The sequence below is a fragment of the Scleropages formosus genome, chromosome 1 (assembly GCF_900964775.1).
Source record: "Scleropages formosus chromosome 1, fSclFor1.1, whole genome shotgun sequence".
In the NCBI taxonomy this organism is placed as follows: Eukaryota; Metazoa; Chordata; class Actinopteri; order Osteoglossiformes; family Osteoglossidae; genus Scleropages; species Scleropages formosus.
In genome coordinates, this window is record NC_041806.1 from 45,814,567 (window position 1) to 45,958,613 (window position 144,047).

At 44.9% G+C, this 144,047-nt stretch overlaps 3 protein-coding genes across 20 annotated transcripts; 2 read left to right on the forward strand and 1 right to left on the reverse strand.

Annotated features, from left to right (window-relative positions):
• Positions 1-273: 273 nt before the first annotated feature.
• Positions 274-84,414, reverse strand: afdna (afadin, adherens junction formation factor a). 18 transcript variants are annotated; one of them, XM_018742475.2, is made up of 35 exons: positions 84,002-84,414; positions 46,751-46,946; positions 45,218-45,327; positions 43,344-43,507; positions 43,012-43,172; positions 41,855-42,012; positions 40,927-41,038; positions 40,498-40,656; positions 38,578-38,622; positions 37,652-37,746; positions 37,198-37,457; positions 35,683-35,752; positions 35,386-35,477; positions 34,083-34,144; positions 32,485-32,690; positions 30,163-30,183; positions 29,010-29,155; positions 28,495-28,589; positions 27,949-28,214; positions 27,611-27,754; positions 26,697-26,895; positions 26,217-26,320; positions 24,223-24,303; positions 14,898-14,963; positions 14,571-14,644; positions 13,872-13,990; positions 13,309-13,506; positions 13,134-13,225; positions 12,460-12,651; positions 11,094-12,224; positions 8,698-8,730; positions 6,547-6,660; positions 4,441-4,966; positions 1,124-1,208; positions 274-532 (listed from the first exon to the last, which is right to left on the reverse strand). In XM_018742475.2, exons 1-35 carry the CDS (start codon positions 84,101-84,103, stop codon positions 373-375), a joined length of 5,838 nt encoding a protein of 1,945 aa, XP_018597991.2. In that variant the 5' UTR covers positions 84,104-84,414; the 3' UTR covers positions 274-372. The 18 variants fall into 18 exon arrangements, with proteins under 18 accessions (XP_018597991.2, XP_018597990.2, XP_018598000.2 ...); XM_018742474.2 differs by having other exon boundaries at positions 45,218-45,330; XM_018742484.2 differs by having other exon boundaries at positions 4,870-4,966; positions 45,218-45,330; positions 84,002-84,413.
• A 27,614-nt stretch (positions 84,415-112,028) lies between these two features.
• unc93a (unc-93 homolog A) lies at positions 112,029-117,035 on the forward strand. Its single transcript, XM_018742403.2, has 8 exons — positions 112,029-112,124; positions 113,348-113,529; positions 113,916-114,145; positions 114,391-114,513; positions 114,740-114,951; positions 115,043-115,178; positions 115,369-115,500; positions 116,636-117,035. Exons 1-8 carry the CDS (start codon positions 112,029-112,031, stop codon positions 116,944-116,946), a joined length of 1,422 nt encoding a protein of 473 aa, XP_018597919.2. The 3' UTR covers positions 116,947-117,035.
• Positions 117,036-137,452: 20,417 nt separating this feature from the next.
• On the forward strand, positions 137,453-138,583 carry LOC108928514 (12-(S)-hydroxy-5,8,10,14-eicosatetraenoic acid receptor-like). The gene has a single exon (XM_018742453.2). The coding sequence runs from the start codon at positions 137,642-137,644 to the stop codon at positions 138,581-138,583; it is 942 nt and encodes a 313-aa protein (XP_018597969.2). The 5' UTR covers positions 137,453-137,641.
• Positions 138,584-144,047: the final 5,464 nt, after the last annotated feature.

Here is a 144,047-nt window from a genome sequence, read left to right on the forward strand (position 1 = left end):
TAAATGGACATTACTGTAAGCTATTTAAAAAAAAAAAAAAAAAAAAAAAAAAAAAAAAAAAAAAAAAAAAAAAAATCTACTATAACCCAAGAACAAACAAAAATAAATCCCCCTTCATCTGATTTCAAATTTGTCATATAATTAAAACATTTGTACAGTGCTTTATTATAATATATCTTTGATAGCTCAGAGGGAAAGTAGGGAACAGCATCTTTCCTATTGCAATGATACATCTAAATCAAATGTAATGGTCCAGTTATTCATAAAAGAAAAGAAAAACAAAAAAGTGGAAACCAGACAAGCTCCCCCCTCCCCTCGAGGCTCTATCAAGGTGACCGCCTCCCAGATTGGATGGTCAAGACCCCCAGGTCCCTACTGTTTGGTGTTGAGTTCGTTTTCTAGTTCCATAAGCTTCCGTGAGGCCTTCACCTTGTTGGAGACCTCCTTCCCCTGGGAGAAGAGCCGCTGGCGCTCCTTGAAGGTCAGGTTCTCTGGAGCTCCTCCGCTCCCGGAGATCTCCTGCTCCTGTCCCCTGGAGGAAGACGAGCACAGGTGTGAAAACATGTCCGCAAGGCGCGTTACGTCTGCTTCCTGGGACCAATGAAGTACTCCTGAATGGTGCAGGGCTTCTGCTGCTTCACATATGACCCTAAGTTACTGAATGTGAGCAAGCGAAGAACTGGCAAAGACCACTATTCAAAATCTTTGCAGCAAGCCTTTACATTAAAGGAATCAAAAGTTATCCTACCAGTTCCTTCATAGCTGTTCTTACCATGTAGCCACAGGAAGGAGACCTGAGCTACAGGTTCTAAGGCTTTGAAAGACCTTGTTACAGAAACCAAGGGAGCTGGTAGCATAGTGGTTAGGCCTGTTGCCTTTGGACCCAAAGGTTGCAGGTTCAATTCCCATCTTCAGCTGTAGTACCCTTGAGCAAGGTACACACCCTAAATTACTCCAGCTGTATAAATGGGTAAATAACTGAAAGTAGCTTAACATTGTAACTTGTCTTGGAGAAAAGCTTGAGATAAATTAGTAAATGTACTTGGGCTATGGGGTCCCTGAAGACAGGGAAACATACTAGAATGAAACGAGCAGGTGGCTCCTCTCTGGGCCTTACACTCACCCTTTCGTCCATTTCTCTCGCGGGTCCTTGTAAACTTCATTCGATCCTACAACCCCTGCTGCGTTTCCAGTGTACGAATTAAATCCTGTTTTCACATCAGAAAAAGTGTGATGCAAAATGAGTGGGCAGAATCAACCAGTTACGAAGTTTAGCAGCAAAACAAAACATTGAAAGCACCAAATCTATGACTGGCTGTAAGCTGCTGGGTGCCTGGGACTTCACATTATTCTTCACGCAAAGACTTTAGATGATAATTCTAATGTGTTCTTATTTCCCCACATCACAGTATGAGGGGGAGACCGAGGACACCCGACAACTTCAGAGCCAGTCAGACATCCCAATGGCGTCATTCACAGACTAAGGTCAAGCTGGAAAACTAGATCAGCCCACTGGATTAGCGGCAGCCATTCCAAGGCAAGTCTGAAGCAAGTGAAACGAGTCGGTGGGGTCAAAGGTGGAGGTCAGCGGGTGGAGGTCAGCCCACCGAGGAATGATTATAATCGCAACTGCCCCACTGCTGCAAATGCTTCCCTGCTGTTGTTCCTCGGAGGTCTCAAGGATTAAATGCAAAGTGTGGTCTGACCAGTGTGACCCCCACCTCCAAGCCACAGGAAGAGAGTTACTCTAAGGGCCACACACCCCTGTCTGTCACTGCCGACAGACCTTAATGCAAAACTAGGCCACTTTCAAGACAACTTGAAAGCAGGATCAGATTTCACCATAGTAACCACCCTTCCCAGTTTAATTGGGATGGATCTGATGCAAAAACACAATGACATGTGTGACCTGAGAGGGGAGAGGAAGGAAAGAAGGGAAGGAGGGAAAAAAAACAAACACCTCCACTGCCTCTGGTCAAGGGAGTATTTACAAAGCAAATCTGGTTGATTCAAAAATATGATCCAATAGAAGCTTGACTGACGGTTCCATTACAGTTCCTCTCAGTGAAAGTAGAGTTGTACTCCAAGTTCCAAAATAAGTTCTGGAAACTTTGAGAAACAACCATGAAACACATTCATGGGTGCAAATGTCCCCCATTTTCAAACTGGCTAAGCAAATTACGGCTGACCCATTTACGTTGTTCGGGTTTTCACCTTGACCACAGTGCTAGGAGGGACACACCACCAGGCACACAGGTGCAGCGCGGTCACCTGAACCACACTGCAGGAGCCTGTGGGACCAGATGGATAGCACAGCACAGCACACAAACACAAACAAACACACCTGTGCGCGTAGACACACGCGCACACACGCACCTACAGACTTGCATATGGACACACTTATGAGCACAGTTAACAGCTAAATCCACAGAGAACATGGAGCCACGGGACCCTCACCCACAATGCCTTCCACTGCTTACATCATGCCCAGCATGGTTAACAGTGACAAACAAGTTTTCTGTTCTGAAATTCTGGTCTCTTCCTCATTATTTCCCCAGTGGGAGGTTACCAAAATAGGCAGCGTTAACGTCTGAAACCGACTAAGCTGTAAACTGCAGACGGTTTTCCCACAGCAAGCCTGGCCTCTCGCAGGACGGGCGCAGCGGCTATGCTCGGTCTCAACGTGGACACGTTGGCTGCAGCACGGAAGGCACCGTGGGCACAGAACTCACATGGAGGCTCCGCCTTCCACTGTGGACAAACAGGTGTGAACAAATTTGTCTGAAAGGAGGAGAGATAGGCAAAGCAGAGGCAGGAAATAGCAATGGATATCAGGCCGATCAAGGGCAGCTCTTTCGCTGGAAAGAGCGCAAGGAGCGATGCGGGAGGGGAGGGGTTGTTGGGGAGGAGGGGGCAGTGATTGCGCAGTTTTGGTTGGTGCGGGAGATCAAGGTTAGCAATCCGTCCCTCAGTTGGGTTCGAAGAATGGAACACAGACCACAAGCAGCCCAAATCAGGAGTACGTCACTCGTGACAAGGGAACAAATCACGTGTTTGGTGTTGATGTCACATGCAGGTCACACACACACAGGGCATCGCATATCCGAGCCTGCTGGACTGTGCCGCATTACGGACATTCTTGTCCACGGCTGTTTAAAGTCTTTCTAACGAGATAAGAGGGAAGAAAAAGCTACTTAACACCTCAGATAAAACATGAAAAACTACCTTTTTTGCACAATGTTAACTGCTGCTTTTCCTCAAAAATATTGCTGACAAATTTCAAAATTTACCTTAACGAGGTTATGAATTAATATAAAGTTACTCTTAGTTATAACTACACTAACCCATTTTTGTTTGGAAATGTGCTCCAAAAAAATGAAACACTAAAAACCCAAATTCTATAACAAGACTTGAAATAATAAATTATACTGCAGTTTCCCCTCAAGTGTTGAAGTGCTTAGAACTTCCAGATGAACAAAAAACGTCTCCCAGTAAAGAACTGCTGTTAATGTTCAGGAAGCCGCATATCTGAATTACTTCATGAACAGCAGGTGGCACAGTGGTTAGAAACAGTGCCTTGGACTCCAAGGAACCAGGTTCAAATCCTACTCACACTGTAGGAACCATAAGAAAGAAACGTACCCTCAACTGATAAACACCCTGCGTTTTGACAGGGTAAATCATTTTGTGTACTTCATTAAACAATAAAATACTGTGTCAGCTAGACAAATGAGTCTAAAAAGCATGTAGCAAGTAGTTCTCAACATCAGCACCCTGTCAGTGGTGGCACGATAATGGACAGCTGACCTTTAAACAGCCATGGACAAAAGCAATGCCCCAATCGACAAATCTGTTTCCCTTTGTCGAGTGACATCTGTTACTCGGGACCCCACAAAAAATAAAGAGCGACAGGAAGCCAAGTGCGTCTTTGTCCCCCGGAGCAGACACGGCCACCTGGCTGCTGATGTGAATGCCGTCCCCAAAGCAAAACCAGACAGACACGGACGAGCGTCAACACCAACAGTACTCTGGATTGGATCGATTGGGAGCGCACAACGAATCACGGGCTCTCGATTGCTTTTACGCGGGAAGGATGATCGGTGGAAGAGGAGCTGGTGGGGACAGAGGAGATTTGTGGACAGAGAACAAATATAATAGAATTAATGGGGGGGAGCGGTACCTGAATGCTAGTGAATCAAACTGTTCTTTTAAAGGACAACACAAAGAAATCAAACTGCTGAGAAATGGGTGATGCTGATTGGCTATTGCTACACAACTAGATTTGGATAGAGGGAGGAAAGGAAAGGAGGGCTCGAAGGAGAAAGCCTCTCCACACAAAACGTAAAACCAAGACAAAAAAAAAAACCCCACAGAAACATTACAAATGAGAGGGCGGAGGGGAGCGGGCGGAGGGTCTCCCTCTCTCCTGAGCGTCTCTACCTTTGGAGGCGCCTGACGGGACGATGCTGGGTTTGGCGGGAGGGGGAGGGGGTGGCCCTGCCTTGGACACAGTACTGTTGGCATTGGCAGCAGGCGGCTGGAATGAGCTGGACAGAAAGATCCCATCGGAGAGTGGGCGGGGCTTGCGCAAGGGTGGCGGCTGAGGCTGCGGCTTGTGCGCGGGGGGGAGGTCGCCATAGGACTTCCGGGTGGCGGAGAGCTTAACCTGACCTGCTACACTTGCGTCTTCCTCCTCCTCATCATCATCATTGTACGAGACAAACTTGGCAGTGTACAGGGTGTCGGGGGAGACGACCTGGGTTTTGAGGTACGAGGCGTTTCTCTGAGGCGGGGGCGGAGGAGCGTTAGTGGAGGGGTTTGCGGGAGGAGGGGGCTGGTAGTCCCGTGGGAGGGGAGGTCTGTACAGACCAGGCTCGTCCGGCGTCAGCAGCTTGCGCTCGGCCTCCTCGTGCTGCCGGCGCCGCTCTGCCTCCAGGCGTGTGTAGTACTCCTCCTCCTGTCTCCTCTGGGGGGAGGGGTTGGGGGAAGGAAGGGCAAGTGAGGGGGAGGGAAGGGGGAATGGGAAGAGCCAGTTAGTGTGGCCTACACTAACCTGTGTCACACGCGTGGGAGGCGGAATGACACTCTGCGTGCCGCTAAGGCGTTCGGAGGCAGGTCCCTGTATCATCTGTGCGAGTCAAGGACCACACCTTCACGTCCACTGCTCTCCCACTGAATTCTATCTCCGTTTCACTCTAATTCTAGAGAAACCACTAGAGAAGCGTGGGCGGATGCTGAGGGAGGCCTCAATCTGGGCTGCAGAGACGAGAGCGTTCACAGAACGCCACTTCACTCGCTACAGTTCAGTGATGCGGTAGCGCTGGAGCCTCCAGTCATGGCTTTCGTTCACATCTCGTGGTTTTGCTGTGGAAGAACGGCGGCCAGCAAGAGGCTAAATCCCCGCTCTGTTCTCTGTACATGAATCCCCTCCTTGGTTAGTGTGTGGTGTGCGCCACTGATGGATATAATGGGGGCACAAAATGGTCAGCAGTACTCTGGTATGAACCCCACAAGCCACAGTGAGGGTGGAGAGTTCCCAAAAGCGCTCCAAAGCAATGCTGCATGGAATGACAATGATTTCCCCATCAATGGGGGGGGATTTTTCTATAAAAACCTTGTACAACAAGAAGTCACTCCCATGCTTTCAGGGAACAGGGCACAAAGGAAGGGGAGGGGCTGTAGTGAGGACATGCAATCCGAGGTCATACAGGGCTCTGAATTACCAGTGGTCTGAGGGCGACATTCGGGAAAACGAGGCTGGAACATTCTAGACTTCTCCGCCATCGCAAATAAAACACACTGCTTTCAGACCACTGTTAATTCGAGAAATGTTTCACAAACCGTGATCTAAGGACATGTAAACAATTCATGACACTGGCAGGAGGAGCAAAACCCCTCACTACCCTACGGGTGGCGTGGTTCACATTCACAGGACAGTGGGCGACTCTACCAGTGACCACTTGATTCAGACTACAGCTTGGCTCACACAGGATTCTTTCACTTCGGAAGGAACACATTTGTTAAAACTTTAATTTACTAAGGCTTGTCACCATCGTGTGTATGTCAAGGACTCGTCACAAGGGACCACTTACTGCTGCAGGAGTTTCCAGGCAAACAGAACTGGGTAGGAACCTTAAAAAAGCTCATAAAGTTAATAGATACATGAAACCACTAGATGATGCAGACCCTTCCTGGACACAGGGCTAACAGCCACCCCCACCCCAACTACTACATTTGAGAGGAGCACATCAGGCCTGCTCAGACATTTGTATTTTTAGTCAATATGGGTGCTATATATAAATTTCAGCCAAAAATATCACACTCATTTTTAATTCTCTTAAGTGGAACACGACTATCACCGTCTGCCTGTAATAATGCAATTTACTATAATTTATTTTCAACTTAAATGCTGTATGTACACTGATAAAGCCCAGACTTTCAGGGCGTCAGCGGCACCCTCATTAAACAGTGTTCGAGTCGAGGGAGCTGACATCACTACAGAAACGGCAGCTCCCAGCAGTCCGCTGTGACGACGAGTCAACCTACCTTCTCCTCTGCCTCCCTCCAGCGCCGCTCCTCTTCCTGCTTGGCCCGATCCTCGGCCTCCCGCTTGCGGATCTCCTCCAGCTGCTGCTTCCTCCGGCGCTCCTCATCCTGCAGCTGCACATGGGCCGCACACACAAACGAGCACTTTAACCACGGTGACTTTTCCGGGACGCTTTTCCCAGCTCCTTCCTACTATCCTCAAGGCGTTGCTGAGCGTGCTCTGAAATGGACTTTTCTGCTACAAACTATCAACTCATACAAGTTTAATCACGTCATTCGTGTTTGATTAATCACTTTCATTTCAACATTTTAAATGGGAAGCTAGCTGCCCATTACTGTAGTGTGACAGCACCCTGGCAGGGACAACTGGATTACTGGGCTCTCTTCACATGCCTCATCTTTTTTCTCCTAATACAAGTAGAAAAGATGAGCCTTGCAATTATTGTTTCAGTGCGACACAGATGGCTGGTTCACCAGGGGTAAAGTCAGCATATTAGTACAAGTACTGCAGTAGCAGGTAAGCGGCTGCTGTACAAATATAATATATACACTAGCTCAGTGCAGAAACACCATGTTGTCTCAGCAGCTATTTATAACTCACTTTTTGTTCGTAACTCACTTTACCAAAGTATCTTTATTTCTAAGTCTCAATCAATAAAAGGTTAAATAAATGTGTCCCAGTTTATTCAAAATCTTGATTCTAAGAAAACCTTGGATGGAGCTATAACTATGTAAACAATAGAATTTTTGAATTTAGTTTTGAGCTTCATTAAAATTAATTATAATTCGTGAAAATAAAGCCAGTCTCTGCAAACTCCTGTTCAATACTCCTTGTTGACCGATTATCCCGTAAGAACATGCAAAATATTCTTCATGCCAATTTCTTCTTCCATCATAGTGACAGTTGTATTTGTACTACTACTGAAAGAAATTTTAGGAAACAGAAAAGCAAATGATTTGTCATTTAACAACAAAATTATCTTCAAATTCGTAACTTTGACCATACGTTAGAGAAGGAGTAAGGCGTACACAAATAAAACAATGCGATACAAGGTCAGTTTGTCTCTCGCCATCTTGTGTCCAAGGAACATGTACAGGCTAACCTGAAGCTTTTGGGCGCACTTTGTCTACAGAACCTGTGGGAGGAAGGCAGTGTGCACTGCGGTTAAGCACAGAATGATGGCTGGACATGCAGATGAACGCACACATGCAATAACCACGACGACCATGATGAGCAACAACTAACGTGGCTGAGCGGAGCAGGAGCGGCCAAGGCTCTTGGCGGAACATCACCAATACACTGCTGAGTCTGGACAAAGGAGTGAAGCATTATCACATGCTGAGCCCCGAGTAAGATGAAGTACTTTGGAAGAAATTTCACAGACACAGAAACTTATTTGCAATATTATAAGTTATGCCAAACAACAGCACTTCTCACTATCCCTTAATAAATATATTAGAATTTTTATCAGCCCACAGCAGTGAACAGGGGTGTCTTTGGTTGTCCTTGTAAAAACAAAATTTAAATGAAGAGGTCCAGAAGAGACTGGTTTGAGATCCATTTGAACAAAAATCCTTAACACTCGGTTTAAGAAATACCCAATCACTGACTTAAAACAAAGCCGTTGGCTGATGGCAAGACTTCAGAAGCGTACTGGAGAAGGGTGACGATGTGGACCGAGCAGCCCCACACACACACACACACACACACACACACACACACAAAATCATTAAAGCAGACACTACAACACCACGATGAGTCCCAGCCACATGCAGATGTTGGCTCTGGCTTTGTGGGGAGGATTTCCTTGTCAGGCACAGGCGGCCCTGCCCACACCTGGACTGCTGCGTGGAACGACTTTTCTTTGTTTAGACTCCTACGGCCCCTTTTGGTGCACTTTAGTCATCTGCAGCTCTGCACTGTTTCAACGCAGCAGTCTGCTGGTGTAGAAGGACAAATGTATCTGAAAATGAACCCCATGTGATGGTTGCATTCACCCCTAAGCGAGAGTCACCCATTCACCCATCCTCTAAACCCAAGACAAGACAGCTCCCCTCATGCCCAGTGAGAGGGGAGAATGAGTGACAGGAAACACAGGGTGGTGGCTTTCAGTGGACTGGGGAGTAAAGAGGAAAGCTTGAAGAACGTACCAAGTCTAGAACAGAGATTGCAGGGACAGCGTTCTGCAGTAGGGAAGAGAGAAATAAATAGGAAAAAAAAAAAACAGGACAAAAAGAAAGTAACAAAAAAGGAGGGAGGGAGAAGAAGATAAAAGTGAAAATGCTTCCTGGACTGGACACAGCAATGTTGTGCCAGGAACATTCCTCACCAGTGTGAGACTGATTATCGCCAGAAGCTCACTTCCCCTCAGCAAACACTTGCATGGAATCGAAGAAACGCATGAGGTTCCAGGAGGAATCTTTCCAAACCTCCTGCTGCAGCAGAGACAATATTTTCCCTTTAAACAACCAAGGGGCCTTGACCTTCCCTGAAATTCATCTCCCCTTCAAAGCTTCAAAAGAATCGTTGCTATAAAGGCCTGTGGTTGGAGGACGGGGAAAATAGAGGTGACTGTAAAAGGATACTATAGATCTGAATCAAATGGCTCACCTTGAACAAGCTAAATGGGAAGTTACATTTTAGGACAACCATCATTTGAAGGAAAAGGCCATTTTTGTATGACCATCAGCACCTTGCTTCATGTCTGTATCCTGCAGCATGCTCTGCACATTAGCAGAACATCTTGATTGGATCAAAAGGAGCCATGTGAGTCAGGACCAAGGAGGGAAGCTGGAGAACCCTTCCTCAAGATCACCCCCTGTGGAGGACTATCTCAAGTGTAAGCTGGGTCTACGTGCCCTCCAGTCCTGAGGCCTATTTCACTATCCGGTTACTTTCCCCCTCCTTTTTATGCCAGTTTTGTAAACGACAGTGCTTCACCATGCAAAAGTCACCCATCGAAATTGGGCCACTGGAGCCATGCACTATGGGACATGCAGCTTATTCACATGTTTCCTGCTGAGTCAACACTTCTGGGAGATACTGCTTGGGTGCAGAGTCCATGCATGCAGCCCATGACCTGAGAGCACCTAGGGCTAGGTCAATGTCAGACAGGGAGAGCTAGGAGGACATGATCTTTTCAGGAGGCCCTCCCCAAAATGCTGGCGACCCCACTGTAATCACTGCGCGATGCAATGGTTGCACTTACACAGAGGCAGAAAGAACCCATGCACTGACAGAAAGCATTTCATGAAGAATGTTGATGACCATCACAGCACATTTTGGTGTGCAAACAATTGCTGGAGCTCACACACAACATTGCTGCCATGTCTCTTGACTATGCTGGTTACAGCCTGGTTGTGCGGATTAACACAAGGCCAGGAGACTTTCCACCCACAGTTGGTTACATTGCCTGTGACACCTGGGAATGAATGTACTGCATCCAGTTTATTTCCAGGTATTATATTCTTCAACACATATGGCTTCATATGCCATAGATTTCGTTTCCTATGAAACTTTTTACAATAATGTATATCCCAAATTAACTGCACTTAAATATTAAGACTATTAACATTTTGTTCAGTACATTAGCTTTGACCTGATATACAGAAGATGCTGGCCTTGTGTCTTTGGACATTTTAGATCACCATATTCAGCACTCCACCATAAGTAAAGCAATCGAGAAACAAGAAATCATTTCTATGTATAGTTTAAACACACTGCACACACAATGCATTTATCCTTAAATAAGCTGTCATGACCCTGCAGCAACAGAAAGACATGCACTTGGTCCAGCTGGATGACGTTTGATGTATGGTTTTGCTCTCTATGGGACAATGGGAAATTGAGTCTCTATTACAACTCCCACATAAGCTACTGGCTGGAAAAAACAGGGTTGCTGGTTTGAATTCCAGCAGACATCAAAGCAGATCCCCACAGAGCAATGGCTGACCAATACAATCAGAGATCAGTCGAAAAGAAAATTATACCCCCCCCCCAATGGACTGAATCTAATTCTTATGGTGAACATGATCAAAAACAAACCGCACGGCACCGAGTGTCAAATTAGGGATCTGATTACAGAGTAATGACAGATTAGGTCGTCATCACACAAGCCAATGAGAGCTCGCGTGCAGCATAGGGAACGGCCCAGATCCAACCACACCAGTGCTGTTTCTCTGAAACATAAAAATCCCAGTGGAAGAGGTGAATGTGTTTTCTACGTTTATGTGAATATTCCAGCTAGCTTAACTGCAAACGTAATACCATTATGTTTCCAGTTGATCCTGGACTCTTCCAACAGAGCATATCAGGTGGCTATTAGCAGCTTTTTTAGCATGGTAAAGCAATAGGTAAGCCTGTTGTAAACACACACACAGCTAAGCATTGACCTAAATGGGACTTGTCTGATGGCTATTTCTGATACAGCACTGTCCACTGTGTACGTATCTAACAGGCTCCAATAAACCTTTTTCATTGCTGTTCCTACTGCATTCCCCATCTCATCCTCTTTAGTTCATATTGCCCTACCCAAAAGGCAGCTCACCCTCGCTCTCTTCTCGGCCTCCAGGCGCTGCATGATCAACACGGTATCGACATCCTCGTCATCCTCTTCCTCCTCATCCTCCTCACTCTGCTTGGACTCCTGCAGCCTCTTCTGGAACTGCCACTCCAGCATGAGCTTGCGCAGCCTGTCGTTCTCTTCCGCAGTGCGCTCTGGCTTAGCCTGAAGTTCCTGGATCTCTTTGTCCAGGAGGTCCACGATGTGCATCTGCTGCTGTTTCTCCAGTTTTTCTCGGGCATCCCGCTTCCAGGGGTCTGGCGAGAGGCTGTCGCCAGAGGAGAGTTCCTCCTTGCTGATGGTGATGTACTGCAGGTCTCGTCGCTCAATTGTCCGGGGCTGCTGCTGGGGAAGAAGCTCTCGGATCACAGTCTCCTGTGGGGGAGGCAGTGCTCGGGGCAGGCTGGCCAGCTTCTCCGGCCGGGTGGGCTGCTGTGGCTGCTGGGGAGGAAGGTATGGCTGGGATATCTGCATGGGTACAGGGACCTGCGGAGGGGGCATCTGCTGGTGCTGGGGGGGTGGGGGCAAAGGGCCGTGCTGGTTGTTGTGCAGGACGGGTCCTGTGTTGCGGATCACGTCCAGCTTCCTCTCTTGCTCTCGTCTCTTCCTTTCACGCTCCTCTTCTAGCCGTGCTTTCTCCTTCTCGTACCAGCGCTGCTGGTCCTCACGCTTCTTGCGGTCGGCTGCAGCAGCTGCTGCAGCCTGTTGCTGGCTTGTGACAGGTGGGGGAGGCAGAGGCAGGTCTGGTTGGGAGTCAAATTCAGCTGAGTAGTGGACTGGGGGAGGAGGAGGAGGGGGTGGGAGGTCTGTACGAGTGGGGTGAGAGACTGCCACAGGACCCGAGTGAGGCACCAATGGGGTTTTCCAACGGCCTGGGCCACTTTTGTGGTTGACCTGACTCTTAGAAGCAGAAGAGGAAGAGAAGTTGAGGTGCTCCTGGCTGGAGGTGCTAGACTCAACAGAAGATGACACCTGATGGTTCCAATGCTCCCCACTGCCTCTTTGGTACTCTGCCTCACGTGGCTGCTGCATGTGTGCCAAATCCTTTGGATGCAACCTTTCTGGGGGATAACTCCCACGCTCCTCACAAAGCTCCTCCTGAGAACGTGTTGTGCGCTGCAAGGAGACAATATCACAACACTGAGCTAGAAAGACACCAAATGAGCAATAAAGCATAGCTGTTACAACCAATAAAACTCAATCCAACTCCCAAAACTCTCACCCTCCAAGCCCTAAAGGTTCAAAATGCTGTGCATATGCCTTCCACCTGCAAGGTTAAAACTCACAGGTATACTGGACAGCAATATATGTGCAGAATGCCATCAATGAAGACCAAGTCTACATTCTCTACCTGCAGGGCCATATTGTTGGAGTGGTGTTCATCCATGTGGTCTGGGGGTCTGTCCTCTGAACTCTGCCATGGCTGCCCTGGAACAGGTCCAACTCTGTCCTGAGATTTGGAGGCTGGGAATGTGAAGTATTCTCTGGGGTAGGTCTGTGTGGGGATGGGGTACGCTTCTGGACGGGGAGGGGACGGTTCCTCCTACAGCAGGCAGGGGTGAACACACTATAAATCCTAGACATAATTATCAGCTGAAGTAGCACCATAATCAGGGCAATTACTCATTCGTGCTGCTGCAGTTTTTTTTTTTTTTTTTTTTTAAACCAGTCTCATTACCGCTTGTGGGCTGGAAATTACTTCTACATAGAAGAAACAGTGTTTGTTGACACAATAACCATGTGGGTATTGGGACAAGACTTAACTGGTTCCACCAGGCATGGTGGTAAGACCTTTGATTAGGATTAATTACACTATGAGAATGAGTAAAAGGTGAGCAATTTGACTGCAAGAGACAATGCAACAATGGCTATAAACCCTTGCCTATATTACTATCTTGCTAGTATATCTGTTTTAGGAAACTGAAGTTTACAATTACATGTACTAATGTGAATTTTCACAGAACTCTTCTAGATCTTCCTGAACAACTCATGATAAAATTCAGTGAGGTGCTGATGTCAACTCACATCTGCACAGAGGTTGCCTGTGGAAACTGAGGTGATCTTGGTCCCTGGTCCTCCTGGATAGACAGGCTTTCCTCCAGGGCTCTGTGCCTGATCTGTGGAGAAGAGTAGAGCAAGAGTATAGGTCTAGTGCTCACAGCAATCCAATTCCCAAGATCAAAATCAAAAAGGTACTGACTGGCTACATTGGGACTGGAACGGTGGTCCATGCGGTTCTTTAGCAGCCTCTCCTCCCCAGTCATCTTCTTTGTCTCAGGGTATGAGTCCCACGCCCCCTGGGGGCTCTCAGGTGAGCCATTCTGCACAGAATTGTTGTAGAGCTCGAAGCCCTCACTCTTCGGCCTGGTTTTGCCCTTGTCACGCCCACGGTCTGATGCTGAGAGGTACGGTGGGTAAGATCAGGGTATTTACACTGAAACTTGCACATATTAGCCAGACGTTTTATTTCCAAAACATTCTCGATGTTAACATTATTTCACCTCTATTTCCCCTAAAACTAGCAAACTATTATACACAAGACACAGATGATAAATGTAAGAGTGATCAGGAGAAGGAAAAGTTGTTAGAAGCCATGGATTGACTCAGGCATACACCAATCACCACTGAATGCTCTGCAGACTACAGCTGAGGAAACCCCTTGAGCATCTCCGAAATCTCTTTAGTGTTCCTTTTGAACATTAACAAAAATACAGGTGTAAAAATCCCAAACGATATTAGAATTCCTCGGTACTCAGTTCTTACCTCGTTGCATCATGGGGGATGGCTGGTTCAGTAACGTAGCAAGGCCGTGGTAGATAGCCCCTTGTTTAGCCACTTCCAGCGTGACGACGGAACCAGTTCGAGTCATCAGCTCTGCGGCCCTTGAAGACAATGCATGTAGACTGGTGAATATATCACAGGTTCTTCATATTTTAACACTCAAAAGTTTAATATGATGCATTCCACAAACAGCATTTTCAACTAATTAAAGAAAGCCGTAAAAAAAGTTTTAGGTGATCCCGCACTTTTTTTTTTATGTATTACGACACACAACAAAATAATGGATTATTTATGGAAAAAAATAGCGGTAACTTTCTGAAAAAACTAGGACCAGTACTTTTTATATATCTGTAAATAAAACTGAGCAGTTTAATTAACCATATTTTCTCCATTATGAATTTGGACCAGTAAACACACTCCATTACATTTTTTACTGATGGAACAATAAAAGATAATTCTCTGAAATTTTGGCCCAAGATTTCAACTACCTATTAAAGACTAACCTAAAAAGATTTAAATGAGCAATTAAACAATGAATCTGAATTATGAGAAATTTATGGTTAACACACTGATTTTCAGTTTAAAATTATTTCCTCCGTCTAGCACAGCAGGAATTTGTCATTTTCTTTTCGGTTTAACGATGTGACACAGAGCAGCTCGAGGATTGCTGAGGAACTGTACCTTTCTTGCGAGAGCCCCACTAGGCTACGGCCGTCCACACTAAGCAGCTGGTCTCCTGCCGCCAGCCGGCCATCCTGGGCACAGCAGAGCAGAACAGAGGGACACATCTCATCAGCATCTGCTAAACATCAACCAGCCTTCTCCAACAAACACATTGTGTCGATACACGGCTGTGTGAAATTACCACTTGTATCTGGCGTCGCACAATGAAAACACTTTTAATAAGATGTTAGTGCACTCGCCAATATTTTTCTTCTCCATTTTCCCCACAAGTGGCTTATCCTGATCTGTAATTATGTTCGAAGAGGAAAACAAAGCACGTCTCACCATGTCCGCTGCTCCTCCTTTGACGACAGACTTGATGTAAATCCCAAGTTTATCCTGTCCAGCACCCTGGGAGAGAATGGGGTGGAGGACAGTTAAACAATTCTGAAAGACCCAACAACATGACGAAGGCAGTTTATTTTTAACTTTGTGCTGGAGAAACTGCTGGTTTCTGAAAACAGACGCGTGGACAACACAAACGCCTGCAAACACACGAAATTGGGGTCTTGGCAGGTCAGCTCTGCACACAGCTTGACTGATGAAGTGTTGCTGAGGACAAAGGACCCCAGACTTCTTGAGAACTGCTAAATGATCAAGCCAAATGAAAGGATATCAGGTCAGAGGACAGTCTGATGTTCTTTCTTGATAAATGTTTGACAAAAATTCACATGAATAAATGATAATGAATAAGTAAGTTCTGATGGTGAATGGTTGGCTGTACTTTTGTCACCACTGCCTCCAGTCACAGAAGTTTCCATGCTGCAAGTACACAAAACCCCGAGAACAATGCCAGTTGTAACATTTGTGAAAGATCCTATTCAAAAGCACTGCTGGCCTGTCCTTTGGCTGAATGAAACCAAAGCAAAGGTGTTCATACAGAGGTTCACACTGGCCCATCTCTACATCGTACCAAAGCCGTTTCTCCAAACAGCTCAAACAGCGTCTGTAACATTCATAATTACAGGAGTTTAATTTCACCCCCCCAGAACTAATAAAAATATATGGCAAAATATTAAAACAAAGAGTTTGAAACTAAATTTGAGTGCCTAGCATCTAAACTCTATTTTTTCCCCCCTCTAAAAACTAATAATTTCCTTGACTAAACTTTAACAAAAAATAAAAACACAGGCTGAACCTTGAAAACACTTGGCAAAATGGCCTTCAATTGTTTTCATTTGGATGGGATTTTTTAACATAGTTAATATTTAACAGCAGCACTGAAGGCTGATGCTACTGTCACTCCTCTGGTATGCTGCATATGAATATCAAACTGATGCAAATACTAGGGTGGGTGAGAAATGAATATGGTGCATAAACCTACAAGTGTGTGGGGTGGGAGAAAAGCTTCTTTACAGCTCAAAAACTTCTGGACAGGGAGGGGAAGTGACTCCATCACAGCAATAATGTAATGGGGTAGCAGGAGAAGGCCCCATGAGACAGTGCACCAGGTCTGCGGTACGGAGCGCTTTGTCATCCGTCACATTTGAGGATGTACAGGCTCCCAAGCAAGCAGTGCGAACCTTGATAACGTTTTTAAATGCATATAAATAACCTCTGATTACAAACTGTTCTCAACTGTACCACATATGAAGGAAAACACTGAGGCAGCCAAACCTCTTCTGTGATAGAAAGCAGTTGAACCCAGTGAAAATCTGCAAAAGGATGGTGTACTGGTTGGCCTGGGGGGGGGCCAAACAAAAAAAAAAAAAAAAAAAAAAAATAGCAGATCTCATGTGATCTTACCAACCGGTGCTTGACTGTTGAAGTAAATAATGTTTGTGATGAAAGCAGAAGACATGTAAAGGGTTACTGAGAGCCCCAACAAGTTTATATGAGAGCTGCAGCTTGTTTAGACAACAGCCAGCTGTCCTATGCACTGTTTAGCTCTCATTGCTGTCTGCTTCATGGATTGCACGTCTCACTAAGAAAGCTGATACAAAATGCTTTAACCGAGGCTCAAACTCTACACAGAAGATCAGGTTTTAGATTCAACTGGGGGGGGGGGGGGGAATGGGAAGGATGTGTTTTGTGTTCTTTCAGGGCCTGAAAGCATCAGCTGGATGTCACTGCAAGGTACAGTCTGACCGCATCGATATCTGTCCGTACCATGGTAGGAAAGTAGTACAGAGGGAGGCTCGGCATGTAACAGAATCAGCCTGAGAAAGAGAGGCCTCTCATCTCTGGGGTTGGGGGCACATACCACAAAGCACTCATCACCCCCCCCTACAGGCACCTTGACCTGCCTGGCCAAACAGACCGTCCTTTCATACAGCTCCGACTGATCTCCAACCATCAGTGTCGCAGTACTGTCCTCTGAAACTAAGAACACGTATGTTGCCAGGAACTCCAATACACCAAAATAAGGTAGACCAGGCTCAAACAAATAAATTCCAGTCTTTTACCTAAAACATTTTCCAGACTTAAAAAAAAACTGTACTTCATTAAGCAAGCCAGTTGTGGGTAAACATCTGAGGAGGAATGCAACATGTGAACCTGATCACCTGTCGACACACACTGCTATTGACCACAGCCCGGTGTGAACCCACTTGTCACTCGCTGGCAGACAATGTGGAAGGACAGAAAATCGACAGCAGATGGCTGCTTTTGTGATGCCCCATCAGAAACATTACCCTTGCAATGTCGAGGACCTTTTTCAGTCTCTGCTTGTTAATATTATATAGGGGTAAATGAACTATTGAATGTACACTATACAAAGAAGATTTCAAATGCAGAATTACTTGAGAATCGTTTACAAATCAACTACCCGTTGCCATTTATGACAAGCAAGCACAAAATATGCTAAGTGTAGTAGCCAATTCCACCAAGCAATAACCATCTTAACTACGATTTTAGAACTGCCCCACAATAGCCTCAACCGTTTCGGAGCCGACCAACAAAGCAGCAAAGGAGCAGCTGTGCTGCAGAAACTAAGTGGCAAACAATGAGTACAAGAACAGAAAATGAACCAGCTGGATGTCAAGGAAAAGGATGGGAAACGACATACCACGTTCTGCTCCGCTTGTATCACCTTTGAGCGCAGAACCCTGGACAGAACAGCCTTTTCTAGAGCACAGAACCAGGTGCACGTCTAATGTAACTGGAGCCTAATGTATGCAGGTGCCAACCCTTGGGGGCAGTGGGGCGGTGGTGTGGCACTGGGTGGGGTCAGAGCAGCTGGTGAGCCAGCCACGAGAAAACTCTTCTCCAGTTACACGGCAGGAGAGTAAGCACACCTTTGTGAAGGTTTGTTGGAGGGTGTTGCCAGCCAGATCGGTACATCTACTGAGGGTTTTCAAAGAGCAGATCAGAGCCCCAGGTGGTGAAAACAAACACAGAGCTGCTCAAAAGAAGCTCAATGATTTACAGTTGTGGCAATGAGCATCAAGGCAGAGCTAAAACAGTGACTGGTATGTTTAAACCAATCAGCCCTACCCTCGTGAGAGGCTCTGAAATCTAAAATCCAACAGGTTGTAAAAGTTATGAGCTGCAGACATCATAGATAAAAGGCTTAGGGGCTTTTTTTTTTTTTTTTTTTAAAAAAAAAAAAAATCTGATTATTTTTTATAAAGACACCAGTCCATTTCAAGAACAATACTATCCATTACTGCCAAACAATGTTTTCTACATCCAGCCGGCCAAGGAGAAGCACAGCACAGTGTACTGTACTATCATCACCTTCTCTGCTAGCCTTCACCACATACAGTACCGGTCATAAGTGAGTACACACTGATAACATGGTCAACAATCGTTTCAGACAAAATGGAGAACAGAGAAAGCAAAAACCCCTTAAGTGTCCTACATCTCTGGGAACTGCTGCAAAAGAGCTGGGAAGACATCCATTTCCACTGGTGGCATTCAAGACCTAGTTCTTCTAAGCAGTTACACATGGAACATCACAGTGCACATACTAACAACCTCAAGATGGAGAAGAAAATCTATCATATATCTTTTATGATAGCATCAAGTCAATATTTCATCCATCCATCAATTATAAGTTACTACTTATCCAATGTAGGGTCTGGTGGTCTGGAGCCTATCCCAGAAACTGAGGGTGTGAAGCAGGGTATACGCTGGGTGGAATGCAAGCCCCTTACAGGCCAATCACTCACACACTCATTCGCTGACAGACACAAGAGTCAACTTTCAACATCCTACAGTTTACTTTGTCTTTCTCTGAAGGTCATGATAGAAATTCCATATATTCCAGGTTCTTTGTACAGTTTTCTCATAGTCAAAGTTTTCAAGTCTGTCCAACATATTTTAGTAGCTTTTTTAAAATTCATGTTCAATTCCAGCTGGCAGGGACATTGTAGAGGCACAAACCCATAGCTGATTTTGAGCGCAACAACTGGCTGTGTGAGGCTCTGTGCTTCTGACACAACTTCAAACAAACCTCATCACACAGGCCATAATTAAGGCAGGAAGGAGCGGCCGCAGCAGTCCTGGAGCTCAGCGCCCTCGTCTAGCTCATCTCCTCGTACCAGATAGCAGATGTCCTCACAAAGAGAAAAATATGAACAGCACATTTATTTGTAGGCCTTCTTAATTAGCAGAAATTGAAGTGTTAAATAGAGAAGCTGCACGTCAGTCACAAGAAGGATGGCAGTAGCTGGGGGGGCCTGGTGTGAAAACTAACGTGAGAGTGGCACATTTCACACCCAAGATTATAGCCAGACGGTGTGGGTGGAGGAAATGGGGAGGGGAGGCATAAGAGCAATTACAGACCTGTCAACCTTTCCCATAATACATTGACGTGGGGGGTCCACTGCTGATGATGGAGGACAAGGGTGACTTTTGAACGGCACCTCGTGCTCATCTTGAAGCTGACCTCCGCAGAGTGAGACCGAGGTGCCATATTTGGAAGTCACGGCAACAGCAAGACAGAACACATCAATGAGACCAAGGGCGCCAGGCAACTCAGATTTCTTTTTACCATGGCATTGAATGTGAATATCCTACTGTACAGATGAATTGATAAGACAACTCACTTTAGATAAATGTCTGCTTTAAAACCTTTAAAGAATATATTAATTATAAATTATGCAGCTACTTCTGTGATATAAATGTTTGTTACTATTTTGTGAATAGAAATTGTAGATTTGGAAAAACCTTTATACAGCTACTTGTGTGATGTACATTGGTTCATATGGTGGAATGTAAAACTGCTTCAGAATCTTGTGTATGAACCAAATCACTCCTTCTGTTGATGGAATGAACTCTATTTTTCTCTGAGATATACACTGCATCGGAGAAAAGCATCTGCTAAATGAATAAATGTCAATTTGCCCATACACACCTGCAAGCATAAAGGAGAGAAAGTGCAAGGTATGACTGAAAGAACGAATCCCTCAGCTAATATACAATGAAATAACAGACAGTAATAAGCAGGCTGTAGAGTGCAGTGTTTTCCTGCAAGCAACAAATACTTCTACAGTCCATAAGATTAGCGCTTTACCACTATGGCACTTTGTTTCACTACAATTGTCCCACTGAAATTTACCTGACCACAATAATGACACGCTGTATTCTTTGGACCTGTCAAGCAAGCAGATGTTCTCCAGGGAAGCTCAACGAACTCGCTCAGGGAAGAGCGGCACCAGTGGCGCTGTATCAGGGACTCGCTCTCCCAGCCTCTGGACGCCAACAAACACAGAGGCCGCCCCACCCTGACGTTTCCTGTCCGCGGAAGAGCTCTGTAACCGAGCTCGGCAAACACAGGAAAGCCGCAGAGAAACGCACAGGACCCCCTGAGTGAGCGCGTGAGTGTTTCCTCTGGGTTCCACAGTCTGCTTCGTGCCTGGTTCAGTAAACACACAAAGTTGTGTGTCCGCGGTTTCCACTGAAATAGGCACTCAGGATTTTACGGAGTTCTGGGAGATTTACCACTGCAGAGAAACAATAAATGCAGCTACTTTTATTTTTCATCTACAGGCAGAGCAGGAGGACACTTAACCACATCTGTGGCCATTTATGAAAAAATATCCCATCCATTCTGCAATTTCCCAACATCATATAAGTTCACAAGAAGTTCACAAGTTTTAACTAATTTCAAAAGTCCATCTGCAAAAAGTTTAACACAGTATTAGCACATGGCGCACATTATGTGGGTGGAACAACAACAAAAAAAAACACTTAAAATCTCAAAGAGAAAGTGTCTGAAAGTGCAGCAGAGGGTCTAACACACATGCAACATGCTGTGGCACCCACACCACAACCACTATACCCTGCCTGCTTGAACCCAAGAAACTTTCACATGATGGCATGTAATAGAGTGCTTCTCTTTGCTTTGCATTCAACAATGAGGGTGTAATGAATGGAGCGATGCTGGCCTGCATGTGCACTTTGCTCTCTGCAAGGATTTACCTGAACCTTCAATGAACTCTGAAACGTAGCCACTATTTCTTTTTGATTAGATACAATCATTTTGAGAAATAAGAACTGCACTATTTTATTAGGGCATGAGGCATCCAGCCAGATTTACTGACATACTGGTTTTGCTGCGGTGGAATGGAGGTCACAGCACATCAAGAGCAAAGTTCCAGCAATGAGCACTGCTCATGCTCCAGTAAAATAAGCAACACAGTAAACAATGAAGGCTTAAAATTACCTACTCTCAAAATGAGCAATGATATGAGAAACGTAATAACAGTTATAACAGCCTTAGTTACGGATGTAAGATTAGCTGTTCAACAGTAGTACCACAAAACCTGTGACTACAATGAAAACATCTACCAGGAAATTATCAAAAATAATCAAAACAATATACAGGTCAGCTGTATTGGGTCACACCTTACTTGATCTCCTTTCTTGTTCATGAGAGCTTTGCAGTTTCAGCCAATGAGAGGTGACAGTCCAAACGACATAGTGAATGAACCTGGCCCCCGCATCACTGCTGTCCTGCTAGGACAGAAGGAGCCTTCCAGGTGGAGGGCAACAGTGAGGCTTTCAGGAAGTGCCAAGTGTGTATAATTAAAGCACATCCTTCCACTGTTACTGCAGTCCTGAATGTGTGCTGGGCCACTTGAGCAGGGAGATGGGACTTGTGGGGCGTTGCCATGTCTTAAATGCACAGGTTGACAGACAAGTTGATGCTGAAGGTTCTAGTGAGGCCAGGCAACAGTTAACCAAACAAGAAGCTTCTAGAGGCCTAAATGACATTCCACAGGATAATGCAAGGATCCTTTTTCCAGCGTCTACAGAATGACCAAGGGAAATGCCTGACAATAACGCACCCGCCACCCCCCCCATACACCAGCTCTCGTGTGCAAGACAGACGGGGGCCAGGATTTCCCCCACTCTTCCGTGCGGGATTCCAAAGCATCCCTGTGGAAAAGCTGAGGGCAACATCTGGAGCTTGGAAAAGGAGGAGGGTCCCTGTTTTCGGGTCTGAAGGAACTGCCTCGGCACCTGGACCCGTCCTGTGCCACAGAGCTGGGCCAGGCACCACATTTCACTAATCATGGTGCTTATGTAGGAAACTGCTGCAGCCCACAGCTGCCAGTCTTCCCACAAAGCCCTGCCTCCTCACTCCCGCAATGTGCATGAATGGAACAGCTACAGACACACCACCCACTCTGTCCCACATTTCCATACACCTTGATGTCATAATGCAGTGATCAAACGGGACACACAGAACTCCTATTATTCTCCAACTCCTGCATACGTGTCCTTGTACGAAGCAGTTTCCTTATGCTTTGCATGCAACACAGACCCCAGTACACAGGCGCAAAGGGTTTCACACACAACAAACTGCAGACACGGAGAAAAAGTACAGAAACAAACCAAAGTCAAACACTATGGGTGATAAGAGTAAAATGAATTCAAAGAAAGGAAACAAAGTCGTCAAGTGTCTTCTTTCAGACAGAATATGGTCGGCAGAACTGCAATTGTGCTCCTCCTCACGTCACCCAAAGTAAACCAGCCAAGGTGCCTTACCGACTGGTCCTTCCTACCGATGACTGAGAACCACATGGTGCTGACAGTCTTCGGAGCCGTGGGACAGAGGTGTGGACGGCGTAGGGCTGTGTGAGAGGGCGGTGGCCCGACTGAGCCCCCCTCAGGATCACAGAGGGTGGAGACACGCTGGCTGACAGAAACACGCTAGGCCTCCATATGGCCTCCAAGAGTGGATAGCAGAGGAAATACCATATCCAGACTGTTACATAACGCTCCCATCCATACGGGACACCCACTACTCCACAGCAGTTTGGACAAACTTTGCGAGCTTGCCACAGCCGTGTGCTCCGTGCTGTGCAGACCTATCATTACCTCGCTCTCTCGCTCACTAGCTCTTCCTCCTCTGCCTGCTGCTGTCTCCTCCTCCCACACCTCCTCCCTGCCTTCCTCAGCCACTATGAAAATAGGAGTTGTAAAACACAGGGAGGGGTCAGCCCTCACTGCTACAAGTCTGAAATTTTTTACTTTGAAAATAAATATTTCATGCCGTACTCCACCGCCTCCTTTCTAGCAGACAGACACACTCCCTGCCTGGCCCTCAGAAACCCTTCTCTTTCCCCCTGCTTCCTGACAAGAGTGAAAAGCTTACTGCTTCTGGACCCTCAGACAGTTTTGCGTTTCACCTTAAAGCACAACTCTGACTAAGAGTCCAAAGGGGGAACACCACCTGTAGTCCACATCAGGTTCTTTACCTCACCAGTTACTGTATCATCCACACACTGTGGAGAAGGTGCCAGGACACACCACACACCTCTGGGAAGTATCCTATTCAAAAATGGACAAAAAGAATTTCACTCCCTGTGCAAAGCTCTGCACCTGGATCCATAAATCCACAGTTGCAGTCAAAGCTAAAATAGAAAAATCTAATCCAAACTTAAACATAAATATGAACCCAATGATGTTTACCAATGAAAAATCTCTGTGTACAAAAGTGTACAGTAAATAGTCTTCAACAAGGGCAAGATCACACCAGCAAAACAAGGATCCATGAGGGGCAAACCTATGTTTATGGCACAGTTTTTCCTTCCAGTTTCACTGTTCCCAACTCAGCATTAAACTGTTTTGACTTAGTTAAAGGAGCACCCAGTTCTCAATGAGTCACTTTCTAAACCAACAGGAATGGCAGCTAATATGAATCTATCCCTGCGGATGGTGCTGATGGCATAGCACTCATTTTCCCACAACCTGGGGCCACAGGCACTTCCAGAAAAAAAACCAAGCACAACCCAACTTAAGACTGAAAGTAACAAACGAAATCCCACTGACACCTTTCAGCTGCCCAGATACACGAGAGATTAAAATCTCTGTCCTCAGGTTCGACCCACCAGACTAAGCTTGACTTTTTTGAGCTTCAGACACCACAGGAGAAGTAGACATTCACCGTGTATACTGAATGCAATGATCTGTACTTGTTTTCATACACACGCCCAATTGAAAGGTGAACTACAAAGTACAATGAAACCACAGTACCAGTGATCCCTAGTTGAGCACATGGCAGGCTCTACAGAGCAGAAACCTATAGTTACCAATTCAGCAGAGAGAACCTTGTTACAGAACAATCATGGACACATTGTCTCGTTTCTTTCCTAACCCTAGCAGCTTCACAAAAGATCTCAGTGTTACAAGACCTCAATGGACTCATGAGGCTTACCTTGGCGGCCACAATGCTGAGCCCCATGCCATTGTGCTTCTTCAACGTGACAGTCACGACCTCTGGTTCTTTCCGCATTGGCTGAGGAGGGAAAGAAATATTGGTGTTAGGAGGGTCTCAGGCTGAAGCAATGTGAGCTGGAGCTCAGCTGGGCTCTAACTTCTCAAGGCAGGAGGGAGGGCAGGAGGGCGGGAGACGAAGGAGCGAGCCCATCCCTCGCCCACCCTGGAGCGGCGTCAGGAATGAAAACCACAAGCCACTGGCTCCCAGGATGGGGTTGCTTCACAGGCTCCTTTGCAAGGGGCCGCCGGAGGGCCGAGTGCGTGCGGGGTGGGAGCCACAGGGCCCCTGTATGGCATGCTCTGAGAGACTGCTCCCCACAACACTCGGGGCGTTCCAGTCAATGAGAAGGAGCAGAGTGGGATTGGGCTGGCGCCGCTGCTTATGGGAAGAATAGAAAACAAGCCTTTCTGAATACTAGCTGGATGACTCTACTGAGTACAAGAGGAGCAGCCAGGGTGCACTCGAAGCTCACCACGATCTCATGTTGTAAGACACCCGTCATTTTTGGAGGTTTAAGTATGACCCAGAAACCCTAATAGTGTAATGAGGGGGGAGGGGATCCACTGCACTGTTCATAACCCCAGAGTTTTGGCTGGACAATTTGGGTAGATCATCGTAAACGGCTATGTAAAAGCACAGTCAATTGAAGACATCTGATGTAAAGTCTGACATGACACTGAATAAAATATCATTACCAAATTCAAGTAAAATGATGTAGACAGAATTGTAAATTTTGAAGTTGTGAAAATAGGCTGAAATTAAAAGGCTTAAATAAAACTGTGTAAAAAAGAAAATCTACAGTAATTTAAATAAATGTAGTTAAAAACCCCCACCTGTTTGTTAGTAAGAGTCTGGCTCACTGTAGATGCTTTCTTCTTTTTTTAATCTTTTGCTTTTTTTGGATAAGGGGCAGTTAGGGTTGATTCCAGGTGGCGAAGCATCCATGTGGTTGCTTTTGCAGTTGCGCCTTGAAGCAATGGAGGAATGTTGGCTCGAGGCTGGCCGCCTAGAGACTAAAGCCTATTATGCTGAATTCTGTGGTTCTTCGAACCTGGTTCCCTAGCAGAGTAATTTCACGTTCCACTCCAGTGTTTGTGGTAAAGTAAGCCTTGCCTAGGTTCCACTCAGGTTAATAAAAAACAGAAAGCCAATAAAATCATGAGTGGTGCCTTCTGAGGGCATTATATGAGAAACCTAAAAGCTGTAATTAACTAGCACCTTTTATGAGGTGTAATTGCTCTCTGAAAATAAGCAGAAGTCCACAAAAAAATGGATATATACATACAGGATGTTGCTACAGGAATTTTAGAAACAGAGAGAAACTGAAAATAAATTTAAAAGCAAAATACACTCATCCCTCATATAGTAGGCTCCTGCGCAATTTAAATAAGCTATAATGGTCTATGTCAATACATAATGGGCCTATAAATATATACAACAGCATTTTTGCCTATTATACAGTCAGTCTACTTCCATATATGTGCTCTGAATGATCCTGATAAAGACTTAACAGAGCATGCAACCCCACATGTAAGCAGTGAACCCCGTGCAGGTCATTCCTGGGAGTGCAACTCCAATCCCTGGTGGTCAGTTACATGCAGATTCATTATCATTATTTAAAACAAAAATTATTTAGCTAATGCTTTTCTCTACTGAAACTTATAGTGTTACAGCAAACATTTGTGAGCAAGCATACTATGTTGGCTTAACTAATTTTGGGTGACTTTTTGCCTAGGAAAAAAGTCCCCCCACACAATTAAGTCAAGTCAACAACCTCAAAGGGAATTCTCCAAATGAAATGATTTCATGGAATGAATTAATCCTGTTAAGTGAGGGATAACTGTATCCGAGTATACCAGTTATACGGTTTTTTTTTTTCCCCTCCCCTTTAACAAGTGCTGCTGAAGCATACAGCAGGAACAGAAACGCACCAGGTCTGTGCCACTTGTGGAGAAGTGGTTGTCGCAGGCAGCTCCCTCGAAGTAAACCGTCCAGGTGCCAGGGGAGCGGGAGTGGGGGGTCAGCCTGCAGAAGGCTGAGGGGGGGGGAAGATGACATGCAAATGAAGCTCACTTTCAACTTTCTCCTAACAATAGAGATCAATCCACTACTGTACTTCTGCACTTGTTTGTACAGAAAGGATTATGGGAATAGACAGCCCTATAGGATTTTAAACAATCCCCATGGCAGCAGAACAGTAAAGGAGTTACTCTTAAACCTTTGAGCAAAGCACTTCACTTACACTGCTGCAGTAAGACTACAGAGTTGAATAAATAGGGAAATTATTACAAGTAGACTAAGAAAACATGAGCAGATTAGTGTTCATTAGTCATTCACAGCACATAAGCTTGTGTTCTGAAGATAGAAATATGCAGTTAGAGCAGCTCCATCAGGCTCGGTGCTTTCCTCACCTCGCTGGCAAAGCGGATCCAGAAATTCCTGCAAACCATTGGGAATGTTGCGGACCACATCACATGAGTAGCCATCCTCAGGCAGCAGGAAAGGCAGCTGCAGGTCAGGGTCCTCCTCAAGCTGGACCTCACGCCCATCGCTACGGGCTAGCTCATCTGCTGTATTCTCCGCCACTGCCACCACATGATCAATCAGCTCCTGGGGGAAGAGGAGAGATGAAGGTCAACACCAGAGACTGACCAAATCCAACGTCAAGCAGCAAAGAGCTAAAGAGGTTACAGCACAAGAAGACAGCCAAAGAAGAAAACAAAGAGGAGAGGTGAGAGCTAAAGCTTTCATAGCAATGTGCTAATGAACAAAGGCCATAAGAAGAACAAGTGACTTAAGCATGCAGAGCCAGGGTGCAGTCCTGCATTTCACAAATCACTGGGACAACTATGGGATGAGGAGCACAGACTGAAAAAATACTGATGTTACACTTGATGTTTTTGGGGTGAGCAAGTACATCGTGTAATTTTCTAAAAATGTGTTTTTTACTTAAGAAATTGAGGCCAAGAGCCTCAAAAAGGGTACAACATCTAAGACATTCCTTGGGTTTGCCTGTGATCGTGTGGTGTCATCAAGTTCTGAGCCACTATTCTACTGCTGGCTTGTAGCTTCTTATTCATTCATTCATTCTATAAACAACCTTAGATCGACAGGAGAGGTCAGGTAGTTTGCTGAAGAGCTGATTTGGCTAGGATGGCTCCTCTCCAAAGCAACACACTCCCACAGATAGACTACTGTTTAAAGGAAAGACTGCCACATCACACAGCAGTGTACGATGGGGGGGAAGACATCCATAAGTGAACCACTCTTTGATACCTGGCATACCCACTCATTACATAAACCAAGTAAAATCACACACACTCACAGGAGGAATGTAGGGCTCATCTGGGGCACAGTGGTAGTTGGAGAGCAGTGCATTCAGCTGTAGGGAGTTGAGCTTAAAGCATGTATTGTGGATGTTCTGAACATCTTGCATTGAGTACTTGTCCATAGTCAGCAGAGTAGTTGCCTGGGGGGGGAGAAAAAAAAAAAAAAAACCAGAACATGACCAACTCTTGGGGTTACAGGACATTCACATGGTGTGACAATGAGTATAAAAATTCTACAGAGAAAACACAAAGAAGCAGTATCTTGACATGTAGGGAGTGAGAACGGGGGTGAGCTAGCTGGGAGAGAGGTTCTGGCAAGACAACTGGGTCGCACCTGGACAATTCGGCTCAGGTGGCAGTCAGCGGCGAGTTCTAGGCCCTGCTTCTCAGCCCAGGCTTCAATATGGCTGAGCTGCTGACGCAGGATGGCACCCCAGTAGTGTGAGCACAAGCCCGAGTCAGCCTCCGTCACCAGTTTATTGAATAGCCACATGTTGATGAAGTGGAAGAGCTGGGAGAACAGCTGGATGGTGAGGGCGGCGTTGACACGGCAACGACGTAGCAGAGACATGGCGCCCGTCAGGGTGTGTAGGACATCCTCTGTATTGGTGCAAGGGGGAGAATTTACTTTAAACTTAGCATTTGTTAAGATATTTTTTTACCCTGACAACAGCATCTCCAAGCTAGTGAAGTACTGGCGATCAATTATTGACCAAAATACTATTCACAAGGACTTTATTTAAATGAAGGTCAAATATAGTAGCGGATGGGAGAAACATCAAAATCTGCCTTGCAGAGGGAAAGTTTTCAAAATTCTAATTTTCAAAATTGTATGTCATAAAAACGCAAATATGGCACTCAAAGTCAGCAAGAGTTTCACCAATTTTGGGCCGCTGAGGGTTCTGCTCTTCGGGGTCTTCCAGGAAAGCAGGCATGTAGTTGTTGAGGTCAGACTGTAGACAGTGCACCAGGTACCTGGGGAAACGGCAGCCTGTTCACATTCCAAATACGCAGACAAACGCATCTACACATTCTGATAAACGCATACACACACAGCCCAGTGGGCCTACACTTACAAATATCCTTGGGTCCAACATGACCATATTGTGACACTAAAGGTAAATTATGTTTTATACATGGTACACTGATGTTTTAACTTGTCAACTTGTTAATTTGTTTCATTCGGAAAAGGATCTGTAATTTGTCTTAGTACGCGTAAGAAGCATTATGGAAAATTAATGAAATTATGCTTTTGATATAAAGGATCAGATTCTTTTGACATCTCAGACAAAATAAGAAGAATATTAAAATTCTTGACATGCTCCACACATAAGCTGACATTGCAGAGAGCCCAAAAAAAAACAACATTATTGCGCCAATGGGGAGGAAACCCACTTGAAGGCCATCTGCACAAGGTGGGCCAGCACATCCTGGGCATCCAGCGTGATGCGGCTCAAGTCCTTGTCCTGCTTGATGAAGTTGAGCAGCTCCGAGGCGTTGGCCATCCAGAAAGCCAGGGCCCCCGCAATGTTCTTTTGCTTCTGCAAGGGATCGGCAGGACGGGGAGGGGGCCTGTTGTCAGTGAGGGTGGGGCTTGGATGGGGGGGGAGATGAACCTAGACCATCTCACAGCCAGCAGCAGCAGCAGAAGTAGCAGCAAAACTCCAAGGGATAGACTCGTGCCGGCCCCGCCCCATCCTCCCACCCCCCTCAGTCCCTCCCAGACCAGACACTGCACAGCCATGCACCATGCCCCCACCCTCCTCCAGTGTCATCCTAGCACTCGGCAAGAGGGCAGACACAAGGGACTCTCACCAGAAGGCCTTTGCAATTCAGCCCCACGTTTGCTTTTCACTGCCTGTTTTCAGAACTCATCCTAAAACTATTAGCTGGGAATATTCCATACAAGTTCAGCTTTGTCATTAACAGAATGACAGTCAAACAATCACATAGTTTAAAGGCAAAGAAAAACTGCCAAACAATTTGCCAGAGAGAGATCCCTCATTCTAGGTGAGGGGGAGCAGAGCGGCCCTGGAGCGCAGTGTCTGACCCCAACGTGTTAATGCCCCAGTGCAACAACATGGAGTAACAGGCAGACAGGCAGGCTGCGGCACGTTCGCCAGGCCAGACCCTGCGTGGCCTGCACTCGCCTATCCCTGACAACACCACCCCCCGACCACAAAACGCATCCAAAAGAACAACGTTAACCACAGACAACAACAAAAAAGTCAACAAAAGTAGGAAGCAAAAGAACTCGGGCTGTTTCTCATCCACATTGAAGTGCAGTAAGCAGAGGTAACATGGAATGCCATAATTAGATGTAGCAACAATCAAGAGTATTTTTTTTTGCTTTGGTTTTTTAGTACGGCATGTTCCAAGTTGCTGAATGAGGGTTATGTTCTGCTTTAGGACCAGCTGTTTGAGGAGGGATTATTATGTTCAGTTCGGTTCAGTTTGGGGTTCTGTTATGGAAAAGAAGCATGGAAAAAAAACGGAGCAAAGCGGACCGAGCCGGGAGTGAAGGCTCTCCGGCAACACGTTGTCCTACCTGGTCACCTTCCGCAATCTCCTGCAGAGATAGGGCAGGGAAACAACATTCGACAGGACAGAGAGAGAGACTGTCAACGGCCATGGCAAGGACAGAGAATCACAGGCATGTAAACACAAACACAACGCAACACCTCCCAATGGACACACAGGGCTCAGGGCTGCTTTGTAGGCTTCCCAAGAAACACCTGAACAGGTGCAACTTGTGGTTAGCATTACAAAGGTGTTAGCATGCTGCTTCTAGCTCCACTTTTCCCACAGGGTCATTAGACAAATTAGAGTGTGGTAGTGTGTATGGGTGTGTCTGTGTCCCTGTTTGTTGGGGGGGGGGGTTGGGCATTCTCTTTGTATGAGTTGTTCATGGTGCACCCTTGCACATTCTCCAGGTGGGCTGGTACCGTAACACCCATGAGCTGGAGCCCATGAAGAACACTCAGATCACCTGTTTGTTATGAAACACCTGTAACACACCTATGTGGCATGTGTGGAATCAAATGCTAGTCCAGATCTGCAAGCACAACCTGTTTTACAGTCGGGACTTATGAGGGGGATTTGCAGATCTTTAGCTCAAATCCACTTTCAAGTGGATTCCGTGACATTTAATCCAGATTTGGGAAAGGCATGCTGCCTGGGCTACACAGAAGCTTGGCCTGTTGGTGTTGTTCCGCTCCAAAAATACATGTGGAATTCTGGGTGTCACATGCAGGGCTGGTAGAGACTGCTGATGATCAAAAAAAAATCTGGGGGATCAGTCCAAATGGGATTAAAATACCTTGTTGACCGACAATGTGAACCCTCTGCACACACAACGAGGGGGGAAAAAAATATAAACGTAGCAGGCATAGAAAGGTAAAGCTTTATTTTTTTTAAAATCATGCTCTTCTCTATTCTTCATCCAAGTCTTTGTACTGGTACTGACAAAGCCATGTATTATTGAGCTTTAGATAAATCAGTACCAAATGGTCTAATAAAACCAGTAGTGTATGACCTCAGAAGATTACAGTGGATAGTCTGGACTGCTGGAAGAATCATCGGTACACCCCTCCCCACTCTCCAAGAACTGTAATCATTCAGAGTGAGCGAAAGGGCTGGCAAAATCATTCTAGACCCCTCACATCCAGGCCACTTCCTCTTTGAACTTTTGCCGTCTGGCTGGCGCTACAGAGTACTGAACACCAGAACAGCTAGGCACAAGAAAAGTTTCTTTCCTCAGGCCATCTACCTCATGAACAGTTAAATGCCCCCACTGGGCAATAAACATGTGCAATACACACTATTTATACTTATATTGATTTAACACACCATACCTCTTATTTACATTTGTATATAACATACCTGTACATACATATAGTATAGTGTCTATTTTGCATATTTTGTATTTTTATGTATTTTTATTTTTTTATTCACTTATTCTATTTTTTATTATCTGTGTCTTGTCACTGTCATTCTGTCTGTGCTGTGGAAGTTTTTGTCACCAAGGCACATTCCTTGTATGTGTAAACATACTTGGCAATAAAGCTCATTCTGATTCTGGGTTCAGGTCAACATGAACACCATTAAGGCATTTTGGAATGTCTTCAGTACACGTCAGGGTGAGCTTCCATTCTGTGGTGTGTACAAGAGTGAACGGGAGTGACTGGGTCAATGATGGGGGTGAGAATGGGGGCACAGAGACACAGGACAAACAGAACCAGAACACAGAACATGGTGGGTGGCCAGTGACCAGGTGCTTCGCTGTTCAGAGAGTGTTGCTGTTCAGACAAAACAACTCAGTACAGCGACTGCATGAGCACAGAATGGAGGAACAGCTCCTCCATACAGATCTCCTCAAAGAGGGGGCTGGTGTGGGGTGAGACAAGGATGACTCAGGGGGAGTATTTCAGAATCCACTCAGTGCCATCCTCTACCCCATGCAGAGTGTAATACTATAGATCGCCAGACAGTGGAGGCGTCAGGAGGGCATGATAGAAGTCACTTCACAAACATGACTAAAACCAAATAAACCTTCCAGAAAGAACTTGGAATAACAATAAGATTCCTAAGCTGTAACAAAAGCACGTTAATAGCAGAACTACAATCAGTTTGTTTTAATTGTGCCTAGTATTTGTGATGTGGGTAGCAAATTTGGAAACAAAAGCAAGAGCCAAGGTCATACAGAAGGTCTTCCCTTCCTCCCAGCAAAAAGACTGATACTTTTTATTTACAAATTTGCCTTCTCTCTAACAAATCGAGCTAGAGCCACAAAGGCTGTGGGGCTCTACGTTGACAAGAAAGCGGAGAGATAGCTATCTGAGGTGGTGAGAGGTGGTCTCGGAGCACTCACCTGAATGACGCCTTCTGTCATGCTCACCATCTTGTTGACGACAGCGATGACCTTGTGCGTGCGCTCTGCTGGGCTCATGTCTGGCCGATACTGGCTGGACATGACGTAGCGGCAGGTCATGTACAGCACATATGTGGGGGACAACTTGAAATGCACCGTGGAGCTGTTTGTGTAGTTGATAATGGCGGACAGGAAGGCATCTTCAGCTGTGGGGCAGGAGTCATGAAGGGGCAAAAATAAAGGGTGAGATGTGCCTGCTGTTGGTGCACAAAGTGAGTTCTCAAACAACACCCCAACGGTTCACACAGCAGTCAGATTGCCCTGGTGATAACATTGTCCCTGTTGGCCTTCCTGGCCCAAGCTGGGTTTGTGTGAAGTGCATTGTGGGAAAGATCGCTCTATTGGAAATCAAAGGCCTCTCATTGCTGGCCAAACACATGATCTCACTACTCTAAATATACAAAGACACAGGCAAATTCTAGAAGCCACAAACAAATCTGTCAGAATAAAGCAGGTCTATAAAAGGTGCGCACTGTTAAAAAGCAAAAAGGGGGGGAGAGGGGGCAGGAGGGAGGCACCACAGTGTGTCAGACAGGAAAATTACAGCTGCATTCTAGGGCCTTCAAGCGAGACAGCCACTGGACCGCTACCAGAGCAGCCCCAAAGAAATGTGCGGGATCAACACCCAGAAGAGACTTTAAAAAAAGATTCAAAAACTACATTTTACAACCTTTTAATCAAGCCTAATCAATCTGTATGAATAGTCAAAAACTAAATACATGTCATAATATGCCAGAATACAGACCTAAAACTGCTGTAGATATAAAAATATGTCGATGTGGATTAAAACCCAGGAACTCCTGCTGTACATCACTTTAAATTTCTGGCAAATTAAGGAAAAAGACATGCAGTAATATATATATTATATAAAAAATATACACACACACACACACACACACACACACACACGGTAATATATACTGGTTTGCTTGTTTTGTTGGAGAAGGTAGCTTCTTGGTCTCGAGTCATGGAGATATACTGTATGTTGTCTACGCTAGATGTTGTTCTCTGTGGCTTCATGTTGTTGGCTGGACTGGATCTTTGTGTACAGCTGCTGTAATATATGCATCGGGAGTAACATCTTGTCCTGTGTGTCTTGAATGAATATGTGTGTGGTGTGGTGTGTGTGTGTGTGTGTGTGTATATATATATCTTTATTAAGGGAGATAACTCTGCTGCCACCTAGTGTTGTGTCTCCGTAGCAATCTATGTTTATTCCATAAACGAATACAATTAGGATACTTCTGTCAAAGTCCAGAACACCATATGGAATAGTGACTTGTCTACATTGCTGCAGGCCGAAGGGCAAAAGAACTTCATAGTTTCCATGTGAGTACCCATCAATACAGTATGACCCAAGTCACGAACAATAGCAGCTAACATGAAAACGTTAGTACTGATAGCACATCTCGTTGCATACATACTAAAGAAGCTGCACTTTATAATCAGGCAGCTAAGAGAAGAGCAAACAATAGAAATTTACTGAAAGGAACATGAAGAGGCACTGGAGACATGGACCTACAGGTCGAAGTACTCACAGTTCTCCCTGAACTCTATGCTGGCCGGCAGCGTCAGCTCTGGGCTCATGCCTTCCTGGCTCCTGCAAAGGCAGAAGTGACTGTCAATGACTCAGGTCAAACGGGTGCTGCTGGCACTGTTGTCCACAGAAGCTCACCTCTTAAGCGGCTGCAGGCTCGACCTGCAGCGGAGAATCCTGGGAGGCAGCACGTAAGTCCAGTCCCCGAGACACCACATCAGCATAAGTGTGTGCGCGTGAGTGTGTGTGAACAATCATCTCTCTGAACTGCTGGGTTATTGATGAGATGCTGAAGTGCAGGTGTGCTCAGGTTTCTCAGGTGAGCAGACAGCCCAGGTCGGGTGTCACCAAACTCAGAGCGTGTCAATGAGGAAGTTCCTGTCACATGAAGCAGATCCTGGGGTCTACACTGATGCTGGAGAGCATTCCAATGCTTTGTAACCGCCACAGAATTGCAGCCTAGGGATTGTTGGGGCACCGAGCAACGCATTCAGTCGGAACAATATTCATTAACAATATTAATAGCTGGCACTCAGTATCAAAAAAGGATTGAAGTACTGTAAACTGTCACACACTTTGGATCACAGAATTAAACAGACGAACACGCAAGGTACTGTCACACTTTACGCAAAGAGACTGGGAAAGGAATGATGATCCCCATTTACTGCACCAACCTTTTGAAAGTCATTACATTTACATTTATTCATTTAACTGGGGATTTTCTCCAAAACAAATCAAAATATGATACCTACAATTTATAGCTAGGCAAATCTTTTTAATGAAGCAACTTAGGGTAAGGTGGCACAGCGAGTAGCGCTGCCATCTCACAGTGACTGGGTGGTGCAAGAGATCCCCACTCAGTCTGTGTGGAGTTTGCATGCTCTCCCCGTGTCTATGTGGGTTTCCTCCGGGTGCTCTGGTTTCCTCCCACAGTCCAAAGACATGCTGTTCAAGTTCACCATAGTGTGTGAGTAACAGAGAGTGTGTTCCACTGATGTATGGATGAGTGACCCATTGTAAGTAGTGTATTTAGCAGTGTAAGTCACCTTGGAGAATAAGGTGTGTGGGCTGGTAACACTACATAGAGTTCATTGGAAGTCGCTTTGGAGAAAAGCGTCTGCTAAATAAATATAAGTACCTTACTTGAGGGTACTACAGCTGAAGGTGAGATTCGATCCTGTGACCTTTAGGTATAACAGCAGCAGCACAAACCACTATGCTGTCCCCGTCATATGCGGGATGAGGATATGACAGAAGGGGAGGAGGGTGCTAACAAATGTAAGCATGACAAATGGGGTTCTCACCTGCCATCCTGCTGCTCTGCCCGCACCATTGGCTTAACCATGCCTCGCTCACTGGGGTGTCCCACTCGCTCCATCTCCAGCTTTCCTGAGCTCTGTGACAGAGGAGAGAGGGGTGTGGTCTTATATAGGCTGTATACTTTTGAACATCTAAAAATGGAATTTGCACAGTGGTTCACTGCAGAGAAAAAACAGCTGAGAAATTTCATGGTGGAATAAAGTCCACGGAAGCTGAATCTTGAAACAGGTGTCACTGAGGAAAAGTCACAATACAGACAAGGAAAACAAATGACTCATTACCTTGCTTGTGGGAAGGGCTGCTCCAGTATGGATGTCACCACGCAGGTCAAAGGTCGTCTCAGGAATGCTTCTGTTGGAAATGGAGAAAGTGAGCCAATGAGAATCTGACAAAGTGGGATTCCAGCTGCTGTCACATCCAATACCACACACCCGATGGTGCTCTCCACAAAACGTCAGTATAACACCTCAAAATCTTTGCTTTTTACCTCATAACTTCACACAAGGAAGCAGAACTCTCAAACTGAATACACGCCAGACTCACTTTAGCTCAACATAGCAAACAATTAACCACGAAAGGAGATGGAACAGGACCGTCTCTACAGCTTGACACACAACACACTAAATGGCACCACTTATCATCCACATCAGAAGTCCTCACATTAGCTGCTGTGACCCAACAATATCACATCATCACAAATTTGGAGATTCAAAGCACAATCTAATACGATGCATTTGGAAACGATCAGAAACCAATTTATGAAACAAAGTCAGACAACACAGTTTTGGTTCTGTAAAGAGATGATCTAATATGCAGCATCATGAAACAGCCATATTTCCACATACAAACATTTCCCATCATCCTAATACCGCTGTCCCACCATCTGCAGATCTGCATTACTGCAGAGACTGCCGGAAAAGTGCGGAGAGAAACCTTCGAGCTGTTTAAATACACAAACAAACCTGGGTTCCACACAAAATAGTCACTCCACAATGCACAATTTATAATCCCTTCATCTTCAGGAATCTGTTTTGCTCCTGGATTAGAGTGCTGCGGCGTTGACATATTTCAAATCATTTCAAGCAAACCCTCATAAAACAGCAGCCATAAGCCTAACTGTACTGTTAAAATAAATAGCAGAAAATCAATAAGGACAAAACACCTCCCTGCAATCATATTGTATGTGCGAAGCGCGCGCACACACACACACACACACACACACACACACACACCACCAAAACATGCAGTGACCTCCAGCTCCTGTCTTCCCTGACAAGTTCAATCAAGCAAGAGTGCTGGGTGGGAGTGCACCAGCCTGATCTCACCCTCCCAGCAGCTATGATACGCCCACAACAGTCTCCATGACAACCTCAGTGCACCACCCAGCCCAGGGCAACAGCTGCAACATCCACCTCCAACTAGGACAGTGATGTAAAGTGGTTTGATCTGAAGCACCCCGCCCTAAGCCCTGCACCCCACTGTCACCATGCTTGGCGTCACCTAGAACAGCAGGACAGATGTCCGAGGGATAATGGTTTAGTAACCCCTCCAACAAAGGGATTTGACAGCAGCACAGAACAGTCCCTGAACGATGTCTATTAGACACGCAATGACTGCTTTATGACCTTTTAGCCTCATTCTGTTTGTATTCTCTTAGGAAGAGGGCCCTTTCTGCAATTGGAGCAGGAGGCTTGAGTTTAATTGCTTAATTCCAAACACCTAGGTATGTAAACAGACAAGCTGGTACAACAAATTCACAAATAGATAACATAAGCAATGACTTCAGCCCCACCTACCCTGACTTGTGTCTGCTTTTAACCATAGAGGAGGAGTCCATGCTCCGCTTGCTCATGCTGTAGTCGTAGTTGGGGTCCACAAATTTGAAGACATGCGAGGCGCCGAACTGCAGCGTCATGCCGCTGTGCAGCACTGTGGTGTCCGACACTCGTAGGCCATCCACGAAAGTATCAGCATCAGAACTGCACGGCGTTACCATCACCAGCCCATCTGCATGCGTCAGGTCACAGTGGTGGGGCAGGATGCCAGGGCCAAAAAGCTGAGGGAGGTGTGGGAGCAAAGAGGCCATCAATCAGACACTATAGCCATGATAAGCACAGTAAGTGACCAATGACATGTTATGTAACTGCCAGGACCATGTAAGGCACATGTCTTCATGTTGCTTTGCATCTCTCCATGAACTACAGCCCTCTTAGACATGGACCTGTTGGTGCACCATGAGGTATTGCACACCTGGATGGAACCATCGTCCGTCTTGTCTGAGCCCACCTCTGTGATACTCTGTTGGAGTCGATAGAGTTTTGGTTTGTCTCTGGAGTCTGAACCATCTAAGGAATATGAGAACACAAGGTGTAAGTAACCGGTCAAGACAGACCTTCGAGAGGACACTGGTCAACCGTGCAAACCGCATCTTCTTCACAAGAAGCCCTAAATGTTTGCAGGAAATACACATATACATACAATCTCACTGAACTTCCTAAAGGAGATCCCTAGTGTCATGAGAAAATTAAACAGTCCAAACAGATGCTACTGTTTCAATACAATACACACCGTGAATCTTGGCAAGCCAAAATTACAAAACACATTGCGACAGCTACCACAAGAGTGGTAATTTTCTGATTCACGAGTTACACACAATAGCCAGCAACTTCATGACCTACATCCATACTGCAAAAGGTCATGTTGTCACATACAGCAGACAGAGAGATGTGGGTGGTTAGATCTTGATTAGTATGGACTGGTTTAGCAGGAAATGCAAAGCAGGCCTTGGTGAGTCAAAATTAATTAAAAGAGCATCACATTTTCCATCCCTTGTTTTCAAAATGACCCTGCCACACCAGGAAGTCATTTATATTGCAAGAGCACCATAGCATGATCTCAAGAAGAAGAAAAAAAAAAAAAAAAAAAAAAAAAAAAAAAGGTGCATCCTGGGTAGAAATGGGTTCAAGATGTTCATAACTTTGCCACCAATAAATACATAGTTGAAGGTGTGTTAAACCCCCAAATTGTTAGTTTGGAGATTCACCTGGCGGGCTGGCACTGCTTCAGAGATCTGCTTACAACAGCATACCAGGGACGTGTCACTGCTAAACCCTCTAACTGCTACAGTCAATCCAGGTCTGCCTCTTGAGTGGGACGGGGTGGAACGGCGCGGTTACCTTCATGGTGGCGATAGGAGTAGTGGCCATAGTGACTCCCCCGCCCTAGATGAGCGGACATGCAGAGGAGCCAGCGGGACAGACAGATCGGCAGGACGGACGGGACAGGACACGCGCCATGCCAACGCGGGGCAGGAGAGAGAAGACAGCAGAGGGTGAAAATGCAGCAGGAGAAAGCTCTGAGCCATCATATGTGACCACAACCCGCAGACCCACATGCGCCCAAGCAGCAAACCCTACTTCCAGACCACCCCTCGCAATTTTTCTGCTGTTTTACCCTTCAAGCTCCCATCACGTGAACTTCTGCTGAATAGGACTGACAAAAGCAGGGATCATACATCCCCTTGGCTTTATCCATCTTATTACTGTTTTCCAGGAAACATTTCTTCAGTACAGCTATTTATATGTTGACTGACCTTAAAAGCCCCTCTACATGACACAGGGTCTGTATTCTCCAGCTAGTACTGAATCCGTCATGCACGTAGCACCGATTCCTCAGAGTAGCCTTAACTTTAATTTCCCAGTGAGCCTTGGAGACCCACGTCCCAGGATGCAACCTGTCACACCTCTAGAAGAGAACGCTTTCATTACTGGGCATTAATACGCAACAGATTTTACTATGCACAACATTTATCATAATTCCGTATTTAAATTTGGTCACTGAAGAAATTCAGGTTATATAAATTTCTCAAGGGTCCAAAGACAAGACCACTATTTGATCACAATTTCTATCTTTAAAAACCATGCTGAAACGATACAGTGAACGAAGTGAGACGCAATGAAAATGCAGATTAAAGATGATGCAGGGCCAAGGTTAGTGCATGAGGGTTAGAGGACAATCACGCAAGGGGAAGTCAGAGACAAGCAGCTGTTAGGTCTCATGAGGCCTTGGAGTCAGTGCGTGGGTGCCATGCAATAGCAGGGTTGCTTGCCACTCCTTGTTTCCTGTCCAAGGAACCACTGGGAGGGCTCTGTCATTGCACAGTTATGTGTTTACAGCAGCCGTTTCACCACGAGATGACCCTCATTTCCATGGTCACTGACCTTTCAGACACCCCTTAAGAAATGTGAAAATTCAAGGGACCCTTGCTCCCTCCTAAAAGGCTCAACCTCCATTTCACAGAGTTTTTCCAGCAGCGAGAACAACAGACAGGCCTCACAGCCCTGATGAAATACTAAAGCATAGTAAGTGAGGTCTCATTACAGAGAGCTGTCCTGGCTCCCAGCCTCGACATTGCCATCTACCATTACAGGATACCTGATACTCTTGAGTGTTACTGCGCTGAAGTGTGTTTGAGTGTCTGCATGACTGGACGAGCACGACAGCTCCCAGAGTACATGGGTGTAAGGGGCTATAAGGACATACCACTTGACTGAAATGTGGTTTGACTTCACATCAGTTTGGGCTCCTTTGTGCAACAGGCTGTGTGTGTGTGTGTGTGTGTGTGTGTGTGTGTGTGTGTGTGTGTGTGTAAGAGACACGCAGGAAAAACAATACAGAATGCACAATGGCAGATGCCTTGGTCCAAAAATCAGGGAAATCTCAGCCTTCTTGAAATCTTTTCATTTGCTGCAATTCACACTTCCGTTTCACGGAGCCCCCATGACATTGCAGCGATGTACGAATAGGATTCTTCAGCAACATGCAATATGTGCTGCCACCTACTCAGACGAAATCATTATTTTGCAAAAGGCCTTTGGTGCATCTCAGAGCTGTACTCAAGTGACCACCTGGCTCACAGGTGTCCTGCGACGGGCCGGGCTCACCGACGTACCACAGTATACATGTGTAAGTTTATTTCAATGGGTGCGAAGGCCTAACAGGGATGCGTGTGTGCCTATGTCCCTTGTTTGTCGAGTACCCACCGCTCTTTGGTTATGCTTCTGCATGAGCCACTCCCCTACCCCTCAAAGACACACCTGGGCTTAGCTCCACCAGGTAGGGCATTTTCTCCGGGGCAAGGGATGTATGCAGCTGTCCATCAATCAACTTGCCCCGTGGGACTCTGTCATCGGGCTTCCGGCCTTTCCTTGGGACGTAGTCTGGGGGTCGCTTTTTCAGCTGAAACACTAGGGTTCCTGATAGACAAAAATAATGTAAACTGCACCATTGGTTGCTTTTAATTGTCCATCACTTTGGAGGAAAGTAACTGCTAAAAGAAAAAAAAAATGTAAATTAAACACCTCTAAGCCACCAGCAGAAGGCACTGTAAGCAGGGGTTTTGATGTTTCTGCACAGTCTGTGAAAAAGACATACAGCCAAGTCCCCCCTAAGCTACTAGTTCACATACCTGCAATTCTCATCTGAGTCTGAAATGTGCCTTAGACCCACCAAATATCCCAGAATACCTTTGTCACTGGGCCAGTCTCTGAAGATTTGCAAGGGGCATTCTGTATCATCCAAGATGGTCTCCTTGCCTGCTTTGTCATCAGAGTGCTGGGAACCTGGGGGCAGCACCACCTGAAAACAAAGGAAGCCCACCATACGCAAGTATGTGAATCCGAGAAACCTAGATTAGGCCCTTTAATGCAGCTTAAACAAAACATTCTTGCCTTATAATTTAACTCTCGAAACAACTATGGCACAAGTAAAAGTCTGAAATATTGTGGAAGACTCAGGAACCCAGATTTGTAACACATTTAAGTCCCAAATAGATCTGTTGGTTTGTAACCATTAAATTTTCCTTGAAAATATTTAGCTGTATAGATTGTAAACTACTGATCCATTTTAGTAGTGTCCTTTGATAAAACTGACAAGTAATTTTAACAAAAAGTTTATGCAGTCAAGTTAGTCAAGACTCTCATAACTTAGGAGTGAGACTTTATTCTTCAGCCAGCAGGCTTATGACTGGAATACAGTCATGTTGTCAGACAGGAAGTGCATGAAAGTTTCAGAAGCACACCTGGCTAAGCACAGCACTGATGGAATATTACCGACAGCCCAGCACCCAGAAGCAGCTAATGCGTTTCCTGTGTCAGCTTGAGACGTGTTTCATTTGGGTTTTATTAATGACCTAGATACATTATTAAAATGGTGGTGTGAAGATGCTAGTTGTGCTGACGTAAAGGTCTCTGTCAGAAACACCAGAGGATCTCAAGAGGTTGTTAATGTGATAGACTATTACTGAAGCCGTCAAGCAAAAGCAATAAGAGGAGTTAGTCAGCATTTCAGGAAATTAGCAGAGGACTTCAGCAACACTCTGCTATCCTCACATCCATCCCTGAGTAGCAAGCACATCATTCTGTGTGACCGTGGGCCATGCTGTTTTCCCCTCACCTTGGCAATGCAGTAGTCACGGGGGTTCTCCTTCTCCAGTCCATATTTCTCCAAAGCCTCAGCCACTGCAAAGTCAGCCATGTCTGTGGTGGAGAGCAGGATAGTCTTGTAGGGAATGTTTGGCTTCAGGCTATCTGCATAGATCCGCAGTGTCCCCCCTAGGGAGTTAGGGAATAAAACAATGCAAGTCACCCATTTGTATTGAAAACAGGCATACAATTTGTTCAAACATGTATTATCAGCAGCTATTAAGAGTCAAACCAGAAGAGAACACAAACATGCTGATGTACTGCCATTCAAAGAAGTGAAGAGTACAGGATCACAGGCAAGTGTAAATATCCTTAATAAAACAGCCAATGGTGCTTTACATCCAAGTTCGATCATCACAGTGCTTTATATGTCATCATCATGGCTTGGCTTCGCGAACGAAAATTTAGGAAGGGGGCTGCCCACATCTGCTACAAGCTTGCGCTCCTTATATGTATCAGCAAGGTAATAGGAGTTCTCTTTTTTTTTTTTTCTAAACAAACATGTTACACCTGATTTTTGTAATGAAGGAAACACTATTCCGTCAAGAAGCTCAACCACAAATTGAACAGCAGGAATCTGTGGCTTTAAGTGAGCTGAAGGAAAGGGTCTTTCCAGAAAAATATTTTCCAAAATCATTTTAGCAGCATGTTAATCCCCAAGAAAATGGAAAACCAAAATCCACAAAGACCAAAAACATCCATCTTAATATTGCCAGTTTAACGCCCTTCATCTGGGGTTGTCGCTAAGAAGATTAGCGCACTAGGACCTGTGTTTGACCAGTACCTAAGTAGCTCACTCGCCCAGAGGCTGAGGCATAGTCTCTTGACATGTGTATGGCCTGCCAAAAGGCAAAATGCTCATAGATGCAAAAAAAAAAAAAAAAAAAAAAAAAAAAAAACACACAGTCAGCCAGATGTGAGCCTCACAGCTGCCCTGGCAGGAAAACCAAAATTGAGATGTGTTCCATCGTTGGTTCTATAAAATCCGAAATGGACAGATGAAACAATCAACACACACTTCATTACTACAGATGTCCTTGAAATTGTGCACTGAAATTAAGGCAAAACTAGTAAAGGCAGGCTGGAGCTCTTACATCAGCCTGAAATAAAAGGTCAGAAAAAGCCCACCTGAGTCAGGGCGCCCATCACTGCTGCGGAATTCCTGCATCCTCTTTTCCAGTTTCTGCTGTCGTCGCCTCTTCATCACCACCTCAGGATTTGAGATAGTTCGTGTGAAGCTGGTCTCCGGCATGTCCTTGTACACCTCAGCTGCCAGTCTGGAGTTCTCACTAGAGGGTGGGGGAGATGAGAAAGAGAAACACTGATAACCACTACTTGGGATGGCAGGAGGCTGAGAAAGCTCACCTGAAAGGGGAGGGACAGGAGAGGAGAACAGCAATTGGCACAAGGATACAACAAACAAGGATGAGGGAGTCACAGATAGTGGTATGGAGTCTTACCCATCCTCTCTGCTGGGCGCATTCTCATCCCCGTCGGGGATACGAGCAAAGGCCTCTTTCTCCCGCTTCTTCTCTTTCTTCTTTTCCTTCTTGGAGAGTGTCCGTTTGAAGTTCTGGATTACCCCCTCCTTCTCCTGCTTCTCTGGACCGTTAGTCTGTGTCCGCTAAGAGAATCGAGTGAACAAACCAGGTGAAAGTGGGTCAAGCTGGGCCTTATAAGGAGATGTACTTAATTTGTGTACCATGTCAAAAGAACGAAGAACCCCATAGGCAGGGGGGGACTCCATGTGTCCCGGCCTTTTCAATCAGAAAACTGTGAATGTTTAACATTTGGACAATTTGAAATGCGTTCTGCGACAATGAGCACAAAACGCTATGTGGCAAACAGTTGTTAACGGAAAAAATTAAGCTGTGACAACTGTATTCAATGCTCTTCTGTTTCGAAATGTAATTTAGTTTACTGAGCTGTACCTCACTTTGAAGAGAAGCAGATGCCAAATGAACAAATGTAAATGAACAATTTCAAACACCAGGATCCTAAAAATAACTTTTTGCTGATTTTAATGTTATTCTGTGCGTACCCATTTTGAATGTAAACAGGTGGCAAAAGTGGTTAGAGTGATTGCCTTGAGATCCCTGACACTATTGTAGTACCCTTGATTAAGGTACTTAACCCTGAAATGACAAGGTAAAAATGACTTAGCTGTATAAATAAGTAATTCATTATAGGCATCTTAATTTCCCTATGGGGATTAATAAAAATATTTAATGTAAAAACCTAATATTCTAAGTCCCTCTGGAGAAACTCAGATGAATATACACACACACACACACACACACACACACACAATGCCTGAATACAAATACGTCAAAGCAGCCACAAGCAGTTAATACTCTAATCCACTGAATAGAACACCTAAGGAGTAAGTGCAGCGGTAAACACTTCGAGGGACCTGCATAGCTGCATTTGGTGACAAGACTGGCATGATTGGAATTTGGAGCACCGACACCACAAACACAATCGGTTTCAGGACCTTTCCAAGCGATAGCAAAAGCACTGTCACGCCTCCAGCTGAGACTTAGGGGATCAGGTGACGATAGGAGAGGATATAAAATCCCAGGTCAGAGACCAGAGTCCACAAAAAATGCACTCATCGCTTATTAAAAACATGGAATTAGTGATAATCGGCTTTAACCTTAAAATCTGTTTTATTTGCTGCTCTTTTGTACACGTTTAGCAGGTGCTTGTATTTAAACAACTTGTATGCAAACAACTGATATTAACTGAAGGTACTGTGTTATACAAATTTTTAAAATGTTAAACAGCCACTCCCCATCTGGCATTTGGACAGGAAGCCCATCTAATTACCCACGAGAACTCCTCCCACCTACATCACTTTAACAAAAGGTTGTAAACTCTGACGTTGATGGAGGATCACAGAGCACGATGTATGGGTTTTACCTTCCAGTCACTGGGCGAATCCTGCACGGTGAGTGATTTTAGTGTTCACGAAGAGAGAGCATTAAGTGTTGTGTTCCCTGCCATCTTCAGCAGATCTGACGGGCACCAAGGTCCTGCTGCTCTAACAGCACAAGAGGGACCCCCTTGACAGAGCTCACTGAGCACAGCTCAGATGTAGGAAACACTTTAGGAAGAGGGCAGCTGGGAAAAGCAAGTGTTTGTACACAAAATAAAGATTATTTGGAGGGGCAGCTATGACCCAGAGTTGTGTTCTGCTCTTGCCTCTGGGGAGAGTGCTCAGAGTTAAGAGGTTTGAACAGAAAACCTGCTACTCATCAGGAATCACTCATTTCCTCTATTTTCTTGTTCCAGAAAAAGCAGCAGCTCAGGGCAGATCGAGGAAAGTGCTCACCTTGGGGATGATGTCGTTCTCGTTTTTCAAGACGAAGCGGCCCTCGCGGTCATCTTTGTTCCAGTTGAGCTGTACAACCAACGGCTTTTCATCCAGGTCCAACTTCCTTTCTTCTGCCACAGATGGAGATGAAAAAGGTTCAGCCTCACAGTGGTTACAAAATCAATGCACAGATATCATAGTGGTTAGAACCTTCAGACTCAGAGGTCACAGGCTTGAATCCCAACTCCTGCTGTAGCATGCTTGAACCAATTATATACCCTGAATTGCCCAAGTAAAAATTACCCAGCCGTTTAAATGTGTAAATTATTGTAAACAGTTTAACACGGTAAGGTGCTTTGGAGAAAATCTGCAGCTAATATAAATTAATATTCAGCACACAGACTCAATGCCAAAGAAACACACCAGGTATGCTGATATAGTTAAACTACTAATAATGATTGAGGGGTGTGTTAAAGAACCTGAACCTGCAAACTTAGTTACAAGTTCTTGTCCTTACCATTATCAGTACATAACAAATAGGAATTAAACACTAAATAAGGCTTCATTTGCTCCCTGAGGGAATGCAGAGATAAGGACATTGGAAATGAGACTTGGAGAAGGACTCAGAGCTCAGACAAATGAAGTCTGACAGACATTAGCATTCTTTCGCTTTGCACTGAACCCTTGTCACACCCACGCAAGTCAGCTACATGCCAGCACTGGCTAATAGGGCCGATCAAAGTCCTAACTGTCAGAACTTCACGACCTTCCCAGTCACCACGTGGGCAGGACCAGGCGGGATGGAAGGACCCCTCACCAAAATGTCTTGACCTCCAAAGGCCCCCTGCCATTAGAATTAAAGCAGCTGCTGCCCCCCTACATTTAGCCTAAGAATTCAATTGAATAGAGAGCAGATCCATCAGCCACCTGCTCATAGCTTGATTGGATTTCCTCTCCAAACACCCAAAATCAATGCAGCTTCATTTCATCTAGTTGATTACCAGACACTGTTTGCCAGAGAGACTATATCTTATCATTAACCATTTGTGCAATGCAGGCGCACGGTGGTCCAAAGACTTCATCTCAGAAACATAGATTGTGAGGCAGGCTACACCCTGGATGGGACAACTGTACATCGCAGGACAGTCACACTCATTCACTCAAACATACATCCAGTAAGGGCAATTTAGAGTCAACAGCTCACATAAAACATGTATTTGGACTGTGGGAGAAAACCGAGCATTCCAGGAAACCCACAGGAACAAGGGGAAAACTTGGAAATTCAATACAGACTGAGCCAGATTCACACCCACAGCCCAGGAGCTTTTGGGCACCAGTGCCACCTGCTATATGACCATAACTGGTTAAACTGGGTTACGAACATGTAATAGATTTAACAGAAGCTACCATTACTGAAATTGGACCTCAAACACACTGATGCCCTAAGCAACATGAAGGACAAAACTCAGTGTGTGAACATTCAACTTTCACATTCAAAGACAAGACCAAACACCCAAGACAAATCATACCCATCCAGAGGATGGAACTCACCACCACTGACGTGGACCTCATAGAGGGAGTACTTGGGCGATGACAGCATGCGCATGTCAGGTCGGAACTTCTCAGCCAGCGTCTCTATGACATCTTGAGTGGTGGCCGTGCTGGACACACGGATGCACTTGGTGGCAAAATTTCCTGCCACACGGTCCTGGAAGTAGAAGCGCATAACACCATGGAACTCCAAGTCCTGTGAAAGGAAAGACAAAACATGAGATCAGTCATGAGTGGATTTCCTTCTTGGACACATCATTGCTCCCCAGCTTCGCAGCTCCAAACCTGAGGAACACAAAGTGCATTGGACATGACCATTGTGATAAGATGACAGACCCCTTCAATTTCTCTATCACTTTTCATCTGCAGTCTGGCCCATCTCAAAGTGCCTGGACTGAATGAGGAAGAGGTGAGCATATTTCTTTCGAAGCAAAAACTCAAAGTTGATGGAGAAATTAAGCTTTAAGAGATGGCCTCCAACCTCCAGCACTATCAGGGTCTCCCCAAAGCTGCTATTACCTAACAGTATAATGAAGCCACCACCTTCTGATCAATTAAATTCGCTGCACAGTTCTATAACTTCACTGCATGGGCCAGGGCAGTACTAATCAGCACTACCCGTGACCTGACATTTTCACTCAGCTCTCTTGGCTAATGAATACAGAGTGGCCAGCAAGCAAGGAAATCATGGGCAGATCCCCTCACAAAGCATCTCGTAGCATTTCTTCCTTGAGTCTCACTGAACTGCTGCTTGCCCACCCCAACGGTCAGTGACAACAATGGGTGTGTGCATCTGGGGCAGAGCCAGGCAGAACAATAGGTGTCAGTAGAGTCACCGTGTGTTTCCTCAGAACATGGCAAGCTGCTTCCTGCAATCACAGCAATCAGTGTTTTTCAGAGCGATTCTGTCTACTCACTCACAAAGAAAACTAAAACATCAGACAAAACCAATACGTAAAACAGGCCACGAGTGAAGCGGTGTTAAACGGAAGGTTCTGGACTTCGCTATAAGGCTCCGCAAGGGTTTGCGTTCGTTTCACGTTGACCCACGAGATTGTGTCAGGACCTCCACATATGCACAGGAATGTCTTTGAAGTCCACTCTCAGTGAGGTGCTTGGGGAATCTCTGGACAATGTGGAGAAGAACGCTGGCTGACCTTTGACACTTAACCTTACAAACCCTAAAATATTGTCTATGGCTCCAGTGTCCCTGTTTCAAATTGCATTCGAAAAGGGTTTTCTCTGTTACAGTGGAACTAAAGAGTACATACATGAAACAACAAAATCTAAACTCCCATTATCTCAGACTAATGTATTTTACTCAGCGCCTCCGCCCCAAATCCCATGGACTGCACTCACATCCAAAAAAATTCCTTTTAACTGCCATATTCAGCTTTCTGGAAGAAAAGAAAAGAAAAGAAAAAAAAAAAAACAAGCACTTCCCAGGACTAATTTAGAGGGATTTAAAGTAAGGCTGCAGGGCAACTTCAAACATTAAAAGGTTTTCTTTGCCCCTCAGCAGCAATAAATTTTAGACTTTGGACCGTTAGTCTCACACAGTTTTTAAAACTGCTTGCGGATTTACAGCAGCCATCTAAACAAGCTGAGTTTTTAGAAATAAGTTCAAGAAAGAGCTCGTCAAGCTCCCCATTTGTCACACTGCTGTCAGTCAAAACTACGCTCCTACACACACACACACACACACACACACACACACACACACACACACACACACACCCCCTGCACGCATATTTCCTCAGCTGTCCAGCAGGTGGCAACAGCATTTCACTGGACTTCACTGCACCTGTACTAATGCCTTCATTCTCAGAATGCACCCAAACGCACTTATCAGGACTGTCAGAGCACTGGGTGGCTGCAATAAAGCCTCATTTATAAATTCAAAGCCTCATCCTAAATGTAAACAATCCTGTGTGGAATTAAACATACACTGGCACTGAAAAGGCTGAATAGATGGAACCCGTTTCCTACTGCGACTGATAAGTCGCAGCTCCCCGCAGCAATGCGGATACCAGATACCAAGTAAAAGGTCAACAACTCCTGGGAAAAAGGGGAGGGAAAAGAAAAACCATAAGAAAGTGGAAAGCTCATGGGTTAGCGCCCTCATCTCAGAGCCATTTTTAAAATGCAACACATTTTGAGTCTTAGACTTTATTCTCCAGTGCCCCATTTAGGACATTTCTGGAACACTAATGGAGGGGTGAGGAGGAAAGTGCAACATTTTCAGTAAAAGACCTGATAAAGTGCTACCTCACGACAGACCCACCCTTGAGAAGAAAACCCATGCTGCCATTCTGTTCTTTTCTGAGGCCCAGTTCTCGCATGTTGACGGCAGTCAAGGACCACCGGTACAGATGGCTGATGATCTGAAAAGCTTCCCTGGCTACAAAAAAAAAAAAAAAAAACAAAAAAAAAAAAACAAGAGGTTCTGAGCTTTCCACTCAGAACCTTTCATACATCACGTCACAATAACGTGAATGGCTGTCGGGAGCAGCCAATGCATATTCATGATCTGCTCTGAACATCATTTTCTTGAAAGTGCTAACCCAAAAAGGTTTAAAGAAAAACAAGCATTCTCCTCCACCCACATTCCAGTCAGGGGGCTCCTCTGCATAAGAACGCAGCCCGTGGCAAGCCGATCCGAGCGCGGGTGCACTGCGGATGAAGGTTGCGAGCATCCCAGCATTGCACAGTCATTCAGGGAGGTTTGTGGTAGATCTGCTATTAACAGGAAAGCCACAACAAGCACATTTACACATTAAGCCAAGCTAAACTATTAAGTTAAGCTGAATGAAGGAACTTAATCCTTACTGCAGTGTGGTTACGGCGTGCTGCTGTTTGTGTTCAGAAACAGCACCCTCAGAAACACTTCCCTTCTATTCGGAAGTGGCACATTTATTCTAAGAGCTTTAATAGAACAACAAGAAACAAACTAGTACTGTTCTCCAAACAGAGATGATGGGGTGGTCCAAGATGATGTGTGTATATGCGTGTTCCAACCAGCAGCTGTCTGAGCTTTTCTTTAGATGCTTGTATACAGGTTGCAGAGACCACAGTATATTTACATTCATTTAGCCAACGCTTTTCTTCAAAGCAACTTACACTTAAGCTACCTACTATTTGCAGATTTATACAGTTGGGTAATTCCTCTTTACTGGTGCAATTTAGGGTAAGTGACTTGTTCAAAGGTGGTACAGCAGTAGGTGGGATTTGAACCTGTAACCTTTGGCAGCAGCTGTATCCACTATGGTATCAGATGCTCCCACACTATTTCTCAAACCCAAAAATTTTAACAGTGATTCATGGCGCTTTCGTGACTACTTTCGAGGTATATATGGCTGCATCGAGTGCTACTTGGGGGGCATGCCAGAACGGCGCTGCACCCTACTGAGCTACCCTCTGTTCATGTACACAGCCACTCAGAGCTCCTGTGTCTTCTGACAGAGGGAGGTGCACAAGCAATCTGCTTTGTATGACATGAAAATCACTAGGCCACCCACTCCCTTCAAGTGCAGCAGACATATCCCTCAGACAAAATGAAAGGAAGCCAGGATTTTACTCCCGAGACTGGGTTTGATGCTCTTACAAGCCATTCAAAGGGCCGTAAGTGGGTAATAAGGTTGGGATTGGTCTTCATGGTGACCCACAGGTTAAGCAGAAGCAGAAAGCACATCTGAAAAGAAATTTAACAGAAGTTTAAAGCAGTGTCCAGCGCGACTTGTCTTCGAGGTCATGCGTTGGTATTTCCGATGTATTACTACTAATCAGATGTTTGCGATGGTTTACGTGACAAACTGGCTGTGAAAGATACTGTGTAAACACAGCACTTTAAGCCCATAAACACAAGCCGAGGGAGCTGGCTGAACAAAACAAACAGACGGCTGGTCTGTGACTACCTCCATGACCCAGAGCTCCAACTTCCAGTGTCCCGGGAAGCAGTCTGGAAGAAGGGTCACATTCCTCAACTAGAGTCATGCAGCTGCTCTTTTTAAGTGAAGCAATTGAAATCAAGTGTCCCGCATAAAAGTTCGGGACATAACAGCAGGGCCCGCTCCCAGGTTCCGAACCTTTTCTTCAAGTCATTAACCACCTTGTCACCTGGTGTTCTGCCCCAGGAGAGCTGTTCTATTTAAAGAACTTTCACTACAAGAATTAGATGTTGCCTGACAACACTGAAGTTCATCAAGAGCACTGGGTAGTCAGTGCACCAGGGAAGCCAGGAACCGTAATTCAAAAGATGCCACACAACACATGCCACAGCGAAACAGACAAAGAAAGACCAAAAAAGCCACACAGACCACATTACATCATGCACCAGTCTGGATGAAGCGCAAAAAAAAAAAAAAAAAAAAAACCCCACAGATGACATCACCCCATAGAATCCATGAGGAAAGCTCTCGTATTGCAAACAGGAAGCAGTCTATAGACTGATCTACATTGTGCCAAAAGGGCATGTGATTACTGTGGCTAGGTAACACTTCGCTGACTACATCCCCACTTCCTGCCTGTCTACTTGGAAGAGGGAGGGGATGAGTGCTGGACTGAGCCATCCTGCATCTGCATGAATATGTCAGAAAATACACACCCTTGGGTCAGACAACCGCAAAACGTCTTTAAGACCCTTGGTAACTTTGTAGAAGAGTGACTGCAGCTAATGCGCGTTGAGTCTTTCTACATTTGCCAGAGCTAGTCAGTTTTTTATTATTAATGTAAACTCGCTATGAACCCATTTCTTCCTGACATATTTTTCTTCAGCTGACTGACTAGAAGATTTTCAAGTTATTCAAGTTTCCAGGAAGCTGCTCACTGATGATCAGCTAATACATCATTTACTGCAGTAAGACCTCAAATCTACCTTTCACTAACTGGAACTACTAATGTTGATCTACTGCTTCTCAAGATATATATCAAAAGTCATTAAATTGAAGCACAACTATACTCTTGTGAATTACAAGGATTCACAATTACTGAAAAGTAAATAAAACTTAATTTTACTCTCTTATCCAAAAAAAAAAAAAAACTAGGAAAATGTACACATCACAACTCTGGGCACCTTTTGGGGCAAAAGACATCTAACACTGGGACAGATGGGACTAGTTGTGGAGAGAACTGCACCATGGGGACAGACATTGTGACATGGACACTTTCAAACATTTCCGAACCGCTTGTCCCATACGGGGTCACAGGGAAGCGGAGCCTACCCGGCAACACAGGGCGTAAGGCCGGAGAGGGAGGGGACACACCCAGGACAGGATGCCAGTCTGTCACAAGGCACCCCAAGCAGGACTCGAACCCCAGACCCACTGGAGAGCAGGACCTGGTCCAACCCACTGCGCCACCGCACCCCCCTATTATACTTTCAAACATATCATAGTTAAAAAATAAAGACACCTTGTAGGGATGAATAATAGGTGTGGCTTAAATACCAAAGTCACACATCTTGATGGCTAATGGATTCAAGAGCTAATGGAGACTGCAATCCCTATGAAGTAGGTGTGGAGATGGACTGAGTTCAGCCAAATACTAAAAATAGAGGCAATCTTCTATCTGTAACCATGGCAGCCTGGGAGCTGTCAGACTGACAGTGGTCCTCCACACACACTCTGACACAACCGCCCCTTCCCTAGGGGCATCACATGTGTGTCATATGCTGCTGCCACACCTTCTCCTCAACAGGAAGGAACCCTGGGGGGAGAAGCGGATCCCCATTTGACATATGGGGACTTTGTACACACAGAGACAGAAAAATGCTCAGAGCCTCACCTTCATGGTTTGAACAGAAAATAACCTTGAGCTTGTTTTGACTCAAACTGAAAAAATACCACCTATAAAGCATTGTATTAAAAGAAGCAAAGCACTTTAATAATTTAAAAAAGTATGTATTTATGATGCAAACTTGCACCATCTCTGACCACAAAAACCAGGGTAGTTCAGATGACTCTTCACAGAGAACTATAAATATCAAATCCAGAATATGAAACATACACAAATACACAAGGTTATGTGGAGTAGGGACAAGCCTCTACACCTACTTACCCACCAACCCCCTAGGAAGGCACAGGGGTTATGGGAGTAACAAAAGGCTCCACAACAAGGAAGGTTACAGCACTTCAGAGGTTAATGTGGTGTGTGGCAACAAGAGAGAGGAAGGAACTCAAGAGACAACCCACTTCCCAAGAGGGTTTACCCATCATGCAAACCCCCAGCCCTGATCAAGCACCCCTGACTCCAGCTTGTGGGTTATTTATGGAAGAAGTGGGAGAGGAGTTGATGATTAACATTTCACAGGGGATATGATACCAGGGGGTCATGTACAGTACACTCTATACACCCTACATTGACCAGTCTCCTGTTCTCCCAACCTCTCCCTGCAGAAGAATGTCACCCTGTACTTATTTCAGCTTTACAAACACTGAGATTGAGCAGATTTTTGGGGGGGAGGGGAGAGAAAAAAAAAAGTGTTCTTACACTATACAGACCCAATTCTGGAAAACAGGCTCATTCTTTAAAAAAGTAAGTAAATAACCAGTAGTTTACAACAGGGACTTGCTAACCAGAAGAAAAACAATCCCCTAACCCATGAAACAGCTCCTACTCAATCACTGCCCTCCCTCTTTTACTCCTCCCCTCCCAGAGGGCACCTGCACATACCAATGGCACCACCATTGTGGGATCTTACTGTCAATGCCATCGGACCATCTACCCTGTGTGAATCTACACTTCAACTATGTCACGTCGCAAGGCCTTACTTTGGGAAACTGATTTGGAGTGTGGTAACAGACACTTCTGGTGTCCTAGTAGTCCATTCTGATCTGTTAGAGGGAGGGCACAAAAAAAAAAAAATAAATTCAGAGAACAGAGCAAACATCATGAGGTTTAATGGGTGGGAGTCTGCATATTACCCATGATCATATAAAGACAGCCATGTGGCATTGTCAGATTGAGAACTGCATGACAGAAAATCAGATCTCTGCATCCAGATGAAGCCATACGTCACCACTTGGCCCTGTAACAAACGGGAGCACTGACCAGACCATACAACAGCACACTGTAGTAATACTGGCCTGCGTGCATGCGTGCGTACTGCTAGAGTAAATCAGCAAATCTGATTATAAGGTTGTTTGTGTGCACTGAAGGATTAGCGTTCCTCGAGTCTGGGCCCCTGTCTAAGGAGGCAGCCAATCGTTAAGGGGTGGGGGGCTGTGCAGCTTCATTAAAAACACAGATGAAACCAAACAGGTTGAACAAATTAATGATGCTCTTAGGGTGACAACCATTTCTGACTTCTCCAATGAGCCCTGTAAGCTGCAGCAGAACACAAATAGTGCAAGTGTCATGTCAGGAAATTGCCTTAGAAAGTGGTTTACAGTATACCTCACTGAAGTCTTCAAGAGCCATTTCAGAGATACTTCTGCATCACTCTGTATGTATGTATGTATGTATGTATGTATGTATGTATGTATGTATGTATGTATGTGTATAATATATATGAGCATGTTTCAGTAAACCATGCCTACGGTTGAAAAATCCAGCACCTTCTTTCACTTATCTAAACTCAAATATCCCCAGTGTGAGATGAGGGACTCTCACTTAAGACTGCAGGCAATGTCTGATCAGGAGGAACAGGAGAGATAAGGCCACGCCCCCCTCAGATAGTAGAGACAGCACACTCCACTGCTTCCAACCCGCCAGCCTGAACGAGCTGTCAACACCCAGCAATTAGGACCTGCAGTTGAGGAGCTAATGGCTGGTGTGGCCTACCGGTGGAGACGATTAGCACTGCCTGAAATAAACCAAGGCAGCCCACGCTGCCATCAAGACAGTGACAAAGCAGCAGGACCCAGGAGAGGAAGGGGGAGGAAATCATTAAAACGCAACAGCAGGGAGAGGAGGCAGACATTGAGATGGATTATTTTCTGTGCCTTCTCCATAGAGCCACTGTGAGATTGGCTCCAAACACATTGAAAACAAGCCTGCTTTCATCACAGCACCCATAGTGTACAGTTGAGGCTAAGCAAAGCAGAGTCCTTAGATGCAACTCTGATAGGAGGACTATGCTGAAGCCCAAGTGCATGTGCATTTCTTTTCTGCGAATCAAACTTTGAGAAGAAAAAACACCACAGCTGTCACAAAGAAAACATGCCTGGGGCACATTGGTGTACAGTGTGTCTACACAACCAAGACCTTACATAAAGAATTCTTCTGGCTTTACAAATATAAAAACTTAACGTACAGAGGAATAAAAAATGCAGAGAAATACATTAAAAATGGACTTAATCGAAAAGACATGTAGGGTTAGCTGCCATTTTTAGATCGTGTATCAGCTGTCTATCTGTTCTTGAGCGCATAGTCATGAATGAGGCAACCAACTGTTTTTCTCGCTGTACTGACTGAGTCTGATTTAGGCACACAAACTCTGCTCCATGCTAGGGAGGGGTCATATTGCCCTGGGGGGAGACACTAACCGAACAATGGAGCCTTTCACGTAGAGCACTTGTTGCCCCGATGAGACATATAGCTTCCCAACACAGCGGCTATCAATTCCATCGTCAGGACAACTTCTGCAACCACTGTTTTTGTCATCCCTCAGCTGTGGGGGATTACTAAAAGTGAGCAATAATCAGCAGGTTCCATGGGCCTAGTGGTCACACTTGATAGCATACAGGCTGCACAACAGCCTCTGCCATGTGATTCACAGCAGGAATGTGGGTCACTGTGTACGACTGCAGAAAGGCCAAGTCTGTCTGTACAGCAGCTATTGTTCCCTAGGAGACAGTGGTACAACAAGGTTTGAACAAACCTAGATAATGATTGAAAAGACAGTGACAAAGCTATAAGTGGGGCTGGAACACAACTTGCTATTTCAGCGTGAAAATACTTGAGGTAGCCATGTAAGAAATTCTTCTCAGCACTAAGGAAATGTGTGCTTGTTCCACAAATGTCTGGACAGGAGATGTTAAAACTTTCTAACCAACCATTTTGGGATATTCTGAAATAAACTGGAATGTACTGGTAGTTATATATGCATACCCTGGTTCTTAATAAACAGATCACCCTAAACCTAGTCGATTTACCACACACCATTTGCTCTGCTAAGGAAAACAGGAAGCAAGATCCTTCACATTTTCATGATCATCAAAATAACTGCCTTAATGCACTTTTGCACTGTATGTTTTTCCTCTTGAGGAATCCTAATCCTATAGGAACAGCATGTAGCGTAATGGTTGTAGCCACTACTTCTGGTGTTGGAGGTTGTAGGTTTGAGTCTTACCTCCAGCTGCAATACCCTTGAGCAAGGTACATACCCTAAATTTCTCCACTTAAAATTATCCAGCTACATAAATCACTGTAAATAACTTAACACTTGTTACCTACACTGGAGAAAAGTGCCAGTTAGATGACTAACAAAAATCATGTAGTTGTGTGCACCACGGCATGGCCTCTCAAACCAACAACCCCTTACCAAACACCACACCTGTGCTTCCAAAAGAATTTATTTTCACTTATGATTTATAAATATCTCTTCTTGGCATGCAGACATCAGTTACAAACCTCTGAAGTATTCATCAGGAGAGAACAATTAAGTACAAAATGAGAAGGAACTGAGATAACCACTTCTTTTTACCACTCAGCACAACATAAAGAGAACAACACAGTGTAAGGTGGGCTTGTTGTAGGTGGGGGCACCACCAACCAGTATCACTATCATTTACATTTATTCATTTAGCAGATGCTTTTCTCCAAAGTGACGTACATCTCAGAGACATGCAATCTGTGCATTACAGTTGGAGAAAGAGAGACAGAGCTGCAAACATTCATTATTATATTGACAAAAACACTGCTCAGGTGTCTGAAACACAGGAATCCTTAAGGAACCATGAGGATGTCCACCATCCCTTCAGGGGTTTTACCTAGCAACAATTGCTGTTGGAGGGATTTGAGGATCTGCCTAATGACTTCACATCCCAATCCATCAAAGCAGGTGAGGGTTACAGAACCCTTTCCCACCATGCTGTTATCAGCAATATTTTATCACTACACAAACCCCCAACCACTTGACTGTTTCTAAGCCCTTAAAATCAAAAGCCCTGTGAAAAAGAAATCAATTGTTGAATGCCAACAGATCCTTATACCTCCCATGCCCTTCCACATTACATGTTATTGTAGAGCATTAAAATAGACTAAGGTTTTTGGTTTGCTGGTCTTCACTATCATACTCCAATATCCAAAAACCATTCCCCATCACCACCAAATCCACACCATGAACTGACAAAAGCTCTCTTCTCTTCCAGGCTTTTCAAATTTTCAACCACTGGTTCCAAGGCTGCAGAAGCAAACAAAGGTTGAAAAAAGCAGGAGGAGGAAACTGACCTTCTGGTTACCTCCAGGAGGCAACATCTCAGTACTAGTGCAATTTGGATAAAAGGGGTATGGGCAGTAGGAAAGCCTGCGCGTTCAACCCCATGCAAGACTGCTTACCTGAAAGTCCTAAAAAGAGAGTCTTCACAACCATGGCATTCACAAACACCAGGAAACAGCATTTAAACACAAACATCTGATTTACAAGGCAAAAACATATCAAGCTGTAGATCTGTTCAGCCTCGATACACCAACCCCCTGCTCCTTCAGTCAAATAAAAACACCTCCCATTTCCACTGCTAAATGACATTACCAGTTACCAATGGTGAGTTTATTTTTTTTTTAGCCATTCAAAATTCCAAACAACAGACATTTTCAATGACCTGAACAATAACACTCCATTCACATAATATAATGAGGAACCTACATGCCACCCAGAGAACCTGACTTGCAATGTCAGTCCATCTCTGCTAAATCCCCAACAAGGCCTCCTGTACCATATGGAACAAGCCAACTATTCACATACATTATGTGCCACAAAATCACAGTGCTCTACTGTGTCTCCTGAAGGCTAAGGAAGGGGAGCAAAGCCAGCCACCATGAGACAAGGAACCAAAAACAAAAAACACCTGAGCTATGATGGGAGAATTTCTGATGGTGAATCACTGGTAATTGGTAATCACTGGAAACATTTTCACAACAGAGTTTAGGCAGCCATCTCTGATGAGCTGGAGGCACTACTGAGGGCAAGGCTGGGAAATAGCTGTACCATGGAGATGTGCCATGTGACAAGGGCCTATCAGCATCCTGGGCTCACAGCAACAGACATTAACCTTAAACCTCTGTTGTGGGTTTGAACAGAACACCTTCCATATGACCAGTGAACTACTTTTGGCTAAGAATCACCAAACACAGGTCTTTCCTTCATAGCAGCAGCTTGTAGACCTTCACCCAGAATAGACTAACCACTTCATCGGTCCCAAGGAGACGCATTACACAAATAATCCAAGTGCAACCCACGAAACTACACTGTGAGAATCTGTACTCATTGTGAAACTGTCTACTGGCATCATGCATTTGGATCCAAAGATCCCAGGTGTATTCCCACTTCCAGCTGTAGTACCCTTGGGCAAGGTACTTACCCTACGTTGTTCCACTAGAAAGTTGCCCAGCTGTATAAATGGGTAAATAACTGTAGGTAGCACAACATTGTATTGCGCTTTGGAGAAAAGCATCAGCTAAATGAATAAATGTAAATGTAATGTATGTAATGACTTCCAAAGAAACAACACAACAGATCACATGTGGCTAGGAACAACCAAGCACTGGATTGGATCAAGAACCAAATACCGATACCAGAGCAGCATTGGATCGTGTCTCAGGCAAAACACTAGTGCACTGAAGCCAGAAGAAGCACTTAAAGGCATTCGTTAGAATGGTAAATACAACACATCAAGACAGCATAGAGCACAGTGAATGTAAGCAGTAATGCAATGAATGCACTGACTTTGTGGCCCTGGTGCTGAATTTTGGGCTGAAACTGTAACCAGGGTCAAAGGGATTTCAAGAAAATGAGCACAAAACTTTGCTATCTGCTGAGCTGTTTGCCTGTCACACTGAAAAGGCATGACAGAATATTGAGCAATGCAGAGAATAAATGGGACAATGATTCCCAGGCTGTAAGCTGTAGAATCACAGACGGGAAGAAAAATCCAAAAACAGCCGGCAGAGATGCTGACAGCCAGAAGCAGATTTTGACAGAGCCGAAGAAACCTAAAGGGTCAAAGCTCAGAATGCAGCCTAGCCCTGACAAAAGTCCAAAGCAATAGGAAAGCTGCTTTTCCTTTACCTGTGCAATCAGTCCACACCATCAAAGTCTTCCATCCATTCACTAAATCATATGAACCATGGTGCCAAAGGAAGTTTTTATTTCCCCACATTTAAGACATTGTATCTCAGACTGTTTGGGCTTGCGCAGCACACTCATCTAACATTCCTGAACCGAGAGTCAGGCTGGCAACTGAATAATGCATATGCACCTCAGCCAATAAACACTGAAAACTGCAAAAAACAAACCACTTGGATTACATTTTTACAATTCAGAGCTTCATTCAATGCTTTGAGAGTTAAAGCTTCGATATTTCAGCCGCAAATTGGCCAGTTTGACTCTTGCTTCTCTCTGTGGGAGAAGTACGGTTCAGAATGGTCCAGTGTATGCAAAGTGCTTGTTCACAGATTTTTGAAGTCATCACTCACAAAAACAAAATAGCCTTTAATGGACCGATAACCCACAGAAACTGCCATTACAACAGCAGTCTCTTTCGACCCACAGATCTGTACCTCCACTGCGCTGCAAACGAGCAACTGAGAGCAAAATCCCAAACTAATAACATTGTCAGTTGTTGCCAGTGAAACTTCACAGCAGGGGCTCTCCTATATTAGAAATGGCAGAGGCTGCTGAAATGTCTGCTTCTCATATTTAAACCATGACTCTGTAAAAGAAAGAAAGTTCTCAGCCCCAGGCACTTGTCGCTTGCGCTGCAAAATCATGACCAGCATCTTAAATGTTGTTCATGGAAGCCATGTCCTCACCTTTAATGTAAAGGTCACATTGCTAAAAATGGTAGTGTACACAGAGCTCAGTTTGGTTTCTAAAACACCTATCAGATGGTCAAAAAAAGTCAGCAGTCACTGTTCACAGTAATTATATAATCCTAAAAAGACAATTTCAATTAGAGAGTTCATGTCAAAAGCAATCCCAGACTATGACATCATACATAAGTACAAAGGACTGAAACACACACCCAAAAAAGAATGTGCTGCTTTGCTAAATAAAGTATAAGAAGAAGGGGGGGGACACACCTTTGCCCAAGATCTCTCCAGCTCACGTATAGTGCAAATGTTCATGCGCCGTAACGTTATGATCATCCCCAGATAAGCCTTTACACTCCTGTATTGCATGTAAATGTTTGTGTACTTTTTTTAAATTTAGGAAGGTTATCAGGATTCATCTATCCTGCGTTTTATGCACTTACTCGAGCAATGAACATCGGTGCATCAAGTGGAAAGTAACAAACCAGGCTTACTTAAGAATCACGTCTGCAACTATGCCTTTCTCCTAGGGTAATGCACAAATTGTATTTTCACTGAAATGTATGTCGCTTTGGAGAAAAGCATTTGCTAAATGAATACATATAAATGTAAAAGCATGCCAATCTCACTCGGAACATCATTACTACCACAGTGTGACTGACTCCTACAGCGAAAAGTAGGTACTCTTAGCTCACCGAGGACAATTAATACTGTTTTGTCCAACTAACCTTAGTTACCTCCAAGCAGGAGGAGGTGCCAAATCTATGGGGCAGCTGGTAATGTAATGGTTAGAGCTACTGCCTTCAGACCCAAAGGTTGTAGCTTAAAATCCCACCTCCAGCTGTAGTACCATTGAGCAAGATACTTGCCGTAAATTGCCCCAGTAAAATAACACAGCTGTAGGAATGTGTAAATATTCCTCTTAAAGATTGGTAGCAGAATTTCTGGGGAAACTAACCTCTGCGGGAAGCTCTTTGTCAGCCCCTGACAGGAGAGAACACTCATCAAAAAGCTCATGAGTTGGTAAAACATGGACCTTTTATTGCATGCAAAATGAGACATTTGGTTTCCTTAGCTTTAAACAATATATGGTATGAACCTTTTGGCTAGGTCCTTTTTAAACAGTAATATTCAGTCTTTGCATTCACTGATACACATTTTTAACCTCAGCAATCCATACTTACTATTAGTCTGCTAACCTTAACATCCAATAGTACTGTGTGAAACAATGTTCTGTAAAAGCTTATTCCAACATAATCTTTTTACACTAAGGAAGGCCCAACATAAACACCAGCACCTCTTGAGCAAACAGACCAAATTAAAATATAAGCCATAGAAGTGAGACTGAACAAAAACTTATCAAAAGCAAATGGAGAAAATGTGGTCAGAAAGGGAAAAATCATTTTACCATTTAATTGGTGGAAAAAATAAACTCTCTGTTTAGAGACAGAATTTAGAAAAACACTTGGTATCAACTCGGACCTGTATAACAGGTTTTGTCATTCAGGAAATGCACAAAAGGAAAGTGATCTAAAACAACCTGCTGACATATTTGGGCAAAGAGAACTAGGTACAGGTTGCATCTTCGAGAAGAGACTGCTCTTTCCTTTAATGATTAAACTGAACCTAACACAACCTAACCAGGACATACCACAACACATGCGTCCTGTATTCATGCCAAACACCACTAGAAGCCATTTTGGGGGAGAACATCAGTGATTGTCACCTCCTTCCTGCTGATTTACTCAGAATACCGTCTGCCACACTATTTACTCATGCGTGTAAAACTCTGATGTTCGCCATAAGTACCTTCTCAGTTCTATTTTAGTCACTCAGCAATTTCTCTTCTACATTTATGTATTTCATCTGACACTTAAAATTTAAATATTTTGCATATGCATTAAGCCAATACCCACTTTTTGAGAGCAGGCAAGTCTAAATGTTAAGAAGCATGTAACAGTACCCTGTGTTTGTTTTCCTGCTGAGATAAGCATCAAAGCAATGAGAACATGGTCTCCTAAACAGCCAATTAATCTCTCCATTTGAAGAGAAAACTCATCTGCATTATGTGGTGATAAAGATCAAGATGATTGTGTAAACTTTTTTCAGCTGGTAGGAATCAGGATATGACAAGATGGGGTTGCAGAACCTTCCACGGTGGATAAAATGACACGTTTACATTTCTTCCCTAGATGCTTTTCTCCAAAGCAAATGTACAACTAAGAAAACAAAAGTGCATTTCATCAAGTTACAGAGACACATAATACAAGCAAGCAATGTGGAGGTTGGTTTGCAGTTGTGCTACGCATCTAGTTGACACATGTTATCACAAAGAGATTCCTGGTACATGCCTGACTTTGAAAATTAATGGTCTGCATGAGTTGTGGTGTGGATTCAATGTCATGTGGTCATCCCTGAAAGCTAGGTAAATCAGGGGATATAGGGTGGTGACAAATGAAACCAGAGGATTTCATACCAGAGGAGCTAGTGAAACCCAACCCATTAATTACTATACCAGACAGAAGGCATTGCTCCCCCAAGCAGTAACCAAACCACAAACAGTTAATGGGGGGGGCAGGACAAGAAATAGACATGTTCATTTGACAAATAGGTCATTGCTTTCAGGATAAGCCTTGTTGAGCAAATGTCGAAGTAGCTGCACACAAGATTCTGAAAGCCTGGAGTGGGGGGCTTCACAGAATCTCAGGTTCAAGGGAGGTAGGGGGTTCAGAAGTTGACAATGAGAAAGCTCTAGTTTCACTGATCTATGATGAAGTGCTTTAGGAGACAGAACACTCATCTACCACTCATTTAGTCTGTGAAAGGCCTTATTCCTTGGAGGAACTCCCCCTGACTGCTCTGAAGTTCCCACAGAACATTCATTGGAGCTTGATGTTCTCGGAGGACAGCAGTCACCCATTATGGACATGGACAGGTGTAAAAGAGATGGTGCTATGACAATTGTGCTGGTGAAAGTGACATTTAGGACAAGTGAAATGCACACCTGTTGCTTAGCTTTGTTGACACACAGAGCAGCCTTTTGGATGTAATCACTGACTCCAGCAAAAAGTGGCAAAGTATCAGACAAAACAATTTGACTCAGATCTAACTATGGAAAAGGCTCTTTGCGCAATGTAGTTTTCCCTCCAACGATTAAACTTAAAGAAACAGGGAAAAGCTTGCTTACTCACCATCACAGGAAAAATTCTCAAAAAATTAGGGTGGGGCATGGCCAGGGGAACTCTAAATCTACTCTCCAAATTGGAGATGAAAGAATATAGTTTTACTAGTGCTGATGTCTGATTTGTACTGCAAAACACAAATCAACCCCCCCTCCCCACTATAACCTGATAAATGCCAATAATTTCGATCCACTTAATTTCAGAACCACCTACTTGTCTTCTGTCACCCAGTGTTATGCACTCCACTACGAGAAGCATTTTATCAGTATTACAAACTATTTTAGTTTATGATCTTCACAGTGGTATGCAACCTGCAGAGCCTCAGCAATGTAAGTGAATCATCAGCAGGAATAAATCTAATTAAAGTCTTTGGGATACATAAATTATAAATAATTGGCCCTATCCCCCACCCCAAAAGCCAGTAGTATTCCCCAGCTGACCCTAAAGCCTTCAGCAGCTGACGGTGATGTTAATTTTCCTTGGCAGTGCTAACATCTCCTCAGCTCTAATGTGTTTAATTAGAGGCACTACAATGACCATCCACAACAAACCCACCCCAAGATCGACAGGTGCACCCCTCTGATACCAGCTACAGCTCCTGCAGGCTGGCACTCAACCTCCAGGCCTCCAGGCTTCTGTTGTGTTGGCACCGTTTCAAGATTCCCAATGACACTGCAGTTTATAGCTTTCATTAGAGTTCCACACTGGGCCGGTTTAGAGAGCCAGGTACCAAATCTATATGTTCTGACCAAATCAGCTTACATATTTTATCAAGAGTACAACAAAAGGACCCCTTGTGAGACTTTTCAGTCCAACGTTTACTTCCTTCGGCTTGCATCCGAGGCTGCGGCCTTGAACTCATCAAATGCCACTGATGGACCCAGTTTGCTTCAGCAAATTCACATTTTAGTTAGGCTACAAACATGATGGACCAGAAGAAGGAAAAAAAGAAAAAACTGTTGATGAAGAGAGCATAAATAGAACCAAATGAAAGGGAACTTACTCCCACTTCCCGAGGATAAACCACTGTTCTCACTGTACAAGAGAAGCACTTCTTGCAAGCACACTGTAGCCTGCTTCTCACCACTCACAGATCTATATGGTTTGTTTTGTAACTTTCACTGAGACCAACATTAGTAATAAAATTAGTACCTGGTTCTGTAGTTTTACACTTGGTGATGTAATACATCTATAGAGCTGCAGTACACAGCAGTGTTTGGCTAATACCGCTCACTACAGGTTGGATTGGCTCATCCAGTTGGCCAAAGATCAGACCCAGCCTCTCCACTTATGCTGGTCATATATCTCACTTATCATTACACTTTGCCTAGGGTGCGAAACAAGCACAATGAGGCACCTTTGAACAGACCTGGAACAGGATGGGGAAAGAAAGAAACAAGGAAACACACACTGCTATTCAGAACTGCTGGTGCAGGCTGGACAACAACCTTATCTGTTCAAAAGAGCAGTCTTGCCTACCAGTTAAGAGTATTAGCCCGAAAATCTGTGTGCGTGCAATTGTGGGAAAGGTAAATGTGTCAACCCGAGTTTTCCCGCCATCCCCCCCTCGAGCCAAAATATAAGCTGTTACATAGCTAGCAAGAATATAATCATGATATAGCTACAGCACATATCAAGACATCATCTTGACGTTTTTGTGGTATGCAAGTTTCATGTGATAAAGAAGAAACCTGTCAAAGTTCTGACACTGTTTCCTGTTATCGGAACTTCATTAGCTTCATTAGCTGCATTGCAACCAATCTAGCTGCCCTGTCAATCATACACATACCCCTTCCTGCCTTCCCACTCCTGACAATCCTGTGAAATCCAAATGCTGGGAGAAGCACATGTGCTGTCAGACATTAGTGAACCTGGGAGCATATGCAGGGCCATGAGGGTGGGAGAAGGTGTCGACATTCACCGAGCAGATAAATTCAGCAGAGCGGATGCGATAAGTGCTGGCAGCCCAAGGTCAGCACAACGGCATGGGTCAAACCCTTCGCTCCTGGAAGTCCCCACAGACCACAAATAATACCATAAAAGGTGAGGTCAGTGCAGAGAGTACTGAGACCACAATGAGACTGCATGGAGCCAACCTGACCCACTTTTAAGCTTAACAAGACAGGTGACTTTATTTAAAAAAAAAAAAAAAAAAAAAAAGGCTCCCAATAGCCCATTACTTGTCTTGCCATATAAACAAAAGCCAAACACCGTAGATGAATGAAACGCAAAAAAAATACACACACACACACACACACACACACACACACACACACACGGTCCCCGATTTACAATGGGGTTACATTCCCTAAAACCCATCATAAGTCCAAAATATAAGTTGAAAATGCATTTAATACACACCTCTGAGTGACAGAATTGGAGATGTGGCTCATTTGCCCGGGGGAGGGGGGGAGAATCGAAATTCAGAGTACGGATTCTCCTGAATGTCTATTGCTAGCTCATCATCGTAAAGTCGAAAAATTCCTAAGTCAAACCATCGTTATCGGGGACCACCTGTGTGTGTGTGTGTATACATATACACACACACACACTGTATATACCAGTGCCTATGCAGACACTGACATTTTTCCTTTAACATATTTTGATCTAATTTGTGGAAGAATTTCAAGAAAAGTAGAATGGATCCCTTTTTTATTTCAAGAAATGAAAAAATATCTTTTCATTACCATTATCCCCTTGGGCTTGAGAATCACATGTGAGGGATTGATTGCCAATCTACCATGAGCCTTTGGCCAATGTGCCAGGGGCTGTTAGAGCTCTAAGATAGACAGACATACTAGAACCTAGTGATCAGACACAGGTGAATAAAAACAGTCATGAGGGGGAAAAAAAAAAAAAATTGAACTGTCTGGTCCAGAGGACAGTCAAAAAAACATGAAGGTAGATAGTCTGATAGCAGCAGTGAACATATCATTAGTAAAATCCATTTCAAAAGGCTAGCATACCACCTAAAAAAGGAATTTCATTACTGCAAGCATGGCACTATTTTAAAAGCACTTGTCACAGTAGTTTAAAAAAGTAGCATATTGGTTTTAGTGAAAAGCTCGCCACCACGGCCACAAGCTGTAAAGCACGTGCTGGATTACACACATCATTAAAGTGGGAGGTGTCGAAAACAAACAAACCACGTCATGTTGCTCAGAGCTCTGTTCCAATAAAAGCTGACATGAATGGACAGGGAGTAATGGCAGCCAATCCAGACACTGGTCAGAAAATGAGGGCTACACCCCTGGATAGGTCAAGGCTATTTTAAATCCATACAATTAAGGGAATCAGAAAACCACATGCATAAACACAATACATTTAAGAGGACCGGTCACCTTCAGGACCCCGTTCATCTTCCTGTCATCGCTGACACCATACTGACTATAGGGGAACCCCCCCCGTTTATTACTAAGTAAGCTACCCACTAACAAAGAAACTGCCATTTCCTTCTTTTCCAAGTCTGTTCAAGACCACAAAGGATAGCGATGAGCCTGATGCTGAACGGGCTGGATATGCCAGTAAGCCTTGAATATAACAGGATGACATCAGCTGATCCCACCTGTCTCTCCATCGAATCACCCACCCACTCCGCATTCTATAGGAAGTCAAGATCAGTCATGGCTACCGAAGTGCAACACGGGAGTGTTCACAGAAATAATAAGACTAGAGAGTTTTTTTTCCTTAATAAATCAAATTCTGCTGATCAGCCTTCAATTGGATCAGCTGTTAAGGTCTACAGTGTCTGCTCAAATCTGGACAAAGGACCATCTGAAAGTGTAGTTTCAAAAGTGCACTGTGCAATTTACGCTTAGGGTGCCATTTATTACCAAGCTCTAAAAAAAACACCAAAAAGGAAAGCCTTTTATTTTCTTTAGTGCTGCAGCTAACTAGGTGAATTACTGTCCTATAAAAGAGGGGATTACAAAAAAAAAATAAACAAAATACATGCACTCTGCAATTCTGGTGTTCAGATCAAAACTCATTCCTCATCTCAATTTCATGACCCTGAGTCAGCAATTAGCATTTGAGAGTTGTAATTACACAGCTGCTCAAAGGAAGCCTTCAGCCAAATCTTTTCAGACTTGTCATTTCAGGGTCATTTTAAAACATCACATCCCTGGCCAGCCAAGACAGATGCATGTTAAAGACACATTTCCAACAGAGCTCCCTATGCAGACGTACATGTAATAAAACAAATACTTTGGGCAATCATGTGTGAGGAAGGGCAACCTGAATTGCTTTTTCAAGTTTTTAAAACATTTTAAAGTGCATCTCAGTTTAAGCACATCTCCAACAGCACCGCAGCTTTGATCACAGCAACTAGAACACTAAATTAAAAAAATAAAAAAATAAAAGTATAGTAACTATTCACATTCCTTTTCCAGCTGGGTAGGTCTGACCATTTCAAACAGGATGACTAGGAACCAGTTTTAGTCATTTCCTCATATTGGCTAATATTTTTAATCTTTTATTTTGGATTAGGAATGGAGAACATCTGCACAATACTTTGTAACAACGTAAACCTTCTTGTAAACACTAACTACATTAAATCTGAAAAACTGGTTGAGTCTAGGCTAGGCGAGGCGAGGCGTCACACAGGAACTGATGCAGGTGTTCAGTGACCACAGGGCCCTGCAGCCAGTCATGGGGGTCAGTACCCCAAAGTTCTGCTAATCCAACCTTTCCATTGGCATTGGTTCTCTTGTCGGTCATGTGTGGGTGCTTGCTGCCACCTTGGAATGAGTCATCAGCTAACATTTAATGGTACTAGAGTTTACAAGACCAGGGCTGCTTTCAGGTAATTTTTTTTATTTATCCATTTATACAGCTGGGTGACTTTTATTATATCAATTTAGGATAAGTACCTTGATCAAGGGTACTACAGAAGTAGGTGGAATTTCAACCCGAGTCCTTTCAACTTCAAGGCAATGTCACTAAATGCTACGCTGTACCAAATATGGGGGGGGGGACCATCTGCATTCCGATTTCAAAAAGTAAGAGCCCTACTGTTTAAAAAAAATATAAAAAATATATATATATATATTCATTACCAAGCCAAGCTTAAAAAAAAAAAGACCACTTTAGATGTGTTTCAGTAAATCATTGCAGCTTCAAGGGCAAATAAACAGAAGGTATAGTCAATCCACTTATAACTGTGAATACAGCCAAAGGCTAAGTGTGAATTGCTCCCCCAGCTGTGTGTCACCAAGTCGGTGTCTGAAAGGAGAAACAGGACATCCTAAGAACAATGACTGTGAGGAAACTGGCAAACTGAGCACGGCAAAATTCCGAACTAAGTACCTTTCATTATGCGGAACTAACACAAAGCAGATTGAATTGTTAAGGGTAGTTAAAACCAATTTGGACACCTCAATCTAATAAAGGTCTCCAGTACATTCCAAGTGGTGGTCACCACAGGAATGAAGTGCCATGTGACCCTGGGGTGAGGGAACAGGGCAGAAATAACAGGGTGATACAGCATTCACTGCAACAAGGAACAGAGACTACCAGTGAAACATAAGTCAAGCACAAAAACATGCCAGCAGAAATGTAGATGCCCAGGTATAGGAGTCGAAACAAGACATTCTAAGCTCAAAAGGTGCTTCATTATGGACCTTCTTTCCTGCCAGCACACCAGCCAATGTGGGTATGTACCTCAGTGAGTGTGTGGCAACAGCTCCGCCTGTTCTCTGAATGAAGGTGTATTGCATTGTGTGATCCAACAGCTTGCAGTCACGACCAGTCACACACACACACACACACACACTTTATCTTGCTGCCTACTGAAATGGAACTACAAGTTCAAATAGGCAGAGACCAACTCCAACCTGAATGTCTTGTTCCTAGAACTACAAAGCAAAGCATCACACAACATGAGAGCCTAAGACCTTGTCAAGAAAACACCTTAGCCGATTAAAGTGTAGCAAAATATCTTAGCAATCTGCAGCAGTGCTGGATGAAAAGACTGCTTTATGAAAACAGCAGAAGGATGAGCATGAAGTGAGCGGTAGAACAGATCTGGTGTAGTTCACCCTGGAGCGAAGAAAAACAAGAACGACCACTCCAAAAAAATTCCGGTTCAATAAATACCACACCGCACATTTCAGAAAACACTCAGTGTCAAACACTGAAAACACAAACACTTCTACACTCAGCGTCCCAGCGACAGGAAGGTCATGCTTATATTGCACTGGAGGGGTACACAAGAAACTCTCACCTTAAGAGCCACATTGAACAATACTTCACATCCAGAACAGCACATTCCTAATGTCCACAGTTGTCTTTTGTTTGGGTTTATTTTTAAACTGAAACTGGGTGTCTCAACTTTCTTCTCTTAATAATCATGTGTCATTAATCTGAGGCACATCTATGCCATTCTATTGCTCATCCCATTCTGACGTCAGCCTCTGCCCTTCTATTACATGCTTAAACTACATTATTTACATTTATTCATTTAGCAGGCACTTCTCTACAGAACACTTTAAAATAAATTCTATGTAGAATTTTGCTGACACCTTTTCATCCATCATGACTTAAAATTCTAGCTACACTACCTATAGTCAATGGCTCACCTATACACCAGACTCACTCCCCCCCTCTCTCTCTCACACACACACACACGGCAATTTAAGAGTCATCAATTCACCTGAAACCCCTTCCTTTGGACTATGGGAGCAAAGTGGAGCAGCCAAAAGAAATCCATGTGAATACAGGTGAAACATGCAAACTCCATACATGCCGAGCAGGGATCAAACCCACATCTCCTCACACTGTCCAGGCACTGAGAGACAACAGTGCTACTTGTTACACCACTGTGTTGCCCATTTTGCCAGACATTAATTTGTTTATGGTCTCTATTCTACACATTTGTCTTGATAACAGGTTCCATTTTACCCCTGGGGATTAATAAAGGAACTCATCACATTACCATGTCAAAACATCTATAACCTTTCCAGTTGTTTGCAAGAAGACAATCAGTGCCATACCACTGATGTCAATCACTGAATTGTGCACAGACAAAATGAATTACATGTTATATTTGTCTAACAGAACTAAGCAATAGATGGTTCAAAAAGGGACATCAAAGCAAAATTCTAAGGAAACCCACCTGGAGGTGGAGATCACATTGCAGACCTGTTCCTTCTCACAAATGGAGAGGGGAATTTGGTATCTTTCCAGAGGAATGCACTGCTATATAGAGGGGCCCCCACTAGTCACTTCACTGCCCCAAAAAACCGAACCTGCAGAAATCCCAGTCGACATACATCATGTTCTGTTCCACACAGACAAAGGGGCCACTTCATCAAGAGAACATTTCAAAGGGACTTAGAGTTTGAATAGTGGCTTTATGATAAGGAATAACAATTTGATTTAATGGTCAAAGTAAAGTTCAAAACGATTTCTCAGGCACTCATATGATTTATTTCACCTTGCTGAAGGCCTTTTCAGGGCGTGACGGTCTTGAAGTATAATCAGCTAGAGGCAGGAGAATTGTTTCAAAGTAAATATTTTCAAAGTGAAATAATGGTGACTTCAGAGGAAAAATATGCTAAACTGTCAAACATTTTCAGCCAAGCCTGTGAATCTCTGATCACCTCTGTACTCAGTAGAAACACACCCAGATAGTATTAATAAACAATGAGCCTATCATTACTGCTGCAATGTCTTCAGGCATTCAAGTCTTCCTGGTTTTCTCCCACTCAAAGCTCTAAGTGAAACTAAACTTTTCTATTAATGGCTTGTCATCAAACCTGACACCCCTTTCTCAGTTGCTGTGGCCATGACCATCACAACCAGCCAGCCTGTATGGCACAGAGTTGTTTTCTCCAATCCCAATGAGCAGCAGCTCTGCAATTCAGAGTCACAAGCACCTGTGGGCTTTGACAAATTATATGAAAAAGGTCACAGGGTAGCCTTAAATCGGTGACACTTATGGTTCCTGCTTGGCAGCAGCACATTATTTATCGTGCCTTGGGGAGCAGTCATTTGTACTGGTCCCAAGCATTTCACACAAGTCCACTGGATCTGATGAAAAGGGTTCTATCCATGAATCAGTTGTAAATTCTCACAAAAACATAGTGTCATCACAGGCTGAACAGGGATCTGACCATGCAGCTCTGCCCACAAGCATTTAAAGCACATGACCCCCAGCATTAAAAAACTGCTTCCTAATATGCATCTGGGGATGGGTGGAGTCTTATTCAAAGATGTTTCATCCAGTATAATAAACCTCTTGACTAGACAATGTAGTTTTGGTAAGGTTACTGTGAAAAACAAAGAACAGACTGGTAGTGCTTCACCACAGCAGGATGCACTGAGTGCATGTTGTCATTGTAGGCCCCTACACTGAAGTGAAAGTGATACCCAGAGGTAACGCTGAAACTTTTGTTCACAAAACCTGAATGAACAGAACAGCTAGTGTGCATTATAAATTCATTCCTCATGAAGGGGGTCCTCTTCAATTTCTCTTTTACACACTTTTACCAGCAAACAATTATAATGGCTAACATAACCTCATTAAATAGTTTCTCTGAATATGGAAAACATGATCGCTTATCACAGCTCATAAGTAAGGTGTGAATAAAGAGATCCTTTTTTTTCCCCCAAATAATTAAAGCATTAAGGGGAGAAAAATCAGTCCAGTGCCCTGAAGCAGGAGTTCACCATCCATCCACTGCTTCCTGGGGTTCCTTAGTGTAGACTACGGCAATAGATCCAAAGCGAGCAAAAGAAATTTGATTATGTGATCAAAGCATGAAGGACCATCTGTTGCAAGCCATCAGCTACATGTCATGCCACATTAATCAAAATAATTTGAAACCAAGGTTTCAACAGCAAACTCTGAGCTGCAAGCTCACAGAAATTAACTATGTCAACATTCCCAGCCTTGACTAAATAAAGAGAAAAGGACATCAGACTAACAGCAGCATTTGCCAACCCACAGCCTGCCAAACTGGTCGATTCTTTCTGCATTCAGGCCAGTATTATTTGTCTGAACTCGTGCAACATTTCACAACATCCAAGCAGACGGGTTTTCCAGCTGTAAAACTAAATTTAAAAAAAAAAAAAAAAAAAATAAAAAAATCCTATTCATCCGGCTGGCAAATTAAAAGGTGAGAGCCGCCTAAGGTGAGAGATGCAGAGACAGACTTTAGAAGTCACATGACCACTCTGGATGAATAGGCAAGCAGGTAATGAGTACAGATCATTTCCCACACAAGCTCTGTAACAACTACTGAAGCATTCGGGCTGGTTTAACACTCCCTTCCCAGGAAAATTTTGTGCATAAAACATTCAAGTAAGTAAATGGATGGATGGATGGATCCATCTCAACAAATGGAGAAGAGCTAGAATGCCAGAAACAGCACAAGCCTTTGATTGTTCTTCACAGGACATCACTGAGACTTCCCTAATTACCGGAACAGGAACAGCAAGCTTACACAAACACTCCCTACACCAAACTGTACAGGACTCAGAAGCCAGAGCACACAAAAGTTGTTTTCTAAACAAGCAAATTTCTGTGGGAAATGTTCAATTCTAAAACCTTGAATAAACTGAGGTAGCAACGAGTTTATTTTGTTGTGGTAGACGAAGTATAGATCAGACCAGCAAAAAATAAAAAATTTAAAAATCAAAATGACTGCCGAGGAAGTTTCTTTAAACTGCACTACAATTTACCCAGCCAAAAACCCCCAGAGATTTAAAGAATCAAATCTGGTTCAAATATTTGATGTATTTACATAATCAGTTAATTTCAAGGTGGGTTCAGCAGAATAGCTAGGGGGGAAACATTTCTAAGAACACATGCACAAAAGAAAAGGTGTCTTCAGGTGACCTAGGTGATCGCATCACATGCCACAACGGCTCCGGAGACAGATGAATTATGCAACAGCAGAGTCCACTTAAATCAACCTTGGAATGACTTTGGTGGATGACAAAAAGTGCTGAGTCTGCATATCCAATTATCGGCAGCAACAGAAAAATTAAAACCCTACTTTGACAGGAATGCACCACAGGAACTTAAATGAACCCATTTTTAGGTTTCACTGTAGATGAGCTGGTAATTATCAACAGTGTGCGAAAGCAAGGTGGAAGTGACGTATCACATGTAAGAGAATAGTACCTATGGCTGCACCTACTGGCTCATGATATAGTTAAACCATTTCAAATGTTTCATGAAAAAAATGTTTCAACAACAATAATCCTACAAAAGAAATATTTCCACCTAAAAGGGCTCGAGTTTCCTCTGCAAAACAGTAGTTCACAATAAGTTACGCAAGTTATTCACTCCAAACAGTATCAAGACCGTCACACCCAGCTTCTGCATGACATGTGCCATATGGAACTAATTTCTGTTGAGCGAGCAAGCCAGCTGAGGATCTGGCAGGCCAACACCTAGCCTCCAACAATGCACCAGAACCAGACAGCTCAGGTCCTGTTCAGGCCCAGTGAACTCTGGGGAGATGTCCCGAGGCCCTGACCACATCGCTACAGCAATGTGGCACGCCCAAAGCCATTCAACCGACACAGCTGTTCCTGCTTCATGATGCTTTAAGACCACCAAGCCCATTGCTCCAGGTTCGATCCCAACACTGCAGACTACCATTAGGGGCATTCTGTAGGTTTGAAAACAAAACAAAGACATCTGTGTCAAGAGAGGTCTTGCTTTTCTGCCAAAGGCATTTTTGGGCTGGGTGCAAGCTTTGGACCAAGAAACTGGGTTCTGCTTGGAAACCAGTGATAATTTCAGAGATGTGCATTGTCTGCCCTGCTTCAATATTATTGCAATGCACTCCTCTGCGCTTAGTCAAATTTTCAATGGGAACAGAACTGGCTGCCATCTCAGGCTCCATCTCATGATTTATCAGATGAGTCCAGGGTGGGAAATGAAAAGTATACATAAATACACACATAAGAAGGCAGCAGACAGGGAGAAGCAACAGATGTACAGAGTTATTCAGGGCTAAACTGCTGTCTAGCAGAGTATTCAACACAAATCCTTTCTCAAACATTCTAAACCTGCATTTCATAGCACACAAGGTTCATAAAGCATAAAGCAGTGAAGAATTCTCAAGTCAGCTATACCCCTACACCACTTTTATACACTGAGATTTCAAGAACAGTGCACAGGGCAGACAGGCCAACATGGAAGCCCTGCTTTGATTTATGAGCTGTTTGGAAATCTCGGAAGGGACGACTAAGCCGTCTCTGTAAATGGGAGGGTAGGTCCCAATGGAGGATCGAGTCCACTGAAGCCCATATCATTCCAGAATTATCAGTACCAAACCAGCAACAACCTCCTCTCTCCTAACCCTCCCTTCTCTCCCCCACAGGATGCCCCTGGTTATCTTCCACATCAGAGACACTGGGCCAGTCACCTCCCTCCTCACTTTCCTGCAAAAAGAGAGCTTTTCCTGTCAGGAGAGCCCACAGCAACTGGACTGATGCTTCAGCGCTTCCTCTGCCAGGCTTCTATAACAAACATGAGCCCAGCTAACGCTGCACTTGTAAATATAAGGCAGTGACATCTTGTGCGTCATTGCTGCCAAAAGGGGCTTCCTGGCTTGTTAATCTTTGGAGCTTGAAAGAACACACAAAAGTGCAAAGTTTCTTTCACTTATATTGCTTGCTTTTTGTCAATGAGGTTAACAAGTTGGTCAGTTCTGTCTATTATTGTCCTATTTAACTTAAGTTGAATCTTAATAGGTCTGAATGTGTCAGGTGAACGATTACAAAAGTAGAATAGATTAACATTTGTTCATTTGACATACATTTCACTCCAAAGTGGCATACAATTCATCACATAAAAACCTATAACACAACACACATAAGGCTAAGGACTGCTTAATGCTTCAAGCTAGGCCTGCTTTATACAAACAGAAGTGGAGTTTCTGCACCACAGACAAAACCCTCCACAAGAAACAAGACAATTTCCATAGCAAATCAGTGATAACTCCTGGAGCAAAGCTCCATGCAAGAGGACTGTACGGCCATGAACTACTGAGAAGGTCAGTTAACCAATGCATGATCTGCCATGCTTAAACTGAAGCACCATCAACCTTGGGTTGCAAACTCAAAAGCATAAAATTAAGAGACAGTAGGAAAATCAGCATTATCATCATCTAGTGTTACATGAAGTAAGGCTATGTGCAATCTGAAGTCTTGAATTAGGGGTGGAAATCCACATGAACAAAGAGAAAACATGCAAACACTACATGGACACATGGAGCCAGGTTTCAGCTATGAAACCAGATCCAAAACCACAGCATAAGTGCTATGATGCACCAGTACAGCCTACTGCACCACTGGGCTTCTCCAGCACTGCAATTATGCCATCACTGATGATACATACAATGACCAGACCACATATACACATCACAGCATCAAAAGGTTAGCCAGGCTATGCCAGAAATCCATACCAAGGTGACCACTGAAACTCTGCTTTGCAGCTTTCAGCCTTATACTGAAAAATATAAAACTTGCAGATATGCATTGTGACACATGGAGAGGACCAAACCCAAGGTTAATAAATAAATTTATTACTGGATGCGGTGATAACCATACTCAATACTATACCACAGGAATAGTGAACAGAAAAAAAAACAAACAAGTGTTTTTATTTTTATATATATATATATATGAGACAATCATATGTAGGATAGTAGATGTATCAGAAACCTTACAGAACTTGAAGGCCAAAGTTGACATTGTTTGACAAGTCAATGAGAAGGTTTACCTTCTAACTCAAATTTTATGGTAAGGATGGCAACATCTGCAGTTATAAATACACTGGCAGTAGAAGGTCCCTGTTTAAAAAGCTGTACAGAGAAACAGACATCATGGTGGGAGTACTAAAAGTGGAAGTGCTCAGAAAGGCTACTGTACCACTAACATCTACAGACTGAACAAGTTGTCCAATCAGTGTCACTGAAGAAGAGTAAAAAAAAAAAGTGTTACATTCCACCACGCAACAGACACCACAAAATATCTGGCCAAGGTGTATGCATGAAGAAATCAAGCACATTGGAACAACTGTCCCCCCAAATCAGGAAAACAGTCAGGAAGAGTGAGAGCTGAATTTCCCCTTGGTGAGCAAACTAGTCGCCATACAGTGCAAGTTTTCCACATGCAAAAAATTTGATGACAATACATCTGTTACAAGACAAGAGTAAGCAAACTTCAAATCACTGAAAGAATGGCAATGGGAAAATTCAGAAGCTGTTAACAGAACCAATCATGCAAATCTCTCCTGATAACACTGGTGATTCCCAGAGTCAGGGCGAAGAGTGAATGAACACATATGCTGAGGGACAGATGCAGTGACCAATGAAAATGTGTTGGGCACTAGGGGCCTAGGCATGCTCTGTGTGACAATCCTTGTGACCAGTAACCACGCGTCGCACAGATGTCACCTAAAGTGACCACTTGCGTGTTCCTCACGGGAAATTAAAGGGGGCCTATTAGTACATCCATCTTCTCATAGTTTTTTTTTTTTTTTTTTTTTTTAAACTGCTCTGTACAACAAAGTAAGATTTGGGCTTGATGAGAACATAAGTTTTATTCTGCAAAAAGGTCTCATACAAAGCCCCAGGAAACCCTTAAGTAGTAGACATCTCACAGAAGAAACTGTGCAACATTTTATAGAACAGGACATTGTACCATTACAACTACATAAATTGATGTATGCATTTTAGTAATTCACAAACACCAGGAAATTCTTTACAGACCATCACCAGATCCAGTATAATACATTTAGCATATATGGCTCATGCTCCCAAGATATCTAAACAGATCATTTAAAAGGGAGTCCATGTCATAAAAGCTAAGCTGTCTTTAGCTCATCAATTTAGGTCTTCAAATGTGAGCTAGGAAGTAGGAAGTCAAGGACGGTAGAGACACCAATAGACAGAAGTGTCATCCAAGCAGAAGATATGCACTGAAACTCATTCACAATGATGTCAAGTTTTCCACCATAATTTAAGTCTCTACTTCCACAGAATCCAAGTACAGCAAATGACAACAGAATGAAGAATCTACTAGGGGAGAAGAACAAGCAGAAGGGGCACAAAAGCACCCAACCTAGGCAGCATAACCATTTGGCTTGGGGTCTCAGCACATGACACACCAGTAGGAATTATGAGAAATATGCTGGAAAGGATAACACAACTGCAAGGCTGGTGTATTTCATTTATAAATGGCCACCTTATCTGAGGGGAATCCAGTGGCCTATGATGACAATGGGCTGAGGCAGGTCTAGTTCTCAGCAGAGCAATTAATAGGTACATGTATAAAGAAGTCAATGAGGAAAACAAAGTACAAAGCAACAAGCCATTCTAACAGGAGCTTGCATTGAGATTGCAGAAGCCGAGTGCTTCGTTATGCTCCGATACCAACACTGTACATGTCAAGAAGGCAGATGAGAAGAACAGGTGTGCATTTAGGTGAATGAATGTGTGCCAAAAGAATGATGGTCCACAACAGACCCCATAAAATCCAAATGCAAATATTTAATCCAAACAACCTAGCCAATGGTACTTAAAAATCATCAGCTAAGATAAAACCCCCTTTGAACACCACCAGTCATCCAAATTCCAAGCAAAAAGGCCCCCAAACACCACTACTTCCCATTGAAGTTAACACTTACCAACATTCTTTGAGCTTCCTTCGAATGAAGACCTGGACTTCGCAAACATGAACCTTCTCTAAATGGGAGCCGTCAAAGACAGATCTAGTTGAGTGGCATTACAATTATTTACCATTGGCATGGAAGGAAACAATGCTTTTAGTTTAGCTTTAACTTGAGCTCAGTGTCAACATTCTCTCTTTGAACCCTGGGAAACACAGATCTGACATCAATCGCACATCCATTGCTGTGGCTACCATTTTTAAAGACAGACTTTGAGGGGCACTGAAGTCCTTTGCAGCTTTGCTACATTCACACCTAAAAGCCTGACTCCAAGTGATCTATAATGCAGCAAAACATGTCATTCAACACTCATGTTTACAGCAAGCAAACACTAAGCTGTAGCCAGCTCTCAAGTCACTGCTGGATTTGAGTTGTACACTGCAAGGCCATTACAGTCTTTGCCTGGCTTACAAAGATAATTTGCTCATGAAAAAATGCCTTGTAAGGTATAGAGTGTGTGTAATAATTTGTGTGAAAGCTGCTCTGCTGTATAAATGGGTAACTGATAATAGGGAGTTCAGTGTAGCATATCTAGCATTGTGTGTCACCTTGGATAAAAAGGCTAAACACTAGTTAATCACCGAGTTGCTCTGGAGTAGAGTTTGCTCAATGAACACATAAATGGTTCACACTGCTCAGCTGTCAAGAGGCAAAAAGTTTCCAACTGTAGTCCTCATATGTGTGAAGAAATGTGTGATAAGCCAAAGTAGGGGAATTAAACTCCTCAAAGTCAAATTATAATAATTTGAAAGTATGTGTCTTGGACTATAACTGCACAAACAAAGGTTAACAAAATGTAAATTTGGCAGCATTAAAGCATTATCTTCCCAATAGTTTGTAAGCTGACACTGGAGAGCAAATCGGGGGGGAACCGCACTGTATTAAAATTTGTGTTAACTAGAAAGGATGTAGCAGGTGCCCTATCACTTTTGGTTTATCAGGAAAAAATTAGTCAAAGCTCTCTACTCGATACAAAGGCACTTCTGCTAAGCATGCAGACACTATACCGTTACAGGTAGTATTTCCAACAAAGGTGTGTTCCTGGCTCCTGCTGTAGTACTTTTGAGCAATGCACTTACCTTGAATTTCTCCAGTAAAAATTAACCTGCGTATAAACTGGTAAATAACTGAAAGTAGCTTAATGCTCAGTTGCTTCTGAGAAAAGTGCCAGCTAAATTAATTAATATTAGTAATGGATCTGTTATTTCAGTTTTGATGAATTTACCTTAATGGAGGGCTGTGATTGTTGATGTGACAGGAAACAGTAGCTGGTTTTATTACGAAAGAATGCGTTTGAAGAACAAAGTTCAAAACAACCAGTGAATCAAATACCTGTATTTGGAGTAAAATGACTGACCAGGCAAAAATTCAGCTATATTGAATTGAAGTGAAGTCCAGTGCATGAAAAAGGGTATATTTTTCAAAAGCCATTGTAGCAGTTTTCCTTTGTACATGACCCTCATAGTGCATATGATGGCTGAGAATAGTAGCAAAACTCAAAATACTGTCCCACAGAAACAGCATGCGGAAAAACTGACCTGTGCAGACAGACAGAACACAGACAATCACGTGTGTCCCCAAGACCTAAACCAAGGACAGAAAGGCCTGACAGGAACATCCTGATGCTTATAAACTGCCTTTCTTTCCAGACTACAGTATCAAGAGAAAGGTATCCTGAATACTCCCAAGAAGCTTTAAAGGAATATAAAAGCTATCTGAGATCCACACCTACATGAGAAATGTTACAAATTAATGTACTGCAAAGCGCCTCAAGTTTGAATAAGGTTGGCCTCTTGCCATGGTTTACTTTCCGTTTTCACTTCACAGCATTCAAACAGAACAATCATTTGTCCAGATACAAAGTCTCAGGTCTTCACACTAACACCATTTTAAAACACTGTTCCAACAGGAGATTCTGGGCTCTGACTGTCAGTAACATCCTAATGGCTAACATCCGCTAAAAGATCTCAGACTTAATCATATACATCAGGACAAATAGCCACCAAAAGTGTGGCCCATAAAGGGATGCGAAAGGTTTAAAAAAGAAAAACAGGCTCTGGTGTCCTTCAGCTGTGCAGATCTTTGCAGGACAACTTAATACATAGCTTAGCGTGTCGGTGCAATTTTAATTGGGGAGCAAAACAAAATGTCTGCAATAACACTTTGATGAAAGGTACAATCATGTCCTCAAAGTATGCCATAAATTTTAGTTTTATTTACCTCCTGAATCAAACTGTGCTACAACCCAGTGAAGAAAAAAAATGAAAGGAAACCAGCAATGGCAACACAAAGTCACCTGCAAAGTAACTGTGAGAAAAGAAGCAAAAATAACAATACAATACAAAGGGCAAGTGTGTTAGAGAAGAGAAAGTTTGTCTGACGTGGCAGTTACTGGAATAGTACAATGATTCAACCAATTCTCAGCTGTCACCAGCCTTAGTTAAAAGGGACACTGCATAGTAAACTTAGATAAGTTTCAAAGATGTTAGCCACGACATGCTACTTTTTTTTTTTTTTTAAAACAGATGCAATTCCATAACTGCAGGAAACCAAGGGCAAAAAATAAAGCTCAACTAAAACACCCCATTTCCATTACAGTAAAGACAGCAATGAAAAAACACACTGTTGTTCTTTTCAATTCATGCGTGGATAAGTTATTTTCAGAACAAAATTAGAAAAATTAAAAGTTGCGTGATAAGACCCTACCTTTCCAAGCCCAACAAAATGGCAATAAGCTCCAAAAATGCACTCTACCCTTGCTCATGCAAGGTGGACACAAAATTACAACATGAAATCCTTATCCTCTGAAAAAGAATAAGGCTCCAGATGAGGGCAGTTTGAGAAGGAACAGAGACTGCTGTCCATGAACTTTAATGGCAGGAAAGTAGGACATCTTCACAAAAACAACTGGCCAATCCTTTTTTCAAATGGTAAGACGGAGTTTGCAGTTCAGACCGTCCTTTCAATTTCGTCACAATATTAGTCTGTCAAACATTTCTTCCCCTTTCCTATACTGTCGTCCACTTAATGTGAATCAATACAACACTGGACATAAAAATGCTGCTTGTTTTAGGCTCTTAAATCTCTGCTATTTGGATAAACTCCACTTGAGTCTCATTGTCAGCAGTTACCACTAGATGCTTGTGTTTAAAAGTTACCACAGGCATCCCTAAAAGGACAGGGAAAACTCCCTATCTTCACTCCACCTTCCAAAACAAAAGCCAGTCCATACCACTCTGACAGTTAGATGCTGATTCACACCCTAATCTGGATGCTTTAGATGATCTGAAAATGCAACCTATATTCCAAATTCCTCATAGAGTGCTGGAAACCACAAGCAGCTGAACGTAACATGCTATGGGCCTCTGGGTGAAGATAATGTAGTTTGTAAACAACAACACTGCAAGTCCTTAAGCAGGAAGTCTTCCAAAAATGTGGCTTGCCGCTTCTAATAAATAATGACCAATCAAACATCTGTTATCTTTCTAGACAAGATCACAGGTTTGTATAACTCGAGGAATTTTTACTGCAATTTCACCTCTTCACAGTATCAAGTGTTAATGGCCCAAAACAGGCTGTTAATTATGGCATCTATCCCCGGGTGTGATAAAAATCTGGAGCAATTCAAAGTTGCCTGAATCATTTTCACATTGCTGTTGAAAAATTTCCTCCTGCATATATAAAATTGGTTAAGCAAACTCAACATTTGGCCAGATTATAACAAAACGTGGGTTAAGCTCAAGCAAGCAGGCAAGCAAATAAAATATGCTGCAATAATGTTGTTTTGCTCTCTGCCTCCACTATTAAAAAAAAAAAAAAAAAAAAACAGCTCTGCCTGTAGCACTTAATCAGATTTGAATGGCTTGTCCAAAGAACCCCTTTCATTAGATATGGCAGTAATGCAGTATTATTCTTCAATAGTTTAATCAAAATAATGACTACCTGTATCTTTTAGCCAACAAAAGTGCTGAAGACAAAGTTATCTACTTAAAAATGGCGCACTCTTGTAGGGAAAACACTGAACAAATCTGAGCAACTTCACTGAGCAAGATAATCCCTAATGAGTAATTGCTTTTAATCAATTTGCTTGTTTCCTTGTTGGCAAAGCACTTAGTTTGGATTGGAGATGACAGAGACCCCCCAAAGATATGAGCTACTTTAAGACTCCCCCACCGAGGCCAGTGTCAGCTGACCTTAACGCCATCCCACAATTCCAGACCACTGACCACAAATGGCTGAACTATAACTAACCAGGCAGTGCTCAATATCACCCGAACCAAATGCCATTTGTGTGCTCTCCTTGCCTCAAAAGGACCATTATTTACACACAAAACTGACACCAGAATAAAACTAAAGAATCCGACCAAGTAAGGTACAGCGTACCCAAGTGTTTTGCTTAAGCTTTAATGCAAAAAATTACCAAATAAAACCAACACTCTTATGAAGCATGCCAATTTTGGGTTTCTGAAAACAGCTGTTCAAGTTACAAAGTACTGTACATGTTTACAATAAACTCTTGATACAACTGGGACTCATTTACACCAAGTGTAAGAGACTTAAAGAGCAAATTTATGACAACTCTGACCAGCTGAGGAAAAACCAGTCGTCCCTCAAGGAATTTAACGCAACCATCACCGAGTCCTTCAGTTACACAGAAAGGCGACAATATTAACATCCACTTCACTGCTCGTTCATTCAGCATACTGCTCTGTTTGTTCAGAAGCGTTTGCTGAGCACAGAAATATGACAAACCGAGCAAAATGACATGTGTGCCTGTGGTAGGTATTTTACATGTTCAGACACTGAAATATACATTTTTTCAGGTATATTAAGGAGTCACTATCTAGCTGTGCAGTTCAAAAATGTACTGCAATAGGTCAATAGGTCAAAACAGGACTTCTAATATAAACAGGATTTAATTCAATCTCAAGGGCAGTGCAAAAAAAATGTTAAGTGTCAGAACAGAGCTCTAAATGTGTAGTAAATGACATGGAAAAATGAGAAAAGGAACCCATCTTTGGTCTGTAGTCAACTGTCACTCAAAGTCACATTCATGAACATGACAGCAGTTCAATTATAACTGAGGTCAAGCCATTATTTATAGAGAACACACTCTTTTTTGCATCCCCCTATATTAAAAGGTTTTTTTTTTTTTTTTTCTTTTTTTAAAAAAAGGGACCACAAACCAAAAAAAACTCATCTGACACAGTAGGTTGATGCATTGTGGTTAGAGCTGTTCTGTGTCACCAAAGGACGTGGGTTTGAATCCCAGTCTTGCTGTAGTGCTGTTAGAAAAGGTACTCGCCCTAAATAAATACAGCAGGAATGCACAAACGTATAATGGCTAAATCATTTTAAGAAGCTTACTTTACAAGCCTAACATTGTTAATTGATTCGAAACAAAGGATCAGTTAAATTAATGCTGGGAAGGTGACTGGAGGGACTCATCTTCACAACAACAGGTCCAAGCACAGCAACCCAGTAGAGATCAAAACAAAATCTGCTGCTTTTTGTGATTTTATTGCATTTCAAACCAGCACTGGGACATCTGCTCCAATGGAAATTCTCTCATTTTAAAGCAGTTCTGATCTTGACATTGAGTCAATGACTTTCGAAAGGTTATCTTCAAAACCCTATCCATCACATTCCAGGTGGCTAATGCTAGCGAGATGTTTTCAAAAACGCTCTCTTTCCGTGGAAGAACAAGCATGACAAACCTCCATCACACTACTGTATTGAACCCAGCGATGCATAAGTATAAAAAAGAAATGAGATCAGATTATATATATATATATAATGTGTGGGCCCGCCTCGCTCTGCAACAGCTCCACAGTGACCGACCACACACTGGTCAGCAAACTGACCACCCGGGCTACTAACTAACTAACTTAGTTACCACTAACCTAGTCAAGCTAACCAGGAGCTGCCTCTCAACTGCACACAAACCCACATTTTACAAGCCAAGGGCTCTTCATCTTGCCAATCCAGGGTGTACACTGCAACTCAGGTGTACCAGGGGATAAAATGTGCAGTTAATGATCCGCTCCGTGCACTTGTTCGCTTAGCTCCCGGTTAGCTAGAAAGCTAATAGTCAACAGTCGCTTGTCGCGTCGCGCCTAAGCGGTCAACGAACCCTCTGCTGACCGCCAGGCTAACGGCTAACTAGCCGGAGAGCGAGGCGCGCTGACTGAGGACGGCCGGCGCTCCGCGGTGCAGCCAGCTGCACGCAGAACCGGTTGGAGAACCGCGGTTAGCGCTCACTGCTGGGAATTCGCTGAGGAGAATCGGCCTTGGTTTTTCCCGGGCAGACCGTCACCGGCACTATCATGATGATGGGGCTTGAACCGTCACCGGCCGGGGCTGCTGGCCCGGCGGGGCCTGCGACGCCCCGGCGGACCGCGGGCTCACCTCGGTGGGCTGGCTGATCTCGAACAGGTCGAGCCGGTTGGCGTTCCAGTGGTTTATGATGTCGGCCAGTTTGCGCCGCTCCTCCTCCCTGCTCCCCGACATGCTCGATCTCCAGCGGCGCCTGTTTCTGCCGCGGCAGGAAAAAAAAAAATGTTTAAATCCCTTTGTCCACAACAAAGAAAGAGGTCGCGTCTAAACCCAGGCAAGATTCTTTATTTTCTTCTTCCCCCACAAAAAGGGGAGTCGTGCTTTCGAGGTGTCTCTCGCTGTGATCCCCGTCGGCGCTTGCGGTAACCAGGCGCGTTCACCGCTCGCGCTCCTGCCGTTTCCGCGTTCCCTCTGCTCCGCTCGCACTCGCTCCCTCGTTCTCACTCCCCTGGTTCCCTTATCGCTTTACGCGATCCTCGCGCGCGCGCTCTCTCTCTCTCTCTCTCGCTCGCTCGCGCCGTCCCCAGCCTAGCAGAGCGACGCTCAGCCCATGCGCGTTTACGCCCAGTCTTTACAATACGCCGCGCACCCGCACGTCGATTCGCCGCGTTTAGCACGTGAATAGCAGCCAGTTCTGTAAAATACGTTTATGTTTCCTAGTCTTTTTACTGGACCTTTCTTATTCCTTGTGTGATACAGTCGAACATTTCTGCTTAATAAATGTACATATATTTTAACCGTATGACCTGCCTTTACACTGCTAAAATTAATTAGTGTATTTTACATTTTTGTTAACTTCTAGTTGTAGAACCTCCACCACATGATGGTGAAGCACCCTGCCACCCCCCCCCCCCCGACCACCATAGCCTTCTCCTCTCCAGTGCGTGACGACTGCACTGAACAGGCCTGTGTTGTATGTCACACTCCTTTGTCACCGCAGAACAGGCCTCACACGGCCACTCCCTCTGGAGCTGACAAATGTTATTATAGAGGAAAGATAACATTTACAGGGCCACGCTGTCAGATTTTAGCACCCAAACAGATAAATCTCTGCACCTCACTGGATCAGGGTTTATCCTTAGCGGGAGCACAGCAAAGACCCTCTCTGGGCCGGGTTTGGGTGGCCAAACCACAAGACAAACAGCAGGAGAGAAGCTGTACCAGGTTGGGTGTGTGAACGCCCGTGATGGCAACACACCAGGGCCGAGCTGGTCCGGGAGGGCCTCGGACCCGTCACGCTGCAGATGTTTCCTGTTGGGTGTGGGAGACGCTGTGTTCGGACGCTCCTGCAATGGGGATATCAGTGATATGAGGGGAAAAAAAACTGAGAAAGATACAGAGCAATGTACAAAATCATGTGTAAGCATTTATTTTTAGAGATACATCCTGTCTCAAATCAAATTCAAAACACAACAGAAATCGTACTTTTAAAAGCACGCCTATATCACTTAGAATTCATACTTTTATACATGGTTGGATATCAAATATACCAACAAAATAAAAATTGGAACACATACAGGCTGAAACCACTTGTCCCGAGCTGGGTCGCGGCGAGCCGAAGCCTAACCCGGTAACACAGGGCGCAAGTCTGGAGGGGGAGGAGACACACCCAGGACGGAACGCCAGTCCATTGCAAGGCACCCGAAGCAGGATTCGAACCCCAGACCCGCCAGAGAGCAGGACCCAGCCAAGCCTGCTGCACAACCACACCTCTAGAATACACAGCATGAATTATGATAAAATGATGATATAAAATCAAAACTATAATAGAAAAACAGAAAGCAAGTAATTTAACAGGCTGCAAATTATTTACATTCTGCATCCTGTAACATCGACTGTTTTTATTGTTGTGTTCTGGACAGATGTAGACTATTCCCTGTGTCCAACAGACCCGATTTAGTACGTCACTTCATTAAATGAAGATCTCAAAACAGTTTTGTTAACCTGCAATTCTTGATAAATTTGAGTTTCTTCCGCAAATCATGTCAGCTCGCCGCAGAATGGTCAATATGTCCAAACTCATAAATATTGTGTATGTGGTTTGGAAATGTGACCCACCAGAGGAATTGCTCATCTCAGTTTGTCATGACTGAAAGAATGATCCTCTAGTTTAAGTGGTCCCAAATCACTCATGACTAAGGACTAAGTGTTTCAATGGCGAGTCTTACTATTTGGTATGGAGACACCATGTCAGAAGAATAATATCTCTGGATGGTATGTTTCACACAGTTGTGCTGAATTTCACATTTTGAGACTCACCTCCTGAATCACTTCTCTGGCTGCTGAAGATCAGAATGATGCCCTTCGCCATCCTGAGGACACTGGCTATGCAGCAGGCAGCTTCATGGATTTGAAATACAACAAATGTTCACCTGCAAATGGACCACTGAACAAAAGACGCTGCACTTGGGGCAGCCTGTATGGTCTCACGCCATGGACCGCTATACAGCATCAGTATTCAGAGATATCGGGCTCAGCAAAAAGGACGTCCTTGCACAGAGGAACAGATTCATCAGCAGTGTGAAATAACGATGTGTGCACTGTCAGTGTGTCTTGAGTCCCAAAAAATGCTCTGTGCCATCCATTCTGCTTTGTGTCATATCAGAGGCAAAGGTTTGGAATTGTCCCAGTAATGAGTGTGTAACGATCCATAAATATTCACCCTAGCAGAGTAGGAATTTGATCATGACATTTACCTGGTGCTTCTCTCCAAAGTATCTTACAACTATTAATTCATTTATACAGCTGGGTCATTTTAAGTATTTTGTCCAAGGGTACTACAGTAGTAGGGGACATTTGAACCAGCAAACCTTGGATCCCAAGGCAGTGTGGTGTGAAAAATTGTTAATATTTTCAAGTGATTAATATGTTCTAGTGTGATGTAGAAGGTAAGATGTCCAGAAAGTGTATGCTGTCTGTTTAACGCAATGAAAAATGTTGATAGGGAAACTAAACGCAAAAGAAAGTTTGTTGTTGACTGTTGATGTCCCGACGCACTTTAGTCAAGAGGAGATCGCTTTTGCGTCGGATGCAAGGGAAGTTTCAAAAGTGTCGCTACACATTATGATGACCTATGTATGAGCTTGCAAATAAAAGGAGGCAACGCAAACCCATCGGGGAGACATCCAGCTGTACAGAGCTCTCCCATCATCCGATGTTGTCCTGAAAAGTATCTATGTGTCTGAGTGAAGAAAGGAAATTTCTTTCTCAGCAGCAGCTTTAACTCCTACACTATCAGCTGCCTTGTTTGAATGACTGTGATGTATTTGATACAATAGGGAGGCTGCAATGAGTCTGTGTTTTAGCTGCTCTTGACTTTGTACTGTCTGACTCTTGACCACCAGAACATAACAAAGGAACATACAGAAACCATTTAGAATCGCATTCAACAATAAATGAAAACCATATTGTTATTTTCTTTGTGAATCTGCAGACCGTAACTTTACTTTCACTGCTACTTGTTCCGCGTTGCACATGATGGGTCTCTTGTAGGGGCGGCTGCCTTTGGTTCCGAAGGTTGCCGGATTGATACCTGTGGTGCCCTCTAGCAAAGTGCTTTCCCTGCAATTGCTATAGTACCTTTGCTTGGGTACCTAGTGTGGCCCTCCAATGGACTGGTGTCCTATCCAGGGTGTGTCCCACCTCTTCAGCCTTGCACCCAATGTCTCTGGAATAGGCTCCAACTCACTGTGACCCTGCTTGGGACAAGTGGTTGTTGACATTGGTTGGGTCTCTGATAAAAAGTTCCAGATATTGCTTCTACTGTTCTTATTTTTCTGTGTTCCAGACTGCTTATTGTATTAGATAATCAACTTTACAAAGATTTATACAGCAGGGTATTATTATTACTGTATCAGCTCAGGCTAAGCACCTTGATCAAGGGTTCTTTAGCAGCGCAGGGATTCAAACCTGGAATCTTCTGATTGCATGTTCTATCTATTTTAAAATGGGCACTGACTGAATAGCTTTTTCACACATTTCAAGGGCAGAGTGTATTCTGAGAAATAAGGATGTTCTGCAGTGGCGTAGATACAATAATAGGCTGACACGGCAGGGTATTTAAGGCTCTAAAGCTAATTATTATTATGACACAGTGTTCAGTTCACCAGCAGTACTGTCACGTCAAGGAAGCTGAAGCAAAATGTCAATATGAAACCAATAGTTTAATTATCTCAAGTGAACAGATGAAACCGTTCTTTATTAATCCAATAACAAAAAATTAGCAAGCGCTGGGATCTGCTCTTTGAAGTCCAAGCGAAGGCATCCGCTCCGCGCTAAGACGGCTACTCGAGTTTGAATGGCAGGCTTGAGACCCTTGAAGGAAATGGCAGATTGTGTGTGTTGACATCCAGGTAGGAGAAAGCATTTTCCTGCACATCAGCATACACTGATGCACCGTTCCCACCTTAAACTGAGCCTGAGGGCTCCGTTTACCTGTTTTGGAGGGTAAGGGAAATAGGGGATAATAGCCACTGCATGGCAAGGAAAAGTGTGTTTCATAGACAGTGCACTAATTTGTATTTACTGACGCAATTCAGGTTAAGCACCTTTCCCTATGGAACATTACATTTTCTAAACTATGCCACCAGTGCTGTTGTTTATGTAGTTTGTATATAAACAGTACAGTGTATTTTATATTATCCACTATTTATATGACTCTGTCACAAGGATCCGTTGATTTACACTCCTTCAGCTCAATCTACCCGAGCTCATTTATATTGTTCAAATTCTCTACAATTTATATGAAAGGACCACAAACCAGTGGTTTCCAGGGAGAAGGAGCCTCAATCCCATTTCATTTGGGAACGCATCAGACTTGCTCATTTAAACTTGTAGACCAACTAGGAAGTAGCAGAATACCCTACATATGATATGAAGGTTTCCAGGACTGGTCATGTCCTGAATCGGTGCATTTGCATTTATTTGTTTAGCAGACACTTTTCTCCAAAGCGACTTCCAATGAACTCTATGTAGTGTTATGAGCCCACACACCTTATTCACCAAGGTGACTTACACTGCTAGATACACTACTTACAATGGGTCACTCATCCATACATCAGTGGAACACACTCTCTGTCACTCACACATTATGGGTGAACTTGAACAGCATGTCTTTGGAGTGTGGGAGGAAACCAGAGCACCCAGAAGAAACCCACACAGACGCAAGGAGAACATGTAAACTCCACACAGACTGAGCAGGGATCGAACCCACATCCTCTCGCACCACCCAGCTGCTGTGAGACAGCAACGCTACTCACTGTGCCACCGTACCACATTTCCATTAGGTTTGTCAATGTCCGCCCATGATTTTGTCACACCATTTGTTTTCTTGTTGTCACAGGTCCAAATAACATTCAATATATGTGTAACTTGTTGTCTTGGTCCTTAATTCAGTTCCACCAGTTACAGAGCTCCTGCTCATTTAAGTTATCGGGAATAGGTCACAAAGTTTCAAGTCTCAAGGAGACTTCCATGAGCGTCTTCAACAAGGCCTTTACATGTCCCCCGGACTCAGCGATAGACAGCAGCAGCTGGACAGCATCATGCAGTCTGCCCCATTGCGTTGATTCTACAAAAGCCGAAGCTACCACTTCAGCACCGAGGTCTTTCCTCGGTCACATCGTGCTGCCATCCCACACGAGCATCAGCAATGTGGAGAGATTCCAAAACACTGCTCCCTCTCAGAGCTGTCCTCTTATGAACTACATTTCAATCCAGAAAATGCTATCTAAAGCAACAAATGCAATTTCTGTCATATACGACACTGTCATTGTCTTTTTTTATTTCATTATCTGCGCGTCCTTTCGTCTGAAGTGACTTTTCCCCGAACGTGCTGTTGGGTATTTTATCCAAGCAATTCCCATAAAGAACTGTCTTCAAAGATAAATGAGGGAGGCAGAAAAAAATCAGCAGAACAAAATATATTTAAAGGTGCATTAAACATAGCTTTTTAATTTCTTTTTTTGTTGAGAGACCAAATATAACTGTTACATTAGAGTATATTTTTAGGAAAGAAAATTAAAGTAACAATCACCTGCTCGACAGATGGCGCGTAGGGAGACCTGTTTAGCGCTGCTTGGTCAGTTTCCAAGGCAACGGCAGATGGGGAGTGCAGGACGAGTGTGTCTGGGGTTTGATAAGAATTTAAATGTTAATCACAATTCTGAAGGGAGTTGGCTGACGGGTTTTGCATGTGCTGTGCTTATTTCTGGAACACAAAAATATAGAAAAGGCCTGCTGCTAGCTAGCGTAGCAACTGTGGTGTGAATGCCGTGGGTCTAGACGAGATTTCGGAGGCTGGCTGATCCAAATTTTTACACTTTCAGGGACAGCTGTGGACAAAGAGGTCAAAAACGCTGGATCTTTCCGTATCAAGCACGTGTGTTAAAATAAAAAATCATTTACCTTTTCAGTTACAAGCTACACCCAGGTGAAGCACTGCTGTGATACAGTTTGAAAAATAAAAGGCTGCCATGGAGAGAAATCGTGGCAAATAGTGCATTTAGTGTTTTTATTATAAAAGATTTGCATTGATTTCACTGCTCTGACATCTATATTGTGCCGTGAATAGGTTTTATTCCTTTGAACATTTATTGTGAAGGCTAGCTAGCTAGGGAGTAGTATTGTACAGCCCGTTGATCTGGGATCTGCTGGGGTCCATGCCCAGGTTGCCCCTTTTGCGCTGACGTTTTAGATTGTGCGTTTATGAGGTGGGTAATGTGAGGTCAGTAGTCACCACAAGCTGTTCACAGATAACATCATGTGAAACAGGAAGAGGCAGAGCAGTCTGGTAGTATGGTTTCCTTTTGCGGTTTCCGCTTGGGCTCTTTGGCGCAGAGACCGACAAAATGTGGATTACGCGTTCTTCCCAAAATTTGTAAATTCACAAGCGTTTCTCACCCGTACTCTTTTTCTGCCATTTTCATCTTTATAGCTCCACAAATGAATAAATGAATTTGGAAAAAGAAAGAAAAAAATTTGCTAGCTGCTAACAGAGAAATTAATATCGAGAAACTTGTCATTCTGCTAATTGGGAACATCAGTTTGTAAGACTTTACAGACTTTATATTTCTTATTGGAAATGTAACAATTTGTTGTTTGTTTATGACGAGACACTTAAAACTGAGCCAAAATTTGATGAACCCAGGTGTGTGCCAGCAGGTGGCATAGTGGTTAGAACTGCTGCCTTGTGTTCAATGGACCTGTGCTCCAAAACTGCCTCTAGCTGTAATACCCTTGATCAAGGTACTTACCCTAAACTGAAACAGTAAAATTAGCTAGCTGTGCAAATGGGTAAATAATTAGAACAAGCTTGACAACCAAAACTAACATTGTAATTTCCTTTGGAAAAGGGCATCAGCTAAATAATAGACTTTTTTTTCTGTTTCTGCAATAATTTCACAAGGGAATTGGTTGAAGACCTGAATTTGCTCGTTTGCATCCCAGAAGAGATGTTGCTGTTGCGCGGCTGAGATACACGCTTAGAATCAGTTCCTTTGGTATGTCTCGAAGGGGGTAAAAAGTTAAACTCACGGAAAGCAAAGTTAAGACCCACAAATAAGAAGAAGTATATTGATAAGGGCATCATACATGAAGCTCCTGCAATGGAGGTGCTCACCCACCTGTGGTATTTACCCTCTTATACTGAATTCAGGCAACGGCCCTCCCTCCACATGAGACTATTTCTGCTAAAGAAATAAATAAATAGCAATGACACTGCATTCCAGAGGTCAAGCAAGAGGCTTGGCCAAGGAGTGGACCTCAAGCAGAACCTTGGGATGGCCAATCCCACTCTCACAAAGTCAATTGTTGAACAAAGAAACAATGTTGACTGCCTGCCCGGACAATCCAGGGTTTTTAAACATTGAAATCACTTCCATCCATTGGGAGAGGGTGAGTTGTGTCTGCCACAGGGCTGCTGCTGTGATTTATCTGCCATGATGGCTTGACAGGCATCTCAAAACAACACATCCTGCTGTGTAAGGTCACCCTGGCACCATTCTCCTTAGACATCTCATCCAGTAGCGCAGGTTGCCACTGGTGAAGCCCTGGATGCTGCAGTCTAGCTTCCGCACTCCCACTGTACAGCACGTGGAGGTGAGGGGGGGACGCATACCCAGCGTGATCGCTCATCGCAGCAACGTCGTCGCGGTGCAGCAATTGCAGCTCGTCAGCAGATGGGTTTGCTCTCGCAGCAGTAGCCTGTCAGCAAAATGTGCACTAAAGTTGCAACATCCATCAGCAAAATTGTTGTTGGCTTTGATAGGCTGAGAATATCAGACCCTCATTATTTGTGAAGTACCATAATAAACATGAAAAGTGATTGGATATTCATTGCTAGAGAGTCATGTGACAGCGTTAAATTTCAGTGGCTGCACAAACACAAATCGCAATGAATCTACACTACAGATTTAATGACAGTATGTAGCTGCTTTGCAGATCCTCCCATCAAACCATCCACACACACTGTCTGAAACCGCTTGTCCCGAGCGGGGTCACAGTGAACCAGAGCCTAACCCGATAACACAGGGGGCAAGGCTGGAGGGGGAGGGGACACACCTAGGATGAGATGCCAGTCCACCGCAAGGCACCCTAAGCAGGACTCGAACCTCCGACCCACCAGAGAGCAGGACCTGGCCAAGCCCGTCGCACTACCACGCCACCCCGTGCCCCGCTGCTCTCCCCTCTACCATCTACACACTGTACACATATTTTTCTACATTTTATTTATTAATGCAGCTGCTTCACTAAAGCAATTAGGGTTAAGATAAAACAGATCAGCCCTTCAAACCTGAAGTCCAGTTTCCTTAGTTACCGCACTACCCGTTGGCCAAAATTAATACATATGACCTTTGACAAAATTACCATGTTTTAAATTTTAAGATCAAAGCATTATCAGTTATAACCATGCAGCAGTTGGTTACCAGGGTTCCTTCCTCAAGGATTGTGCTTTGGAACTTTTTTCCTCTTTAATCTACCATTAAAGGGAAAATTGTATTTGCTCATTAGTTTTATTTCCTGCTATTGGGTCTGATTCACAAGATTTTTCCCCACAGGCTTAAGATGGGTGTTTCGTGTCGTGTTCTAAGTGAATGAAGATGGAGCTCATTCCGTAGGGGCCCAGAATTCCTAACCACGATGGGATAATATTTTTCCATTGTTTATGACTGCCTTCTGTTCCTTAGCAACAAGTGATGGCATGGAAAGTGATGTCATCACTTACCTCCTGCCAGCTGCTAAGATATATATGCATATTTATGCATATTTATTTTCCGCACATAAAGTTTCACCTGAATGATCATTTCTGAAATATGTTTTAATGTGCAATTCACACAAAGCGCAGTGGCTTAAATCACAACCTCATAGCCAAAAGGTTGCTGATTAAAATCCTACTAGAGACCTTGTTTTTGTGCATTTGAATGAAATGGCCACCACATGACGCCGTGGTGGTTATGATAGACCTGCAATACGTTCTCCATGTGCCACACATGAGCCGATGGCTTGCAACCACAGCAGCGTTACACGACGGTCAGACTTACTTACTAACTGTACCACATATCTCTTAAATATGAAGCAGAAATTTAAATTATGAGATTAATTGTTTACCATTATTGTGAATTTTGGTCCCCTTTCTTGAGGCTGGTCAAGGCGGATCACGATTTCTGACATCTGGAGAGGCAGAATCATTTACCCAAAGCATCTAAATCTTTACATGTCTACAGTGACATTGTGTGAATTTTTCTAGGGAACATCCAGGAACCTCTATGACCAGGAAGGTTTCACTTCCTCCAGGGAAACACTGAGCGCAGACATGTCGCACTGCCATGCTGCAGGCCAACGTGCAGAACCTGAACAGCTTTGTTTTTGTCTGCTGGAGCAGGCTTGGCCATCTGCGAGTGGTGGAAGACAAACCCAGGGAGACTAATTAGCAAGAAGGCAATCGCACCCTGGTCGACACCCCCGCAAAGCTCCAGCTGAGTTCTGCCGCGGACTGAGGACTGCGTGTCGGCTCTAGTGAGGGTGGAGAGAAGCACGTCCAGCTGCCTTCAGGGAAGATGGAATGTAGGCGCTGGTTTACTGGAGTTTGAATTCAGGGTCTTGTTCCTTTTTCAGAAACCCCACCCTTACTTGAACTCCTCACTGGGCACACTGGGCCCAATGGTTCTGAGAAAGAACTAATTCCACTCACTTCATTCCAGATGAAATGACTTTAGGTACATCCTGAGGATTTGAAGCACACCATCCAACATGAGATGGATGTTTCTGCCATGCAGCCTTTATGGTTTCATTGTTTCTCCGACACAGGGGGTGCGGTGGCGCAGTGGGTTGGACCGCAGTCCTCCTCTTCGGTGGGTCTGGGGTTCGAGTCCCGCTTGGGGTGCCTTGCGACGGACTGGCGTCCCGTCCTGGGTGTGTCCCCTTCCCTCTCCGGCCTTACGCCCTGTGTTGCCGGGTAGGCTCCGGTTCCCCGTGACCCCGTATGGGACAAGCGGTTCTGAAAATGTGTGTGTGTGTGTGTTTCTCCGACTGGGTGTGGCTGCATAAAAAATGTGTTTTTCTGAGCTGAGGAATAACAGAAGTGCGCTGCTGTGCCCAACACATTTCAATGATTATTTCCATAGAACAGTTATCTTGGGGGGGGCGGTGGGTTCTGCTCTCCGGTGGGTCTGAGGTTCAAGTCCTGCTTGGGGTGCCTCGCGACGGACTGGCGTCCCATCCTGGATGTGTCCCTTCCCCCTACAGCCTTGCACCCTATGTTGCCGGGTCAAGCTCTGGTTCACCGCAGTTTCAGACAATGTGTGTGTGTGTGAGTTTTCTTGGGACACTTCCAGCGTATTATTTCAGGAAATACCATGGTACTGTAGTGTTGTTATTACAGGACAGCATAAACTCCCTTCTCAGACTGTTTGCCCAAATGATTTTTTTGTGGTCTGGCTTGGAAACAAATTAAAACTGTGTGTGCAGACACAGCTGAATCATTAATGTTCGCATATGATTTATTGTCCTCCATAATGTTCCATTTATAATAAACCACCCCAATAGGTGAGACACTTTGGCGTCTATGGGCGTGTTCTCGAGATATTCAAATTTTCAGCTGGAACTTGCAATGAAATGACACAGCAGTGGGATCTAAATGCTTAACCACTTATTGATTACTCTTCTTTATATGCTAGATCTATTGAAAAAGTGAAGGGACAAGGATGTTGATCAAAGATCTGAAAGATGACATATAGCTATAATGATATCAGAACAATGTGCTGCCTCATTTTATGAGATTTGATGTCGAAGAGCCGTCGGGTTGACGCTGACATGCATCACTGTTGAAAACTGAGTTTCATAACACGAAAGCTTTTAATATAATTTCCACCTGCCTGATCTGGTAAATTGTGAAGCTGTAAACTGTATCTATGTTTTGAATGAAAACATTTCCTAAGAACACAAACACAGAGAACCAAGAATGGGAAACAAGAAAAGAGGAGGAGGGAAGTGTTTCCTCTACTATTATGTGGTAATGCTGGTATGCTGAACAATGGAGGTTAAAAGCACAAAGGTACACTGATAGAGTGAAACAAAATGAAAAATCCCACCCCCCCCCCCCACCCGGTGAGCATTTAGCCGAAGACTCAAACCTTGAGACGTATTTTATTTCGGATCTGCTATTAGGGGCGACTCTGATGTGACACTGCAGTTGTGCCACATCTGTTCCAGCAAACACATCCCTCTCGAACCTGATCTCGAAGGTGTTTGCGTGCTGGCTTTGCCCTTTGGTGGTTTGCTTCCGACAAATCTGGGAGAGCAGATGCTATTATTACATAAAAGAGAGCTGCCGAGGTAAATTAATGTATGGTTCAGGTTCAGGTTCGCTTTGCCAGCTACGCAAAAAAGGACGTAGGAAGGGAAAGAGAATAACATTGTGGGATCTTTACCCACAACATCGCTTTGCTGCTGGAATACTTCCAGAAACATCGTAAAACACAGAAGAACAATAACACCACGTGACTCTGCGTGTGTAACACGAAAACGGTTAACTGTAGTTAAGCCTCAGTGAGGTACAGAAGGAAAGCTCCAATATCTCGGGGCGTGCAGTGGCGCAGTGGGTTTGACCGGGTCCTGCTCTCTGGTGGGTCGGGGGTTTGAGTCCCGCTTGGGGTGCCTTGCGATGGACTGGCGTCCTGTCCTGGGGGTGTCCCCTCCCCCTCCAGCCCCACACCCTGTGTTGTCGGGTAAGGCTCCGGCTCCCCGCGACCCTCTATGGGACAAGTGGTTTCAGATGATGTGTGTGCTCCAATATGTACTGAAGTCTGAAAGACACAGTGAGAAATGAGATATTATTTAACTGATTTTCTCCATAGCAACTTACTGTTAGATTTACGACTGAAAAATGAATGAAAAATGTAAAATGTTATACGGTTAGAATTAGTTACACACCATTTTTTACATCTGGATCATTTTTACTGTATCACATCACACACACACACACACACACACACACACACACACACACACACACATCATGTGAACTGCTTGTCCCATACAGGGTTGCGGGGAGCCGGAGCCTAATCCAGCAACACAGAGCGTAAGGCTGGAGAGGGAGGAGACACACCCAGGACGGGACACCAGTCCATCACAAGGCTCCCTAAGCGGGACTCGAACCACAGACCCACCAGAGAGCAGGCACAGGCCAAACCCACTGTAGCACCACGCCCCAGGGATAATTTCCTTAATGTGAATTATTTTTATACAGTTTTGGTCTGTTACTTTTACTCTGGTCTCCAGCTCACCAACCCCTGGGACAGTGAGATAATGTGTGTGTGTGTGTGTGTGTGTGTGTGTGTCCACCTCCCCCAACCCCAAGGGTTAGAGAAGGACCATCACTGTCTCCACAGAGACTGTGGTGTAAAGCTGGGTTTACCACACAAAATAAACACGAGAAGAGTTCCTAGTTTTACATCCCTCTCTATGCAGATGGATTTGTTCCTGTCGCCGCCTCTCTTTGCTACAGGTCAAGGAGCAGCGACAGATTAAGAAGCCTCAGTGACAGTTTGTATCTGATTACGTGCTAAACTGTCAGCATGGAGCTGTGAAACCAAGGGAGGGGGGGCCATGATGAACATGAAAGCTTCTCTCTTCATACATTTTTAAATGTTAATCTCATGTACCATGTGGCAATAGCACTAGATAGCAGAATGGCGCACTGAATGAAAGTGTGTATCGAACAGTGAGGTGATGCCCTGCGGTCGCTGACCCAGCAGGAGGCCCGAGGGGAGCGGCGCTCTGCCTAAAGAGCTCGTTCCCCTCCGCTGGTTCGATGAGGAGCAGGATGACGGGAGGCCAGCCTGCATCCCTCCTCCCTGGAGGACATGCCCCGGCACCGAGCGCGGCCGCTGCGATGATCGCGCGGCCTTCGGGCCACGGGGCTCGAGCTTCGCCTCGACTGACCTGTCCTCCGCGGCCTCACTGGATCAAAGGGCACTTAACCTTTACTGAACGTTGTACTCGGCGCTCAGGCTGGCCTGGTACTGAACGGAACAAAGTAAAATCAGCCCTTCATGTTAGCATATTTTTTATTTGGATTTACTTTTTCGTTGTTTATTCCTGGAAAATACCTAAAAAAAATTCTTTAAAAAATTTGATTGTCTCTATACTTTATACTGTACTATACTATCTATACTGTACTTTTTTGAGTTGCGCACATATCTGGAAAGTTTTTCTGAATCACACCCGCACTTGTAGTAGCAAACTTAGGACTATATGTGAAAACCTTGCTTTCCATGTCATGTTAAAGGCTACATTTGGAAAAAAGAATTAATTTTATTTCATTCAATTTTTTGCATGATTTACTTTTTCTCCTATTCCAAATTATAAATAAATGCCCCAATAAACATTTCTTTTTTTATTATTTCATTGTTGGTTTTTTACATTCTGAAAAGATTTCTTTAATGGTATATGGTTTTTTTTACTGGATCCAAAGGGTAATGGGGAGTAATTCATGGAAATGTCTCTTGTACCTTGCTTAACAGTATTACAGCAATCAGTGGGATTTACATCACACACACAATCTGAGCTGCTTGTCCCATACGGGGTCACAGGGAGCCAGAGCCTAGCCCGGCAACAGAGGGTGAAGGGCTGGCGGGAGAGGGGACACACCCAGGATGGGACAGCAGTCCATTGCAAGGCACCCCAACCGGGACTCAAACCCCAGACCCACCGGAGAGCAAGGCCCAGTTCAACCCACTGCACCACCATGCCCCCAGGCAGGATTTAAACTTGCAGTTTTTAGGTCCAAAGGCAGTATTTCTTACCACTACGCTACCAGCTCCCCCAGCTGAATGACTGCATACATGACAAGTGATGACCATTTACCACACACCAATGTGACCCCAACTGACGGTGAAAGGTTGGCTGGGTGGTAGTGCAGGTTACAGCAGGCACCAAACTGAGTGCGTTAGTACTGTCCTATTAACAGGTTAGTCTTTGTAACATGCGCTAACAGCGTGCGACAGCATCAGTCTACTGGCAGGTCTCAGCACTTCACAGCTCCTGTGCCAATGACTCTGCATCTTTTGAGCATATTTAAAGTCCTCCTCACGGCAGGTTGCCTGTGACTGTCCTACTCCAGCTCCTCTGGAGGTAACATGCATCGCATTGCATTGCACGAAAAAAACTGAGATTTCATCTTCAACCAACGTCTACGTCCAACCTTTGAGGAGAGCCGAACAGCTTTCCCAGAGCTTGCCGACGCTCACGTGCGGTGCAGGAAAGGGTCAAACGGGGGTGAAAATATATACGTAACGAGAGCTGCAGGAGGAAGAATGGCTGGAAGAGCAGTGGGAGGGGCCAAGAGTCCCAGCATTCTGTCTGCCATGTTTTTAAATCGGAAAGGTCAAAGGTCACCATGTAAACTGACCTGGCTACACGTGCAGATATTCCTAGCGGTTGCTCTCCAGTGCCTGGGGAATGTAGCACTGGAATATGAGTCTTCGGGGTTCCCTCCCCTGCTCCAATTCTAGGTCGGTGTGGAAACCCAGCCAGAGCTTTCATTGGCTGAGGGTGCATTCCGTTCCTCAGCGGGCCATTGCGCTCGAGGGAGTGAGCCCTTTCATGTACGGCGGCCCACTGTGTGGGAGCGTTGCCGCCTCCAGCCCTCCTGTCCCTCAACGCAGCTTTGTCGAGTCCGCTTTGGTCTTGAAGAAGCACCCTCAAAGAAAACATGATAGCAGAAAATCAAAAGCAGTAACTTGTGGTTCTCAAGGCAAGGGAGGAACAGAAACGGGTTGCGAGGTCCTTCTTTTGCATGTGAGGGGAGGCACACGAGACCACCGCATACCGCAACCAGGACTCGAACCCAAAACCTGCAAAACAGCATAGCACCGGTCAAACCCACCCTACCACCACACTCCAAACTTCAGGTAGGACACTGAGTTTCAGTGACTCCAAGGACTATAATCTTGTTTGATTGCATGTTTGGCTTTCTGTTTCTCAAGGTCTAGACCCCATCCCCATCCGGGAAGTTATAATAACTCTATTGTCTTGGAAGACTATGGAGGCATATCTTTAGCTGTGCTGTAGAGATCCAAACGTACAGATTCATAGCCATCAAAAGAAGGACCTTGATCAGCATAGAGGTTAGAGCTACTACCACACCCTCACCGCCAGAGTGACGAGGCCCGCCTGAAGCTAATCCCAGGCAGAAACGTAAAAGGCTGAGTAAAAGAAGGAGCTAGTGCGGAACCTTGTTCAGCCTAACCACTAGCAAACTCCTCACGCCACCTTTTGCGGCTTCCTTGCCTCTCCGTCCTTTACCCAGTTCCCTTATACCTCTCCTTTGTACCCCGAGACCCCCTTTGGATTATCGACCTCTTGCCTGTTTACTGACCGTGTCTTTTGGATTCCCTTGTGATCGACGTTTGCCCATCGGAGACCCTCGCCTGCCCACCGACTACGAGTTCGGATTATCAAAATACAAGCCCTGTTTGCTCCGCGTTTGAGTCCGACCACTTCCGTCCAGAACTGCGCCATGGCAGCTTCTGCCTTTGCCTGTAAGGGCCTGTGTTGATACCCCACCTGCAGTTGTAATACCTTTGAATAAGGTACTGACTCACAACTGCACCAAAATTACCCGGCTATATAGATAGATAGATTAATGTATTAAGTCACTTTGGAGAAACGCACCAGCTAAATAAATGCAAATGGAAGGACGTGACAGGCAGAGTTTGAGAAGTGGTCGAGGTCAGATGGCTTGCTAGATGGAAGGGAACTCCATGCCTAGAGCGCTATTAGCACCATGGTGAGAAAAACCATTTCCACCCATCTGTTTCACAAAAATGTGCTAATTTCACCAAGGTTGAGTAGCATTTATGATGCTTTACAATAAGAACGGTTCACACTCGCTAATGAAATATTCATCATTCAGTTTGTCCATTTCAGTAACAGATTGTTCAGTTCAGGGTCACAGTGGTCTGGAGCTCATCCCAGAAGCATAGGGAATCACTAATCCATCATGGGGCAATCACACACTCATTGATGCAAACACACTGGTACCTGCGAAGCTAGCTGTGGCCATTTGGAGGCACATGAACCACACGTGTTTGGACTGTGGGAGGAAACAAGAGCACCCAAGGGAAACCCATGCAAACACGGGAAAAACACACAAATTCCACACATACCGAGAAGGATTCAAACGTTCAACTCAGGAGCTGTGAGGCACCAGCACTGTTTCGCCATTGATGTTAAAATGAAAGTTTAAAGGAATATTCTTATCCAGGCATGTGCTTAGTAATTTTAAGGACGGAGATGTGACTTGCTTGGAAAACATGCCAAATATGGTTTCGCTTGAGATCAAAGCCACTGACCCATGACCGGGACCTGAGACCCCACACGGGAGCTGTGTTTTTCTGCCGCACGGGGTATATTTACAGAAAGTTGGTCAAAGGTATCAAAGCACACCGTTAGACCTTTTGCTTCATAGAATGGTGCTCATGGAAGGAGGATGTTTGTCCAGATTTTCTCTGAGACACCCCACTTATTCTCCTCTTGTCCAGAAAATGTTACCCACAAGTCTCTGCTCTCGGGGAATGATTTGCCAGTTTAAGTGAGAGGCCAAGCGAGAAGTTGACACAGCGGAGACTCAGCGCTCCTGAGGCGGCCCTCGGACAGCCTTGTCACAGCCGCTTCATCACTGCGCTTGGGAACAGGACGAGACAAAGGGGAGGCTGCATTATTCATGGTCTTTTCGCTTCCGAAACTCGGACTCTCTCATTTTTTCCCTCTCTCATTCCCTCCATCGACCTTGTTGTCCTTCTTTCTGAGAAACGTCTGGGTGATGGGTCCACCTCCCCGCCTCAGTTATCTCATTATATCGCAGAACTGCAGATGGTTGGTTCCTTGAAACCTTCACCCACACATTGACTTTTTGACTTTGTCATTGCTTGTTCCTGAGCGGCGCTCCCCTGCATGATGGCCCATATGTCCCCCCTGACTGGCAGCCCTGGCCGCTAGCATTATTGGCAGGATTTGGGGGGGAGGGGGCATGTTGGGCTGCATCCAGTCCCAGTGGGTGCACCCCCACGATTGCTTTGGCCAGGTTGTATCATATCATGAGACCTGCTTCACGACAGGCTGGTTTTGTTGATTGATCTCTGGCTGACTCTTCCAGAGAAAACATGAGTCGGCAGAGCGGAATGTTTTCTCTCCGCAGAAATATTTGTTACGGAAAAAAGCCACAATGCTTTTTTTCTTACGAATTAGGAACTCTTATCTCTGCCTTGAAGGACAATTGCTCCAGAGGAGTTTGTCTCCATGGCGACCAGGTTGTTACCCTCCAGTTTTCCTTGAGGATGGAGGCATGGAAACGGAACGGGCTTTAAGAGGTTGTAGGTCGGCTCCAGCGGCGTGCATTTCTGAACCCACGGGCATCTTATACGCAAGGAAGCAAGGCAAAATAACAATAAAGTACGTGCTTGATAACATCTGCAATTTGCTCGCTGTTATTTCCCGGGACACAGAGATTTCCTGTGCCGACGTTACAGAACGCTGTTATCGGACACGTTTTCCTTTGGCCTGAACTGCACCAATCGGTACATAATGCATCTCTGATCGTGCTGTCGTTTAAAAAACTTGGTAAAATTACACTGCCGGAGCACAGGCACGCCAAAGGCCCGGGTTGATTTCTGCTAAATAAAGACATTTTTGTTGGGCGTCAGCATCTCTCAGCCATTGTGCATTGTGCTGGGGCCAGCAGCACTGAACGGCGCGCAGCTCCACACTGACCTCAGCCAATGGGTTAACAATGGGTCCGCCTGAGCGTGACTCACGCGCACCGCCACCAATGGCGGGCCAGGACAAACACATCGGCGTTGGGGGATGGGGCTGAGCCCTGCGGACTGCCCCTCCTCCCCTCACCACCGTCAGCAACGGCCCAACGGTCAGATTCAATCTCAGTGTCCCCGCTGTCCATTAACCTGTGGAGAGGTTTCAGTGAAATTCCAAGGCTTCCTGGAAAGGCCTCCGTCCGCCAGCTCAGCGGGCCTCTTGTTTGCTGTGATAAGATGGTGGTATTTGGAGTGGAGCACATGAAACAGAAACAGCTGCCAAATAATAGTTAAAAGACTCTTTCTAGATTCAGGGTTATAGATTCTTGGTACAAGTTTCCAGTTAAAAAAGGAATGAACTGAGTGTAACTGCTGACACCTTTCTCCAAGTGACTAATAATTTTATAATATAATTAAGATGATACTTACCCATTTATACAGGTGGGTAACTTTTACCATATCGGTACACAGGTAGTAGCTTTATCAAGGGCATAACTACAGGAACAGGGATTCAAACTGGGTGCAGGCTGATGGCTCCAACCACTGTGCCACCTTCTGTTCACTTTTTCTTAGTTAATCTTTCACTTGTGTGTTCCAGGTCCTTGAAACGGACCATGGGTTGGGCTGCCTCCAGGATGCTGATAAATCCGGAGGGACCAATGGCATGGGAATGATTGAGCTGATGGAGGGACTGTTCCGGAATAGTTTTAACCACAATGTCACCTGCTGGTTACAGTCGAAGACCACACCTCTGGTTGTTGGTGCACCACAAATCAAAAATCCCCAGTGTCTCGATGCAACGCAAGGGTTAGAATTCCGTCACCAAAATGAGCGCAAATGGGCTCAGAAGGAGGGCAGAAGATCAGGCAGCGATGGATGGAACTCATTGTGGAGATTATACAGCAGCAAAGAGCTCTGTTGTACAGTGCTGCCCTGGACCCAGATGGGCCTGAGCAGCAAGGGTTTCTGCAGGGTTGGGTAGGGTAGTGACCAGTACCTACCTGACAGCGTGGTCAGGGTCGGGGTGGTGCTGGCAAAGCTGCCTGGCTGCTGGTGTGACAGCAGAGCAGACAGGCACCACGGAGAAAGCACATACCTGGGATTCCTCAGGGGATTTGGGTCAGAGTGCAGGGGGTCAGACGGGGAAGGCAGCTTTGCTTTGCACTACAAGTCTGGTTCTCTGCTCCTGAAATGATCAAAGAGGTAAAGGTGAGTTGGTTGGTTGGTTGGTTGGTTGGTTGGTTGGTTGGGTTTGTTTTAAACAGAAATTGGCAACCTGCTGCTGGGCCTTCAGCCAGTGTCTCTCAAGCTGTTCACAATCATCCAGCTGTAAATCAGCAGTGAATTTTGACTGACATGAGATTTGCATGGTAGCACAGTTGCGTTAGTCTTCACATCTCCTGGGCTGTGGGTTCACACGTAGCTTTGAACAGGTTTCAGGATTCAAGAGTTTATTGTCATGTGTACAGTAAACGGTTTGTTACACCATAGAATGAAATTCTTGCTCTGTGAATCCTCTCAGCAGCCTATGACATAAGTTGTAAGGACATAAGAAAAGAAAAACACAAGGTGTAAATCACAAATTTACAAAAATTACTATTAGCGCAAAATCACAAATTTACAAAAATTACTATTAGCGCTTATGTCCTGTGTTGCCGGGTAGGCTCCGGTTCCCCGCGACCCCGTATGGGACAAGCGGTTCAGAAAATGTGTGTGTGTACTATTAGTGCAAAATCACACACATACACACACACTTTCTGAACCGCTTGTCCCATGCGGGGCCGCAGGGAGCCGGAGCCTACCCGGTAACACAGGGCGTAAGGCTGGAGGGGGAGGGGACACACCCAGGACGGGACGCCAGTCCATCGCAGGGCACCCCAAGCGGGACTCGAACCCCAGACCCACCAGAGAGCAGGACCCGGTCCAACCCACTGAACCACCTACGCCCCCCCTTGAAAAATCACAAATTTACAAAAATTACTATTAGTACAAAAATCCAAGAAACGAAGTTATATATGTATATAAAGTGTGCAGTGCGCAATGTAAACATGGAAGTCGTACATGTGCAAAGTCCTGCATAGGCTTCCAGAGATTTCCTCTGGGTGCTTGCTCTGGTTTCCTACCACAGCCCAAAGACATACTCGAGGTGAACTGGTGACTCCAATCTTCCATTAGTATGTGTGAATGGAAAAGCGGGTGTGATTGCCCGGCAATGGATTGGTATCGCTTCCAGGGTTTATCCTGACTCGTGCCCAAAGGTTCCAAGATCCTACATTAAGACAGGTGCTTGATCGAAATAAATGGATGTTATTTGCAAATCTTAGGTGTGGTAGAAGTCAAACCATAGACACTATAACTCTTGTTGGACTCGCATTGTTCCGTCATATTCATGGTCTACACACATGAAGCACCTTGCATCTTCACACGAATGACACTGCTCAGCATCGCCCCCTTGAGGCGCTAGTTAGCATCCTTGATGGCATGCGAGCCCTTTCACTTAAGAAGTTTGGGGCTCTTTGGAAAAGAACGCCGGTCTTCATAACAGACATACTTTATGCAGGCATCATGAAGCAAATGTCCAAAGGCAGGACTCCATGAGCCAACATGTAAACAGGGAATGAACACTTTGGCCAGAAGATCAACAGGAAGTGCCTGGAGATATTCAGCAGATCACTTTTCCTGACAGTAGGGAGTAGGGGGCTGGTTTCTGTGGGTGGGGCCTGTCACACGGAGCCAGACCCTGTAGCCATGAGTGTTTGAAATTTATTGTCCAGCTGTGGACATTACTCATACACACGTGTGCGTGGTTCTGCTGTTACTTTGACATTATTATGATGGTTGATCCTGCACTCAGAAACATCAGTCTGGCTCGGGGGCGAGAGGCAGCGGAAACCGTCTCCTTCTTTCTCAAACAGCCCTCATTCCAGCCACCTCCAGCTCTCTGGGACCCAGCTGTGGATCGAGAGCCAGGCGAGGAACGTATCACCGCCAGCTGTTGACTTATAAAGAGACGTATCTAGCAACTATCTTGAAATATCTTCTGGGGAGATTTCCACATCCTAAATAACCAATGTGTTTGTGAATGTGCCAAAGAGAGGGAACAGCATTCTGAATATCGACGTGATTTGGTGCTTTTGGCTGTGATTTTCCGCTCACAGTCCAGCTGTGCATTTCTACACTCGTCCCCTGATTCAGGAGGCCTGTTCAGCCAACCTTGACCTGCATGGGGGGTCTGGGGTGAAAGACCAGGGTGGACACCCCCAAGTACATACAGCCTGTCCTCATCACATGGAGGCAGTTTAATGATCTGGCCTGGCTCTTCAGGCAGCTCTCAGGAAACCGAATTTAATATCACCTCTGGTATGGCAGATATATTGCATTGTATAGGAAAGAAGTGTATTAATGTTAATCCTCTTGGCATTCCAATATATTTTCCAATGTTTTTTTAAAACTGCTGGAATTCATAGCTCAGAGCTCGCGCATTCCTGCTTTCCCCACAGAAAGCCGCAAAAATGACGGCTTTCCAGAAGAATGTCAGCTTTATTAACCTACATTTTAAAAACTGTTTCCAGCCTTTCAGCTGCACAACTTGTTTTTTAGTCCGTTTCTGAATCCTATTTGGAGTCGAAAGGAGTACAAAACAGCCGAGCGCCTCGCATCCGCACATCCGAACAGAAGGGCCATTGAGGAGGAGTTTCTAATTGATAGGAATTCCTCTGCCATTGTGATCACTGAAGCCAGCATGGTCCTGACACACGGCAGTACATCCAGAACCAACATAAAGCTGGGCTCCGCCCACCACACCTCGTCCAATCAGATGCCGACGGACGGCTTACTCGGCTGTGTGCTCGCTGCCGATTGGTCAGCCGCGGAATGCGCTCACGTTCGCACAACAATGGACATCTCCTCTTGATTGGCATCGTGCACATTCTTCTTCCCGCAAATTAATTTAAATTTATGCAGCTCCGCTCAGGCGAAATAAGAATTCTCTTGTGCAAATCTGATACGTGCAACTGCTCGTAGAAAACTGTGTCAGCTGCTACTGCAACATTTTTTTCATAAAACCACTAGCCTGAAGTTTCCTAACATGGAGCAAAAATAAAACCTTCCGGGTTTTGCAAGATTTTTCTATTACTTAATTTAGCTGACACTTTTCTCCAAAGCAACTTACAGTGTTAAAGTGCTTGCCCCTACATACAGCTGGGTAATTTTTCTACAGCAATTTCAGGGTAAGTACCTTGTTCAAGGGTACTATAGCTAGAGATGAGATTCAAACCTGCAACCTTTGGGTCCAAAGGCAGCAGTTCCACCCACTACACTGCCAACTACTTCCTTTGCTATTAATACTTTGGTATTAGGCCTTCTGCAAGTTTTTGGAATTTCAAGTCATATTTCCACCAGATATGGAACATTATAGTGCGGCAGGGTAATTTCTACAGTTACTGTCCCATATTCGAGTCAGCAATATTAAACTGTGGACAAGCAAAGACAAAAAAATATGCAGTTCAACGTGTCTGGTTACTTAGTGACTTGAGGTCCTGCTCCTGTCCTCTGAGCTCTGATACGACGCTGGAGTTGAACAAGAATATGAAGAGGCCTCCCTCTGCTGGTCATCTTCCAAACACTGCAGTATGGAAGTAATGCCGAGAAACCGAATTACTGTAATTAGAAAGTACACCTTTCAACACAACCACATCTACAAACGAATGCAAGGTGTATAAATAAGAAGCTATAGAAATTAGAGGTGCACAGAGATTAGAAGAATGTTTTCTCACTCATTTTCATTAACTATTAACATTAACTGGGCACTACCATCTCACAGGACCTGAAGTGGGAGTTCCACATAGACTCCATCGTGAAGAAGGCCCAGTAGAGGTTGTACTTCCTTCGCCAGCTGAGGAAGTTCAACCTGCCACAGGAGCTACTGATGCAATTCTACTCCGCAGTCATCCGGTCTGTCCTCTGCACCTCTGTAACTGTCTGGTTCGGCTCAGCTACGAAATCAGACATCAGAAGATTACAGCAGATAGTTCGGACTGCTGGAAGAATCATCGGCACATCCCCCCCAGCTCTCCGAGAACTGCACTCATCCAGAGTCAGTAAAAGGGCTAGCAAAATCATTCTAGACCCCTCACATCCAGGCCACTTCCTCTTCGAACCTTTGCCATCTGGCCGGCGCTACAGAGCACCGAGCACCAGGAGAGCCAGGCACAAGAAAAGTTTCTTTCCTCAGGCCATCTACCTCATGAACAGCTAAATCCCCCCTAGAGAGTAAACCAGTGCAATACACAACGCTATTTATATTTATATTTATAACTGTTTATCACATCATATCTCTTACTCACATTCCCTTGCATTTGTATAGAACATACATGTACATACATACAATGTCTAGTGACTATTTTTCTATATTGGGTACTTTATATTTTTATAGATTTTTTATCCTTCATTCACATATTATATCTTCTCATCTGTGTCTTGTCACTGTCATTCTGTCTGTGCTGTGGAAGTTTCTGTCACCAAGACAAATTCCTTGTATGTGTGAACATACTTGGCAACAAAGCTCGTTCTGATTCTGATTCTTATTATCATCAAGAAGAAGAACAACAATAATAAAAATAATCTTAATTTTTATCCTTTTTGTCCAGAGCAACACCATTTGGTTTGTACAATAAGCTTCTTGCAATGACTTGCCCATTTAAATAGCAGGGTTATTTTCACTATATCAGTTCAGGATAAGGCGTGCGTGGTGGTGCAGCAGGCTTGGCAAGGTCCTGCTCTCTAGTGGGTCTGGGGTTCAAGTCCTGCTTGGGGTGCCTTGTGACAGACTGGCGCCCCCCCCCCCCCCCCCATCCTGGGTGTGGCCTCTCCCCCTCCAGTCTTGCCCCCGGTGTTGCTGAGCTTGGCCCTGGCTTCCAGAACCCTAGAAATGAGCACTAGATCTTCTGCAACAGTTTCCATAGGTATAGGATGCTTGGGGGTTGCATTGCTCTACCTTCCGGTTGGATAAAGTGTGCTCAAACTTTTGACTGGTACTATACTTCTAAATGTTGGAAAACACAGCTACTTTGGTATTGTGTGGGGTGTGCTCATGTTTGCATGATTTTCCAGAAAGCTTTGCTCCAGTCATGGCTTTGAAAGAAAACAGTTGATAAGATCTCATAAAAGAAGATTAAGATGTAATGGTGTGGATGGTCATCATCCATCCATAAATCTTATCAGGGCTTAAGTCCTGGACTGCATGGATTTCTCTGCATTCTTTTCTCATTCCAGTAAACTGCACTCTAAATTGAGGGCGATGTCTGACATTCACATTACTCTGGAAGACACAATGCTGTGATTGCAGGGAAATACAGGTGCACTTACGGTGATTCCACCCTTTACAGTTATATTATACAGTATTATGACTGTAGTTGTTTAGGGAGAGGATCTGAAGAGGTTTCGTGACTTTATACCACCTGCAGCACATGTCCTGGAATTTGACCCAAGTCCAGGGTTTCATTATTTCCTATCCATTGAACCTGGCATAATGAAAGGTGATTGTGACATTGGAGAAGTCATGTCTCTGGATCTCCTCTCCATGATTAGATGTGTAGAGTTCATTTTGACATTTTTACCTAGAGATAGACAGACCAACAGACTGACAGACAGACCGACAGACAGACACCTCGTTGATCAAATCACCCAGTGTGCATAAACTGAACCACAAACTAAGCGGGAGCATTTCTGCCATAGGTTCTTAATCTGCGTCTGCAATTTGGTGCTTGTAAAATGTGATTAAATCATTACCAGTCTGAGCTCAGTCATGGAGAAAAATCCCCTCTTTATCCAACCGGCCCATTATCAGCCCATATGGTGCCAATATCATGGAAACCTTTTATTTAGGACACAGTTTAAAAAAAAAAAACTACCAAACTTGTCCTACATTCCGTCCCTCAGTGGGTCATGGCTAAGCAGCAATTAGCTGCCACACACCCAGTCATACCTTAAAATCAAACTATACAGTAATTGTCAATAGTTAAAACATAGTAAAGACAGTCTATCTCCACTGATAGTTCCTGATGCGGTAATTGTGAGATACCATGAAGATAACATACCCCTACAAACATCAAGGATGCAAGGATTCTTTAGAGCAGATAGAAAGTATGCTGTAGAGATATGCTGTTATGTAAGGCACAGTTAGGGTAATGGTTAGAGCTTCCACCTTGCACTGGGAGGACCCACGTTGAAATCTTTCTGGTACAGAACCCCTGAGTGACGTACTTACCCTAAATTATCTGAGTAAAAATTTCCCAGGTGGATAAATCTTCTTAAGTTGCTTTGAAGAAAAGGATGTACTGTACTACATTTAGTTAGAAGATAATTAAAAGAAAAAAGAACATTTTTTGACCTGTCAAAAATTTTGTTCTTCTGACTCAGGTTCTAGAAATTAAAAGCTTCCTGTGACAATAGTGGAATGAACTCCCTTTATCGCTCAGAACTGCTGAATCCATGTCCTTCACACCCATCTGTCTCCTGACAGCTACATAAATGAGTCCAACGCCATCTGGTACGACCAAATCCAAATTTGCTATTTGAATGTCACTTCTGTGGGCAGCTACCTGAGCGATGTGAGCCAGCAACATAATAGTTTCAGATAAACTAGCTCTTTTGTTTACTCTGAGATGTGTGTTGCTCGGGACAAAAGTATAAATGAGAACACTGGAACTGATGAGCTCAAACCTCGACTAGGAAACAGTTAAGTCATCATCAGAGGCATATATTTCTTTTAATTTTAAATTTCCCATTCAGTAATTCATTCATTATCAATAACCTCTTGCTCTAATACAAAGCCTCAGTAGTTCAAAGCCTATTCACCGAACACGAAATGAGACGGGGTTCACTATGGCCGTCCATCGCAGAGCAATCACAGACTCATTCACCGATGCAAACACACACAAAGGGCCGTTCAGAGCCACAAATTCACCTGGTGACATTATATATTAGGACTGTGGGAGGAAACCCGAGCATCTGGAGGAAACCCTGTGAGAGCCCAGTGAGAACATGCACACAGACTGAGCTGTGAAGCACAAGTGCTACCTGCTGCACCACTGTGCCACTCACCGTTGCTTATACTGTTTTCTAATAATTTTTTATGTGAACAGTTTGCAAAAATGGAAAAAATGCGAGGTAAGAAAACAGTGAGGTCCTGATCTATAGTATATTGTCTGTGACGGATGACTGTGACCCTTGGAAGTTTGTAGACACGCCACCTTTATGGCCCAAGCAGAATAATGAGAAGACAAACTAAGCTATGCGATGAAGACGCCCTGCTAATCTCCTTCAGGGACCTTTATCTCTCCGCAGAGATAAAGAATATCATGTAACAATGAATATTCGTGTCATTCAGCCGTTTTGTAGGTAGACACAAGGAATAGTATGATCAAGTATGGTAAACCTATCTTTTCCAGTAAACATGCCAAAACATGAAGCTGTGGAGCAGCCCAGCAGAGGCATCTTGCCAGATTGGCTTTCTTTTCATCACAGAGGAATACTATTAGCGTCATACTATATATTACTTTCCAGATTAAGCGGGTTCAGAGATTTACTTCATATGGCTCAACCACTTGAGTATATAAGGGCCAGTGCAGATCCAAAGGTCAGATCAGGGAAAGAGACCTAGACAGTTTCCATGGGCTGAATGTCAGTCTGCGACTCTGAAAAGGATCATCATCATCATCATCATCAGAACCACTTGTCCCATACGGGGTCGCGGGGAACCGGAGCCTAACCCGGCAACACAGGGCGTAAGGCCGGAGGGGGAGGGGACACACCCAGGACGGGACGCCAGTCCATCGCAAGGCACCCCAAGCGGGACTCGAACCCCAGACCCACCCGAGAGCAGGACTGCGGTCCAACCCACTGCGCTACTGCACCCCCTCCTACTCTGAAAAGGGTTCTCTGTCATGTTTCTGCATAACTAGTGTGCGCAGGTGTGTAAACATCACTGTGGACTATTAAACTAACTGCACACAGCCCGCCTGTCCACCAATGCACTGTGATCAACAGACTTTAGCATTACTTTAAACACTGCAGTCAGCGAGATGCACATTAACTGACAATGTTTTCAAGTTACGCTATTATTGCACAACACGTAGGGAGGAAGTGCATGGAATGCATGTTCCACATGTCCCATATGTTCCACACATGCATTTAATGATGAATGAATATGAACATATGTGGCTTTTAGAGTGTGCAGTATGAGTGAACAGTCTGAGCACACCTGGGAAGCCCGGATAATACGCGAGAGTGAAAGCGAACGTGGTCACACCTGAGCCCGGGGTCCGAACCACATCCAGGGCAGCAGCTCCTTCCCCACGGGTTGTTTTTGTCTGATCTTCTCGGCATTCGTGCCATTCTTAACTGAGGGACAGGAAACAACTTGCAGGAGTCTGGGCCACAGAACTAAGTTGCAGCGGTGAAGAGACACACCTTGTCAGGGCCAGTGAAAGCCGCATTAAACATTAAATCCCGATAAGAGCTTCGGTAAAATTTTTCCTGAAATTTTACTTAACAATTGAATTTAGTGACGTGTAATAACCCTTGACGTGATGAACCTTGAGCCCTCCTGCCTCAGTGAGACTTTATCAGTAGTGTGAGAACCATGCAAACAGAAGCATAGCTTACATGGCTAGGTGTGTGTGTGTGTGTGTGTGTGTGTGTGTGTTCACTCTCGCTGACAGCTTGGAAGCAAGAAGACGTCTCGCAATACCCCTCTTCCTCAAATCTGAGGACTTGAAACGGACAAAATGAAGGGATTCACCAGAAACCTGAAAAACATCTTGGTGGTGTCATTTGGATTTTTATTCCTTTTTACAGCATATGGAGGACTGCAGAGCTTACAGGTACAGTACTACACTCAGTTATATATCTCACACACACACACTTTCAGAACCGCTTGTCCCATACAGGGTCGCAGAGCCAACCCAGTAACACAGGGCGTAAGGCTGGAGGGGGAGAGAACACACCCAGGACAGGACATCAGTCCGTCGCAAAGCGCCCCAAGCAGGACTCGAACCCTAGACCCACCGGAGAGCAAGACTGTGGTTTAACCCACTGCGCCATCGCACCCCCACAGAATGTCAAAAACAGAGATTTAAAATTTCAGGAACAATAATGAGAGCAGAAGATCTGTAAAGTCAAGATCAGAATATGTAATATTTGTTTTTCAAAAGTTTTTTAGTACTAGAAATACATTACATTTACATTTATTCACTTAGAAGATGCTTTTCTCCAAAGCGATGTACATCTCCTAGGTATGTAAATAGGTCAAATAGGTCAAAGCCGCTGACAACAACAGGCAGTGTATTCTTTAGGACTTCTGCTTTACAGTCTGAAGGTTCTGGGTTTGAAACACAACCCAGTGCAATCTTTACTCATTACTTACCAAAGAATCCCTCACTGTTAAAACAGTGAAATTCATTGAAACAGTAGCTGTGTTTTTCATTCTAACTTTAAGGACTGTTTGAATTATTTCTGCATGTTTTTTGTGAGCAGGGGTGCGGTGGTGCAGTGGTGCAGTGGGTTGGACCACGGTTCTGCTTTCTGGTGGGTCTGGGGTTCGAGTCCTCCTTGGGGTGCCTTGTGATGGACTGGCGTCCTGTCCTGGGTGTGTCCCCTCCCCCTCTGGCCTTATGCCCTGTGTTACTGGGTAGGCTCTGGTTCCCCGCGACCCTGTATGGGATGAGCGGTTGTGTGTGCGTGTGTGTGCAATGAGAATAATCTGTACTGTTCACAATTTAGAAATGCATGTTCACCTGTAGTGTGCAAGTGACAGAGAGAGTGAGTGTGTTCCACTGATGTATGAATGAGTGAGCCATTGTAAGTAATGTATCTAGCAGTGTAAGTCACCATGGTGAATAAGGTGTGTGGGCTGATAACACTACATGGACTTCTTTGGAAGTTGCTTTGAAGAATAGCATTTGCTAAATAAATAAATGTAACTGGAAATGTTCAAAGCAAAACATGAGGGTAAAATCTGACATGTGTGCAGATGTACTTTGGCCAATGCTTGTGATGCTTTCTGCACACCTGAGCCCCTCCCCCTCCCTGTGGCATCATCTTACAGAGCAGCCTCAACACTGAGGATGGCATGGGTGTCGCCTCCTTGAGCGTCATCTACGCCTCCATCATTCTGTCCTCCATGTTCCTGCCGCCAATTCTCATCAAGAACCTCGGCTGCAAATGGACCATCGTGGGCTCCATGTTCTGCTATGTGTCCTACTCACTGGGCAACTTCTTTCCAGGATGGTAACCCTACAATCCGCAAACCTTAATTTCACACCTGCACTGAGACTCACAGATGCATTTAATCCCTGTATTGATTTACAGAAGAGATACTCTTATCCAAAGGCATTTATACAGCTGAGGGCTTTGCTAAATCATTCAGTTTAACTGATACTCATCCTTGGAGCTGGAGATGATGTGGCAGAGATGAATCCTTTCTCAAAATGTGCACCAGTTTGCTCTGATAGCATATCTGTTGCCGTGAATGCCAGACAGACTGTTAACACCAAGGACCACCTTTTCCCACAACCCGGTCCATCTTGACATCTTGTCCTCCTGACATCCAGTACCCGGCAGACTGTAGGAGGAAGCACATGTAGCTCTAAGTCTACACACCATTGTCTCTGCAGGCCGGCGCTGATGGCCACCTCCGTGATCCTGGGTTTGGGTGGATCCCCGCTGTGGTCCGCTAAGTGCACCTACCTCACAATAAGCGGCAACCTGCAGGCGAGAAAGGACAAGAAGAAGGAGTCAGATGTCATCAACCAGTACTTTGGAATCTTCTTCTTCATATTCCAGTCGTCCGCCGTTTGGGGGAACCTTATGTCTTCTCTCATATTTAGTCAAGACTCAGGCGTTGGTAAAAACAAGCTATGTATTTCCACCAAGTGTCTGCCAGCTCACATTTTGCACAGAAATTGGTCAGTCTGTTCTTAACTACAGTTCATGCAGTAAATGAGCAAAGACAGAACACACCAACAAGTGTAATGCCAGTGAAACTTTGTTAAAACCCAGACTCAGAGGTACAAAAGCAGGGCTGCTCCCCTCGTCACAAAACCTGGTTCCGTATGACCCTCTAACCGCTGTGGTCCTCTGTGCTCCCAGCTAACATCCCAGAGGAGAATTTTGAGTACTGTGGGGCGAACACCTGCCTGGACACGAATACTGGAGGCAATGTCACACAGCCAGAGCAGTCGCTCGTCCAAATCCTTCTTGGCTGCTATATCGGTAAACGCACCTGTCTCTCGCTTTCGTACCCTTGTGCTCGTTGTCGTGTCGTGTTCATCTAAAATGACTTGACAATGCTTTTTGAACACAGCTATGGCAAGTATTTCATTAAATAACAAGAAAGGCTGCTCTAGCTGAAGAGTGCCCCCTATAAGCACTACAGGAATATAAAGGTGAATTATAGGTCAAAGGTCAGAGGTGAGAGCCCACTCTGTTGTGCCCACAGGCGTTGGGGTTTTTGCCATAATCCTGGTGGCAATATTTCTGGACAACATCGACGGAGATGATGCACGGGACTTCAGGGACAACAGGGAGCCGTTCTTTAGCACCTTTTTAGCCACCTTCAAACACCTGAAGGACAAACGGCAGGTGCTCCTCATACCGCTGACTATGTACAGCGGGTTCGAGCAGAGCCTGCTGGCAGGAGAGTACAACAGGGTGAGGAAGCAAACTCCCATCTGTGTTACTGTTACAGCATAAAAAGTAATTTCTTCATGACACCTGTACCTGCTGCGTTTCTCCACTGCAGTACTACGTGACCTGTGCGCTCGGGATACATTTTGTCGGATATTCGATGATCTGCTTTGGCGCCGCCAATTCGGTGGCCTCCTTCACTGTGGGGAAGCTGGCTGAATACACTGGAAGAGTGGCTCTCTTTATGTTCGGTAAGAACGCCCCAGTGAGACAGTTTTAGAAATGCAAACGCTTGAATTAAGGCTTTTTCCACTCAGCTTGCCCTTAACTATTACCATGGCAGGACCTTTATGTGATTAGAAGAAGAGACACCATGTTCACACTGGAGGCATCCAAAAGGAACTGGCCCTGGACTTTGTGCTGAACTTTCCCCTGTTTCAGCTGCCGTGATAAACCTGTCCTGCACCCTGGCTCTTCTCTTCTGGAGGCCTCATCCAGACCTGCTCCCCGTGTTCTTTGTGTTTCCTGCCCTGTGGGGTGTGGCCGACGCTATTTGGCAGACGCAAACCAACGGCAAGTCCCCAGCTTCCTGTCCATATTCCTCTTGTTCACACTGCTGCACTGGGGCTATTCCTGACAGCCCGAGGCCTTAGGAAGCCCTGTAAAATGATCCGCTTTAATGCGGCCGAACAGAAGCACGCACTGTTCATATAGACATTGCTCTCCAGAATTATTGGGGCTTTTGGTAAAGATGAGAAAAAAAGGATTTTTTCATCAAAAAATTTTAGCAAAAAATGTTTTCCACTGGGGGGGCGCAGTGGTGGCGCGGCGGTGCAGCGGCACAGTGGCGCAGGTCCTGCTTTCCGGTGGGTCTGGGGTTCGAGTCCCGCTTGGGGTGCCTTGTGACAGACTGGCGTCCCGTCCCGGGTGCGTCCCCTCCCCCCTCCGGCCTTATGTCCTGTGTTGCCAGGTTAGGCTCTGGTTCCCTGTGACCCCGAATGGGACAAGCGGTTCAGAAAATGTGTGTGTGTTTTCCGCTGTTCACATGCTTGATCTTATACTCACATTAATGGAAAAATCTTACCTTTCACTTAGATAAAACTATTCAAAGAAAAAAACCCTTACAAAACAAAGACTTTTAAAACATGTGTCACAGTTATTAACTTTCATGCATTTAGTACTTTGTGCACTGTCCCTTTGCCAAAATACTTTAGGTTCAGTTTCTCTCATAATATCGGTGTAAGATCTGGGACATCTGGTAGCGTAGTGGTTAGTGCTGATGCCTTGGGACCCAAAGGTACTTACCCTAAAATTGCTCCATTAAAGAAATTACTTAGCTGTATAAGTGGGAAGATAAATAGCTTAATATTGTAAGTTGCTTTGGAGAAAAGCATCAGCTAAATGAATACATGTTAGATCAATCTAACGAAGAAGTAAAACATTTTTTGTACCCTTTTTTGCGCATTTTTATAAGAGGTGCCAGTAATTCTGAAGGGTACTGTAGATGACTCCCCGGATGGATATATCTGAGTTAGGATGTAACATTTGACTCTAACAGTCGCAGTATTACTGTTCCTTGCTGATACGCTATGCTAGTTAATGTGATCGCTACCAGTGGTCACCTGTTGATGTTAACGCAGCAGATTTGGCAGGAACACAAAGAGACACCAGTGTCATTTAAATAATACAGGTCTGCTTTGCATTCCAGCTCTCTATGGCACTCTGTTCCCTGATCACAAAGAAGCAGCGTTCGCCAACTACCGCATGTGGGAGTCTGTCGGCTACGTGATCGCCTTTGCCTACAGCAATTTTATCTGCCTGTACATCAAGTTGTACATCCTTATAGCGGTCCTAGTGGTCTCCATGGTGCTCTACTGCTGGGTGGACTATCAGGAGCACAAGAACTCAAAGGCGTTAAGAACGCAAAGTGACGACGCCACTTTGAGAAAGGAGGGGAAAGGGCTGGGCACTGAAGACGGCGTCACAGAGAGAGTTATTATAGCTCAAACCGAGTTGTAAGCCAGTCCAGGGCATCTCCCGGCTGTCGCTCTTCCGGTCCTTGTCTTAGGCACCTTACCCAGTGAACCATATGTATTTACATGTTTTGTACTCTAGGCCAACTTAGCTTGGAAGATCTGAAGTCAGGATTTAAATTTCATTAACAGGTTTCTAAAAAATACTCTTTTCTTATTATGTATAACATTGTATAATTTGAGTAAATATGTATGTCTAAGTAAACGTTTTTCTTGATTGTTGCACAAGAAAACAGTGCCACCTTAACTGCCTTTGGGGAAAGGCTCAGTCATATTTCGCTATTTTTTCAAGCTCATTTTAAGAAGGTTCTAAATTTCTTTTGAAAAAGAGCAGGAAAGAAAATGACAACGATAAAAAATAATTTATGCATTCTGTAGGTGAGGTTCACAGTAAAACATTTCAGTTAGGAAAGCTGGCATTTTAAACCACTTGTGTTGTATAAATGTTGTCCCTGTTTCCTTTTCTTCTAATGGATGTTATGTTTTAGGAATATTTGTTTATACTAATGTACTGATCTGAATAGTGAGAAGATGTAAATATTTCTTAATTGTAACCATTAGAATTAATACTGCTACCAATGTAATTTACATGCATTTTGTAAAAGAGAAAATATGTGCATCATATCTGAAAAAAGGAAACTGAGATTAAAAAAAATCAGTGTCTCATATGATATACAGTATTTCTTTGTGTTTCAAAAAAGTGTTGCTATTATGTCTTCCATCTGTCCATTATCAGTTATCACTTACAGTCTTGTCCAATACACACCGGATTACGTTCCAGTCCTCACTATGCCTCGGGTTGTTCTGTTTACTAGTTTAAAGAAAGTTTATGCTGAGTTTAATCTCCTGTATTAAATCAATAATTCAAGTTTCAAGTTTATTGTCATAGGTACAAGTACCGTGTACAAGTATCATGAAATTCTTCTTGAATGCTTCTCCACAGACTATGGACAAAGACAAAGACAATAGAAATACTGCACAAAACAAAACAATGGCAATGACAGAGTAATGCAAATGGAAATAACAATAAGTAACGGTAACAGCAATAAGTTGCAATAATACCAGTAGACAGCCAGAGAACTCAGAACATGAGAATGCTTAAAGTGACTATGTCATCTACCAATGTGCTTGGTGGAGCAGTCCAACTCTAGTTACTAATGGTGACACATTGGTGAGTGTTATATACTCTTATGGCACTGGGGTGTAAAAGCTGTTCCTGTACCTAGCAGTGCGGGTTCGAATAGACCTGAGCTGCTTTCCAGATGGCAGAGAAGAGAAAAGTGCCCGTGCGGGATGACTGTGATCTTTCATGATGCACATCATCTTTCTGAGGCAGCGTGTGGTGTAGGTGTCCTGGACTGCCGGTAGCTGTGTGCCGATGATTTCCTGAGCTGTTTAATTATTCAATTAAATAAAATAACAGAAAACTACAGATTCCAAAATTATGGCATGTGAAACCATCATATGTATTCCAAAACACAGTTTCATACAATACAATGCTTAAAAGCTTTCTAATAGCATCCTTTTTTTGTACAGGGGATTATCATTTTATTTCACATATCATTATTAATGGACCGTAGGCTTTGCTAAGACCAAGTGCTGGTGGGGGTTCCTAACTGTTTATCAAAACTACATAAAAGCAAGAGAACCTGACTCTCTGAGACAGCAGAGTGCTCGCAGCTCTGAAAGAATCTATTGCCTGTCTGTTCCTCCATCGTTGCTAGGAGAGAAAAACCTGTTTCTCCAGCATGCGTGTGGTCAGACAACTGACCCCACCCCATTTCCATGATGACGATTCTGCTACCGGTGTTACCAGCAGCAGGGTCACAGTAGGGGGCAGTTTTCGTAACCGCAAGCAAACAGCCATCACATTACGTCATATGAACACCTACGGCCATTAGTAACTCTGGATGTCCTGCTGATGCATTTCATAAACTTCTCGTGCCTCATGAGCTCCACAACAAAGCCCCTTTGAGGAGGTGACCAAAAATTCAGTTTCCACCAGTGTACTGAAAGAAGATTGGAATTACTATAAAAGAGTCCTAAACATTTTACCTCTAATTCCTATACCCGCTGCACTTATAAGGACACAGCCACCAATTATCCGTTCTTTTCCTTTTAATTATTTATGGTTTTAATCCTTGGGGTATGTTTTTTAGTGTTTTAAAGGTTCTGTCATGCAGTCTTTATATTAGTTGGTCTTATTGATTTTTATAGTTTTATTTTAAATTTTATTATTGGCATGACAGTTTTAGAGATTCATTTATTTATTGAATAAAGATGTTGGATAGTATGTGGAACTAGACACCTTTGGTGGGCTGGTAATCCATTCTGAACCGTGAAAAAAAAAAAAAATCAAATATCCATTCTTTAAGTGAAAACTAAAAAAAAAAATGACCTTTTATACTTCATTTGCATAATCCAGAGTTTATTATTTCATTTAAACACTTGCTGGATTTTGTTGAAAGTGCAGATTTGGAGGTATGAAGGTTTAAAGAATACCAGTGGAATGAGGTTTTTAAAGGATCCATTTGAACTGGTCCTTCAAGTGGATCCTGATGCTCTCAGAGGGATGAGCAACACTGTGTTTACAGTCAGAAATCTCTGTCCATATTGGTAAAAAAAAAAGATGGCCCAATGACACACTTTTCTGAGATTAACTGACATGGCAACAAGCAGTGTCAAGGTTTGAAACGGCCAATTGAAACACACACAGCAGCTTAAGGAACAACAAATGTCTTAACACCAGCAAATTGCATGGTCATCAATGTACACAACAGGCGACCTCTTTGCTGACTTTGTATTTGGTTATTGTCTTCATTCTGAGCAACACGGATATGAAACGTAAAACAAGTAATCGATATGGACCAAATTTGTTAATGCCCCACACACACTTTCTGAACCGCCTGTCCCATACGGGGTTGCAGGGAGCTGGAGCCTAACCCGGCAACGCAGGACGCAAGGCTGGAAGGGACACACCCAGGACAGGATGCCAGTCTGTCTCAAGGCACCCCAAGCAAGACTCAAACCCCAGACCTACGGGAGAGCAGGACCTGGTCCAACCAACTGCACCACCATGCCCCCCATATGTTAATGCCCCATTTTTATGTAATTAAAGTGCAACGCAGAGGTACAGAAACCTACCTGCCAGTTTTATGGGTGACCCATCTGTGTGAACTTACCTGTTTACCCTTTTCTCCAGTTGAGGGACAGGTCATGTCACTATACCCTAACCCATGTAATCGTCGTGTTGTCCCTGATAATCTAGTCACCTGTTCATTTTCAACATCAGGCCAAGTCACAAAACTCATGGAAAAATCCTTCTTTTTAAGCATTAACCTCAATTACATGGAACAAAGCAAGGTGTATGGTATAAGTTATTGCTCCTCTCCTCCGTGGCCAGTAGACATACTTATAGTTTTATAATAGCATTGATAATGTATTTAGCTAGTCTGTAGTCACGACCACGCAGGAACCTCAGCCAGTAGCACCTGACTCCTATTAGGCACCGACTGTCCACAATTGGAGCAGTCATCTACAAAACCATTCCCAGCTCCTTCTCAGTTGTGGAATCTCTTAGAGACAACTGTCCCTCCTGCATCCACAGCTCTTCCTCAGTGCTTTACCCATCCTCCTCTATGTCCCTTGCTCCTTGTTCCCTCCCCTGTCTCCTTGTCCCTGTTCCTGTCTCCCATGGCATGGAACTTCGCTTCGCACCATCGACCATGTCTTCGGATTCTCCTCTCGGACCACGTTTGCACCTCAGATTGAGTATTGCCTTGTCCCGGGTATCTTTATAATAAATGATCCCGCAACTAGGTCCACACCTGGATCTCCAGTCTGCTCAGCAACAGTAGTCAACTGTGTTCTTTGTTTCTTTGTCTGATGTATTTGTTTCTTTGCCTTATGCTGGTGTTCAAGCACTCTGTGTCACTGTGTGAACAGAACGTTCTATAAAAATAAATTGAATTGAATTGAATTGAATATGGCTTTCTGTAAAACTACACAATAAATGTCTGTAGTGAACCATTACAGCTGACACATGAAAAAACAATGTGCATTTTGTCATAAAACGGGTCAGAGGTTTCAATCTGGCCCTCAGTCCATCTGTTTAAAATTTACATATCAAGGTACTCAGACTGTGAGGTGTGGTGGTGTAGTGGTGTAGTGGTGCATTGGCGCATTGGCGCATTGGGCTGGACTGGGTGCTGTTCTCTAATGGGTCTGGGGTTCAAGTCCTGTTTGGGGTGTCTGGTTATGGAGTGGTGCCCTGTCCTGAGTGTGCCCCCTCCAGCCTTTTGTCCTGTGTTGCTGGGTTAGGCTCCGGCTCCCTGCGACCCTGTATGGGACAAGTGGTTTCAAATGATGTGTGTGTGAAGGTACTCACACTAAACTGATACAGTAAGAATACCCTGCTTTATAAATGAATAAATCACTGTAAAGTTTACATGTAATCATTTTGCAGATGTTTCTCTCCAAAGATATAGTTGACTATTTAACAGTGTCGGTTTAGCTTGCTTTAGAATGACCCATTTGACTCAGCACGAACCAGTCACTCTAAAGTATTCCTTCAGTAAGTACTATGATGCAGTTTTAAATCAGTCTTTTGCATATAGGCCCTTGATGCAGACTGAGGTTTAGTGCATTAGCATCACTGTGAAGTTTCCATGGAGATGAAAAATAACCAATTTACTTTCCCTAAATGTCTCACAGTGATTTTATGATCAGAATAATGCATACATTTATTTATTCCAAATTATTCATGAACTTCTAGTGGCTGAATGAGTTAACGTCTACACTCTCGTCAACATTTTACCGCTGGGTGCAGATGTTTGGTGGGAGGAGGTAGATTTTTAAAAAAATTGTGCTGCATTATTGGTGTTACTTTATGGTAATATGTAATACTGTATAACCGTAGTAATTAACTATTTAATTAATAATTATTATAATTATTATTAACTTATTATTAGAATAATATACTTAGAATACGTTCAGTTTCACCTGAATTTACACATTTTGTGGTTTAAATTAAAACATATGGGTGATGGATTATATGGATATCAATTATTTATCATACAGAAGTCGTCGATAGAAACCCGTTTTCTTTGTGTATATTAATAATTTTAAGAGACATCGTCACCAAAGGTATAACTCAGAGTCTAATGAAGACAAGCTCCCTGACGATGGAAACTATTCTGTACGGTTCCGTTACAGTGTAACACGCGCTCGTATCCTGGCAACGGCAATTCTGCCGGCGCGCGGTGCGCGAGACCCGTCAAAAGCCCGCCAAAACCGTTCAGTTCGCAAAAGGAGAGAAGAGGTGACAGAGAGAAGAGCTTTAGCACAAGACCTGCAAGGACACCCAGGACAGGTTTAGATACATACATAGTATCTATCTATCTATCTATCTATCTATCTATCTATCTATCTATCTAAATTATAAGCTTATATTATTATAAATGTCTATCTATATATTATAAATAATTTATGTATAATAATTTATAGAGATAATTATCAACGTTTACAAGTGTCAGTTCTGTAACTTAAAGGGGAACATTTTGTTAAACAATTTCATCTAAACAACTTTTAAATTCATATTACTGTTAATATTTTGCACCATAATAATTTTATGGAGATAGGTAGTTGTTGCTTTAAATTGTTGCATTCCTTTAAGAAACATACATATTACATTTATTCATTTAACCTCTACTTTCCTCCAAAACAATGTTAATCTAACTACAATTACTTACAATTACTAATTACAGCTGGGTAATTTTGACTGAAGTAACTCAGGGTAAATATATTGCTCAAGGATACCACAGCCGGAAGTGAAACTTGAACCTACACCCTTTGGGTCTGAAGGAAACAACATTAACCACCCTACGATCCTCTGTCCTGTCCCAACAGCTTAATTTTTCATTGTGACCTTTATGGTTTTTGACAACCTTTATGCTTTCTCATTTTTCTTTTTTTATTTACGCACTGGGGCTCACACTTGAAGCATGGGCACCTTGCCCCTTGTGTTCCGGCTACATGGGAGCACACCAGATCTGGTGCGCGAGGTGCTCCTGGAGCGCGGCTGGGAGGAGTATGACGAGCATGCCCACGAGAAAGGTGACTGGAACCTGTACTGGCGCGTGTCCACATTCCGGTGCTCGGACTTCAACTGCATCCAGCCGTGGCAGAGACTGAACCACCACCCCAAGACGGCAGGCCTCACGCGCAAGGACTGGCTGGAGCGGAACCTGAGGAGGATGAAGGGCATCTTCGGCGGTGTGCTCTACGGCTTCAGCCCCACAGCCTTCCTCCTGCCCAACAACTACACAAACTTTTTGGCTGAATTCACAAAACAGCGACGTGACAGCCCCTCTGGGCTGTGGATCTGCAAGCCGGTAGACCTGTCCAGAGGAAGAGGAATATTCATATTTGAGGACATCAAAGACCTGACGTACGACTCCCCTGTCGTTGTCCAGCGCTATATCAGCGATCCACTGCTCATCTCAGGATACAAGTTTGACCTTCGTCTCTATGTTTGTGTCAAGAGCTTCCACCCTCTGACTGTCTACATCCACCAGGAGGGCTTGGTTCGATTTGCCACAGAGAAGTACAGTCTGGCCTCTCTGGGCAACCTGTTCGCCCATCTGACTAACACCAGCATCAACAAACTGGGGCCCTGTTATGGATTCGAGAAGGAGCAGGTGGGCTGGGGCTGCAAGTGGACCATGAGCAAGTTTCGCAGCTTTCTGCAGAGCCAAGGCATCAACGAACTCCTCCTCTGGCAGAGGATCAACAACATCGTGACACTGACCTTGTTGACGATAGCGTCGTCTGTCCCCTACGTGGCCAACTGCATTGAGCTCTTCGGCTTTGACATCCTCATCGACGCCAACCTGAAGCCGTGGCTCCTGGAGGTGAATTGCAGCCCCTCGTTGGCGATGGACTGTGCTGCCGATGTTACTGTGAAGAAGAGCCTCCTGCACGACCTCATTGACCTGATGAGCTACCGGGAGGTTGACAGACTCAGGTGCAGAGGCTACCCCAGGCCACAGTGTGGACTGTCATCCCTCAGGGGCCATTGGCCATCGCAGGGAGCTCGTCTTTCCATGTCGTCTCTTCGCATGAGCGGGTCAGAGGGCCCACCGATCTGCTGCGGTTGTACCGCACCCGGCCCATGCAAACGTGTCCACGTCTCAAGGGGTTCACGTCTAAATTTTTCCCTCCAGCTGCCATCCATTGAGGGTACCGAGTTAATGGGCCTGCCAGAGGCCTCGTTTGAAAACAGGAACCTATCATCACACAGGAGTCTCAAACCTCCTGTGAGACACGTGTCCCTGTGTTTTCGTAAGCTACCCACCATCCGTCCGCAGAAGTGCCGGTGTGCTGCTGCCTCAGCGGACGGGAGGCTGAAGGACAACTGGGAACCCCCCTGCCGAGTGGGTGACTTCATACTGACGTTCCCTTTTAATGAGGTCACACTGAAGGCATCGCAGAACAAGCTTGAAATAAAGATTGCCATTCAAGAGGTTCACAAGGTCTTACACTGGCTCATGCCTCCTTGTGTTCACAATATGAAAAAACAACGAGCGGATGGAACAAATGGGGGTGCAGAAAAGGACAGCTTTCAAACGCTGTTCTGGGGTCCAAGGAATCCACCCCTCCGTAGCGAGTGCTGCTTCCCGCGGTGATAGCATTGCCCTGACGGACATTTAGACTCCAGCGTGGAGTATTTCAGTAAGACTGAAAGACTGTAAGAGGTTTTTTCATTGACACAGACAGCTCATACACGGTGAAGGATAAAAATTGCTTTGGCAAATATTACCTTTTTCCCCTTATTGCAATTATTGTAACACTAAATTTCTGTTCCACTTATTAAAAAGTAAAATTTTAAAAAGAGCAGTAGTAAAAAAACAGTAGTCTCAGAGTGAGAATGGTAATAAATCATGATGTATGAATTTGTCATATTTGCTTAAAATCTTTTATTTTTACCTATATTGTACATTATGTCTCAGTTTGGCCATTGAATAAAATCATAATTACAGCCAATAACACTATATAAAATTCCCCTCAGATTTGATTTTTCCGTTACTATTAGGTAATAACTTATACACTGTAGACCTGATATAACGCAGCTCAATACAATGCGAGATGACATAAAACACGGTCAAAGCTTGGATCCCAAATTTTTTTGATCAATTCCTTTCCATGTACTTCAAATCTGGGTGGTTCCCCAACACATTTCCGAAAGTCAAAAGGGAATGTTATGCAATATAGCAATTAGTACAACACAGGCCTATTGCAAAAAATGAAAAATTTTAACATTTTCTGAAAAACTTTTGCAACAATGCCTAGTAGATCTACTGTATGCTGTTTTTGTCACTCGTGTCACAAAGCCTTTTATTTCTGCGACCTACTGGTGTAACTTTGTTCTCTTTCTCCAAAGCAGTACAGCTTTAAATGGCTAAGAGGTTGGGATATTTGCAAAGACCATTGAAAGTCAACAGTATTGCAAAAAACCCTTTTGTTTTCCCAGATATTCTGATTTAGCTTTGCTATCTTGCGACAAAACAGTGCCGCTGTCAGGGACAAACACGGGAGACAGGTAAGTGGAGGACCCAAATGCGGGCGAGTTTTTATTCAAGCAACCAGGTCCCAGGGACAAGGCGAAATCAAGGTCGGGGACAAGTGAAAGTCTGAGAGGTGCAAACGTCATAAATGGGGTAATCAAAGTTGTGGTCAAGGAGAACAGGCAACAATGGCAACAATGGCAACAACACTGAGACTGCAAAGCACAAGGCAATTGCAAGAATCCACGCCTGAGTGTGGACGCGGCGCCCTTTTATGCCCGGTCTTCTTGAGTGAACCTAGGTGCGGCTGCCTGGCTCGTTCCCGGGGGCATGACAGCCACTTTGACTTGTTGAGCAATGCTTTGCAGATGTGACTAATTTGCAAAGTCAGTGAAATAAAATGAGCTAGACAGGTCGGACTATGAGGAGGAGTTTGAAGGATTTAGTTCAGAGGATGTGAGAAAAGCAGAAGTTGTTCGTGAAGAACTCTTCTCATGATGTGGTACAGACACTGAAGAATGGATTCATATTGACGACGTGCATCCGATGTATGAATGTTTAGAGGATGAGACCATTGCAGCAAATGCATTAAGTCGCCAGCTCCTAACTTAAGTTTATGAAAGCAGTGATGAAGATGACGCTGCACCTCCTCCACCGCCTAAAGTGTTGAGGTTCTAGCAGCTATGGTTATTGTGCTTCAATGGCTACAGTCCAAAAATGTGGACATAATTCACATCCTACATCTAATCTAGTCCTATATTATTCATTCACCGTGATTTTAAGATCATTCCCTTTACACAGCTGCTACTCCTGTAATGTATGTAAATGTTCCATTCCATTCCATCTTCCTCCGCTATCCGGGGCCGGGTCGCGGGGGCAGCAGTCCAAGCAGAGTCCTCCAGACTTCCCTCTCCCCTCACACCTCCTCCAGTTCCTCTGGGGAAACCCCAAGGCGTTCCCAGGTCAGCCGGGAGACATAGTCTCTCCAACGTGTCCTGGGTCTGCCCCGAGGCCTCCTCCCAGTGGGACATGCCTGGAACACCTCACCAGGGAGGCGTCCAGGAGGCATCCGGAACAGATGCCCGAGCCACCTCAACTGGCTCCTCTCGATGGCGAGGAGCAGCGGCTCTACTCCGAGCTCCTCCCGGGTGACTGAGCTCCTCACCCTATCCCTAAGGGTGCGCCCAGCCACCCTGCGGAGGAAACTCATTTCTGCCGCTTGTATCCGCGATCTCATTTTTTCGGTCATGATCCAGAGTTCATGACCATAGGTGAGGGTAGGAACGTAGATTGACCGGTAAATTGAGAGCTTCGCCTTACGACTCAGCTCCTTCTTCACCACAACAGACCAGTACAATGACCGCATTACTGCGGACGCCGCACCGATCCGTCCGTCAACCTGCCGCTCCATTTTTCCCTCACTCGTGAACAAGACCCCGAGATACTTAAACTCCTCCACTTGAGGGAGCAACTCCCCCCTAACCCGGAGGGGGCAATCCACCTTTTTCCGACTGAGAACCATGGCCTCGGATTTGGAGGTGCTGATTCTCATCCCCGCCGCTTCGCACTCGGCTGCAAACCTCCCCAGTGCACGCTGCAAGTCTTGATTTGATGAAGCCAACAGGACCACATCATCCGCAAAAAGCAGAGACGAGATCCCGCGGCCACCAAAACAGACACCCTCCGTTCCCTGGCTGCGCCTAGAAATTCTGTCCATGAAGATAATGAACAGAATCGGTGACAAAGGGCAGCCCTGGCGGAGTCCAACATGCACCGGGAACAGGTCTGACTTACTGCCGGGAATGCGAACCAAGCTCCTGCACCGGTCATACAGGGAACGAACAGCCCGTAGCAGCGAGCCCCGAACCCCATAATCCCGAGGTACCTCCCACAGGATGCCACGAGGGACACGGTCGAATGCCTTCTCCAGGTCCACAAAACACATATGGACTGGTTGGGCAAACTCCCATGAACCCTCCAACACCCTAGTGAGGGTATAGAGCTGGTCCAGTGTTCCACGGCCAGGGCGAAAACCGCATTGCTCCTCCTGAATCCGAGGTTTGACTATCGGTCGGATTCTCCTTTCCAGTACCCTGGCATAGACTTTCCCAGGGAGGCTAAGGAGTGTGATCCCCCTATAGTTGGAACACAATCTCCGGTTCCCCTTCTTAAAAAGAGGGACCACCACCCCGGTCTGCCAGTCCAGAGGCACCGTTCCTGAACTCCACGCGATGCTGCAGAGGCGTGTCAGCCAAGACAGCCCCACAACATCCAGAGACTTGAGAAACTCGGGGCGGATCTCATCCACCCCCGGAGCCTTGCCACCGAGGAGTTTTTTGACTACCTCAGCAACTTCAGCCAGGGTAGTGGACGAGTCCCCCTCCAAGTCCCCAGCCTCAGCTTCCTCTATGGAAGGCATGTCGGAGGGATTGAGGAGATCCTCGAAGTACTCCTTCCACCACCCGAGGACATCCTCAGCTGAGGTCAGCAGCGCACCACTTCCACTATAAACAGTGTTTGTGGAACACTGCTTCCCCCCTCTGAGTTGCCGGACGGTTTGCCAGAATCTCTTTGAGGCCGACCGAAAGTCTTCCTCCATGGCCTCACCGAACTCCTCCCAAGCCCGAGTTTTTTCCGCGGCGACTGCCAGAGCCGCGCTCCGTTTGGCCCGTCGGTACCCGTCAGCTGCTTCAGGAGTCCCATGAGGCAGCCAGGCCCGATAGAACTCCTTCTTCAGCTTGACGGCATCCCTTACCTCCGGTGTCCACTATCGTGTTCAGGGATTGCCGCCGCGACAGGCGCCGGAGACCTTATGGCCGCAGCTCCGAACCACCGCCCCGACAATGGAGGCGTGGAACATAGTCCATTCAGACTCAATGTCCTCCACCTCCCTCGGGATCTGGTTGAAGCTCTTGTATGTAAATGTTTGTGTACCTTTTCAAAAGAAAAAAAATTGTAGGAAGATGATCAGGATTCATCTATTCTGAGTTTTATGCACCTACTTGTGTGATGAACATAGGTGCATAAAGTGGAAAGAAACAAACAAGGTTTACTTAAGAATCACGTTTGCAACTGTCTCTCTTTCTCCTAATGTAATGTACAAATTGTATTTTCACTGAGATGTACATCGCTTAGGAGAAAAGTATCTGCTAAATGAATAAATGTAAATGTATATTTACCTGTGAGTGGAGCTACTCTCTGAATGCTTGTACGAAAGTAACCCTTCGGCTGCAGAGAGACCAAAGGGCATTTTCATTAAAATTTTAGCATCAGCAGTGTGGGGGACGTGGTAGTGCAGTGGGTTTGGCTGGGTCCTGCTCTCTGGTGGGTCTAGGGTTTGAGACCTGCTTGGGGTGCCTTGCAACAGACTGGCATCCTGTCCTGGGTGTGTCCCCACACCCTCCAGCCGTGTGGCTGGGTTAGGCTCTAGTTTCCTACGACCCTGTTTGGGACAAGCGGTTTCAGACTGTGTGTGTGTGTGTGTGTGTGTGTGTGTGTGTGTGTGTGTGTGTGTCTGTCACAGAACAAGGAAAGATTCCTCTCTTGCAGCTGTTTATGATTTCCAGAAACCATAAAGGCAGTTGTGCTATAAAGTGAATTTCACCTCATCCATTAGTGTCTGCCCTCGATAAGAATCGTCAGTGTGGAGAACACCGACCTGTACAGCAGTTCACTGCATGGACACAGCGATCATGAAATTAAACACATTGAGACAGTCTGCACATGAGCAGAGTCAGGAGGACGAAACACAACGGCTCATAGAAATTCACTGTTCGATAAGTAGCCATGTGCTGAACCAGCGCCAAAAGCTTATCTTTTTTTGATGATGCCCCACTACAGCTTTAATGAGGAGCCGGTGTAGAGTTCCACTTTGACATAACTTGTTCCATCTATTATTGAATCTGGGTTCATAATCACAATAAATTATGCATATCCCAAAGAATGACTTTGTAAAATCTGATTTTAACACTCATTCAATGGCAAATGGGAATTTTCATTACATTCTATGAATAAATAACAGAGCGAGAGGTCAAACGGATGACACTCCGCTAATCCTAACTGCTATTAATTATTACTGAGCGCTCAAAGAGCACTCCAGCACTGTTTTTACACACCATTAATTGAAGACTAATTAAACTGAGCCCAAACCTGACATTGAAAGTACTGCTGTTGGAAGAGGGCGACAGTATTTATGATGTGGACGCTATTATGATGAGTCATTCAATATTTACATTTACATTTATTCATTTAGCAAACGCTTTTGTCCAAAGCAACATACATCTCAGCAAAAGTACAATTTATCCATTACATTAAGAGAAATAGACATAGCTGCAGACATGAATGTCTCAGGTAAACCTAGATTGTTACCTACCACTTGCTGAACCGAGGTTCATCGTTCGAGTAGGTGCATAAAACACAGTACACAATATAAACACAATATAAAATTTAATAAATGCTTTGTAGCAAAATATTCATTTTTGGCCATCATATATTATGCGGAACTGTAGCATATTACTGTAAATGATAAATTAGCCCCGTTAATTGAAGTGCAATTTAAGGATCTGGTTATGAGGAGTGGTGTAATAGTAAATTATATATTATATATAATTTCATATAAAATATATATTATATATAAATTATATATAATGCATAATATATAATTTACTATTATAATATAAAATTATATATGTATATATAATCATATATTATATATAATTACATACATTACATCATATTACATATAATTACATATAACATAATCATATATTATATAATTACATATATATAATTACACATATTTGATAATCTATAATATATATATATATATATATATATATAATTTATAACATAATTTTTTTAATTTTAGAATTATATATGAAATTATATATTATATAATATATATTTTATACTATATATAATAGAATAATATATTACACACAAATTGCACAGGTCTCTGGAGCACAGATGTGGGACATCTGGTGGTGACACTGCAGGCAACGCTGTCCTCAGGGCCTTGTGACTTCATCCTCATCATCTCTCAATGACTTCTCCACTGTGCAACAACAGGAGAGCAGGATGTTTGTAAACCTGTATAGCAGAGTCACCTTCACTGCAACTGCCCCCACTGAAGGAACTTGTGCTCAAGAAGAGCTGCCCATTTACCCCTACCCTGGATCCCGAATTAACATCACTCTTCCCAACACCGCTGTCCGTTGATACCAATGTCCTGTTGTTCACTTTCACGATGCGATCATTGACTTTTCTGAACTGGAGGCCGATTCGGTCAGCTTTTTCTCCTTGCTTTCGGGGGCATCGCAGGCGGTTCCTTTCAGCCAGGGAACCGCTCTGTTGAAATACTGTGCTGCTGGATGTCTTTGTGGAGGGCAGACTTCCATACCGTGGGGGCGCAGTGGGTTGGACTGGGTCCTGCTTTCTGGTGGGTCTGGGGTTCAAGTCCCGCTTGGGGTGCCTTGTGATGGACTGGCATCCTGTCCTGGGTGTGTCCCTTCCCCCTCCAGCCTTACGCCCTGTATTGTCAGGTTTGGCTCCAGCTCCCCATGACCCCATATGGGACAAGTGGTTCAGGTGATGTGTGTGATTTTTATTTTCATATTTTTATTAAATTTGACCAACGGTAAAAAGAAAGTAATGTGAAATTACCAAAGATAAAAACATCATCTCCACAAAGTCCTATTAAAACCAGACTGTGACTCATTAATCCCCTGAAACTGTGCAGTATTCATTATGTATGTATTGATCACCAATAATTAGAAACACTGCGTCATGTCTCCATCAACCAGCACATCGGCGACACCTGCTGTTCCCTGATGGGAACGGGGATAAAGATGGATGCCGAGGAGTAGACCATGCGGAACCTTGTTCAGTGACCCCTCTTTCCAGTCTGATTTATGTTACCTATTACTCATTCCGATCTCAACCTTTGCCTGTTTACTCTTTGACCACAATTCTCACCTTGTCCTTTGAACTCTGTTTGCCGATCGCCTGAGCATCGCCTGTCCCACGACCTTTCTCTTGGATTATGTCTGTCTGCTATAATAAACATTGATTTGAAGAACTCTGCGCTTGAGTCCGTCATTGTGTGGAACGAAAACATGACAGAAGGTTTGGCTTTATATCCGGACTCATCAGAACTCGCCCAGATGCGCAACAAGCTCGCCGCCAGGGGGCGACCATCGGTGGGCATGAGCAGTCACGGGCACGACTGGAGGACACAGTCAAGAGGCTGCATCAAGCCCTGCAAACTGCAAGGATTATCCAGTCCCCTGTAATAACCACGCCCGTGGTTCCAGCTGGTCCTGCACCACCCGTGTCTCCCGAGCAATTTGGACCCGATACAACCATTGCCATTCCTGAGAGGTATGATGGCTCACTCAATCAGTGCCAGGACTTCCTGATGCAGTGTGAATTAGTGTTTGAATGCTCCCCACACATGTATCAGACCGATGAAGCCAAAATAGCATTTGTGCTGTCCTTTTTGGTGGGTCCGGCACGTGCCTGGGCAGCGGCGGGGTGGCGCACACGTCAGAAGACCACTTACACTGCTTTTTGGGAGAAGTTTGAGGCAGTGTTTGACCACCCTCATGCTGGTCGCTTGGCTGGTGACCGTATCTTGCACCTGAGCCAAGGAAACCGGACCGTAGCTAAATATGCTCTCGAGTTCCGTTCCCTCGCTGCAAGGACCGGTTGGAACTCTGCTGCTCTCCTTACCTGTTTTTGCAACGGGCTTCACCCTCAGATCCAAGCCGAGCTAACCTACCGCGGGGAGGACTGGACCTTCGATTGCTTTGTGGAGACCGCCATCGCGATTGACAACCTAGGCCGAAGTCGACAGAGCCGTGGGGGTCAGACTCTACCCCCCGAGTCCAGGTCCGAAAAGGAACCAGAACCCATGCAGGTGGGGCCTAGTCGCATAGGCCCTGATGAACGGAGACGTCGCCTGGTGGGGAACCTATGCCTTTACTGTGGCTCCCTGGAACACCTCCATGCAGCCTGTCCAGTATGGCCACCACAAGGGGCCTCCAGGGGATCCAAGGTGAGTTCTGGGGAGCACCGGGGACAACTAAGATTGCCAGTATGTATCTCCTGGGAGGGAAACCGGGTACATACAAGTGCTCTGATAGACTCTGGTGCAGCTGGATGTTTTATGGATTGGGACTTTGCCAGGAAGCACCATGTTCCTCTTAAAACCTGTGAGGTCACATTTCGAGTTAAAGCACTCGACGGCCAGCCACTTGGATCCGGTGTGGTGGACACACAGACCATTCCACTCTAGCTAGAAACAGGAGCATGTCACCAAGAGGTACTGACGTTTTTCCTGATCAGGGCCCCTGACACCCCAATTATTCTAGGCTACCCCTGGTTGACGCGACACGATCCATTCTTCTGCTGGAGCACTAATGAACTGGTGTCTTGGGGAAAGACCTGTCGCTCTTCTTGCCTGACTCTCCTCTGCCGTGCTACTTCGGTTGAGGGTGTGGAAGGTCTCCCCAAACCAGAGATACCCCCGGACTATAAGGACCTGCAGGAGGTCTTCAGTAAAGCCCAAGCAGCTGAATTGCCTCCGCACTGACACTGGGACTACGTGATCGATCTCTTGCCAGGTACCACACCGCCCCGGGGCCAGGTGTATCCTCTATCTCTACCAGAGCAACGGGCCATGCTGGAGTACATAACCGATGCCCTCGCTTCAGGCCTTATCAAACCATCTACCTCTCCTGCAGCGGCTGGTTTCTTTTTTATCAGCAAGAAAGACGGGGGCCTACGGCCGTGTATCGACTATCAGGGGTTAAACGCAATCACGGTCAAATATCCACATCCATTCCCCTTAATTACGGCTGCCTTGGAAGGCATTCATGGTTCTACCTGGTTAACCAAGTTAGACCTTCGCAGCGCGTACAACTTCATCGGGATCCGCGAGGGGAACAAGTGGAAGACGGCATTTTCCACCACTCTAGGTCATTATGAGTATCGGGTCATGCCGTTTAGCCTGGTAAACGCCCCCTCGGTCTTCCAGGCATTTCGGAACCACGTACTGGGGGATTTAATTAACTGTTGTGTTATTGTATACCTAGACGATATCCTGATCTATTCCCGGACCCGAGAAGAGCACATTCAGCAGGTACGTTCAGTCTTAAGACACCTCTTACAGCACCAACTGTATGTCAAGGGGGAGAAATGTGAATTCCACCAGCGCCAGATCTCCTTCCTGGGTTACATCTTGAGCCGGGAGGGGATCTCCATGGACCCCCGGAAGGTCAGTGCAGTGACATCCTGGCCCAGGCCAACCACGGTAAGAGCGCTCCAATGCTTCCTTGGCTTCGCCAATTTTTATCATCGTTTTATTCGAGGTTTCAGCACCGTGGCCACTCTCCTTACCGCACTCACCGCCAGTAAGGAACGTCGGCTCCCGTGGGGAGAGGAAGTGGAGAGGGCATTTCAGGAGCTAAAGACCCGGTTCACCTCTGCCCCGGTGCTGAGACAACCAGACCCTTCGTTGCCCTTCGTGGTGGAGGTCGATGCCTCCTCGGCCAGCGTGGGAGCCGTCCTGTCCCAGAGACAAGGGGACCTGCCGAAGCTATACCCCTGTGCCTTCTTCTCCTGAAAAATTACCCCAGCCAGACGTAATTATGATATCGGGAACAGGGAGCTCCTTGCCATCAGACTCGCGCTAGAGGAGTGGTGACATTGGTTGGAAGGGGCTGTCCACCCATTTCTTGTCCTTACAGATCACCAAAAGTTTGAGTACCTTGAAACTGCTAAAAGGCTTAATTCCCACCAGGCTCAATGGGCTTTATTCTTTACCAGGTTCAATTTCACTGTGTCGTATAAACCGGGTTCGAAGAACATGAAGGCAGATGCCCTGTCCCAAATTCACGACCCTGAACCAACTCTGACCACCCCGAGGGGATTTTCCCCAAGGGATGCATTGTGGGCCCTGTCCGATGGCAGCTTCTCCAGGACATCTAAGATGGCCAAGCCAGTGAGCCGGAACCACCCAGAAGACCCACAGGAAGAATTTGTGTGCCCAGTCAATTCCACACCGCGGTGATGAAGTGGGCACATGAAGCCCCTGAGGCGGGTCATCCCGGTATCCGGCGCACCCTCTCTCTTTTACAGGGATGATTCTGGTGGCCGTCCGTGACAGACGACGTCCGCGACTTTGTCCAGGCTTGCGTTACTTGTGCTCAGACCTGGACCCTGCCTGAAAAGGCCGCTGGCCTCTTGGAACCACTGCCCACACCAACCTGACCCTGGACACATGTCACCCTTGACTTCCTGGTCAACTTACCTGCCTCCGAGGGTAAGACAGTGGTACTCTTGGTAGCTGATCGCTTCTCCAAAGCCTGTAGACTAATACCTCTCTGAAGTTGCCCACTGCTCTTAAGGTTGCAGAAATCCTATTTGAGCAGGTATTCAGATTGTACAGACTTCCAGAAGACATTGTCTCCGAACAAGGACCACAGTTTATCTCCCGAGTCTGGAAGTCCTTTTGTAGGCAGCTCAGTGTGATGGTAAGCCTTACCTCAGGATACCACCTGCAGGCTAACGGACAGGTTGAACGCCTGCAACAGGATATAGCAAGGTATCTCCGGGCCTACTGTTCTCAGCAACCGCACCAATGGGCTTGCTACTTGTCATGGGCAGAATACGCCCACAACTCCGCTCCGCACTTGTCCACAGGTATCTCGCCGTTTCAGTGCGTTTTGGGATATCAGCCTGCTCTGTTTCCTAGGGAGTCTCCGCAGAGTCCAGTCCCAGCTGTGGAGACATGGCACCGCGAAAACCACCGAGTGTGGCGGACGGTCCGGAACCACCTGCTTCACAGTACCGAAAGGTATAAACGTCAAGTAGACTGACACCGGCATCCCCTTTCCTTCGTGCCTGGGCGAAGAGTGTGTCTCGCCGCCCGGGACCTTCGTCTAAAGATCCTTTCTAAGAAACTCAGGCCCCGTTACATCGGCCCATTCAAGGTACTGCACCGAGTGACCCCTGTTACTTACTGCCTTCAGTTGCCCCTGGATCTCCGGGTACATCCTACATTCCATGTATCCCTCCTAAAGCCGGTGGGGGTGACACTCCACCAACCGCCGGTCAACACAGTTCAGTCCCTGCCATTACTAATTGATGGGGACCGAATGTACAGGTTCGGGCCCTGTTGAACTCTTGCCGGAGGCGGGGTTGGCTACGATACCTGGTCGACTGGGAGGGATACGGCCCAGAGGAGCAGTCCTGGGTGGCAGCATCCAATATTCTGGACCCTGCACTAATCGCAGACTTCCACTGGGACCATCCCGAGCATCCGGCCTCTCATCCCAGGGCGCGCCCGCCATCCTGGCCTAGGGATTCCAGAGCCACCCATTGGGGGTGGTACTGTCACGTCTCCATCAACCAGCACATCGGCGACACCTGCTGTTCCCTGATGGGAACGGGGATAAAGAGGGACGCCGAGGAGAAGACCGTGCGGAACCTTGTTCAGTGACCCCTCTTTCCAGTCTGATTGTGTTAACTGTTACTCATTCCGATCTTGACCTTTGCATGTTTACTCTTTGACCACAATTCTCACCTTGTCCTTTGAACTCTGTTTGCCGATCGCCTGACCATCGTCTATCCCACGACCTTTCTCTTGGATTATGTCTGTCTGCTATAATAAACATTGATTTGAAGAACTCTGCGCTTGAGTCTGTCATTGTGTGGAACGAAAACATGACACACTGGACATGAGTTCTATACACAGCAAAATTCGAATGTAAGTAGACTTACACTCCTGCTCTGTTTGGATGTAATTTACTGACATTTGGATGTGGAAACGCAAATTGCTTTTGTAATTTAGTAAGAAATTGTTTATTGCCAATGACAGTTTTGCCTAGAAATCAGGAAATATAATTTAAATTTAATTTTCTTTTTTCTTAAATATTGACTGCAGAGAGAATTTTATTGGAGTCAGATATGAACAGTTGTAACCGTATATGAGGCATCCACAGCAGAAAAATTCATGATTGACGAGAAATTTAAGGGCTGACGAGTTGATTCTTGTTTATATCTTCCTTAGCATCTACCACAGTACTGTTCTCCATTACTCATCCAGTACTTCATCTCCATTATTTAATTAAAAGTATAATCCAGGAATATACTGGTTCAGACCAGTAAACAAGAGCCTAACCACCCCACTCCACTACGCACAGGACATTGGTCCAAGGTCTGGATTTATTATAATGTGAGCAGTGTCCAAGGTAGGGATTAAAGCAGCAAATGCAAGACAGTTTTCGGCAAATTCCCTCACATGGGAGGCCGCAGCAAGTCATTACTGGTGCGAGGCTATTTCGAATTCCTGAACAGGTCAAGTGTTTAGAGCTCATTCAAACCGGATTCTGCAATATTCGGTGTGGGTTTGAAGCACATGTGCTGTGCATGATGAAAATGTAACACGCCACATAACCCCGTTTACGAATCTACCCTCGTTGCAAGAATATGATGCAAATCTCTCTGCAACTGGTAGATTAAGATCGTTCCGCCATCAGATGTCTATGCATTCCCTCACGTCCCCATTTCAGTGTTCCTAGAAAACACTTCTGAAAGCCATGACAGCTGTGACAGTACAGTGCTGCGCAAGTTCTAACATCATTCCCCCCTTTGCTTCTTTCAGGAAATTCCCTTCGCAGGAACTGGAGAAAAAGGAGCTGAAAACCAGTGCAGCCAGTTTACAGAGAAACCAAGTTGTGACGTGAGGAAGGGTAGGTGTCCCATCCCATACTGCTTAGAGTCGTGGAGTCATGGAGTCAGGTGCCGACGTGCGACTTGCGGCAACTTGTCTCTGCTCCACAGACATGGGAGGAGCGCAGGCAACAAGTCTGTGCAACTTCTCCACAGCTTTCTCCAGGAGACACTTATTAGCCCACAGCAGAGCTCAGGACTCAGTGAGGAGGCTGACGGTGTGCAAAGCGTTTCTGCTCTGTGTGTTCCAGGGTGGCCGAACGGACAATCCGCCAATAAAGTTTGAAAGGAGTTTTTTTCCTGTTCAGCTTTTTTCCTTGTATTCTTTACTTCAGGTGACCTTCATTGTTCTTCACCTGGGGTTGAAAGACATTTGGAATCACCATGAATTCTTCTGCAAATGACTCCAAATGCGAGGTTGCAAATAAATCGCTCTATATGAACTACTCCTGGATAATTATCTTGGAACTCATTCTGGGCCTGCCTCTGAACTTTACTGCGCTGTATACCTTCATCTTCAGGCTGAGGTTCTACAAGGCCAACAAGAACATGGTCTTCCTCTTCAACCTTGTTCTAGCTGACTTCCTGCTGCTGACCTGCCTCCCACTGAAGGTGTATCAGTTCCAGAGAGGTAAGCGCTGCAGCGAAAGCCTAGTGCTTTGCAAAGCGATGTTCTTCACGCAATTCATGAACCGAGGAGCCAGCATCGCCTTCATGACCATCATCACCATTGACCGCTACCTGAGTGTGGTCCACCCCAAAAAGAAGAACATCCTGAAGGTTGTGAAAAAGTCACCCAAGTTTTCGATCATTGTCTGGCTGCTGCTGCCCCTGCTCGCCATACCTGCCATGATCAATACACTCAAGTGCGATGAAGGCAACAGACCCGACGACGACATCACGGATATCTTGAGGGAGACTGTGTTTTTCACCAAGATCCTTGTCCCTTTCTTCATCCTGGTGTTCTGCACGGTCCGCATCGTTCAGAGGTTGCAGAAGAAGACCGTGGGGGAACAGGCCAAGCTGCGGAGGGCGGTGTTTGCCGTTACTGCCGTCGTGGTGGTCTACTCCATCTGTTTCCTGCCACACGCCGCATCTAGGATAGTTCTGCTGGTTGAGAGAAGTTCGGAGGATCCCAAAGACCTAGAGACCGCTGCTGAGGTATATGAAGGCATCTTCTCCTTCTCCCAAATAGACTGCCTGCTGGACACACTGGTTTACTGCTTCTACAGCTCCAAGTTTAAAAATGCGTACCTGTCAACGTTCTTCCCCTGTTTTCAGACAAAATACAACAAGCATAATGTAAATAAAATCCATCTGCAATGAGCACACCTCAGGACCAAAAATAAATCTGAAAGTGTTGTAGTATAGGGGGTGCGGTGGCGCAGTGGGTTGGACCACGGTCCTGCTGTCCGGTGGGTCTGGGGTTCGAGTCCCGCTTGGGGTGCCTTGTGACGGACTGGCGTCCCGTCCTGGGTGTGTCCCCTTCCCTCTCCGGCCTTATGCCCTGTGTTGCCGGGTAGGCTCCGGTTCCCCGTGACCCCGTATGGGATAAGCGGTTCCGAAAATGTGTGTGTGTGTTGTAGTAAAGTATGGATTTAAATGGTCTCCATGTTGTCATGGAGGTTAAAGCTTTGGAAAACTGTAAATAATATATTTTGCATTGTTTTTGAAATGTGACGACAACAGTGAAGTATTTTATGTCTTTTCAAGTGATTATTAGTCAGTGTGTGATACTGTCAAATGAGACTAAGGTCACGGCCATGATGACACAGTGCATGACTGTTGTTTTGAGGTGAATCAAATGTTTCCCACACATTTTTACGGGAAGAGACTCTTGCCCAGAGTTTCCACAAAACTGTCATGATTCACTGTGTTCAGTCATGTAATGAGTTCGATTTTAACACCTATGACGTCAACATGTTAATTTAATCATTCATTGTAAAGTTAGTGACTACGTGTTCTTTGAAGTGACACCTTTTCATTGTACAAGTAAACAAGTAACTTCCATGTGAGGATAAGAATTAGAATTCTTGTTTTTCCTTGTTTATGTTACAAAATTATATATTTATTTATATGGGATTTGTGATGTTTGGCTGATAAAATTTCCTTTTTTCTTAACATGTGTATATGCCATAATTTCAATACTAAATTATTCATTAACGATTCATATTAAGGGGCTCTGGTTTGGGCTCTGGTGGGGTGATGCAGCGGGTTTGGCCGGGTCCTGCTCTCCAGTGGGTCTGGGGTTCAAGTCTTGCTTGGGGTGCCTTATGATGGACTGGCCTCCCATCCGGGGTGTGTCCCTCCCTCTCCAGCATTGTGCTCTGTGTTGCTGGGTTAGGCTCTGGTTCGCTGTGACCCTGACTCATGACAAGCAGTTTCAGTGTGTGTGTGTGTGTGTGTGTGTGTGTGTGTGTGTGTGTGTGTGTGTGTGTGTGTGTGTGTGTGTGTGTGTGTGTGTGTGGGGCTTTGGTTCACCAGGTGTGCAGGCTGAGTCCTCATCTGTTGGGAGATCACTTCCAACAGGACTGACAGCTGCTTCTTCAGGGCAGTGTCCAGCTCCTGGTGGAAGGGGGGATATGGTGTCCAGAGGGCAGGTGGGGTCCTCTTTGGAATTCAGGCCTTCAACACCTGGAGCATCTGGGACAGGAAGTGGTACCTGGGGACAGCCAGCTGACTGTAATTGGAGGTCGGGGGGTAAGACCAAACCTGCAGCCAAGAAGGACATGTTTGAAAGGGGGTCCACCTGAATAGTTTGTATTGTTTTTACTTAGAAAAATGTCAGAGCCCATGAGTCAGAAATTCTTTGCTCTTCTCTTTCAGGTTACATGGAAAGTGAAGGGACACAAAGCACAAACTACAACACAATTAATATTTCCATCTCACAACCAATACAAGTTCCCAAAATTTTATTGATTTATTTGTTTGTTGACCTATACATCTAAGTGTTGCAGGCTACACCCACTGATTCTCTGCTCCTGTCAAGCTTGGGTAATCCAAGAACACTCAGAGAACACTAAGCTGCTGTGAGAAATACATGTGAAGAATGAATGCAGTTTTCTTTGGATCCTGAAGTTCTGTGGGTAGAGTTTCAGAGTTAAAACTGTGTCAGTGGGACGGAAGGAAATCTAGTGTTTCGGGTTGTTATAAGTAATCTGATGGTCCCTCGTTTGAGTCCCCCTGCTGCAGTATCGTTATCCAGGGTAATGACCTTGAATGAACACAGTAAAAATGACCCACCTGTAAAAATGGATAAATAACTGCAAAATCAATTACTATGCAAGTTACAAGAAGAAAAGGTGTCAGTGAAATAAATGAGGATCATCCCTGTTGACTTTTCTTGCAGATTCTTTTCCGCCAGGCTGCTGACTTGCCAAAGCCTGCAATTCCCAAAACCGACAACAGCCAAGGGGAACAAAGCCAATTAATGGCGATTCTGCATCTTCCTATTGACACCATACATACATATACACACACACACACTTTCAGAACCGCTTATCCCATACAGGGTCGCGGGGAACCGGAGCCTACTCAGTAACATAGGGCGTAAGGCCGGAGGGGACACACCCAAGACGGGACGCCAGTCCGTCACAAGGCACCTCAAGTGGGACTCGAACCCCTGACCCACTGGAGAGCAGGACTGTGGTCCAACCCACTGCACCACCACACCCCACCATACATACATACAATATATATGTATACATACATATATGAGTATATATATCAACTGCCACCTTAGCATTGACTGACAAAAGAGGAGCAGCCACTTCATGTCCCAGCTGTCAATTGAAATCTTGCTTTGTTTGTGTATTTGGTATAAAAACAAATACTGGATGTGCTGTTGTGTTGAAATTCTGGAAAGATCTGTGTTTTATCCCATATTCTGAATCTGACGCTATACCCGAAACCTGTTTCTCCACAGCCATCAATCACATTCGAGTAGCATCCTGTACATTTTAATTACACCAGAAATTCAACAGTGAAATCCACTTTAGAAGAAGATGTAACTGAATGTAGACATTTAAGAGAATTAATGTCCGCAGAATCTACCCTTTTATAGGCCCTATGATTATCTCCTCTGTGATGTTTCAATGGTTCATTTAGCTGTTGTGGAGTCACAGATGACAATGGGATCATGGGAAAGTGTCTTTGGAACCTGAATTTTACCTGTTATCTGTATCGAAAACCCCTCCGTGAACCGCCACCTTACTGTGGTGGAGGGGTTTGAGTGCCTGAATGAGTCCAGGAGCTATGTTGTCTGGGGCTATATGCCCCTGGTAGGGTCTCCCATGGCAGACAGGTCCTGGATGACAGACGAGACAAAGCGCGGTTCAAAAACCCCTTATGAAGAAAAAAATCAAGGCTTTCGTTTACCCCGCCCGATATGGGGTCACTGGGGCCCCATTCTGGAGCCAGGCCTCGGGGGGAGGCTCGCATGCGAGCGCCTGGTGGCCAGGTCTATGCCCACGGGGCCTGGCCGGGCTCAGCCCGAAGCCATGACATGGAGCTGCTCTTTGGTGGGCTCACCACCTGCTGGAGAAACCGTAAGGGGCCGCTGCATTGTGATTTGGGCGGTGGTCGGGGCCGAGTGCCCGGCCGACCCAAACCTCGGACGCCAACTCTGGTTTTTGGGACTTGGAATGTCACCTCACTGGCGGGGAAGGAGCCTGAGCTGGTGCGGGAAGTTGAGAGATACCGTCTAGATATAGTCGGGCTCACTTCCACTCACAGCTTGGGTTCTGGAACCGCTCTTCTCGATCAAGGGTGGACTCTCCACTATTCTGGCGTTGCCCAAGGTGAGAGGTGGCAGGCGGGTGTGGGCTTATTAATAGCCCCCCAGTTCAGCCGCCACGTGTTGGAGTCTACCCCGGTGAATGAGAGGGTCGTCTCCCTACGCCTTCGGGTCAGGGAACGGTCTCTCACTGTCGTTTGTGCTTATGCGCCTAGCGGCAGTGTAGAGTACCCGGCCTTTTTAGAGTCCCTGGGGGGCATGCTGGAAAGTGCTCCCACTGGGGACTCTGTCGTTCTACTGGGGGACTTTAACGCCCACGTGGGCAGCGACAGTGATACCTGGAGGGGCGTGATTGGGAGGAACGGCCTCCCTGATCTGAACCCGAGCGGTGAGTTGTTATTGGATTTCTGTGCTAGTCGCGGTTTATCCATAACGAGCACCATGTTCATGCATAAGGGTGTCCATCAGTGCACTTGGCACCAGGACACCCTAGGTCGGAGGTCGATGATCGACTTTGTAGTCGTTTCTTCTGACCTTCGGCCATATGTCTTGGACACTCGGGTGAAGAGAGGGGCTGAGCTGTCAACTGATCACCACCTGGTGGTGAGTTGGATTCGATGGCAGGGGAAAAAGCTGGACAGACCTGGCAGGCCCAAACGCATAGTGAAGGTCTGTTGGGAACGTTTGGCGGAGGCCCCTGTCAGAGAGGTCTTCAACTCCCACCTCCGACAGAGCTTCAACCAGGTCCCGAGGGAGGTGGGGGGACATCGAGTCTGAATGGACTATGTTCCGCGCCTCCATTGTCGGGGCGGCAGTTCGGAGCTGCAGCCAGAACTCTCCACCTTCATGACTAAGATCATCAGCTTCTTGCTATCCTCTGGCTGTTTCCCAGCTGCCTTCAAATCTGTTCTCATTTCACCTCTATTAAAGAAACCCTCCCTGGATCCCAATTTGGTCCAAAAGTACAGACTGGTCTCCCTCTTCTCCTTCCTGTCTAAAACTCTAGAGCGGGTGGCCTCTGATCAACTGTTTGATTTCCTCACCCAGAACCATCTCCTCGATGGATATCAGTCTGGATTTAAAGTTTGTCACTCCACTGAGATGGCCCTTCTGGTGGTGTCTGATGCTCTCCAAGCCGCTAGAGCTGCCTCCCTCTCCTCGGTCCTCATCCTCCTTGATCTGTCTGTATCTGTTGTAGTATCCGTCCCTACCTCACAACTGACTCTGCCCAACTACTTGTCCAGGCTATGGTGACTTACCATCTGGACTACTGCAACTCTCTCCTGTATGGCCTTCCTGCTACTGCCATTAAACCTCTGCAGCTGATTTGGAATGCTGCTGCACAAGTTGTGTTTGATTTGTCAAAGTGTTTGTATGTATCGCCTCTACTCATTTCTCTGCACTTGCTTCCTATAGCTGCCCGAATCAAGTTCAAGGCCCTGGTTATTGTCTACAAATGCATCAATAGAACTGCTCAGCTATTTACAAGACTTGATCAACCACTACACCCCAGCCAGACCCCTTCACTCATCTACATCTGCTCGCTTGATGGTCCTGCACACAAAAAGTAAAGCACAGAGGTTCTCGGTTCTGGCTCCATTGTGGTGGAATGACCTTCCCCTCTCACTCAGAACTGCAGAAACTCTGTCTACATTCAAGGAGGATCTGAAAACTCACCTTTTCCAGACCCATTTTGCCCAAGATCACTCCAGTTCATGTGTGACGTAAATGTTCATGCACCCTAACTTCATGATCTTCCCCAGATAAGCCTTTAGACACCCACTGTTCTGACATTGTATGTCATTGTTTGTGTACCTCATTCTTAAAAAGAAAAAAAATTAGGAGAAGGTTATCAGGATTCATTTATCCTGCATTTTATGCACCTACTCAAGCGGTGAACATCGGTGCATCAAGTGGAAAGTAAACTAGGTTTACTTTGTCAAGCCCACACCCTTGAGCTGATGCAGAACACCTGGGACGCGGTGCAGACTGGGGCATAAAAGGCTGCATCAAACCACCAGCTGATGCAGAACCTTGTTCAGCCTTGTTGTTAGC

Bases quoted from the DNA above. Each gene is read 5' to 3' on its own strand.
- afdna (XM_018742474.2), bottom strand. From the start codon at position 84,103: ATGTCGGGGAGCAGGGAGGAGGAGCGGCGCAAACTGGCCGACATCATA. The intron at 46,947-84,001 runs GTGAGCCCGCGG...TTCCTTTCACAG, and splicing joins AGATCAGCCAGCCCACCGAG to GACTTGGAGTTCCATGGTGT. The intron at 37,747-38,577 runs GTAACCGCGCCG...CATATTCCTTAG, and splicing joins CTCCTATCGCCACCATGAAG to ATGGTTCAGACTCCAGAGAC.
- unc93a (XM_018742403.2), top strand. From the start codon at position 112,029: ATGAAGGGATTCACCAGAAACCTGAAAAACATCTTGGTGGTGTCATTT. The intron at 112,125-113,347 runs GTACAGTACTAC...ATCATCTTACAG, and splicing joins GAGGACTGCAGAGCTTACAG to AGCAGCCTCAACACTGAGGA. The intron at 114,952-115,042 runs GTGAGGAAGCAA...TCTCCACTGCAG, and splicing joins TGGCAGGAGAGTACAACAGG to TACTACGTGACCTGTGCGCT.
- LOC108928514 (XM_018742453.2), top strand. From the start codon at position 137,642: ATGAATTCTTCTGCAAATGACTCCAAATGCGAGGTTGCAAATAAATCG.